This window comes from Penicillium verrucosum, assembly GCF_028828655.1.
Source record: "Penicillium verrucosum strain IBT 35672 chromosome Unknown utg000004l_segment0_segment0, whole genome shotgun sequence".
Taxonomy (NCBI): Eukaryota; Fungi; Ascomycota; class Eurotiomycetes; order Eurotiales; family Aspergillaceae; genus Penicillium; species Penicillium verrucosum.
The window spans coordinates 1,519,576-1,655,944 of NW_026643213.1; the positions used below are offsets into that span (position 1 = coordinate 1,519,576).

General features: G+C 45.6%; 45 protein-coding genes across 45 annotated transcripts; 22 read left to right on the plus strand and 23 right to left on the minus strand.

The window, feature by feature from the left end:
* Positions 1-1,607: 1,607 nt before the first annotated feature.
* On the minus strand, positions 1,608-2,000 carry N7516_010005 (uncharacterized protein; the record flags this gene model as incomplete). The annotated part of the gene is made up of 2 exons (XM_057222724.1): positions 1,608-1,638; positions 1,771-2,000. 2 exons carry the CDS (start codon positions 1,998-2,000, stop codon positions 1,608-1,610), a joined length of 261 nt encoding a protein of 86 aa, XP_057069945.1.
* Positions 2,001-4,775: 2,775 nt separating this feature from the next.
* N7516_010006 (uncharacterized protein) lies at positions 4,776-5,075 on the minus strand (the record flags this gene model as incomplete). The annotated part of the gene is made up of 2 exons (XM_057222725.1): positions 4,776-4,994; positions 5,040-5,075. The coding sequence occupies 2 exons, from the start codon at positions 5,073-5,075 to the stop codon at positions 4,776-4,778; spliced, it is 255 nt and encodes an 84-aa protein (XP_057069946.1).
* A 1,148-nt stretch (positions 5,076-6,223) lies between these two features.
* Positions 6,224-6,658, minus strand: N7516_010007 (uncharacterized protein; the record flags this gene model as incomplete). Its single annotated transcript, XM_057222726.1, has 1 exon — positions 6,224-6,658. One exon carries the CDS (start codon positions 6,656-6,658, stop codon positions 6,224-6,226), a length of 435 nt encoding a protein of 144 aa, XP_057069947.1.
* A 2,397-nt stretch (positions 6,659-9,055) lies between these two features.
* Positions 9,056-10,201, minus strand: N7516_010008 (Zn(II)2Cys6 transcription factor domain-containing protein; the record flags this gene model as incomplete). Its single annotated transcript, XM_057222727.1, has 1 exon — positions 9,056-10,201. The coding sequence occupies one exon, from the start codon at positions 10,199-10,201 to the stop codon at positions 9,056-9,058; it is 1,146 nt and encodes a 381-aa protein (XP_057069948.1).
* Positions 10,202-11,060: 859 nt separating this feature from the next.
* Positions 11,061-12,049, minus strand: N7516_010009 (RTA1 domain-containing protein; the record flags this gene model as incomplete). The annotated part of the gene is made up of 3 exons (XM_057222728.1): positions 11,061-11,458; positions 11,532-11,780; positions 11,857-12,049. Coding segments are annotated over 3 exons (840 nt in total), but the record flags the coding sequence as incomplete, so codon positions are not given.
* A 604-nt stretch (positions 12,050-12,653) lies between these two features.
* On the plus strand, positions 12,654-13,552 carry N7516_010010 (RTA1 domain-containing protein; the record flags this gene model as incomplete). Its single annotated transcript, XM_057222729.1, has 2 exons — positions 12,654-12,816; positions 12,894-13,552. The coding sequence occupies 2 exons, from the start codon at positions 12,654-12,656 to the stop codon at positions 13,550-13,552; spliced, it is 822 nt and encodes a 273-aa protein (XP_057069950.1).
* A 4,675-nt stretch (positions 13,553-18,227) lies between these two features.
* Positions 18,228-19,319, plus strand: N7516_010011 (uncharacterized protein; the record flags this gene model as incomplete). The annotated part of the gene is made up of 1 exon (XM_057222730.1): positions 18,228-19,319. The coding sequence occupies one exon, from the start codon at positions 18,228-18,230 to the stop codon at positions 19,317-19,319; it is 1,092 nt and encodes a 363-aa protein (XP_057069951.1).
* A 937-nt stretch (positions 19,320-20,256) lies between these two features.
* N7516_010012 (uncharacterized protein) lies at positions 20,257-20,604 on the plus strand (the record flags this gene model as incomplete). Its single annotated transcript, XM_057222731.1, has 2 exons — positions 20,257-20,330; positions 20,409-20,604. The coding sequence occupies 2 exons, from the start codon at positions 20,257-20,259 to the stop codon at positions 20,602-20,604; spliced, it is 270 nt and encodes an 89-aa protein (XP_057069952.1).
* An 812-nt stretch (positions 20,605-21,416) lies between these two features.
* N7516_010013 (uncharacterized protein) lies at positions 21,417-22,417 on the plus strand (the record flags this gene model as incomplete). The annotated part of the gene is made up of 3 exons (XM_057222732.1): positions 21,417-21,621; positions 21,699-22,180; positions 22,262-22,417. 3 exons carry the CDS (start codon positions 21,417-21,419, stop codon positions 22,415-22,417), a joined length of 843 nt encoding a protein of 280 aa, XP_057069953.1.
* Positions 22,418-23,484: 1,067 nt separating this feature from the next.
* On the minus strand, positions 23,485-24,406 carry N7516_010014 (EXPERA domain-containing protein; the record flags this gene model as incomplete). The annotated part of the gene is made up of 4 exons (XM_057222733.1): positions 23,485-23,597; positions 23,651-23,870; positions 23,931-24,094; positions 24,175-24,406. 4 exons carry the CDS (start codon positions 24,404-24,406, stop codon positions 23,485-23,487), a joined length of 729 nt encoding a protein of 242 aa, XP_057069954.1.
* Positions 24,407-25,543: 1,137 nt separating this feature from the next.
* Positions 25,544-25,984, plus strand: N7516_010015 (uncharacterized protein; the record flags this gene model as incomplete). Its single annotated transcript, XM_057222734.1, has 1 exon — positions 25,544-25,984. The coding sequence occupies one exon, from the start codon at positions 25,544-25,546 to the stop codon at positions 25,982-25,984; it is 441 nt and encodes a 146-aa protein (XP_057069955.1).
* Positions 25,985-26,635: 651 nt separating this feature from the next.
* N7516_010016 (Reverse transcriptase RNA-dependent DNA polymerase) lies at positions 26,636-26,986 on the plus strand (the record flags this gene model as incomplete). The annotated part of the gene is made up of 1 exon (XM_057222735.1): positions 26,636-26,986. One exon carries the CDS (start codon positions 26,636-26,638, stop codon positions 26,984-26,986), a length of 351 nt encoding a protein of 116 aa, XP_057069956.1.
* A 664-nt stretch (positions 26,987-27,650) lies between these two features.
* On the minus strand, positions 27,651-29,421 carry N7516_010017 (putative MFS maltose transporter; the record flags this gene model as incomplete). Its single annotated transcript, XM_057222736.1, has 4 exons — positions 27,651-28,231; positions 28,282-28,619; positions 28,675-29,153; positions 29,203-29,421. The coding sequence occupies 4 exons, from the start codon at positions 29,419-29,421 to the stop codon at positions 27,651-27,653; spliced, it is 1,617 nt and encodes a 538-aa protein (XP_057069957.1).
* A 2,500-nt stretch (positions 29,422-31,921) lies between these two features.
* N7516_010018 (uncharacterized protein) lies at positions 31,922-32,383 on the minus strand (the record flags this gene model as incomplete). Its single annotated transcript, XM_057222737.1, has 1 exon — positions 31,922-32,383. The coding sequence occupies one exon, from the start codon at positions 32,381-32,383 to the stop codon at positions 31,922-31,924; it is 462 nt and encodes a 153-aa protein (XP_057069958.1).
* Positions 32,384-33,077: 694 nt separating this feature from the next.
* N7516_010019 (uncharacterized protein) lies at positions 33,078-33,581 on the plus strand (the record flags this gene model as incomplete). The annotated part of the gene is made up of 1 exon (XM_057222738.1): positions 33,078-33,581. One exon carries the CDS (start codon positions 33,078-33,080, stop codon positions 33,579-33,581), a length of 504 nt encoding a protein of 167 aa, XP_057069959.1.
* Positions 33,582-34,433: 852 nt separating this feature from the next.
* On the plus strand, positions 34,434-35,918 carry N7516_010020 (uncharacterized protein; the record flags this gene model as incomplete). Its single annotated transcript, XM_057222739.1, has 2 exons — positions 34,434-35,171; positions 35,415-35,918. The coding sequence occupies 2 exons, from the start codon at positions 34,434-34,436 to the stop codon at positions 35,916-35,918; spliced, it is 1,242 nt and encodes a 413-aa protein (XP_057069960.1).
* A 2,748-nt stretch (positions 35,919-38,666) lies between these two features.
* Positions 38,667-39,946, plus strand: N7516_010021 (asparaginase ahrA; the record flags this gene model as incomplete). Its single annotated transcript, XM_057222740.1, has 3 exons — positions 38,667-38,832; positions 38,904-39,604; positions 39,674-39,946. The coding sequence occupies 3 exons, from the start codon at positions 38,667-38,669 to the stop codon at positions 39,944-39,946; spliced, it is 1,140 nt and encodes a 379-aa protein (XP_057069961.1).
* A 398-nt stretch (positions 39,947-40,344) lies between these two features.
* On the minus strand, positions 40,345-42,128 carry N7516_010022 (dihydrolipoyl dehydrogenase; the record flags this gene model as incomplete). Its single annotated transcript, XM_057222741.1, has 4 exons — positions 40,345-41,184; positions 41,250-41,732; positions 41,818-41,897; positions 41,993-42,128. 4 exons carry the CDS (start codon positions 42,126-42,128, stop codon positions 40,345-40,347), a joined length of 1,539 nt encoding a protein of 512 aa, XP_057069962.1.
* A 1,134-nt stretch (positions 42,129-43,262) lies between these two features.
* Positions 43,263-44,872, minus strand: N7516_010023 (MFS transporter; the record flags this gene model as incomplete). The annotated part of the gene is made up of 2 exons (XM_057222742.1): positions 43,263-44,540; positions 44,606-44,872. The coding sequence occupies 2 exons, from the start codon at positions 44,870-44,872 to the stop codon at positions 43,263-43,265; spliced, it is 1,545 nt and encodes a 514-aa protein (XP_057069963.1).
* A 3,232-nt stretch (positions 44,873-48,104) lies between these two features.
* N7516_010024 (uncharacterized protein) lies at positions 48,105-51,152 on the plus strand (the record flags this gene model as incomplete). The annotated part of the gene is made up of 8 exons (XM_057222743.1): positions 48,105-48,501; positions 48,551-48,704; positions 48,754-49,228; positions 49,281-49,516; positions 49,577-49,667; positions 49,722-49,964; positions 50,630-51,069; positions 51,131-51,152. 8 exons carry the CDS (start codon positions 48,105-48,107, stop codon positions 51,150-51,152), a joined length of 2,058 nt encoding a protein of 685 aa, XP_057069964.1.
* Positions 51,153-53,314: 2,162 nt separating this feature from the next.
* Positions 53,315-54,127, minus strand: N7516_010025 (uncharacterized protein; the record flags this gene model as incomplete). Its single annotated transcript, XM_057222744.1, has 3 exons — positions 53,315-53,558; positions 53,617-54,056; positions 54,125-54,127. The coding sequence occupies 3 exons, from the start codon at positions 54,125-54,127 to the stop codon at positions 53,315-53,317; spliced, it is 687 nt and encodes a 228-aa protein (XP_057069965.1).
* A 2,064-nt stretch (positions 54,128-56,191) lies between these two features.
* On the minus strand, positions 56,192-58,182 carry N7516_010026 (CNOT2/3/5 family protein; the record flags this gene model as incomplete). Its single annotated transcript, XM_057222745.1, is given in 4 exon segments — positions 56,192-56,294; positions 56,371-57,149; positions 57,164-57,847; positions 57,928-58,182. The coding sequence occupies 4 exon segments, from the start codon at positions 58,180-58,182 to the stop codon at positions 56,234-56,236; spliced, it is 1,779 nt and encodes a 592-aa protein (XP_057069966.1). The 3' UTR covers positions 56,192-56,233.
* A 534-nt stretch (positions 58,183-58,716) lies between these two features.
* On the plus strand, positions 58,717-59,537 carry N7516_010027 (D-aminoacyl-tRNA deacylase; the record flags this gene model as incomplete). The annotated part of the gene is made up of 5 exons (XM_057222746.1): positions 58,717-58,723; positions 58,776-58,954; positions 59,002-59,044; positions 59,112-59,338; positions 59,406-59,537. The coding sequence occupies 5 exons, from the start codon at positions 58,717-58,719 to the stop codon at positions 59,535-59,537; spliced, it is 588 nt and encodes a 195-aa protein (XP_057069967.1).
* Positions 59,538-59,795: 258 nt separating this feature from the next.
* N7516_010028 (peptidylprolyl isomerase) lies at positions 59,796-61,166 on the plus strand (the record flags this gene model as incomplete). The annotated part of the gene is made up of 5 exons (XM_057222747.1): positions 59,796-59,811; positions 59,882-59,946; positions 60,011-60,020; positions 60,076-60,162; positions 60,226-61,166. 5 exons carry the CDS (start codon positions 59,796-59,798, stop codon positions 61,164-61,166), a joined length of 1,119 nt encoding a protein of 372 aa, XP_057069968.1.
* A 492-nt stretch (positions 61,167-61,658) lies between these two features.
* Positions 61,659-63,127, minus strand: N7516_010029 (acetamidase/formamidase family protein; the record flags this gene model as incomplete). Its single annotated transcript, XM_057222748.1, has 5 exons — positions 61,659-62,237; positions 62,292-62,568; positions 62,619-62,907; positions 62,984-63,002; positions 63,053-63,127. The coding sequence occupies 5 exons, from the start codon at positions 63,125-63,127 to the stop codon at positions 61,659-61,661; spliced, it is 1,239 nt and encodes a 412-aa protein (XP_057069969.1).
* A 466-nt stretch (positions 63,128-63,593) lies between these two features.
* Positions 63,594-65,096, minus strand: usgS (transmembrane protein UsgS; the record flags this gene model as incomplete). The annotated part of the gene is made up of 5 exons (XM_057222749.1): positions 63,594-63,947; positions 63,997-64,390; positions 64,445-64,617; positions 64,675-64,781; positions 65,039-65,096. The coding sequence occupies 5 exons, from the start codon at positions 65,094-65,096 to the stop codon at positions 63,594-63,596; spliced, it is 1,086 nt and encodes a 361-aa protein (XP_057069970.1).
* A 330-nt stretch (positions 65,097-65,426) lies between these two features.
* On the plus strand, positions 65,427-67,619 carry N7516_010031 (uncharacterized protein; the record flags this gene model as incomplete). The annotated part of the gene is made up of 1 exon (XM_057222750.1): positions 65,427-67,619. The coding sequence occupies one exon, from the start codon at positions 65,427-65,429 to the stop codon at positions 67,617-67,619; it is 2,193 nt and encodes a 730-aa protein (XP_057069971.1).
* Positions 67,620-68,285: 666 nt separating this feature from the next.
* Positions 68,286-68,880, minus strand: N7516_010032 (signal recognition particle 14 kDa protein). The gene is made up of 2 exons (XM_057222751.1): positions 68,789-68,880; positions 68,286-68,690 (listed from the first exon to the last, which is right to left on the minus strand). Exons 1-2 carry the CDS (start codon positions 68,813-68,815, stop codon positions 68,316-68,318), a joined length of 402 nt encoding a protein of 133 aa, XP_057069972.1. The 5' UTR covers positions 68,816-68,880; the 3' UTR covers positions 68,286-68,315.
* Positions 68,881-69,065: 185 nt separating this feature from the next.
* On the plus strand, positions 69,066-71,786 carry N7516_010033 (MIF4G domain-containing protein; the record flags this gene model as incomplete). The annotated part of the gene is made up of 2 exons (XM_057222752.1): positions 69,066-70,545; positions 70,600-71,786. The coding sequence occupies 2 exons, from the start codon at positions 69,066-69,068 to the stop codon at positions 71,784-71,786; spliced, it is 2,667 nt and encodes an 888-aa protein (XP_057069973.1).
* Positions 71,787-72,246: 460 nt separating this feature from the next.
* N7516_010034 (uncharacterized protein) lies at positions 72,247-73,025 on the plus strand (the record flags this gene model as incomplete). Its single annotated transcript, XM_057222753.1, has 2 exons — positions 72,247-72,662; positions 72,725-73,025. 2 exons carry the CDS (start codon positions 72,247-72,249, stop codon positions 73,023-73,025), a joined length of 717 nt encoding a protein of 238 aa, XP_057069974.1.
* Positions 73,026-73,944: 919 nt separating this feature from the next.
* Positions 73,945-75,198, plus strand: N7516_010035 (uncharacterized protein; the record flags this gene model as incomplete). The annotated part of the gene is made up of 1 exon (XM_057222754.1): positions 73,945-75,198. The coding sequence occupies one exon, from the start codon at positions 73,945-73,947 to the stop codon at positions 75,196-75,198; it is 1,254 nt and encodes a 417-aa protein (XP_057069975.1).
* Positions 75,199-75,419: 221 nt separating this feature from the next.
* N7516_010036 (uncharacterized protein) lies at positions 75,420-76,909 on the minus strand (the record flags this gene model as incomplete). The annotated part of the gene is made up of 2 exons (XM_057222755.1): positions 75,420-76,841; positions 76,895-76,909. 2 exons carry the CDS (start codon positions 76,907-76,909, stop codon positions 75,420-75,422), a joined length of 1,437 nt encoding a protein of 478 aa, XP_057069976.1.
* A 576-nt stretch (positions 76,910-77,485) lies between these two features.
* Positions 77,486-78,875, minus strand: N7516_010037 (putative monooxygenase; the record flags this gene model as incomplete). The annotated part of the gene is made up of 2 exons (XM_057222756.1): positions 77,486-78,573; positions 78,629-78,875. The coding sequence occupies 2 exons, from the start codon at positions 78,873-78,875 to the stop codon at positions 77,486-77,488; spliced, it is 1,335 nt and encodes a 444-aa protein (XP_057069977.1).
* Positions 78,876-80,134: 1,259 nt separating this feature from the next.
* N7516_010038 (uncharacterized protein) lies at positions 80,135-89,633 on the plus strand (the record flags this gene model as incomplete). Its single annotated transcript, XM_057222757.1, is given in 7 exon segments — positions 80,135-80,432; positions 80,523-83,572; positions 83,628-83,702; positions 83,758-83,919; positions 83,934-86,129; positions 86,186-88,304; positions 88,357-89,633. 7 exon segments carry the CDS (start codon positions 80,135-80,137, stop codon positions 89,631-89,633), a joined length of 9,177 nt encoding a protein of 3,058 aa, XP_057069978.1.
* Positions 89,634-90,891: 1,258 nt separating this feature from the next.
* Positions 90,892-91,728, plus strand: N7516_010039 (uncharacterized protein; the record flags this gene model as incomplete). The annotated part of the gene is made up of 1 exon (XM_057222758.1): positions 90,892-91,728. The coding sequence occupies one exon, from the start codon at positions 90,892-90,894 to the stop codon at positions 91,726-91,728; it is 837 nt and encodes a 278-aa protein (XP_057069979.1).
* Positions 91,729-93,886: 2,158 nt separating this feature from the next.
* Positions 93,887-94,199, minus strand: N7516_010040 (uncharacterized protein; the record flags this gene model as incomplete). The annotated part of the gene is made up of 2 exons (XM_057222759.1): positions 93,887-94,029; positions 94,142-94,199. 2 exons carry the CDS (start codon positions 94,197-94,199, stop codon positions 93,887-93,889), a joined length of 201 nt encoding a protein of 66 aa, XP_057069980.1.
* A 723-nt stretch (positions 94,200-94,922) lies between these two features.
* On the minus strand, positions 94,923-95,985 carry N7516_010041 (cytochrome P450; the record flags this gene model as incomplete). The annotated part of the gene is made up of 2 exons (XM_057222760.1): positions 95,413-95,985; positions 94,923-95,350 (listed from the first exon to the last, which is right to left on the minus strand). The coding sequence occupies exons 1-2, from the start codon at positions 95,933-95,935 to the stop codon at positions 94,923-94,925; spliced, it is 951 nt and encodes a 316-aa protein (XP_057069981.1). The 5' UTR covers positions 95,936-95,985.
* A 2,217-nt stretch (positions 95,986-98,202) lies between these two features.
* Positions 98,203-99,717, minus strand: N7516_010042 (pyridoxal phosphate-dependent decarboxylase family protein; the record flags this gene model as incomplete). The annotated part of the gene is made up of 1 exon (XM_057222761.1): positions 98,203-99,717. The coding sequence occupies one exon, from the start codon at positions 99,715-99,717 to the stop codon at positions 98,203-98,205; it is 1,515 nt and encodes a 504-aa protein (XP_057069982.1).
* An 856-nt stretch (positions 99,718-100,573) lies between these two features.
* N7516_010043 (uncharacterized protein) lies at positions 100,574-101,902 on the minus strand (the record flags this gene model as incomplete). Its single annotated transcript, XM_057222762.1, has 1 exon — positions 100,574-101,902. The coding sequence occupies one exon, from the start codon at positions 101,900-101,902 to the stop codon at positions 100,574-100,576; it is 1,329 nt and encodes a 442-aa protein (XP_057069983.1).
* Positions 101,903-102,601: 699 nt separating this feature from the next.
* Positions 102,602-103,830, plus strand: N7516_010044 (aromatic prenyltransferase; the record flags this gene model as incomplete). Its single annotated transcript, XM_057222763.1, has 2 exons — positions 102,602-103,638; positions 103,695-103,830. Coding segments are annotated over 2 exons (1,173 nt in total), but the record flags the coding sequence as incomplete, so codon positions are not given.
* A 3,599-nt stretch (positions 103,831-107,429) lies between these two features.
* On the plus strand, positions 107,430-109,089 carry N7516_010045 (uncharacterized protein; the record flags this gene model as incomplete). The annotated part of the gene is made up of 2 exons (XM_057222764.1): positions 107,430-107,705; positions 107,776-109,089. The coding sequence occupies 2 exons, from the start codon at positions 107,430-107,432 to the stop codon at positions 109,087-109,089; spliced, it is 1,590 nt and encodes a 529-aa protein (XP_057069985.1).
* A 322-nt stretch (positions 109,090-109,411) lies between these two features.
* N7516_010046 (uncharacterized protein) lies at positions 109,412-110,371 on the minus strand (the record flags this gene model as incomplete). Its single annotated transcript, XM_057222765.1, has 1 exon — positions 109,412-110,371. The coding sequence occupies one exon, from the start codon at positions 110,369-110,371 to the stop codon at positions 109,412-109,414; it is 960 nt and encodes a 319-aa protein (XP_057069986.1).
* A 2,044-nt stretch (positions 110,372-112,415) lies between these two features.
* Positions 112,416-114,113, minus strand: N7516_010047 (putative cellobiose dehydrogenase; the record flags this gene model as incomplete). The annotated part of the gene is made up of 2 exons (XM_057222766.1): positions 112,416-112,520; positions 112,584-114,113. 2 exons carry the CDS (start codon positions 114,111-114,113, stop codon positions 112,416-112,418), a joined length of 1,635 nt encoding a protein of 544 aa, XP_057069987.1.
* Positions 114,114-115,583: 1,470 nt separating this feature from the next.
* On the plus strand, positions 115,584-116,564 carry N7516_010048 (uncharacterized protein; the record flags this gene model as incomplete). The annotated part of the gene is made up of 1 exon (XM_057222767.1): positions 115,584-116,564. One exon carries the CDS (start codon positions 115,584-115,586, stop codon positions 116,562-116,564), a length of 981 nt encoding a protein of 326 aa, XP_057069988.1.
* A 2,796-nt stretch (positions 116,565-119,360) lies between these two features.
* On the plus strand, positions 119,361-119,734 carry N7516_010049 (uncharacterized protein; the record flags this gene model as incomplete). The annotated part of the gene is made up of 2 exons (XM_057222768.1): positions 119,361-119,385; positions 119,439-119,734. 2 exons carry the CDS (start codon positions 119,361-119,363, stop codon positions 119,732-119,734), a joined length of 321 nt encoding a protein of 106 aa, XP_057069989.1.
* Positions 119,735-136,369: the final 16,635 nt, after the last annotated feature.

Sequence of the window (136,369 nt, forward strand, 5' to 3'; positions counted from 1 at the left end):
TTAGAATGGAGTTGAAGTCGAATGAGTTTCGGCTCAAGCCTCCCAGGTCCATTGTACTCAATATAGCGCGATTAAGGTAGATAGCAAAGAAATAATCATCTATCACGGTAGGTGCAGAAAGAGGGGAGAGCTGGTCAGTGGGTGGCTGGTCTTGCAGCTTTAGAATGGTTACCCCATAGATACCATACATCAGGATCATAACCCCCAAACGATGGCAAGGAATTGTAGATCATGCATTTTTTGAACTGCTGATCTTTGAGGTACGCCATGTTGCGAGACAGTAAGCTTTCCGTCGACGCACGTTCGAAACAGGCTCGAGCGCTTGCTTTCGCGGAATCTTTAGTGTATTCCCCTTCTGTGGACCTCATGGGTGAAAACCCCAATTTTTTATGGTTCCGCCATTGAGGATCTTCCGGGGTTAAACCAGCACCTAGGCCTATCCACTTTGTAATGACCAGAGCCAATTGATTTTCGAAATCAACCATTTCGAGGAGAGCCTCGGTGCCACAATGGCGACAAGCAAAAGAGACAGACGGGGCTTTTTCTCCAGCACGATGGGCGCTCACAACCTGATTAACCCAGGTATCAATGTCCCGGTTCTTCTCATGATTGCAGATGGTGATGCTGTGCGGAGGAATCATAGATCTTTTGGCTGATGGCCGTGGACATCGATACAATAGGTATCGCTTATGACGATCAACCGAAATGATCTGTTGGACTCTCAGAATGAGATTAGGATTCATTGAACATATGTTTGCGTCAACGGAAGAGATAAGGGACACCTGAGTGCCAGGCTGGAGACTGTGGAGTTGGACTTCTGTGTAAAAAATGTCCTCGGTGCCGATCCCATATTCTGGGCCAAGATAGAGCCTCATCATAAGAAGTTGCAAGTGTGTGAAGTGAAAATAATAAGCGCAACGGTCACCGGAATACCATAGCTGATGAAAAGGAAGGTAAAGTGGTGCTGATTCTCTAGGACAGCGCAATAAGATCATGCATCGAGGCCCAGGAAGAAAGTCGATTGAAGTATCGTGCCTATGGAGAATATGGCAGGCATAGCAAGCGAAGAACTTTGGGAGATCTCGCCCCAGGCGAGTCAAAAGGGCTAGCTTGTCTCGTCTTGTTCGTAACGAAGGAGGTTCCCTGGTTTTTAAAAGAGCAAATAGTCGATGATTGCAGAGTGAGGTGCATGTTATATCGTCACGAGAGAGAAATTCCGTTATTCGGAATAAGACCTCGACCGGAAGTTCAGGTAATGAATTTCGTTTAGGGCCCACGAATCGGGATACCAAGAAAGAGGAGTGAAAGAAGAGGTGCAGCATGCCCATGGTGCTTGGCATATGCCGCTTGCTTGAGAGGGGGGACTGCGAAGATTACACACCGAGGTAAGTGGCTGAGTTGGAGGTGTGTACAAATATTGTTTGAGGTCATTGAAAATGAAAGAGCTCAAGAAAAGTAGTTGATTGATTAAAGAAGGAAGAATATCAGGAAACGCTGGAGGGGGCTGATGCCTGGAATTCAACTATGACACATTAGACGGTAATAAAAGTCGCTGGAAAACCCCATATAGCCATGGATGCCATCAATGGATGCTGGAGTTCCAAAGGTTAGTCCACGGGTCCACGGGTCAACTGGTTCCTGTTGAGATGACTCATATATTTCCTTGTTTTTGCGAGATTTGGAAGGAGTCACTGTTTTCTGGTACAAATGTTTCGGGATTGGTTTTGCCAACGTAAACCAAGAGGAAGAGACTTATAAGTTATAATCCACGTTGAGGGCAGTCCTAAGGACTCCAATGTCGGGCTTTTCTTGGCGTCGGGAGTGCCTGAAGTTTCCGGCGGCTCATCGTTGTCTCCACGAGGGCCAGGATCTTGGGTGTTGAATATTGACCCTCTCGCTGTCCAGAATGCCGCAACCGAAGTTGACATGTGCTTGTTTACTGCCACTGGTGCGGTGGATGGGTGGAACGGCGACCACTTTTTGCTCGCGCCACCATACATTGTTGCCAAAAGAATATGTGGATGAGATAGTGAACCGACTGGTCAAGATTATTGCCAGTGTTTTTGCGGATGTTATCAGAAGAACAGAGCAAGGTAGGGTAGCATATGTCATGTATTCTGGAGACGAGGAGAGAAGAAAGAGAGAGGAGAGAGAGAAACTCTCTCCGTGACTACATCTATCAACCCTGACGGACCTGACCAATCAGGAGCTCCGAAGTGCTCCCGACAGATGTATATGTCTGCAGCTCATGAGATAGTAGTCGTTAAGGTCGCACTCGGCATCGCCCTTCCCCAGCTTTACAATAGATACAATTAACAATAGAGACAATTCAGAATAGGTGAAAGCGAAAATAGGTGAAAGTGACAATGGGCGGGTCTCGACAATGGAAAACTGCCTCAATGGCCCAATGTGGAACAGCTCCCCCTACTCCCCAGCTCATATCAGTCGCATCCCACAAATCTTTCCCTCTTTTCTTTTTTCCGCGCACCTGATACTTCTCTGCTTCATCCAAGTCTAGCGCACTCAACCTTCCTATAAAGCCACCGTCATGCGTTACCTTCACCCCGTGTTGTTTTTGACCATGTTGGGCCTGGTGAGGACTACTCTTCGCCCCATTTCGTGTTTTCTCTGCAGTATTAACAGGAATTCAATGCTTAGGTGATATGGCTCTCCCGCGCAAAGGCGTTTTCAACCCGCCCCCTTGAAGTCGGTCTTGGTCAGCCTCGCTGACTTCTGTGACAACAACCGTGCTTTGTTTGGTATGTGATGACTTTCAAGACACTCTACTCCCTAGAACCTTGTGTATAGCTTCTGTGCCCGATGCAAGTTCCTTGTCGTTTTGGGGAAATGTTCATCGAGCATAACTACGGGCGACTAAGTATGCCACCCGACACATAACTCTCTCATTGGTTTATATTGCCAGGCAATAATTTAGATCCACTCTCACTTGACAAGTACCGTGTTGAATTGAATCTGAACTGAATCTGAACTGAATCTGAACTGAATCTGAACTGAATCTGAACTGAATCTGAACTGAATCTGAACTGAATCTGAATTGTATCGTATTATAATGTATAGTATATAAATAAAAGAGAAGTTAAAATTAGTAAATGCTTCATGAAGGCAGTAATGAACTAGACGGTGAGGTAATAACCAATGAGAGGGTTATGTGTCGGATGGCATATTTAGTCGCCCGTACATAACAAAGACTATAAGAAGTGGTCCTAGGAAATAGAATCTAGGAATCACAAAACCTTTACTGATGCAATTTCATCAGAGCAAATTAGCGACAAGCATAAAGAGGTGCTGCCGGAGATTGTCACGCTGTCAGAGATCTGTGAGCACAAGGACATTTCTAACTGTAAGTCAACATCCCCCATACAGCTTTCCAATCAGACGACTTGGATGAACATGACTGGTTCCTCCTGATATCTAAGGGAATATCCTACATTGTACTTGAAGGATGTTCTCTCCTCGAGCAGGATGTCGAGCATTACTATGAGTTCAAGATTTTATCAAGGAGTGAATGCTAATAATCTGACTTAGGGAGATCCCTTCGAGATTCCCCGCTTGTGGGCCCGAAGGCCCCTCCAACACCCACGCCCCCTGCTTGGTTCACTGAGATTACGACAGTGCTCTCAGTAGCTTGCACCTTGACTTCCGTGATCTTTACGATAATCAACACGCGTTTCGCGCCAGCGGCAGCACAGGTACAGATGATGCGAAATGAATTGAGTGATGCGAGGGAAGCGTTTTCGAGACTTACGTGTGATCGTTTGGGGCGTGAGATCTCTCTTCGTGATATTAATTATAGGTTGCGTAACATCGAGGAGCGACTGGGTATCTTTTACAGTCGATGAGGTCCTGAGAGCCTTTCTTATGTGTCTCCGAATATTTATTTAGGTTATCATTAGGATATCTATGATTCCAATTCAATAATCCATGTGTGGGTGAAGTCTCACCTCAAGCTTACCTTGACAGATAATAAAACCCATTCTCTTTTTTCCCAATGATTATCTTCCGGGCTAGTGGTCCTGGATGTAGCTCTGCTCAGCGATAAGTGTGTGCCGTCACGCGCCGTTGTTGGAGAAACTTAATCGGCACTCTTTCGGTTCGGGACAGGGGATGGGGGACAGTAGGTCCCCGGTTCGACGTTCTTATTTTCGTTGCATTATTTGATACGATCATCTCTTCAATGTCTATGATCGTAATATCGTGGAATTGGCTTCTGACTGGTCTTCGCCTTTCACATATTCTCCATTTCTCTACCCAAGAATCCTCATCTGACCAACGAGGTCATGGCTTTCCCCCGGGGACATTGCCAAACGCCATTCGTCACCGACCTCTCAGCGCGGATGATAGCGGGGAGTGATGAGCTTCGTTGAAACGATACTATACTCTCTTACGAGATTAAATTTTACGACGGCAAGCGCATGCGAGGCGACGAGCAAGCGACATGGGCCTCCAACCGTGAATCACTTCCAAGTTTTCATTCATTACACTCCAACTCTGTCACGTTTTAACTTCAGGGCCGATAATCCCATTTACAGTGCGTCCAAGTCAGGTGCGGTGATGACAGTCTCTATTGGAGGAGGGGCGGGGATTCCAGCTTTGGTCTGCGTCTACGCTTGGATTGCTTCCGATCCAGCCTGACCCAGACAACGATACCAATCGACCAAGATGAATTTAATTTTCTGTTTCTATCACACAGGGAATTGTACGCAAGATTCGCTTCACAAAGCAAATGGGTGACTTGGTGGAAGATACTCCCAAACCTACACCGAGACCATGGCCAGCGCCATTATCCTCAACTCCCCCAAATTCACCGCCGCCGACAACGCAATCTTGCCGAGCAACGGCCAGAGAGCACGAGCCAGAGGAGTCCGACTATACTGCTCGGGGGAAACACATGGCTGATTGGTTGGCTGCGCACCGGTGGTTATGGAAGTCGACGTTAGCTGGGCACCAATGACGGGCGGGATGAACCCAAGGCACTGAAGTGAGTCTGCTCTGTCAAATCCTGATGCCGAATGTCATACCGCTACGTCGTTTACTATCTGAGGCTCGAAGGCCATGTGACGTTCTCTTCTTCGCTTGCCTCTCTCCAAGCACCCTTACTGATTCCTCTCTCCCCGGAACTGAAAATGTTTGATCAGACCCCTTTCATTTCTTCTAACAGCGGGCCTCTCCATGAAATCATGATGTTCCCCATGTGATGACCGTTGTGCTAAAGTAGGTCAGTTGAGGCACCCTGGGAGTTAGATATCCAAAGGATATGTTGACGGCCTAAAGGATTCGCTTTGTGGGTTGTCCCATAACCACTGAGATAAACGAATTTGCTCTGCTGAAACTACTCTCGAAAGGCTGAGACCTCGTTCAGGCAAACGTCCAATATGTCTTACCAGCCAATGGGCTTCATGAGAGCCTCCGCAGATAACCGAAACGAGCACACTTAGTCGGAATTGAAACCGTTAGGATGAAAACTGGAGACATACTACGCTCAACCCTTGAATTTCTGGAGATTTGAATTATTCCCGAATCATAATAGCATCCCATCCACTATCATCGAACCAGCCCTGTGCAAACATGCGACCAACGGCAAACCCGGAGCCCAAAGTCTTGTTCCATCCAATCCCAGCCCCACGGGACCTTTTCATATTCGTGCAGAACAAAATCAAACGAAACAGGCTAACATGCTGCAAGGATCCGATTTCTGCTCACACTGCATGACAGACAGGCAGTATTACGAGATCGTCATGTGCTAGAGCGCCGAGTTGCTGAATATCTACTGCCTTCATCATCGATGCAGTCAAATGAATCGAATCGAATTGATTCTTCGGCGCGGTTCCAGGTTGCCCAGAGAACTGGCGGTAATAGCTAAGTCCAAGAACGTTGCTCTCAGCTATATCGAGACGCGGATTGAAGGCGGCATGGGCAAACCCATGTGATAAAGTCACTGGCACCGCCGGCTGAGATGATTGGATTTGGGATTTTCTTTGGTTGCGAGAGCCGGATTGTCCTGCTGGGACTCCGATCACCTTTTCGCACAGGCCCCCAGTTCACTACTCGGCTGCCGAGTCTTTATGCATGTAATGCCTGAAGATCCTCCGTGCAGGTCGCACCGACAGTGGGTCTAATATCCCAAAATGGAGACGATCCACTGTGGCCTGTCCGTAAAAGTCCATGGAGCAACTCGAGCTCCTACTGATAGACCTGTTTTCCGTTATTTTATCGACACGCCTACGGATGAGGATCGCCCAATACCCACAAGAAGCATCAGCACAGAAATAGCATATGCTTTTCGTTTCAGGATAATGTCGATGACTTCGTCCAAGCTGTGGACCGGATAAGCGTTCCCAATAGTCCACTTGCTAATCGGGATGAAATTGGAAACGATTCGGAAGTTGATGATAGACCCTTTCTCCTTTCCAAGGAATCGAATTCTCGCTCCCCACTGCGAGGACATCACGGCTAGAACCCCCGCTTCTTCCGTATCTGGAGAACCTTCGCAGGTAAACTTCTTCTCCGCTTGGATGTATCTTGGTAGTCTTGGTAGCTTAGCCTTGACAGGGAGGGCGTTTGGAATCAGATCGATAGAGTGCTCAATCAGGTCGGTTGGGCAGCCGGTACATAGAGAATGAAGATAAGAATTACCCATCCAGGAAACGCGCGTATGAAAAATACCTCAAAATTACCATGATCCTACCGTAACGGTCTAAAATACTGGTGGATCACGGTATTTTGCTAAATTACCATTGAACTACCGTATCTTGATGTGTACGGTAGTTGGGGTGAATACGGTAAGGCGGAGTAGCATAATATTCTGCGAATTCTATTACACTGGGAGCTTCAGTATCAAGATTAAGGGGTATTCCAAAAGTAGATATAGGGAATACGGTAGTGTTAGGGATCTACCCAGCAGTGCGCTGAAAGTGCGGATCTCGGAAAGTTAAGAAGGTTTCGATGAAGAGAAGAAGCTCTCTGCTATGGAGCGGTAAATATAGGGGTGAATTGGTGGTAAGCGCTGGACTAGTAAAGAGGCACACGCCCAACCAAGGTTGACAAGACTCTGACGCGGCAAGTCTGCCCTAGGCCATATATACAACCCGCTGTATAGGGACAACTGTCCTGAAATTGTCGAGAGAATACGCCTATATGTATAAAGCTTAATGATGGACCGGCAAATTAAGTGCTGTAGACTAGAGGAAAAGGTGTTGTTTCGAGCGTAATGGTCGGAGCTAAGAGGGAAAGCAGAGCCGGACGAGGGAGGCCAGCGTAGATTGCAATTGCGGGATCATAGAAGAGTCGACGAGTCACACCGGAAAGGGGTAACGGAGTTCAGGAGCTTAGTGATCCGGATCAATAGCAAAAAAATGCCTTACCTATAGGACCTAGAGATTACCGGGAGACGAGGGCGAAAAGAAAAATGACCTGGATTGTTGGGTATTGGGGGGGGTGGGGGGGCAAGGGGACTTTATATAACCACGTACGGCGGCGTGGAGGGACAAAGAGAACTAAGCCAAGAAGGTCAAGGCTAAATCTAAAACAATTTCCATCCAATATCCGATATGGTGTAGTGGCTAACATCGCCGTCTCTCACACGGCAGCCGGGGGTTCGATTCCCCCTATCGGAGTACTGCGATATATATTTTTGATTATGGTTCCTCACGTATCACTTTACTTTTTGCACGCACGAAGCCAAGAAGTAAGTAAGTAGGTTTGTAGGCCATATATGTCTGGTAGGTAACTAGCGGGAGTATGGTTGGCTGTTCACTTCAGTCTTCTAGAGTTTAGTAAAACCACCAGGGCAAGAAGGGACAGGGCTGAACGAAGCGTTTGCCAAGCTTGTGGCTACCGAATAGAGATTTCACATCATTCGTATTCGTACACTAACTGTAAATCTCAGACACATCGACCCACCCGACGAGGCAAATAGCTCCCTTTGTACTTAATTACAGGAAGGGAATTGCATGTATCTCCGCCGGTCCCATCATCCATCCAGAAGCCATTCCACACAAAAACCAGTACAATAGTCAATGTTTAGATCGCAGTTGAGGTGACTAATCTGTAGATGGATAAGCCATTTTATTCCCCTTTTCTACCTCTGTCAAGTATCCTTTACGATCTATAACTCTTCAGACTTTCGGACCTCTTCTACCGAGTTAGAATCGATAATATCACAGTCTCTAGCAACATGTTCCAAAGCCTTTTCAGCATTCTCAAGTCCTCACGCCAGGAGGCAGCATCGCAGCAACACTATTCTGGGGGCATGGCCAAACAGAAATTCTCTAGTCCGCCTTCCCCTGTGACAGAAAGAGTTATCGACCAGCAGCCTGTATCACAACACTCATTTCTTTACTGGAGGCACTGACTAAATTTGCTTAGAGTGCCCCCGATCAGATGCAACAGCTACACTTGCGTGGTGGTGGCGAAGGGGCAGACATTTGCTGTGGAGTGTTAGTAGAACCCTGTCACCAACCTCTCGAATTCAGTTTTGCTGATTAAAACTATAGTTGCACCGGGTTTCTGTGCTTCGAGTGCTGTACCTGCTGCCTCTGTTGTTGATGGAGTGGTCCAGTCGTGAGTCAACAAGTTCTTAGTTGTTCTTGGAAATGATATTTGTATGCATCTGACCACAGAAGGAGTGCTAGAACGAGACTCTGTGAAGCCAAACGTCTTTGATAATATACTGGCACAGTTGCACTTCAATGCCTTTTAGAATCCAGGATCGAGTTTCAGGAGTCTTGATATGAATAAACATCTTGACACAAAGATTTGGTTGACTCTATAAGGCTCAACGCCGATCACTAAGACATGCACAATAGTTGAGTGGCCATACCAGGAATACCTGGAAGATTCTGATATTATCGCAAAATGTTCATTATATGTAGAGGTATATTAGTAGTCGGAAATGATGGCTGTTCAAATTCAGTGCTCATGTTTCAGGCTGGAGAAAGAGTCCAGTCCAGTCAGTAGCCACTTTAGGGGCGGATTTCAAAGTCTCAGCACCCCACTGATCTTCGAAGGTATCATAGACCTGGATAATCATTTACATTCAAACCTCGAGCCCCACTTCTTTCAAAGCCCACATCGCTGATGGTCTCCAATCCTCGTCAAGAAGACCCCAAACAGAACGTGCAAGATGCAAGCTCCAGTCCTCCATCCACCACTGGCGCCTGCCATTATGAAGCAAGAGACAATAATGTGCTAGAATAACGAGTGCCATTGAGTCACGTTCCCTCAACAAGTCCACATACTTGTCTGTGAGGTTAAATGACCATCTCAACGCCAGCTCAGCCCTACGTGGTTTGCCCTGGGATATTTCCATCAAGTCTGTTAGAGAGCTAATAGCAGAAGCATAGCAGGCTGTGTCATGAGTGCCGACGTCCTTTCCGTAATATTCATTTAAACGGCTTAAACGTGAAAAGGCTTCCTGGACTTGATCAGAAAGTGGCCATATCTTGTTGTCATCCACGCGGAAGAGCACATCTGAAATTCTCCCCTCTTTGACCCAGTGCCATGTGAGCCCTGTCATTTCGCGGAGCCCTCTGCATAGATCGAACCCTTGAAGAAGGTCATGAATGGGGTCATAAGTCTCTGCAAACGGGGAACACGGCCCCTTTGCGAACGCTAGTTGATAGAGAATACCGGAAAATAAAAACAGGGTATTGCTGTTTTCACAATTGAGCGAAAGAACCTCAGGCCTGAATAGAGCGAGTGCACAATTCTGGTGCTCCAAGGCAATAGAGAAATACTTCGGCCGGTCACTTCGGTTCTCTGTACGTGCGATGTGAAGCGCAGACAATGCTAGCACTCCATGAAGCACAAATGGATATGTCAGGCCCTCCGTGGGCAAGAGAAATTGGAATACATTTTCAACCTCTGTGGTATGTGCCATTGTCGCGTAAGTCGAGGAGCACCAGTGGAGAAGAAGCTCCATGTCGCGAATATTAAGGCGTGATATTAGTGGAATGTTGGCGGCACTCTCAGCCTGCTTGTTTGGTATAGATGTTTGACCCTGTGGAATAGATATCGAGTGTGTCTGAGCGGATGCATGAAAAGGATGGATCGGCAATGAGCAAGGAGAAGACTCTTCGGTGTTCGAGCGGGCTGACGTCACGGAAGCTTCAGAGGCGTACTGGCACACAGTATTTCGGTTCGTGCAATTCGTACATTCAGGGCGGCGCTCGTCACACTGCATATTGTCAGTGATTGAACAAGACACTATATGCATAGTGCAATAAAAAGTAGAAGATTTGCGTACCTTGACCCTACGCTGTTTGCAAGGACTGCATCCATCGCGAGATTTCCGATGAGACCGTCGTGATGGCATGGCAAAATCGCACCAACAACAGGAAGCTATGTAGAGGAAAATACGTCGGGAAGTAAAGTGGGATTATATAAGACGTGGCGGGGCTTTGCACGGTGGAAATATACCGAAGTGATTTTTCAGTCGAGCCCTCAGTCCTTAATGTTGAGTTAGGGTAGTGAAATCCATGGATAAGATCTACATTACATAAGTCGCCCCACCTGCCCAGGTGGATCCAGGCATCAAGATTACCCCTTTCGGCAATTATTTCCATGGTTCGGTATTTCTAATTTCACTGAAAAATGCAGCCTTGAAATTACTGCTGGATAAGCGCAAATAGGGGGTCAAATTGCAAGTTATAGTTGTAGTTGACCTATGGATACTAAAAAGAAGTTATTTTATTTAGTCCAGTGGTCTTCACGGCATTGTATGTGTGCGCCACTACCTATAGTGCCTTGAAAGAATGCTTAGCCTAGCCTTTTCTAGTAACTAAATAGTGCTTGGCGTGGATAACTTAGGCCAACTAAGACCACTAATTTACCTTAGAAAAGACATGAAATACGTTCAAACGATAGGCGCCCGGACGGTGCACCTAACCAGTCCTGACTTCTCTCATATACTCGGACTATGTTTGTCTTGCATTGAACGTAAAACCCTTGTACCCATACTCGAACAAAAAAAAAAAGGAAAGCGTAAATAGCATTAATCCAGTAGATACCTCATAGATCAATAATGGCAGACGTGTATGAATTCATGAGTACTTCCCCCGCGAGAGGGAGAGCATTTCACTTGGGTGAATGAAATTCAATAATAGCATGACTGCAAACATCAACAATCCATCGAAGACATATAAGAAAACCTCATGGCGGAGCAAATATCCGTTGTTCCCCATGGCGTACTCGACCGTGCGAAATATGGAACGAATCATGATGAGAATGTTCGCAACATAGAGAACCGTGATGTGCTTATGCCATATACCCGAGAGCGCCTGTGACTGTTGGGTTGGTGATTTACGGAGGCGAATATGGAATATTGCACTTGTGATAATGAAGAAGCCGAAGAAGAGAACCTGAATAATCAGGCCTGCGACGACAATCTTTTCACCCAAGTGAAGTGAATCCCACGAGCCACCAGCCATAATTCCGCCACCTATAGTCCCGTATATGCAAGTCAGTCTAATACCTTGCTGGAACAACCAAACGATGAGGAATTCTTCGCTTACCAGCTGCCTGAACTGAGAAAGATAACACGTCTCCAGTGACAAAGAATTTGGTCAACCATTTTTTCTTGAATATGCAGAGCTTCTCTGAATCGAGACGTAGGACCATTCGGTCTAGTATCATGTAAATCGAAGCGGCAAATAGTGCGGGGGCAAGCAGAAGGAGCAGACTTTGCTGGATATAAGGGCCCATGGTCCAATTGGGACTCTCTTGGCTAGATAGGATGCGTCCAACATATCCAACCCATTCGACTGCATATAGGAAAATCATCATATCAGTTTTGTTTCCCGGCCGGCTCGCGATGAAGGGACAAAGAGATACACTTACAGAATCCGCCTATGACAAACGGAATGAAGAACCACGCGCGAAATCTGGCCAGTTGGTAAAGATGTACAAACGTAGTTAGACCGAATAGTACCGTAAAGATGGTAGCCGCGATCAGAGATGGAGAGTATCGATAATAAGCCCATGCTGCAGTTTCGTTGCTGGACTGAGTCGACATCTTTCTTTTCCACCAGTTGCTGCCTTATTATATTGAAAGGACAAATAAGGCAGAGGATTCAAGATATCGAATGAACGAAAGTAAAATCGTACGGCCCTGTTTGATCTTATATTCTTCTCTGTGTTGAACTTTATTTGGTTCATTCTCGTATTTTCGTACACTAACGATAAAGTACCGTCGCTAGGACTCTATGCCCCACAAGTGGACCCTTGGTGTACTTCAGCCTGATTTTTATAGTCACACCCTTAAAGATTTCTTATTCGCACCCTCCCTATTCTTTAACAGTAGAAAGTAGTAAACATGCGGGGTACTCCGTACTGGTCGCAATGCTTTCGTATTCGTACTCTAACTTTAGCAGCTCGGGCGAGGGAATTATAGCCCCATTGATGATGCCCCTAGTGGCAGCTGGATAGAGTTCCATCGTATTAGGCTATTTTACCTGAGAAACAACCGCTGCTCTTCTCTTTCTTCCAATTCTCTCAATATATATAGCCCGGGTGACTGGTTTTGAATCGGTTGTGTGAATCCCACCCTTTTATTTTCTCCTGCATCCAAGCTAGATTTGTTCTTCCTTTATCCATCACCCACATTAGCGACTCGTTCCCTTCTATACAGCCCAGCAATGGCAAACGATGATGACTTTGCCCTTTACAACTATGATCCGAGTGTCGCTGCAAGTGTGATTTTTGCGCTGGTCTTTGCCACTAGCGCAGCAGTTCACATTTGGCACGCGTTTTTCAAGGCAAGGGCATGGTTCTTCACAGCATTCACCATTGGCTCCATTAGTCAGTACCCTTCTCATACATGGATTCTGTGATGTATCACAGTCACCCTCTTCTTGAAGCCTGCTGACACCAATTAGTGATGACTGCGGGATACATTAGCCGCGCTATTTCTGCCAAGAGCCCAAAAAGCCTCGCTCCGTACATTAGTCAATCACTCCTGATCCTCCTTCCTCCTTCACTTTATGCAGCGACGATCTACATGTTGTACGGACGCATTGTATATTGCACGAAGCGTCCCGATTTATCTATCATTGCTCCCACAAAAGTGACAAAAATATTTGTTGTCGGCGACGTCATTGCATTCCTCTTACAATGCAGTGGAGGTGGCCTTATGGCAATATCTGGACTGTCTAGTACTGGACAAAAAGTCATTGTTTTTGGTCTCTTCTTCCAGCTACTTTTTTTTGGCTTTTTCCTTTACGTGTCCGTGAAGTTTGCGCTTCGAATTCGTCAAGCACAGGGAGGCTTCCTGGGGGCCCCTTGGGGGACTCTCCTGCACATCCTTTTCTTGATGGCTGCCTTGATCATCTTCCGATGTCTGTATCGGGTGGTAGAGTTTTTGCAAGGACACGATGGCTATCTTATTTCACGTGAGGTATATATGTATCTCTTTGACGCCCTTCCTATGCTTGTTGTGCAGCTACTGTTCCATTACTGGAAGCCGTACAAAATGCTCAATTCTGGTGCTGAGCTTGGAAAAACCCCTAGTTATGTTAACCTTCATGCTATGGGGTAATTCGGCTTCGCAACTTTACGCACAAATCTTTCTTGCACTGTTTTTGTCAGTTATGTTGCATCTTGTGTGTTAGAAGGTTATATACATCATGTGGTATTGTCCACTTTGGCAGAGAGGAAGTCCCAAGGCGTGAACAGATCGAACATATCATTTTACAGAACATAAATACTCTTGTGGTCGAAGCTTTCTCCATTTAGAATCCAAATTACAGTAAATTTCCTATATTCATTTGGCTGTCCAGACTGTGACCAGGTGCGATATATATATTTGAGAACTTGCAAATATAAAGGGAATACTATGCGAAACGTCTGATAAAGTTCGCATCATTTGCCACAAGTGAACTTAAATTAATCAAACATATCAAACAGCAAATATACGGCACAAAGGAAGTTCTCATAGCATAGTGATGATCCATAAGAGGCTAATTAGCCACGCAGCTGTGTCTCTAACCAATCGACGATTGATCGACCTACTACTTCCGTACCAGCCGCACGTGAATCTGGAACTACGCCGTTTCATCTTAGTGTACGAGTACGACAGTTTTATAGTGTGGATCTCTTGAGCCGCCCGAGTCGTAATCGTACACTAACGCTCTTACCCGCAGCCAATGATTGGCGTGGCTCGGCCGCTAAAATTTCTACAATGCCGAACCTTAGAAGCTGCACCATCTAGACAATAAGGCCCGAAATCATATTCGCGCCTTTGGGCCATATAACGTCAATTATGGAACATGCGAAGTATTCATGGCTCGGGGAAATATAGCCAGTCGGTAAAACGAATACGAGCAGACCTAAAAATGATTTTAAAAACGGTACAACCCCCTTCGAATATCAATTTAGAAGAAAACAGAAAACGAAATAACCTCAGAGTTTATATTGTCAGCCAAATCACATATCATGGTTTCTATGCGACTTGAGCCCAGACCTACATTCATGGACGCCGAAAACAATGGAGCAAGTGACGAGCTGTGAGTGACCATCAAATATGCTCCTCCAAAACTGCATGGCTAATGTCTATTGACCACGAAGCACGGCGCAAGAGTCGCATCGCCACCATGACTCAAAATAGATTGAATATCCGTGTTCGTAAGAGCTCTGTTATAGAGCATCTTCAGATGTGTATGGATTTGGCGAGATCCCCCGTTAGCGGCGGTGAATATTCCGAGAGTTTGGAAGCCTGGTTATACACACATGTTCTTATTATGGGGACATGGGTTGCTGACCGAGAAGGATGGGTCAATCATCCTTGATCGACGGAATATCCGTAATATCCAGTTTACTTGGTCCAGCTATAGAGTGTGCACGTTAGTAATAAATTCGATCACTTGACTTATGTCCGAGGGAGAATTATAGAATGTAAAGGTCGGATGGTAATTTCCTCGATTGCGAATTCGTCTGCTACGTTGCCGCTCTGAAAGCTAGACAGACGACAGGCGAGGGGCATGCACATGAACCAGATTTCACTTCTGTGGGGAGTAACATCGGCGATTGCTGAAGTTAGGGAGGTGCGTCAGGTGGGATAGCAGGCCAGTAGGACCCAGTGTGCGAAGGTCCATCCCGGCCCGGTGTCGGAAACTAATTATTGCTAATATTGCTGTCTGAATATGCCTCATGATGTCTGACTATACACCGCCTTTTCGCACCGCTCTTACAGTGTATTGTAAATGAAGCTCTCAAATGGAAGCCTCCCGTATAAATATATTGAAGCTATTCCCACTATACAAATCTTTGCAATCTTCCGTTTCTAGGCGTTGAGTCCTCTCATATATACCATATTCTCAACAATTTCAAAACCCCCAATCTCATCGATTCCACAGCCCCCTCGCCGTATGTCACTATCTATTCTCATCGACATCTATCCTCATCGATGCCGACCGTACAAATCTGACCGTACAAATCGCCATCCATCCTTATAGATTTCAAGCACGTTACTTACTTAAGGGCTCTGTTATGGTAATTCAGGTATTCATATTTTCTGCCGTCAAATATTCAGGCATATTAAGGCAACAATATTACTACCTACACCGAGTGGGTCGGATGGCAGAATATTTTCGTATCAGCAAGGCTTTGATGCCAGGAACTTATTATGCCGTTCAGCTGAAAATATAATCTACAACATAAACTTACTTGCTCGGTCCAGTTACGGATACCCTCCAAATCCGGCATGAAATCACTATGTTGTAGTATGTCTCAGCCCCTAGACCTGAGGGATACTTCCGAGGTCGAACAGGAACCTTGGAAATTAGATGGTGACATAAGCAGGCTTGGCGGCCCTGGTATCTCAGAAGTTTTTTTTTTTTTTTGAGTATCCTCGAGCTAGAACCCGGATTCTGTCACAACCTGTATTATTTGCTTCGCTGCACTCAGCAAAATTAACAATTTGCAGTACACTGTATTAGGGCGGTGTATAGAGCGGTACTGATCCAGGTATCAAGGCATCAAAATCCCCTTAAAAGGGGCCCATACGTCTTCGTAGGCTGTTGCATCTTTTGACAATAAATATGGTGAACTTGACTGAAAGCATCCTGACGAAGACAACAACCTCCGTACGCTATTCCCAGATCTGCAAAAGCCAAGATGCCAAGTGCCAAGGCGCGGGTCGGTGAATTATCCTGGTGTGTACTAGCAACTCTTGCCAAGGTTGTATTTGTTTCTCACCGTCATCTTTATCAGATCCCATCTAATCTGATTAACAACCATTAAGTTAGACTCACCACGGAACCAAGGCTTGGCAGGGTCTTGGAACAAGCTTGAAAACTTAGACAAAGTTTTCTCGCTTCTATTCGTCACTTTATCGCGGATCCAATCCATCGGCCCACCTTAATGAGGCTATGCAACTCGTAGTTAGACCTCAGTGTCTCTGATTACTTGCAGAAAATTCTGCGTTCAACTGCCACAAGGGGTGGTGACGCTCCGTGAATCTGTGGATCCTGAGCAGCCATGGCATTTCTATGCCTCTCTTGGCTTCCATGGTACGTATTCTCGACTATACCATTACGAATTGATGATTATAGAGCATTTAGTCGATTTTCCGCAGAGAAAAGTAGCAACATTTGTAATGGCTTACATGCCATCCTTCCCCAAGAAGTAAATTTGAAATTCTCTCCACCATCTTCTCGGTGGAAGGAAAAGAAACTCACACACCGCGATGAAAAATTTGATTCTTGTCTGCTCTCTGTATCAGGTGGCATTGGTGACAGCGAATGCAGTATGCGCAACTGCGTGCCAAACCGCGCTGTCTAGCACCGAATTTTCCGGGATTAGTCTCGCTGAGGACTACTATTCAGCTATATGCAAAAATGTCCTCCAGGTGAAGTCAACATTTATCTGCATGCGGACGTATTGCTCCGCAGACGAAATTTTGGAGGGATGGAAAGGCCTTGATCAGTCATGAGGGAGATGGGGGAGTCAATATTCTACCATGGTCTATTGTCGACGACGTGACTGAAGCTGAGGTTAGCTCATGGCCTATCTTAACTTATGAGGATAGGCAAGCTGGTACCAGCTTTAATACCTCGGCTTCTGTTGATCAAACTCTTTTTGACTTTGCTTATACAACAATGGCAAGTCACAATATTATCTTCCTGTCTATCTTGTGGCTAATTTGTCTTTAGTTTGATTGGGATAATCAACTTATCACACGAACGCATTATGGGTAACCGAAGATGCCACCCACTTTGTCATACCTCAACTTTACTGACGGTGGATCCTTTTTATAGCTATGCAACTGTCGGTTTCTGGGGGCTGGTAGTCCTTTTCGGCACCCTTAATAATATCCTTCGACATTTGACCAATTCGTCTGCCTTTCGCTCGGCATTCACCAACAAATTGCAAGGATTCATCCTCCGATACTTGGCCGTACCACCTGTTATGAAAAACAAGCAAATGACTCGCTTTTCCGGATTCTCTACGACCCCAAGACTATGTGCAATTACGATTTCGGCATTCTTCTTGATCAACATAGTTCTCATGTGTGTTGACTACCATGCTTTTGAACACAACCTTTAGTAAGATCACATTAATTGGCCTCGCTACCTTTTGCGAATAAAGTATTTGACTGGCTAATTTCCACCTAAAAAGCTTCACCCAGAAGTCCACACAACTTTGGCGGTACATTGGAGATAGGGCGGGAGTTATGGCAATCAACAATCTGCCAGTGATGTGGCTTTTTGCGACAAGAAATAACTTTCTCTTGTGGGCGACAGGCTGGGACTTTGCTACATTCAATATGTTTCACCGCTGGATAGCTCGGGCATGTGGTCTAGAAGTGTTTGTTCATGGGATGTGCGTCTGCATCTATCAAAACCTAGGTGAGTCTGCCGCTGGATTTTCCAGATGCCTTCAACGTACATTAAAGCTGACACTAATATTCCAGAACTTGGAACGGAATATTTCCTTCTTCTTTGGAAAAATACCGACTGGTTCATGGCAGTTATTGCAAGTCTAGAATTCATCTTGTCTCTACTTTTCGCTAACTTGGTTTAAAAGGCGGCCTCCTCGATAATCCTCACATGCCTTTTAGCAAGCTCTGGAATCCGAAACGCAGTCTATGACTTGTTTCTGATCGTGCACCAAGGTTTTTCCTGTCTGATCCTTATTGCACTGTGGTAGTGAGTACTGTCCGCAAACATGTGGTTCGGGAAAATGACTAACCATGAGGGTACTCTAGCCATTTGATGGTTGATGGGCCCGACTACGTCGTTTTCATCTGGCCTTGTGTTGCTATTTGGTCCTTTGACCGACTTGGAAGAATTTTGCGACTATTGATTTGGAACAAAGTCACCGCATACTCATCTGCGGAGTATAACAGCGAGGCCAATGTCATCTTGATCAAGGCCCGAGTAAGACAGGGTTTGTCCCTGAGTCCCGGGACCTATTTCTACGTCTACGGTTGGCGCTCGGTCAAATTCTGGGAAAGTCATCCATTCACGCTCAGCGGCTGGAATGAGGTGACTACGGGCGAGGAGTCCTATACTGAACTTATTTTCCTCGTCAGCATACGAGACGGGTTTACCTCCAGGCTGCGAAGGCAGCTATTGCATCATGGGAATTCCGAGTCCGAGCTGGCTGCTTCATCCGCCGTGAGAAAGGTAACTCTATCTGTCGAGGGTCCGTACGGAACAAGCTTTTGCCCATGGAAATCTGAAAGCGCCATCTTCATTATCGGAGGGGCAGGTATCACGGTTGCGACTTCTTTCATGCAACAGCTGCTGGACTCTCCTCGCTCGGAGAAATATCTGAAATCAGGTATAAAGACCATCAAAATTGTTTGGGCTGTTAGAAACGTTAGGCTCTATCAGTTTGTGCGCGAGCGCTATATCTCTACCTGGGAGCACGCGCTTACATCAAAGGATGTCGAACTGTCTCTGGACATTTACCTAACATCCTCGTCCAAGTTGAATGATGAGATCTCAACGCCAACGGAGCACGTCTCCCAGCCTTTCGAACCTTCAGGGGATACAAAGTCTGATTTTTCGCCCATATCGTCGGTCAAAGCTGAAATTTTGACCAAAAACGTTCTCTATCAAGGGGAATCTAAGCAATCGGGGGATGGGTCATTGAAAACGACATTCCACCACGGAAGGCCGCGCATCAGCGATATAGTGGCAAGTCATGTTGGAGCCCTCGATTCTTCTGGGGGCAAGAACCTCGCCCTGGTTGGCTGTGGTCCAAAGGCAATGTCTCATGACATACGCCTCGCTTTTGACGATGTTTCCAAGATACCAGACGTCAATGTGGATTTCCACCTGGCTCCTTTCGGTTGGTGACCCAAACAGCGATCAACTGAATAAGGCTCTTGTTTTTTAATTGGAGGATTGTTTTATACTACGAGGAAGCTAGGATAGAGATCAAAACATCACTTGTGTTTTCCCATGCATGTATGACGTTCAGCGGATTTTTCCTAACGTTATATCTTTCTCTTTACAGCGTTGTTTTGGCTCACAGATATAAGGATATAGGGCTATTCTCTTTTGAAAGGCCAATGGAGAAATTTACTATGTAGTATTAACGCTGATGCCGGCAATTCCCGTTAGCTATGAACGTTTCTGGACTATAAAAACGCTGCTTTGATGTCGGCCGACCCATAATCCCCAGTTTGAGACCAGATATACTGATTCACGGAATACCAGCGATGCTTGGTGCTGATAGAGCAGAGCTTTGTTTATGCATTCCGCTTTCATGTTCTCGCTTTTTCAGATTCAGTTCAATTCAATTCAAATTGAATTTACTTCAGAAGTCCCTTTTAGAAGGATTAATTTTATGAACCTTATAATCTAGGTATTCAGACATAATAACTACAACATTAGTTTTCATGACTTTGGATGTTTGCTTGCAAGGTATAAATATCAGGCGGGATCTCTCTTTCTTCTTCTTTCCCACCTCATCGTCAAGTGTCCTAGTGCTTATTAGCCTTACGTTTCCTCACCTCACTGGTGTTTCTTTTCTCTAACCATCAACACCTCTTCTTCTTCTTTCTCTAACCATCAACACCTCGTCTCCTTCTTTCTTCATCCATCCACACCTCTTCTTTCTTCATCCATCCAAAACTCGTCTTCTTTCTTTATCTATCAATACATCTTCTTCTTTCTCCAACTATCAACACCTCTCATTCTTCTTTCTCTAGCCATCAACACCTCTTCTTCTTGCTCTAGCCATCAATATCTCGTCTTCTTCTTCTTTCTTTCGCCATCAACGCCTTTCATTATGGCAACCAACCCAACCGCCGCCGAGATCGAAGGTGGCCCTATCTTCAAAGAGTCTGCCTTTAGCTCATTCCTGTGTGTTTTGCTCGGCAATAACGACCAGTAGCTGGGTGATTGGTGTGACGGCGATAAAGTTGTCAAACTTCACTTCAGGTCATACCCTGACTTTTCCGAGCCGCGCATTGACATCCGACTCACGATCAAGCGAAATGAGGATGGTGTCCCAAGTGCTGAGTGTCCAGCGAATGCAACCTTTCGCATTTTCAATAACCAGATCCAGTGGTATTGGCCTGTTCAATCAGACTCACACATACGGCAATCAAACCCACAAAGCGCGGGCTATTCGTGACATCTTCTACAATGACGATCTATTCTATTTCGTTGTCAAAGGACCTCATCTCGACGATATTATCAATGAGCTCACAGTCTCTACGGACAATACCCCTCGGTTTCCATTCGCTGGGTTCTTCGAAAAACATTTCGATAAGCCTGTGACGATCCGGTCATCAGTTGTCTCCGCCTTTGGATCTGCCAGTTGTTCTGCCGCAGTTGACCGCCTGTAGAGACTTCTGCCAGATGATTCCGCCCTTGGTGTTTGTTTGCATCTGTCAAGTGTTTGTCTGGACGGGACCCACCCTACAACATTTATGGTCCTATCCCTATAGATTCTTTTTCTTCTTTTCTTTTATTCTCTGTACTTAATATTTTCGTTTAATGCACTCTTTATTCTGAAGACCTGGCTGGTAACAAAGCCGGTTGTTCAGTATGGAAACTATACCCCGAAGGATCTCTGTGACCTACAATTTGAGGCTTAAGCAGTAATTAAAATACCTTACCCACCTAGGTAGGTACCCAAAATTGGATGATGATATGAGCAGGCTTGGACTCAAAATTGGATGTTTTTTTAGTATCCCTAGGAAAGAAATACGACATCATCATGAATCTCCACCCTATTCTCCACTTAACGTCATTTCAGAAAAGATATTTGGACAAGGTCTACTCCATACATGGATTCGTATAGGACTCGTATATTTAACCAAATCCGGTAAGAAATCCGAGGATTCTCATGGAGCAATTTAAGATGCGATAGTTATATACTGGGCAGCATGCGCTTCCGAGACTCAGTTAGTTTAGTATATTCCTACCATTCCACCAACGAGCATGTTTCAGGTTATCTCACTCTCCGTTCTGGTCCTATCCGCCACTTTGGCCCCGGTTTTCGCCAGCTCGCCGGCTTCTTCTCACAACACTACATGCGCAACGCTTGTGAAGACATTCGAGTGCCGTTGTGGACATGCTGGTTTCCTTTCGCTCCCTCATGCAAACATCACTGCCCCCGAAGAGGCTCGAAAATGCGCGAGCTACAGTAAGGACGTCCTGTGGATCTCCAATTGAACTCGTTCCTATCTATATCGCGATTGCTGATCATTGTCATACAAACAGAGTTGATTGATGCTCGTGGTACGGCTGAGCCACAGGGGGTCTCGACCATGTTCTACACTATGGTCAAGGACATACTTGCCAACACAACCGGCGGTGTTAGCCAGCCTGTCGAATATCCAGCAGGTGCTGATCAAAACACCACTAGCGGTGAGAAATTTGTACTGGATGTCATAAATCAAGGTCTTCGTGACTGCCCTGATCAGAGCTATGCGCTTTTTGGGTACTCTCAAGGCGCAAGCCTGATTCTCAACGCACTTGATCAACTTGACGTTCCTGCGCTAGGCTCGGTCAAGTCGGTTATTCTCGTTGGGAACCCTTACCGCATCCCCAATAAACGATCGAACGTGAATGGTGCTTCCCAGAGAGACCATGCAAAATCGGTTGGAATGTTTGCGATGTCCGCCATTGAAAACAACAGTACAGTGCCTCAGCTCTCAACCGATGTGGATCGAAGTGGCAAAGCATTGGATTATTGTCTCGAGGTAAGTCCCTAGAGACCTAGTCCATTACATATATTGAGGTGCTTGGACTGACCATGTCATTGCTTTGGATTTTTGATACAGGGTGATGGGGTTTGCTCTTACGACAAGACCTGCTCTTGTAGCATGCCGGCCGGTCACCTTAGTTACGGGTTGGCTGATGCTGTCCAAAAAACGGCCTTTGAGCACGTTGTTTCCCGGATAGATAAACGTCGGACCAACAACCTTATGCGCAACTGAGCTTCCGTGTAAATTCGTCCCCAAATTAACTTCACTTCTCCCGAACCATGTTATAAAGCAGATACCGTACTAAATGAGATCAACCGTTTCATCGATATAAAGCGTTCAAAGTTTAACTCGGCGAACGATTTCCTTACTGAGTTTTAGAGATAGTATCACGTACTCTCTCGTTTTAAAGTTCAACCTTACCCGTTCTACGCGCTTGGCATCGTTCTTCGGGAACTAAAGACCGAGATTCCAAAGGTTCAGTTTATCACTAAAGAGATCGCTAAGTTGGAACCGAAAGGTATCACACTCTTTGACGTGGAACAGTACTATAAAGCCCTGCTTGCTGCTGTAGAGCTTGATGCTGACGGCACTTCAAATACTGCCTAGTCTACCCGCGGAGGTAGAGGTGGTAGAGGCCGTAGAAGAGGCCGTGGCGGCCGTAGTAGCCGCGGTGGAAGACAGAGCACTGAGAGCCAGTCGAAGGACGATTGTTGAACTCCCATGCATGCATGCATGCATGATTGTTTGCTGCAGACTGAGCCTTCTTTTGTTTGCTATTTGTTATCCTTCTGCCCGTTGCTTCGGCTCTGCGTTATTCTCGCTATATATCCATCCCGCTTTGCTTTGTTTTTCCTCTTCTCCTTGAGTGCCCAGATGTATTATTAGCTAGGAATGTTTCCTTCAACTGAATCATAGTTTATTGTTCTACTTAACAAGCTAGAATGCTTATCCCCAATCCCGGATAACAACGTTGGCTGGAAGCCAGCTGCACACACGCATGCAGTCAACCATGGAGCACGTAGCTACGACATCAAGGCAGTCGATATAAGGAAAAATCCTCCACCGAACCCAATCAGTTTTCTCAACAAGGAGAACACTGGAGTTTGCGATATTGCCGTGAATTGCCAACAAATATGCGGAGGGACAATGGGGGATTTTCACGTTTCGAAATTCTTTTTTCGATGTGAAACATCGCATAATTATCTATCAATTGAATTGCCAAACCGGCATATTTTCGTCAATTCAACATAGCGGTAGATTGGCATTACAGATTTGCAGAGGATTGATTTCCTTCCACATTAGTCCCCTTTCTTAAGGACATTCTCCGTTTTGAAGTTTTTCTGACTCTTCCCAAAGTCTTGCAGCTTCGCGAAAGCCTTCGTTATCTCCGTAATGCTTTGCGTCGCATAGTCTAACAAAAATATGTCAGCAAATCAAAGACCACAGATGGGAACAAATACGTACAGCAACCAACAAGCATCCAGATGAAGTTGAAGAAGAAGTAATAGAACCAGAAGTAATATCCTTCTGGTCGACAGTACGAGATTTCAAGCAGACTCGTTGCATAATAAAGAACATCACCATACACCTGGCCCACGGAAATCAGAAGCTGTAGAGCATGACGTGCGGGATGCTGTACTGCAATGCAATATGCGATACAGAACGCAAGAGGGCCCCATGCGAACTAGCAAGGTGGTCAGTAACATGTAAATTTCATCTTTGAATCAGAGGTATGTGGACGCACTGCAGTAACAGCTTCCATACAGATGAGGAAGGGATCGGATGTCAAGTAACGAGAGTCAGAAAGAGAATACTCCTTCCATAGTTGACCGAATAGTTCTTGGGAGCCTGCGAGCGTTTTGTGGTTGATGACAAAATATGCTTCGAAAAAGAGATGGATGAATCCCGCTGGTTTGTTATATATAGATAAGCTTATGCTCGAAGGTCTGTCTCATTTAGTAAAGGAGAACGGAGAATGTAGAACTCACTTAGGCACATCCAAACAAAGGCAAGCTTATCTGATTGACTAGCAGCCGGTCGCACACGAGATATGATAATCAAGGCTATTCCCAATACAGCTACCCATAGAAAGCCGAATTGAATAATTATCGAGATTGCAGAGCTTTCATTGTCCACATACTGGGGTAGATGTATGGTAGGTGGATAGTAGTTGTGAGAAACCAAGGTTGCGGCATTCGCGAGCTGAAGTGGATCCGTCATTAGAGCTGTTGTTTCTTAGAACAAGAGTGATGTAGGGTTATAATAGAACGTACCTTCCAGATATTTAGTGATACTTATATCGATCCAAGAAGCCCTGGGGGTCCGCGGAACCCGGGACTTCCTCGGATACTCCAACGTCCGAGTCGACCCACGCGTAGACCTGACGGCTAGTTATTCAGAAGGTATTGCTAATCAGATATCAACCTTGCAAAGCTTATAGCAGACATAAAGATAGAATAGCAATCAAAAACCTATTTAATTCTCATTGTTCTCACCGTAGGAGATCACCTGGCTAGTTGTATATTTTTCTATTTAACCCATGAGGCCAATATCATGTTGATTATAAAAACAGCGTTCTATACAGCATGTATGTGAGAGCAAAAATAGTATATGAAAAACACTATGAATATGAAAATTCCAATCTTGTACTGTAGAAAGCAAATGAAAGTTTTTTGTCTGTCTGTACGCAGCAGTGAGATAATGGCCTTTTCCAGATTCCCTGGCCAGAACCCAACCGCCGGAATTTATTGGCACGCTTGTGCACGGCATGTGGGAAGTCAACTGGCCAAAGGGGCGAGTGGCTCACCTAGAGGACGATATCCACCCGGTCGTCCATCGGGGCTTTCCCATGGCATCCTTTTCGGCCTTTACGTTCTTCCACTTACAACACATCACATGCGCAGGAAGCCGCCAAAGCTACGCGAGACTGTTGGTTGCATGGGTGCCTGAGGCACATAGCCCCACATGGGACAGATACATCCATGTAGTAGATAGATTCTCTCTCTCTCCTTCTCTCTCTCCTCCCTGTCTACTTCACACATTACGAATCTACCTGCATTGTTTCTCCCTCTGAATCATATCATTGATTAGAAACACGTCCATTACCGCCCCATTGTATCCTGCCAAGAAGCGTGGCAGGTCCCGAGAACTGACGTGATTGTGAATACTCGTTACTCCGCTAGCAGTCACATTGGCGAGGCCAACTGAATTATTTGTCATCACAACCAGATGCTGATTACTAATATAGTTCGGGCGTGGCTCCCGAGATTTCCTCCCCACTTTCCTGGCCAATAACGTCTAGTTTCTTGTCCCATCTTTCTATCACCGCGATTAATCTCATACCGATGAAATATCACCATGGCGAGCACATCAACTTTGACATTAAAGCAGAACCGGCGAAAGCGACCATCATTCAGCCCTGTTAAGACTAGGCATTCATCCCTCCCACCTTGGGCCAGGTCCGAGTTCCCAACCTTGAAAACTGAGGAATCTGCAATCAACTCAGCGTATTGTATTGAATCATCCGCCCTCGACTTTAACGAGTTTTCACTGCTTGATGATGGATCGACCCCATCCTTAGGGAATAGATATCATGACTTGCTCTTTGAATACCTACGAGAGCATTTCGGGGTTGAAGACATGTGGGTTATGCAGCCATTCATATTCCTTCGTTGCTCTGACCGACCGGACCCCACTCAACGCCCTTTTACCATATCGGGCTGCTTAGCCTTATGGCTGGGAATGGATGACCCGCTGCCCACTCTCGCTCCTGGTTCTTCTGGGGGGAGACGGAAATAGACAAGTTCGTTCACGTGGACCAAAATCTGGCCCAGGACTTGAAACCGTATAGGATGCCAAAGCCAGAAACGCTCCTTATGGTTCTCATGCAGTTCAGATTCAATTCAGATTCAATTCAGATTCACTTCAGATTCAATTTTACATTATAAGTTCTTATACCTATATATTGAATCCTATATTATACGTGTCATGATAGATGGCTTCTTCCGTCTAAGAAAGGAGTAAGATCCAATTGTTATATACGATAATACTCCTAGGTATACTACTAAATAGACTCTTGATTTCTTCGAGGAGCTTAGGGTTATTATGAACAAGTGACATAGAAAATGTTACAACGCCTCTTCTGCTACCGCCTTCCTAAGTAGCTGCACCGTCCGCTATCCTCGGTCTTTTATTAGTCGATACTTGTCCGGCAGGATAGCGGGCGTCAAAAACATTGGAGTGGAGGCACAAAAGGAGGTGGGGCCGGAGGAAAACCCAAGGGTGGACCCTGCGATCGTGGATTCTGAACCTACCCAGGACGCCCGGCGTCAATCTGCTACCCAGGAGAAAATCCAGCTTGATGGTGATCTAAACATAGATCCAGCTTTGCCTGGTCAGGACCCAAATCTGCCGGTTGCATCATCATTACCTAACCTGCTTCATGAATCAATGGAACCTGAACAACCACCACTGCGCCGGTCAACTAGGATCCATAAGCCTAACCGTGCCATGTTGGAGCATCTGGCTGCTCACTGCGCCGGCTTGGACCCATCTAAAATAGTTGTCTTTGCTGATCAGATGAATGAAGTTATCCTGTCTGTCTTTGCGACTGCCACAGACAACAAAGCTGCTATAGAAGGTGACATCGAAGACTCCGCTCCGATTAATAACAAGTTGACACCGCGTGACGTCGGCTATATACCCAATGGATGGGTTGACGCTATGAACTACGTTGAACGCGAGAAGTGGTTGATAGCTGCGCACATTGAATTGAAAGCGTACATCAAGAACGGCACCTAGAAGACAGTCGATCGAAAGTCAAACAAGACGAATTGTAAGCCGCTTACCTTACGTTGGGTCTTTGATATTAATAAAGATATAGGCCGCTACAAAGCCCGCCAAGTTACACGTGGATTTAATCAAATTAAGGATGTTGATTTCCACGAGGTTTATACCGTGGTTGTAAAACCTATATATTTCAAAGTTTTCTATGTAATTGCTATAGCTTTGGACTGGTTTCTCCACTATGTGGATATTAAGACTACTTTCTTGAATGTAGATATTAAAGAGACCACATCTATTTCGGGTGGAAAGCAGAGTCACTTGACGACCACGATCCCGAATATTTAGAAGACGATGGGTTGGAGGCTATACGTCTGGAGCTCAATAGTCACGACCCTATCGAAGGATATGCCGTGAAGGACATTGGGTGGATGAAAGTTGCTATCTGTGGCGCCGGGCTGGAGGGATTTTCTAAGATGGACGATTTTCTAAGATGGGCCAGCATGGCGAATGGGATAGATATTACGAGTGTCCTCCTGAAATTTGTCACTACTTGTAGTCCTGGATATAAGAATCTAGACAGCTGCCGAAATGAAACAGCAATACTAGTTTAATGATGTAGTCAATCATAGGGATATTACTCAATTTATCCACTCAGGCTTCTCCGAACAGCGATTTCCATCTATTCATCATCGCGGATATCGATGACTGTCTGCTTCCATTTCCGAGCCGGGACATGACGCCGGAACAGAATGTCGATCTCACGGAAGGATCTGTTCTTCATCTCTGGAACCCAGATCCAAGACATGGCGGTGCAGAAAAAGGCGGTACCAGCCCAGATGTAGCCGCTCTTGCCGCCCAGGTCCCATTTATCAGTGTTGAGCATGTAGCTGGAAAGGAAGATGCAAGGAATATTGACCAAGTAGTAGGCACCTCGTCCAACACCGGTTGTCAGTGGCCTGAGACGAACGGAAGATGTCTCGCCGATGATGACCCATGAGGCAGGGGCAGGTCCCAAGCAGAAAAGGACGGATACTATCAAGCCAAGTGATGCTTGCGCATTGCTAGCGGCCTTACTAGCGCCAACTGAAGCCGCAATACCGAGCGCAATCAAGAATGTACAGTTGATGAGTTGACCATAGACATAGATTGTGCGTCGGCCGAGGTATGTGGTGATGATCCAAGAGAGCATGACCATGATCCACTGGAGGGCAGAAGTAATGAGACCAAGTGCAAATGCGGTATTGCCTGGCATGCCGGCCTCTGAGCTGGTGTTAGTCTGCTATGAGGTTGCAGGAAATGGCTCGACTCACGTTTGAAAAAGAAAACCGCTTGGTTAGCAATTAGATTGCCCGTTAGATTCTGAGATGCGTACACACAGCACACAATCAATGTGCGGTAGCGATCGGTACCTCTCCACAGTTCAACAAGACTGGGCTTCTTCTCAGTCTTCTCGAGTTCGATCGTGCGACGCATCATTGCGACTGCGTCAGCGGGATTATCATTAGCACTCGCGCGTCCAAGGCGTTTGACAGCCTTCTCTGCCTCAGCTAGACGGCCCTGCCGTACGAGCCACCAGGGCGATTCAGGCGCAAGGAAGAGTAGGATAGCGAGGGGAGTAGGAAACATCCACTGGAGTGCGATGGGAACTCTGGGATGACGGTTAGTACGGTGCTCCTCGATGGCACCTATGGAAGTGGACGAACCTGTACGAGGACGAGTCAGGCTTGGATTGGTAGTGGTAAGTGATACCGCCGACTATAATCGACCCAATCGCCCAGAACATCTGCAACATCTGCGTCGCTGGAGCTCTCAATCTCATTGGCACAATTTCGGCGCAGTAGGCGGGTGCATTGGCTATAAAAATCCCCCACGGGAGGCCTTCCAGGATCTGGGACGCAAGAAACATCCCCTGGCTGTTGCTGAAATAGAAGATGAAGATGAAGCCGTTCAAGAACATGAGACCGCCAATGGTTGCCCATCGATATCCAATCCAACTGGTAATGGGACCTGCCATGAATACACCGATGAAGGCACCGACTGGCCCGCTACACTGGAATGCTGACTGCCATGAAGCTTCGATAATCCACTCATCTTTTTTTTCGCTGTATACACCAAAGTGCTCGGCGAATTTTGGTGTCGCTATGAACTGTCCCATTAAGAAAACACAGTATGACTCCATGATCTATCGTGACGTTAGAGAAATGATCTGCCTATCGTGGGCAAGAGCTTACAATGGTGCATGACATCACGAATGCCCACCAGCTGGCAGCGGGATAAGCCTTGACAGCCTGGATCACAGTCATACTATGTTCGAGCACTTCGGCATCGATGGCGCCCGCTCTGTCGTAGTCGACCTTCTCGCCGACATCGTAAACAGGTCCGCCCATGGAGGTGGGCTGCGGCTCGACCTCTGACGCTGAGGTCTGCTTCTCTGTGATGCCGCTATTCATGTCGACGATTTCTGAGAGAAACGGGTAAATGAAAGAGAGGCAGGCACGACAGGGGGTTTCAGATCTTTATACCTGCGACGACACGCTCGTAATGGTGATCCCGATCTTAGCTGAATTGAGTGACGCTTGCTCCGGACCTTGACCTCCTGAACTCAACATCTCCAATCATGAGGGTCATTTTCCCGGGCACTACGGTAGCAGTGTCACTTGATCATGGTGGGATCTTGTCGAGCAAAGTAATCCGACAGGTGCTAGTCCCGATAGATACTAGTCGGGAGGGAATGTTATGGTTCATTTGCGGGGTACGCTATAAGTAGCAATTTTGTGACTCGATGTGGTGGTTTGCGTCTACATGTGGCGTTTCATTCGCCGGATAATTCCCTACTTTGGATCGTGGAGAGTTCAGAATCCTCGTTCAGTTAGTGCGAGTCATGCACTCTAAAATCCGGCACTCCTAATGCCCTATCAGAGTGGTTCAGCTCTGTCGAGCCTATCATAATGAGCTAGTAAATTTAATAGAGGAGTTGAGAGAGAATAAGCGCTAGTGCTTGACTCCAGGTATCGAGTACCACGGGCAAATGTTTAGCAAACGTGAGCCATTCAGAATGTCTTTGATCGCTGGCCTCCGAACATGAAGTCTAATGCTCATGATTCTTGATCTCTCTATCTCTGTAAAATACCATGCTTAGTGGAGGGAAATTGGACGTGCAGGATTCAAGATAAATATTATCGATCCTTAAATAACCTGGCGAATCCCAGAGTCGGACACGTCTCGGTGTCATCTTATCCGCGCGCTCTGGGCTCGGCGAGTTCTACCCCGGACGGTCACTACCCCGCGTTATGACCCCGGACGGATTCTGAATCTCCTCCAATGGAGAAAAGAAGATGGCGTTTGGCGACGGAGGTTGAGTCCAGCGCATAATTTGCGAGGCTTTCAAAACAAACTCATTTATACTCAGGCTCCAATGTCTTCTCCCGAAACATAGTGTCTACGACAGGGACTTGTCGCCTCAATAGATGTCTTCCTGGCCGTGAGTGGTGACCAAGACGCACCCTTGCTGGCAACGTCAGGCCAGAAAGAGCAAAAGTAAGAAAGAGAGCCCCACTTTAGAAGCCGCCGTCCCTTAGTGCGGCCACTTGTTAACAATCAATTATGAGGTAACACCAGAATAGCGCCTAACCTAGCTCCTTCAAAACATAAGCTTATACACCACAGTGGGGAGCTATCTTCATCGCAGATGGCAAAGGCTACTAGCTGCAGTATGCGTAGAAGCCCCAGACCTAGAACGATTGCTAGCTTTTCGGTGCTGCTTGGCGTTTGGGGGCGAGAATGGGAAGGGAAGGAAAAGACAGAGAGAGAGAGATAGAGAGAGAGCTCTAGTCTCGTCAAGTGGTCGCAAACCTTCTGAGATATATTATTACACATGCTTCTCTCATCCGGGCTTTAACGACGAACACAGCCTTCCTTTTACGCAGCTGCGCGCACATCAGGGGGCTACTAAGTGGGCAAGGTGTGGACTCCGTGTCGAAATGGCAACGCTAGTGTTCATAAGTGACGCTGCACGTGCTTGGCAATGAACTTCTCCTTTGTCATATTCCTGCTGTCCGGGAGCGCCTTACTATCTTCTCTCTCCTCTAGGGCTTCTTGTTGGGTGCCTGGATGTCTGAGGCCCAGGACCCACATGGGACAGATCCACATTTATGTGTAGTAGATACTAGTTTCTCTCCCTCTCTCCTTCTCTCTTCTCTCTCTCCCCGTCCACTTTCTACATAAAGAATCTGAATGCATGGTTTCTCCATAAACATCCATTGGTAGATTCTACAATACTTCTTCATACAGAGCACTGTCCAAGCTGCCATGTGTCTAAGCTGCATAAAAACCAGGCCCACGTTCTTTATCGTTCTTTATTGGATCTGGATTAGCTTACTCTACTTGTAAGATAAAGAGCACGAGGTTTCTTAACCATTCTACTACCTGAATATCTCTTTTTCTATTCTGATTCTCCCTCCTAATTCGACTTACCTTTATTACTTACTCATTTTCACCATGTCGACGACTATCGAAGATACCAACACACCTGAAGAAGCTCTCCAGCTAACATTTACCAATACACTCAATATCCACGGCCAGCTAGTGAGGTAGATAGATGAAGCTCTCGAAGTGGTGAAATCCCTCGCACCTGAGGACGTTTACCCCGCTACTTTAATGATTCAAGACTATGCTTATGCCGTTTTAGGAGCAGTAGTAAGATCCCTACAGAAGCTATATAACTTTGTCGAATAAGTGGAATTCTGGAAACCATCTAACTAAACATTCCTCAATTGTAGCAAACAAACTAACAAATAGCAAATAAAAGCAAAAGGCTCAGTCCGTAGCAAACATGCATGCGTTCCTGGGAGATTGTTCAACAGGGTTCTTATACCCTAAGATCTAACCCGCACTGCGAGCCAACAGGGAGACATATTTCACAAAAACAACAAGGGCCTCAAATGTTCAACCTTATGGGAGCATCCACTTGGGGGATTCAAAACACTTCTCTGGTTTCTTCCCGTCGGCGGCCGAGGAGACAGCCATAGCTGCTATAATGTCGTATGAAGAGCAAAAGGAATTGGTGTGGAAGGTCATCTTGGCACCCGTGATTTGGTCCTCATTCTTCTCCTTTTCCTCAACTTTTTTCACATTCTCGTCCACGAACATGCATCCCCAGTTGCTGATAATACCACAACGTCCACGGAAATTGTCGAGGTATCCCTGCCCACACACCTGGTCGATTGGCATAGACTCTTTAGTTGCATAGACCTCCACATTATTGTTACCCGCCGCTTCAAACACTGAGCACGCATCGTCATCAGGGACCGTTTCTCCATCTTCACGAGGCGCGAGGGGGGTCTTGTAGTCTGAGAGTGGATTGGCAAGGGTAGACCCCATGAGGGCGGCCGCAAGGAGGACTTTTTTGAGCATGATGGAATAGAGAGCGAATTGATTCGCAGAGGATTGTTGTGTTTGTGGTTTGCTTTGGTTCTCGGGCTTTGGGGGAATCTGATTTCTTGAATGATGCTTGAACAGAAGAAAGGCTCGTACTTATAGGTTGTGAGTCGGATTTTCAAATGATAGCTGTTATCATTTTTCTCTCTAACAAAATGCCTCATTCAGCATTGACCGCGACGATCTTTTATAAATAATTATGAGGCGGAGCGCAAGGTTGACAAGGCCATGGACTAGAGTTTTAATATGGATATACCGTAACGCATTCTATGTGGATACTTAGTATACAGTCCTGTTATAGGGCTATATAGTGGACCTCGGGAGTGCAAGGATGGGGGATCTTCTCCGGATTCATGTTGCCAAGAGCACTGCTATGAGCCATTTCCTGTTGATGTTCAGCTTACCCCGTATCGGTGACAGAACTAATCACAATACTACAGCTCTTTGCCTTATTCTGTTAGTATGGTGGAGAGGATGGCGAAGTTTAGGTGACAGGGCCCGGGGTAGTCGAGGAATTAGGTAATTTGATTGAAGTCTCAAAAGATAAAAGGCGAACGTGTTCCCAAGAATCAAGCATTAAAAAAAATTACCTATACACATTTCTTGCCATTGCAATTATTCCTTACAAGACTTCACACAACTTTTGGGGTTTTCGTTGAAATCTTCAATTATGCACTTCGTTAAGCAGATCAGTGTTATGAGTCTTGCTATTGCATTCGCTGCAGCATCTCCCACGGCCCAGACCAACCCTAAAGTGTTGGAAGCTCGCGCTCAAAACAAAGACAGATTTATCAACCCCTCCGAACCGAAGATGAGCCTTGACGAGCAGTGTATGAGAAAGACAGCAGAAGTTCCTCTGCTACAGTATTGGAACGTTGTAATCAACGATGCCACAGATTACACCGATGACGAATGCGGTTCTGGATTCCTCGACAATGTCAACGGTCGCGGCTGCGCGGTGACAGGCTGGGGTTGCAACATTGCCAGTGATGGCAAGACGATGAACGCCAACTTCAACACAGGAGAGAGTTGTACCAATGAAGATGTTAGCAGTGCCATCAACGCGGCCTTTGGCGGGAAGAACGTGGAGTGTGCGGACTACGATAATGAAGTTCGATGTGGTGATGACAACAAGTGCTCCGTTGACAAACCGAGAGAGGGAATTTGGGGCTGAGGATGACGTTGTCTCGCTACAAGGAGACTACGGAACGAAGGATTGTTGTGCGGAGGGAATTACTTGTACTGTCAGACCTTCCGAATGTTCAGAAAACTGTTTATCTTCGTTGTTTTTTCCCTTTAAATCTTCTCCATGATTCTAATTTCATCACATTCATAAGCTATTGTGGAGCATGGGGTCATGTGACCTGTATGGCCGCCTGATTGGTCAGGCGCTGAATGTTTGTCTCCTCTCTCTCTAGTTATCTGTCTGTGGTAATAAAGAGATTGTAACAAAGACATGGTATTGGGTAGGTCAATAAAACTGCAAAAGATATAATAATACCAAGGTAATAATAAACATTATATAAGCAAAGTGGTCGCGATAACCTCTGACAGGGGTACCCTGTCTTGGCGCAATCCCTACTAATTCTCTATTTTATAAAATAAAAACTAAATCCATTGAGCTTATCTTAACGGAGTGAGGTGGTAAAGAAGTTGTCGACGGCGGACTAGTTATTCCGTGCCGAAGGCTTTACAATACACTGTATCCTAGATCTAAAAGCGGTCAGGATTAAGGCCAACATCAGGCCAAATTAAGGCCAAATTAAGGCCAAATTAAGGCATTAAGGCCGTAATGCATTGCATTAAATCCGAAAGTAACCCTGGCCACTATGCCCTCCAGGGCTGGGTAGACGTATTACGAGCCCTTTATCCTACAGTGCTCGGCGGGTCGGCCGGGAATTAATAGTGCTTAGCCACCGCCTAAGACGCGAGCCTGCGGGACCGCGTCCTTAACCCAAGGTGATTGTTACTCACAATTGAAATATCTCGTTTTCGACTTCCGTGCATATTCTACTTGACACCTAAGATGACTAGAACAGAACAGACGAGACCCGATCCTGACTATACCGGTCCCAAATGGCGGCAACGTGAATACCCTGATCATCAAGGTGACACCGTCATTCTTGGAAAGATTGCTTCCAGTGATCGTGAATATCATCAACCAGAAGGACGAGATGCATTTCGACTTCAGATTTACAGCAAACCCCCCATAAAACCAAAGGATTTTCAAAATTTGCACGACTACTTTTTCCAAGAACTGGTACATGGATGTTTCATGGAAATCTACTCCTACAGCCCACCCGACGCCCTCGCCTGCGTTGAACACCAACGGCGGGAGATTGCCTACCGCAAGTGTCTCCATGCTCAAACAGAAAATTCTCCCGAAGTGTTGCCGCTATTGATTCCAACCCTTCGAGCAAGCACTCAAAATGATTTTGGGTCCGGCTTCTGTATTCTCCTTACATCGGAAAGCTATCAAGCTGGCTTTGATGCAGAGGAGCGGAATGATCTTGGAACCGGGCCCCTGTGGATCATTTTTAATCGGAAATTTCCTAGTGAAATCCCGAAGTTGAGTATGATCACCCGGCTGGGTTCGTCGTTACTGAACTACAACCGTTTTCGAAAGGGTCAGATTGAAGTGTCCCCTGAAACGAATGAAACGAGTGCCAAACTCATCAATGACCAAGAATACATGGATGACACTGTATCTGATCTTCTGAATGGGGTTTTCATGAATTTTGTCAACCTCGGCGACATGGGTTTGGTGAGGCTTTACCGGTGGAAACAAAGTTCGATGCACAACAAACCAAGGAAATTCTTAAGAGACAGGAAACAGACGAAATCAAGGCTGTGGATCAAAGTAAACTCCACCTTACATGGAATGATGCCACATTGACAACATCAAACAAATCCTCGGACTGCGATATTCAATATGTGGTTTACGTTCTATTCTTGGCAGACATAAAAGATTCTTCGCTTTTGGAAACAACAGCTCGAACATTCACAGCGGCCGGCAATCATCTCTCAGCTTGGCTTCAACAAGTCGATTCGCCTCCAGTTCAAAACTCCTAGCTCATCATCATTGTCCTGCCTGCTCTCTCGGCGCAACGAGTTTCCCGTCGGTGCTTTACACAATTTCGACGCTGATACTCGCCAAGAACGAACATTGCCTTTCGGCATTGGCGACCATGCATACGAGCCCATTGCACACAAATTCTTCGCAGTGGTTCTTGATAGACCATCATTTATCACACAGCCAGACGTTTCGTTTTTCACCGTCTTGAATGAGTTGCAAGAAGAGATGGAGCCGACCGAGATTAATCTTGTGGATGTTAAACGCAGTGCGGGTATCCCCGAAGTCGCGAGGCGGCTTGCTATGCTTGCTGTGGAGGAGGGGCTTACCGACAAGCCTAAGAGAACACTGACGCCCGAAGAGCATCGATCTTTGATGATGATATCAATGTCATCAGAGTATCAATCATGGTTAGATATGGCCCGTGAAAACGAGTGAATTGTCTGGCCCGCGGGCAGACTGGTCGGTCCAACTTCATCAATTTTTAGTCTCACAAGCACTAGATAGGGATTTGAATGCCATGCAAAATGACCCCCATGTGCTTCCTCTAATGCTGACACTGGTAGAGGAAAAATGGTACGTAACTATAGCGTACCTAGGTACAACAGAGGCCCGAAATTTATTCTCAACATCCTGGGCGGCAAGTCAGTCGTCACTGGCGATAAATGTTTGTGATGTGCAATGAGCTTTCCAACTAGGCAATGCTCGACCTAGCGGCCGTAAACTCCCACAAGATGTTAGGCGCTTAGGAACGCCACGAAATAACCAAAGCCAACAGACATTTTGTTATATGATAAAATCGACTTTGGCGCTCAGTCGGAAACCAGTACAAACAAACGCTCCAATGAAGATTTAGTCTTATTACAAGCCAGCGATTCAACAGCTATTAAAAACCAGACCCAGGTATCGAGCTTAGATCCTGCATTCTGATAGCATCGAAGTCAGAATGCATTGCTCTCAAAGCCATATCCTCTTCATGCCGAGATCCTTTTTCGAGGACAAGCTGAGCGGCTAAATTCCTCACTTTGATCGTCGAGGTTCATCCCATCGACCAGTTGCTCCACGGCTATGCGAGCCATGAGATTTCCTAACTCGAAGAATCTCGAGCAAAGCCCAGTGAACAGATTAGGCAGACGGGGCATAGGAAGATCCTGAACTTCGCACTGAGGGACTAAATCAAGTATTTGTTTGCTGCAGGCAGTCGATGCTCTTTCGTCGCTCGGTGCAACTCCGTTGTAGGGGAGCGATGCCGAAATGCGTGTCGGGGAAGACGATTAACCGGAGACTGGTATTTGATGCCTTGAATGTTGGGAATCCTCTCTTGTATTCTGTGAATAGATCGTAGTCCTTTACTTCTGCTCGTTCTAACTCGGTGGTCGAGGACACATTGGATACGACCTCTGGCAGCGATAACTCAGGGACACAAATCTCGATATCCTACCAGAGGTGAGAAAAGAATATTCCTTCGGCGGTATGGTGATGGCGAAGACTTATATGAATGACTCGAGGGACATTGTAGTAGTTTAAGACAACCTCCCCAATCACACAAACCGGCAATATCTGCTTCATTGAGCGAGATGAGAAGCGGCTTTATGAGGTTGACAATATTCATTTCGCTTGGTTTGGCGCTGATGGTTGATGTGGCGAGCAGATGCAGCGTCTCCTCATTATTTTGAGGGAGCAACTACAGATGCCCATAACTGCCGTAGTCGCAGTACGCACAAAGCCAAGTGCGGAGGTCAAGGCTAAATCTAAAACAATTTCCATCCAATATCCGATATGGTGTAGTGGCTAACATCGCCGTCTCTCACACGGCAGCCGGGGGTTCGATTCCCCCTATCGGAGTATTCTTTCTTTTTTTGATGTTTTTTTGATGCCTTCAATATTTAATCCCAAAAAAAAAACCTTGGGAATAAAATAACTAGTCGGCGGAATTGAGGTAGTATAACACGTTCAAAAAGCAATTGCAACCTAAAGCCCCACCGCGCTAGCGAACGGTGAACTCCTTGCTTTATTTAACTATATCACGATCATTTTTGGAGTACGCACGTGGGATCCGGTCTTTTTTTTTTTTTTTTTCTCGCCTCGTTGCTTTTTATCCATCGTCACGGACCGATCCTTCTAGGCATGGCCCGGCTACGCTTCTAGATTGGGTGCCTTAGAATACTGATCGTCGGCATTGATCCCTGCCAAGGATAAAGTTAATAATGTTACCTAGGTACTAGTCAATAGCGATCCTTTTGGGAATGCGAGTGGAGCATGATATACGAGAGAGCTATAGAGATAGTCGAAGTAAATATCCAACCTTGGAAGGAAGAGATCGATCGAGTCTTATGTGGAAATATACAGTAAAGAAATTCGGCTACATTCGGACTTGGCTGATATATATTTATCAGTCGAATAAACCTAGAAACATATGGAACAAAGTACTACAAATCGCAGGATTTGCGATCTGCACGATATTACTTAACCCAACTAACTCCCGAGGTCCTCCAATTCTCTCTCCTCCACTCTTTCTACTGTAGTAGTAACTCGTACTAGTATCTACATAATGTAGCTATATCATGCCAAGCCCATCAACACCCGGCAGGTGCCTTGGCCTTGGCACGATTACCGTTTGAACTTCTGAGATCGACGTCATTATAGTGGGTGCTATAGCCTAAGAGGTTTAAAGGTGTTTCAAACTGCCTCCGAAAATTGCCCGCGCTATATTTACGTTCCCCCCTTTTGGGGATTATTTTTTATTGTTGTAGAAGATATATATCTCTTCACGCAGTCAAGAACCACCTGACAGTGATCGTATTTATTCTTCCTGTTTCGAGTGTCGAGAGACTTACGACTTATTTGCATATTTTAGTTGATCATGCCGTTAATGCCGTTAATCCCTAATAAAAGATAGATTGCACGTTGAGGAGTTGTGGAGACTCTGCTGCAGGTTGGGGTACTTGGCAAGGATCACTCCCGGGTGAAACTTATCGCCAAGTAACTTAAATTCGAAAGATTCGTCGAATTCGGCGTCGGGCCCGTAAGAATCGGATGATGCATGTCTGACACTCTGTCCGAATATATCAGAATATATATAAACCATGTCCAATGCCGGTCTCATCTACCTTTTGTACTATATATCCCATATCCCACATCCCATATTTCTCTTTCACTTGACTTAAGTCAAGAATCACAATCAGAATGGGGGTTACTCTTCAGACACTCGCTATTTCTGCTCTAGCCATTACAGGCTATGCCTCTCCTTTAGTCTACCCCCGGGCAGCAAACACATCCTATACAAACTCCAACGGCTTGACATTCAATCACTTCAACGGTTCTCTTCCTAATGTGACCATCCTAGCCACTGGTAAGTAGTTATAAATAACATATAACATGATAAATCCACGTCACACAATATCCCCTAACCAAAAAGAACAGGCGGCACCATCGCCGGCACAAGCGACGACAAAACCGCAACAGCAGGTTACAAATCCGGCGACTTAGGAATCAACACCCTCCTCTCCGGGATACCAGATATCTTCAATGTCGCCAACATCGCCGCCGTCCAGGCACACAACGTCAACAGCGGCGACATCTCCTCATCCCTCCTCCTAAACCTCACCCACACACTCCAGACACAAGTCTGCGATGATCCAACCATCTCCGGAGCCGTCATCACCCACGGCACCGACACCCTCGAAGAGTCCGCCTTCTTCATCGACGCCACAGTAAACTGCGGCAAACCAATTGTATTCGTCGGCTCGATGCGGCCTTCTACGGCTATCTCCGCGGATGGACCCATGAACCTCCTGCAGGGAGTAACCGTCGCTGCAGACAAGAACTCCAGAGACCGTGGAGCACTAGTTGTTCTGAACGACCGTATTGTCTCCGCTCTCTTTGCAACAAAGACAAGTGCGAACACTATGGATACCTTCAAGGCGTATGAGCAGGGAAGTCTGGGATTCATCGTGTCGAATAAACCGTACTTCTATTACCCGGCTGTGCAGGCAAATGCTAAGCACGTGGTTGATGTGTCCAATGTGGATGCCGTGCCTCGTGTGGATATCCTGTATGCCTATGAGGATATGCAGGTCGATTCGATTTATAGTGCTGTGAAGAATGGTGCGAAGGGTATCGTGGTATGTTACTTACCCCCAGTTCCGTGAGATCCGAATATGTTCAGCAGTACAGTACTGATCTCATAATAGATTGCTGGCGAGGGCGCTGGTGGTGTTTCCACCGATTTCGGTTCTGCTATCAATGACATTGTCGTGAAGCACAACATCCCCGTTGTGTTGTCACACCGTACTGTGAACGGTGAAGTCCCCACTGCTGATTTCACCGGGGAGAGCGCGAAGACCAAGATTGCCAGTGGGATGTTCAACCCCCAGCAGTCGAGGATTCTGCTTGGGTTGTTGTTAGCTGAGAAGAAGGATCTCAAGGAGATCCGAGAGGTGTTCTTGAAGGCTACTGTTGCGTGAAGGTTTTTTTGACAAAAGCCGAGAAGGGAAAAGACGAGGGATATATATGGGTACAGATAGATGCATAGATTAATATATAGATGGTTGAAGTATTCTCCAAGAATTCCCTACCTAGTAGCAGTCTGGATAGTAAGCGTGGACCGTAGAGATTAAACATTTCCATGTCACTCTCGGCAATAGGCAGGTTGGCTAGACTGCACATAAGTGGGTATGTTAGGCTTCTGCACTTAAGAGGAATTTTACTACACTCGTGTACAACGGTTCTTTCAAGGTATGCAGCATGTGTATTTCACGAAAATAAGGGAAAGATTACATGAATGATGTATTTTGCTAGCCGAGCTAGTCTAGGTTAGCTAAAAGTGGTACATGGTGGGAGGATATATGAGATCTGAGGACGTTTAGAAGTGAATGGCCTTCGAGTAGGTGGCCATGGCAGCCTCCTTGAAGGCCTCGGAGAGGGTGGGGTGGGCGTGGCAAGTACGGGCAATGTCCTCGGAGGAAGCACCGTACTCAATGGCGAGAGTGGCCTCAGCAATCATTTCACCGGCACCGGGGCCGATGATGTGGACACCGAGAATGCGGTCAGTTTCGGCATCGGCGATGAACTTAACAACACCCTCGGTGTCGAGGTTGGTCTTGGCGCGGGAGTTGGCGCTGAAGGGGAAGGTACCGACACGGTACTTAACACCGGAGGCCTTGATCTCGGCCTCGTTCTGGCCGACCCAAGCGACCTCGGGGTGGGTGTACATAACACTGGGGATGGCGGCGTAGTTGACGTGGCCGTAACCAGTCTTGATGTATTCGATGGCGGCAACGGCCTCCTCCTCGGCCTTGTGGGCCAGCATGGGACCGAAGGTGCAGTCACCGACGACACGGACGTGGGGGAGCTTGGTGCGGTACTCCTGGTCGATGACCAGACGACCACGGTCGTCCTTCTCGATTCCGACCTGCTCCAAGTTCAGGCCCTCGGTGTAGGGGCGACGACCAATAGCGACCAAGACAACGTCGGAGTCCAAAACCTCCTCCTTGCCACCCTTGGCGGCCTCGATGTTAAGGGCGACGGTAGCACCGCTGGCGTCACCGGAGACGACCTTGGTGCTGGTCTTGAACTTAATACCCTGCTTACCCAGGATCTTCTGGGCCTGCTTGGCGATCTCGACGTCCATGCCGGGACCACCGATCTGGCCGAGGAACTCAACGACAGTGACCTCAGCGCCGAGACGGGACCAGACGGAAGCCTAATATCACGATAAAGAGTTAACACGATCCAACAATCAAAACTCATTCCGTGGTCAATACATACCATCTCAAGACCGATGATACCACCACCAATGACGGTCATCTTCTTGGGGACCTCAGTGAGAGCAAGAGCACCAGTGCTTGTGATGATGCGCTTCTCGTCGATCTCCAAGCCGGGGAAGCCGGTGGCTTCAGAGCCGGTGGCGATGATGATGTTCTTAGCGCGCACGCTCTGCTCACCACCGTCGTTGAGGGCGACCTTAATGGTGTTGGCATCGACGAAAGAACCGGCACCCTTGATGTAGTCGACGCCGTTCTTCTTGAGCAGGAACTCAATACCCTTGGTGAGACCATCAACAGATGTGTCCTTGGCCTTCATCATCTGGTTAAGGTTGAGCTTGACATCGCCGACCTCGATACCGCGCTTCTTGGTGTCGTGAAGAATCTGGTGGTAGAGATGGGAGTTGTTGAGGAGAGACTTAGAAGGGATACAGCCGACGTTCAAGCAGGTACCGCCGAGCTTTCCGCGCTTCTCGATACACGCGGTCTGCCAAGTTGTTCAGTTAGTATGCGGATTGTAACGGCAAGACCGGCCTAATCCAAAGCCGGAAATATTGAGTAGTAGTTCATACCTTGAGACCCTCTTGACCGGCCTTGATAGCGGCAACGTAACCAGCGACACCACCACCAATGATGACCAGGTCGTGATCACCTATTGCCCGGGAAAGCGGAAATCAGCAATCACATCCGGGAAGCAAAGCGAACCTCTCTAGGAACTCCAAGATAGTGATGGAAGCACCAACTTACCTGCTTCAGATGCGAAACCACGTTTTGAGTGGCCAATGAAGATCATGGGAGTAGCAAAATTGTTGGGAACAGCCTTCGGGCCGGCATGGCGGAGGGCAGACCGGGGCGTAGCCCGGGGCAAAACGGCGCGGAACATAACGAAAGAAGGAACAGAAAGACTAGTTGTCTTTAGATATAAATGCAATCCTCGATGCGAGCGGATTGAAGTTGTTGGGAGTGCGCAAATAGGGTGGGTGGATTCGAGTACGGGAAATGACTGAGCTTTTGCGGTATTGCTTGGCTTCACCGCCTACGACGGGACTGTAGCCGTAAAGCTGGCCTATCTTGGTAAGGCGGTGAACACGGGCCGGTGGCTTACCGGGGGATTTCGGGAGCCGTTTCCGCTGATTCTGCAGGCAGAATATTAGACATTACCGAATATTTTGATTGAATACATTCCAGGAGAAAGGAACATTTACTAGAACCTGCATTTGTTGTCCAATTTCAATTGTATGACAAAACCAGAGAGGTATTGGTAGTTTGGCCCGGGGTTCCTTGCGCGATTTACTTCTTCCCGGTATGGAGAGGTCTACTCCGGGAATCGCAATTTGCTAAGCCACTTTCCAAGGGTTGGAGGACCTAGCGGCGATTCCCCAGAGATTCTTTTGTCTACAACATACCCGCGGGTCATTTTTATCGGCAAGGATTCTCGGCGGTCTCCGCCGCGGTTACAAGCGGGCACTAGATATACATCTGGACAAACTGGGCAAATACAGTGGGTTATGCCTAGGATTCAGTCCACAACTCTCCGCACGGGTTGATCTTTATATGAGCATCCACCATTTAAGAGTGGTGGGTCTCGTGTGAACCAGATATCAGGATATCAAAATGATAGTCGAGTATTGTTCTGCTTGTACTCCTTATTCAACCGGCTCTTGATTTTTTTAGGAATTGTTTTCTATGTCCTTGTAGTTTACATCACCCATCCCTACGCAAAGTGCTGGAAGACAAATGACCTCCCCAGGAGGATGATTATCCTAAACATGTGTGCACCCTCATCTAGAAGGTATTCGTATTTGAAATATGGCGCCCTGGAAGGAGGTATTTGGGCTGATGTGCAAAGCTAATTGACATAGACTAAGAAGACCTCCCGATGAAAGCGAAGGTTAAGCAAAGTTCATTTGTGAGTAACCGAGGAATTCAGAAAAGAAGTTCAAAGCCATTTCCCAGATGTATCCTCTAGACCGAATCCGTGAGTTCATGTGCTCGTGCAATACATATCAAGGCTGATTTAGTCCTGTCCACTAGACGATTTCTCCTCCTTTCGATTTCTCCTCTGCCGCCACTTGATCCCATTACGTGCCACTACCCACAAGCAAGGAGAAACGGCAATGGAGATCAATGCAAGCGTGGTGTATGCCCAGCCATCGCCCATGGCAGCGGTCATAGGGCTGATCGCTGCAGATGCCGCGGCACCGAGCTCACACCGGAATAGATTGTTTGCTGCAGTCGCGGCCGCCGACTTTCCCGGCCAAAGATCAACCATCAATGCATTCAAAACCTGTGAGGTTCCAATAATCGACCATCCGATGATGAACAGAAGAATGATAGGAGCAGCAAGGTTGACCTTGTGACCCAACACCCAGCCGTAGGTCAGCATCGACACATTACTAATGTAGTAAAGCGGGAGTGCGACTTCCAGTCTCGCTCGCTCAATGTTGAAGTTGCTGATGTCCGCACGCACATTCTTGACGACAGGGAGACCGGCACGTTTTGCATGACGGCGGTAGTTCCAGTCAACCAGTCGGCCAGTCGTGAAAGCTGACAGCACCCCTCCTCCGCCAATGGGGAGGTACATTAACGCAGCATGGATATCGTTGAAGTGATATATTTTATGGAAAGACGTTGACGCACCAGTCATGACAGCATAGAAGCCAGCAAATAACAATCCTGTAGTAAGCAGGATGATCGACGTCTCGATATCCAGGACGACCTTCATAGTCGGGATCGGTGATGGGAATCGGAGAGAGTAGTTCTTTCGTACCTCAGCTTCCTTTTCCGGGTCGGGGACAATCCCCTTCCGTTTGCGCGCGCGATGACGAATAATATCTGCCACGGAGTTATTCAAAGGAGGTGGGGAGATGGACCCATCTCCGACGACTTTTCGACAGGTCTCCGGCAGGAATAGACCGAGGATAAGGAAGAACACGCCGCCGAAAATAAGCAGAAACCAAAACATCCAGTGCCAATTGGTGTACTGACTGAAAAGGCCGCCGAGGATTGGTGACAAGGAGGGACCCAACATGCTCCCAACTGAAGCGAAGGCAATGTATGAGCCTCGTTCGGCGGACGTGATCATGTCTCCGACCAAACCGTTTGCCAGTGCGACAGTTCCACTGCTGCCTGCACTCTGAAGACACCTAAGAACCAGGAGGGCGGCATAACTGTTTTGGAGACCTAGTCCGAGGTTGGCTGCAAGGTAAATAGTGAAACAAATGATGTAAGCCGGACGGCGGCCTGCGGTGTCCGAGAAGCCTGCAATCAGCATCGGGGCCACCCCCTGCATAATCTGGAAAGAAGAAACCTAGTTAGTTGTGCATTTCTTTGACTAGATTGTTGTTTTCATTGACTTACCAGGTAGGTAGTGACCGTCAAGTTCACCTGGGAGACGGAGATATGTAGGGAACTCGCGATGGTGGTCAAAGCGGGCAGATAGATACTCGAAGACAAGGGTGAGAAGAAACTAGCCAAGGATCCCATGGCAACAATAGCCCTCTTCTGGGCTACTGTGAACTGAGAAAAGCCTGTCTGACCCGTATCGCCATGCTGGCTTGGTGGGTCTTCGGGTGCTTTGGTATCAACCTCGTTGCCACGCTCTTGCGCCATGTTACCTTTTTCCATTGGATCCTCGACGTCGGGGGATTTACCTGACCATGTGGTAAAATCGTGGAAGATGCGTTTGATGAAATATCCCCGATGGATTTGTTACTTCCCCGGTTCAGGGATGTCAACCAATTAAACTTTTCAAGTCCGTCGACAATCCCGGGACCGGCATCGACCTGAACTCACCCGAGGAGTCAACTCAGTTGCTTTGCTCTTGCCACTTTGCAGTTCCTACCAGAATCAGAATGTACGACCCTAAGCCTTGTTCGTAGATGTTAGGAAACATTTACTTGTGATCAAGTCTTTTCTTCTGTATTTTTGGGCCTTGAATTGTTGTATACACCAGTTTTGTCGGCTGTAGTATGTACTCTGGTATAGATTGGGGGCTCAAGTGTTCGAAGCACATGCACATATACAATCTCGAAGGTAACACTTAATTGTGACCATGGCCATGCGCACTTCATATATGGGTCAGAATGTGCTTTCGGGACATCAACTTGGAATAGACTCAACCCGGGGCGTTAGAAATTGAAATGTCGTCAGCAATGACCAAGATATTCAAGATTCGAGAAACTTGACATCTTGGCAAATCAAGATTTGTGGGCACAACGCGATTCCGGGGCTGCAGAGATGGCCTGTCCCAAACTTTCCGTTTCTCAGAAAGGAGGTAGGCAACACAAAGACATGTGTTTGTGCAAGGATAGACGAATATCGAAAGCAGTCGAAGCACACCCAGCCATGCGGATGCACAAACATCACATGTCCTATCTGTTCAGCGTAGAGTATTGCTCGTTTTCCCTTTCTATTTTGGTGCTCATATCCTGCCGCTTTTTGATCCAGTAAAACCGAGAATGCCCCTGATGGCTGCGATGTGGTCGTCCAGGTCCCAGCCTATCCCACTCAGAACTATGCGGATCTCTAAACTAGTAAAAACGGTATTCTTACCAATTACATACAATATATTGAATAGATGAGTTACTGATGCTAGCAGCCAGAAATAACAGCGTAGTAGCAATATAGGAACGGCTCTATGGGTAGAACACTGATTGGTGTCACAAGCATTGGCCATGAATTGCATAATTCCATAGCAAAATGCTATACTCTATATATTGGCACATGGAGTGTGACAGCGCTAGTGCTTAGGCTCTGAGTCCTGTCTTCAGCTCCCGGCTCAATGTCACTATGTATTGGTCTACAATTCGTGATTCAATACAAACCTACCCAATGCCCTTGAAATTCGACCCTTGTCTCCGCAAAGGCAACTACAAACTGCAGTGAGGACATATTCACTAACTTTCACAGGGGCTTCAAGAGAATTCTTAAATGACAAGACCTGCGCCAGCCTGGCCGACACCTGCAACGATTGGGTCGCAAATAACCCAGCCGCCTTCAATGAGACCTACTGGATGATACACTCGGTCAAAATCTATGCCCAAAGTAACTAATTTCTCAAACCTGAGGCTGGAAGTGGATATGAATTATGGGCTGAACGCCGCACTTTTTCATGTCGCTAGCGAGAGTTGAATGTACATCCCTATACTAGAGACCTACTCTGAGCATATAGTGCTTAGGCAGCTTTATTAATTGTTAAGGTCTCTCATACATTTCCCCGCATTTTCACTCTAGTTTTCGTGAACGACTGCAACGTATTTAAGTAGACCAACCTTGGAATCTATATAAGTGGACCCTGCCCTGAGCACAAAGCCACGCTAATCCCGATTCGGATAGACGGCGTTCTGCAATTACCGGACCCACTCCCTAACCGCTGAACCAATTGAATCTCTATGTTTTACATCTCTTGGCCTTGTGGGAACAGGTTGAAGAACCATCTTCCAGTTGTTTATATCGTTTTGAAAATGATGCCAGAGTACAGTGGGATAACCCAGCCTCCGAGGCATACTGACATGCGCGAGTACTACAGCCGTCAGAATAAGCCGGTCAACAACAACAGTGTTTATTGAAGTATTGGTATCTATATCCACCAGGGCGGCCGTTTTCTGCAGACAAAGTAAGTCTAGTTTAGCAGGGAAATAAATGACACAGTATGAGCACCTCTCTGGATAAAACAACCAATAAATGAAGTGAGAGGATTGGCGAGGTTGTGGTAGTGCCAAGGAACAAGACTTAGTTGGCTACATCACCTTCCTACTGGACTGGTAGACACAGTCTATGGTGGGGCTAACCTATAAGCGACGGGCGAGAAGATCGAGACTAATATTGTAGACCATACAGTTTTGTTGGTATTTCGGGTATGGTTTGCTGTTGGTTATGTGACCTTACTGCGTTCCTAGCTGATTTGAAGGTCAATAGAAGGGAGGAACTTGACACAATCATAATCCAATTCAATAGAAAACGGCCGTTTGACTTTTGGGTCTCACCTGGTGGGTCTATTTCCCAGGAGACAATCACATGACAATATGTCACGTGACCAAAACCAAATGTCATGCCCGGTCTGAGAAATACCCCGAGCGCATAAAAGCGGCGTGCCAAGAACATCTCCCCGGCAAAATTCGACCCACTTGGGAAAATGCGGAGGTCACAGAAAGACATGCCACCGGATAATTCACCAAATTCATCACGGAGTATGTAGCGTTCACCAGTTTGCACTTTTTCGGACCGCAGTTTGCTTTCCGCACCGTTTCTAAGCCGAATATATTGCAAGCCTCCCGGAACGTGCAGGACAAAGAAGGTCTTTCCTTCGGATTGCCGAGGTCAGTATACCGGGTAAAAGCCCCCAGATCTCGCCCCGCCATGACATTATTACCACACACGGTAGGTACTTACCGAGCCCGGATTCTGGCCCTGAATCCCGTGATCCCCGGGTTTTCTTATTCTGGTGGGTAAGGCATGTCGTATCGACGCTGGTGACTGGTTTGTTATTTCATGTTCCCCATGTTCCACCGGAATATGGCCGAATCCGCACTGTCACTCCTTGCTGTTCATGGCTGCTTTTCGGTCGATCTCCGGGGGGAAGTTGCTGTGCATCATCGTCCATTGGTAGTTCGGAGTTGTGCCGTGTGTGACCAGGGTCTCGGCGCTGCATGTAGAAGCTTTAAAGGGCTCAGTTGCCGTGGTCTGGGCGTGATTTTGGATCTGCTATTTTTCTGTTGCTGTGCAATTTATTTTACCCCGCGGGCTAGGATCTGGTTGTATTTCCTACTCTTTTATTACTATTTTGGTCTACAGAACCAACTTTAATGCGACAGGCCTCCAAGAACACTCGAATCCCTCCCCCTTAACTGCGTTCAAAATGAGTGACAAAATCCCTTCATGGAATGTCGTCCACAAGCTGGAGAAGCGACAGCTTCTCATCGGGATTAACTGCGTTGCTGGGTTGTCTATTTTGTTCTTCGGATACGACCAAGGAATGATGGCTGGTGTAAACAATGCAAAGGATTATATTGATCTTATGGGATTCGGTTATACTGAGGTAGTGGACGGAGAGGTAACCCCGGTGGTCACAAATTCCCTCCTGCAAGGTGGGATTGTATCGGTCTACTACCTGGGAACCCTTTTCGGCGGATTACTTGGTGGCTGGCTTGGAGACCGCACGGGAAGAATCAAGACCATTGCAGCGGGTGCTCTATGGGCTATTCTAGGCGCCGCTCTGCAATGTTCTGCACAAAACCACAATTGGATGATTTGCGGTAAGGATGCATATACTCAATACATGCAAGACTGGACTAACTTTTGTAGCACGCTTCGTTAATGGTATTGGAACTGGAATTTTGAACGCTATCGTCCCTGTCTGGGCTACGGAGACGGCCGAACACACCTCGCGCGGACAATTCATTGCTATTGAATTCACGCTAAACATTTTCGGTGTTGTGTTGGCCTATTGGCTGGAGTTGTATGTAAATCCCCTCAATCTCCGCGATATCCTTTCTAACTTTTGGCAGTGGTCTGTCTTTCATTGACAACGGAGAGTCAGCCTTCCGCTGGAGATTCCCTATCGCATTCCAGATCGTCTTCCTCCTAGTCCTCTTTGCGGCTGTCTGGTTCTTCCCAGAGTCACCTCGATGGCTTGTCAAGGTCGGCCGGGAGGAAGAAGCTCGCTACATTCTACAGCGTCTACGTGGATCTAGCGGAGAGGACCTCCTCCGAGCGGAAGCCGAGTTCCAGGATATTTTGAGCATCGCAGAGCTAGAGCGGACAGTGGATCATGGTGACTCATATCTGTCCATGCTAGTTGGCTACAAATCAGGTGATCTTCATATCGGCCGTCGTGTACAGTTGGTCATTTGGCTACAGATCATGCAGGAATGGGTTGGTATCGCGGGAGTTACTGTTTATGCACCGACCATCTTTGGCATTGCTGGGTTTGATTCGATGAAGAGCCAGTGGATTAGTGGACTGAACAACATTTTCTACATGGTATGTTCTGGCGTTACAGAGGAAAACGATTTATACTAATGTGCATGTTTAGTTTGCTACGCTAGTCTGTGTCTTTACTCTCGACCGCATCGGTCGTCGGTGGACTTTGTATTGGGGAGCAGCTGTCCAGGGTATTGCTATGTTCCTTGCGGGTGGATTCTCCCGTCTCGCTATCGACAACAAGGCAGCCGGTGACATGGCCAAGGCATCCTCGTATGGTGCAGCCGCAGCTTCGATGATTTTCATCTTTACCTCTGCATTTGGAGCTTCGTGGCTCACAGTCCCTTGGTACGGAACTCGCATCTGATCTTTTCATTCAATATTCAATGCTAACTTCTGATCTGTTAGGGTTTACCCGGCTGAAATCTTCCCCCTAGCCGTTCGTGCACGTGGAAATGCCTTCGGTGTTGTCGGATGGAGTATTGGGAATGGATGGCTGGTGAGTGAACTCCCTTCAATGAATACAATAACACATACTGACCGTATATCGAAGACTCTATTGTGTCCCGTCATGTTCAACGCCATTGGCGAAAAGACACTCTACGTCTTCGCCGCCAGTAATGTCATCGCCATCCCCATGGTGTGGGCTCTGTACCCTGAAAGCAACCAGCGCACCCTGGAGGATATGGATCTCCTGTTCGCGGCTAAGACCCCTGGACTTGGGATGCAGAGAAGACCTTTGCGCGCCTCAAGGCGGAGAACCCAGGCATGGTCCAGTCTCTCGGTCACAAGGGCAGTATGTTGGACCCGGAGACTGGAAAGCCTCTTTCTGTTGCTGCAGTTGTTGCAGCTTCCAAGGCTGGCGATAATGCTGTAGGAGCGGAGCATGTAGATCACGCTTAGATTTGAGGTGGGAGGGCTTGATGATGTGCTATGTTTTGGATGTGACGTTTTGATGAATACCCAATTAATAAATGGATACATGATTAGAAACAAATTAGTATCTTATTATCTTATCCCTGGAAGAAAATGAAATGAATGAGATCGTGAGGAAGATGCCATCGACAAAAGCCGCGCTGATTGGCCACTTTGGGAACAACAACCACCAACTCAACCTACAGTTTGATCTTTATAGCCATTTTTTTCCCTCGCCATTTCTCTCTCTTCAAATATTCACATTCAAACAAAGGGTTTATCACATCTCTTAGCATCAACACCTACTCCATACTCACGTGGTAGGTACCCCAATACCCCAATACTGACAAACGCGTCTCGCGTCGCATCGTCCCCGGCTAATTACAAATCAGTGAGCCTCCACGAACCCCCAAGCTATTCCAGGTTTTCAAAAAGGGCCTCGAAAACAAAGATTCCAAGAGGATAAAACACATAAAAAGATTTCTCCAAAACCCTAGCTCCGTAAGAGGGTCCAGTCCATGAGTCATGTCTCTCTCGACAGTACAGTCCGGAGATCTGCAGCCCCCAACACCAACCCCAGACCATCAAGATCAAGACCCCAAACCCCAGGAAACCCTCCAACCCGCACTACCCACAGCGCAAACAAAAAAATATCTCCACCGCATATCCATGCACCCAACACTAACCCCGTATCGCCGGCGCGTGTATCGGACGCTCCTGTCCGTCCCGCCAGGTCGGTGGACTACGTACTCGGCGATGGCGACGTACCTAGGTTCCAGCGCGCGGGCGGTTGGCAATGCGATGCGCAGCAATCCATTTGCGCCGGAGGTGCCGTGTCATCGGGTGCTTGCCGCAGATGGGTCGTTGGGTGGGTATAAGGGGGAGTGGAAGGTTGATGCGCATAAGGGTGGTGGTGGGTTTTGTGAGGAGAAGAGGTTGAGGCTTGAGGAGGAGGGTGTTGTTTTTTTGGACGGGAAGGTTAGGGGGTTTGTTTTAGGGAGTTTGTGGATTTGGGTGCTAAGTGAGCCCTTTTTTTTGGTTGATTAGAGGGCGTTTTGGGGAATGGTAAGGAGGTTTGTGTCCTTAAATTGTGTTTGATATTTGAGATACTTATGTCCGGGAAACTGGTCTGAATTTCCTATCTAGGTAGCCCCGGCTATATAGTAGGCTTCGATATTGGAAATGTTGTGCCTGACTCCAATGGCGCTTGTACCACAGCTCTTTGTCAGATAATTGTGATCTAAACAAGGGTAGGTTGGTTCTAAATGCTTAGAAACACTAGCCCGATTTCCGGTTGGCCCCGAGTGCTGAGCCTAGTATATCTACAGCTTTCCTTCGAACCTTAACCTTCCTCAGCCCTGCACCTCACCCAGAGGGATCGTGGGGGCGTTCAAGTTTCAACCGAATATACAATACAGAGGGTACAAGGTGATCCGGCTTATGTATAGAAGTCTATATACCAATACCAATATCACTTTCCAGGAACATGATGCTATTTGATGAAAATTCCCCAGAACTATAGATTTCGTTATCAGGAAGTGGCGATATATACTGCACACACTGTGCTGATTTATAACCCAAGGAATCAAGCCTTAGAAGCCAAATCTTTCTGGCTGCGCGTCACACCACAGCGATGCTGCTCAACCAACAGTAACGCAAACAACGGCATAATCTACTACCCACACAGGGAAGTCAACCTTCCACCTCCCAACACCCAACAACTGCAGCCTGCAGCCTAACAGACACTACGAAGACAAACGAGCCTTAATCCTAAGTCTGGTCCCTATAATCTCAACATCTCAACCCAGCTCTCCCTCATCAGAGCAGATATTTTCTTCAGCAAACCACTCTAAACAACCACTCCCTCTACCACTGGTATATAAGTAGGACCGCAATGGAAGGAAAATAAATAGGCACAGGCCACACCCCGCGATTTCAGCGCAGCAAGCACAACCAACAAAACAGCTATCCTATCAACTGAGCAATTATCGAAACGACAATAAATATAGCGCTCCAGGGACACTCTCAAGATGCGATACGACATGCTGCCCGGGCTAGGGTGTTTAGTTCCTGCGTTCCGCTCGGATCATTCCGGGGTGTGGGTAATGCATTGTCGTGCTAGGTAGCATCTTGACTAGGGGTTTGGGTTACAGTTTGTTGAACGGGGTGGGGGATATTGGGGGGACTTTTTATGGGTGTTAATATTGATTTTAACGATGCTATGATGCCATGGTGGTATGGTGGTATGGTGCTGGAGATTGGAGATGGCATGAGAATGTTCTTGAGAAGAATTGTTGGGACTATAATCAGAATATTGTGGTTTTGAAGGATTGTGGCTGGGATTTAGATCCGTTTCGGATGTGCATTAATGAACTTAATGATCCCTTGGTACCTGCATGTACTATACATGCTGTAGGGATTATTTTTTGGAGTGGAAGGACCTAGTTATTTAACTAGTTCATGTAGACTGTTACTCCGTACTGGACTTGGAGATTCAAAGGAAGAAAAATACCGAAATTTGGGGGCCAAAGTGAGGGCCAACCTGTTTTGGGGTTTAGGACATTTCGTTGTACAAAAGAACAAAGAACATCCTTGAAAAGTCAGAGTTTTTCATTAGAGTTTTCTTTGCTTTTTATATCCTAGTTTCTTTGTATTCTATGAGGCATATTAACAATATTTAGGGGGAAATGAAAAAAGGTACGCAGTACTCAACATTGCAGCTAGTACGGAGCACGGTGACATTTGATGCAACACCTACTTAGTCCGGTTAGTTCGTGCGACTACTGCAGAACGCGTACTTGAGAACAGGAATTCATTTGGCTAGAGCTCAATTGGAACAAGAAAGGGGAAAACCATACAACATACAACATAGATAGGAAAAAAATAGTCTAAGCCCATTGAAGAAAATGGTATCGTAATCGTTGCAATTCATTGAAACATTCCACCAATAACCCATCTAAGCCCGATCTAGAATCTAGAACACATAAAAAGTAATGAGCGATGAGCTCGAAAAACTAAAACAAACTAATGCGAAGAAGCAATCCGCGTCTTCTATACAACATACAAGATCGACCCATAACGGGACTGCGATCTACCGATGAAACAAACAAATGTAAAAATAGAAATAGATCATCAGAAAAGCGAAAAAGAAGAAAAAAACGGTCGTAGTATCGTAAAAATGCCCGGAAAAATGTCGCGAATACCAGCGCAAGACGAAAAAGGTCATTACAATTATGACATCTGCTTCGCGGAGCGCTTGCAGGATCCACGCTTGGGGACGTCGAGGTGGTGGTATGAGCGGAGATGCTCGACGAGGTGGTCCTGGCGCGGGAAGCCATTGCTACCCTTTCGCGAGCAGTGCTCGACAGGGCAGTTGCGGAAGACGGGGTAGTGGACGCTGGACTGGTGGCGTTTCAAGTCCGCGAAGCGGGTGAAGGACTTTCCGCAGTGGTCGCAACCGAAGGGCTTAGCGGGCCTGAAGGAGATATGTTAGTGGGTTGATTCAATCGCGACGGCGGAGATAGTTAGCTTACTTGGATGCTTGCGGGGCTGGCGAGTCGGCGCTGGATTCATATTCGCTGATGGGGTAGCTTGGTAGAGCAATGTCTTCGGAGGGAAAATTGAAGCTGCTGCTGTAGCTACCGCTGTAGCTGCTGCCACAGCTGCTGGGTGCGCTCTGAGGCATGGCGGGTCGGTCAAAGACCGGGTAGTCATGTGGTCTCTGGTAGGTGTATGGCGAGCTGGTTATACCGTAGAGCTCTGGAGTGACCTCTTGCATAGGGAAGGGACTGGTTGCGTCGATGTCACAGAGGGTGTCGTAGACAGGCTGGCCGCCATAGAAGAAGAAGTCCATGCTTCCTGGTGAGGAGGAGTAGGAGGAAGAGTACGAGTCTGTGTAGCTGAATGGGGACTGCATGTCGATTGGGGCGGATGAGAGTGAGCGTTGGTGTGGTAGGGGAATTGGGATTGCGGTCTTATAGAGAGAGAGAGAGAGAGAGGGTTAGACTAGAGTACGCCCATTGCAAGCTAAAGTTCACTTACCATTGTGAGAGAGTAGGTTTAACTAATGATTGAAATCTTTAAAATTGATTTGGGTCAAGTATTTAGGATTCAAATGCAAAATAATTCCCCTAAGCCATGGAGACAAGAGCCCTTTTATGTGCCCAACGTGAAACTGCATCATATGGAGCATGACCGGGGGGCTCGAGTAGGGTATTGGTTGACACGGGACAGCAACCGCGAGACTAAACTGTGAATGGCTGTGAAAGGGAGAGGAAATGGCACTAAACAGTTTTCTAGAAAACTACTCGAAGCAGACTGGACCAAACCACTCAGCCTCCCCGCCTCCTCGCATGCGGGAATTTGTTCAATTTGTGTTTGTATGCGGATCTTTGCTGACGCCGAATATTCCACGGTCCTTCTAGCGTGCCCCTCTCAAAGCCCTCATTTCACACTATCCTGGATAGTTTAGACGATGATGATTGGAGAATGATCAGGTGTGTCGAGGGTGAGTTGAGGTCGCTGATAAGCAGCGGTCAGACATTTGGGTGCCGAGTGATTTCCCCTCACGAAGATCATCTTATGATTGGACGTTGACGATTCTGTGTGTCTTCTAGTGTCGTTCTAGCGTCTTGCCAAGACCTCGTGTCTGACGGCCATGGCCCCCGGTCCTTTTTGTTTTGTTGTTCGTCATAGGGGCATAGGGGGGGTTATGCATTTACCATTTCATGAGATGTGGAATTCCTGGTCTATAGTCAGGGTCATCGAAGCTTTCATAAGGACCATTGAGTTCAAGTCCAGATCAAGGGGTAAGGACAAAGGACAAAGGTCAAAGGTCAAGAATGAGTTCCAAGTCCAAGTCCAAGTTCGAGTTCGAAGTTACAGTGCACATCATTCCGGGAATTTCCCCCAAAAAAACTAAACCCACCCATTGACGTATGTATTGACATCTCTCACGGCACAATCGTGCCGGGTATATTATCAGAAATGATCCACGATCCAGCCTTGCGCTCCCGAACATGTCGAGTATCTCCATGGAGAACCTGGCCAAGGCCTATTCCCACAATTCCCACAATTCCCAAACCCTTCCAATCCCGTATCGCAGATCGACCGATGATGTCGCTGTTACGCACAGCCCCTGACGAGGTAGCGACTAGCGACTAGCGTTCGTTAATCCCCGGGCTTCTAGAAAGAAAAATCCCGCACTTGTGCATTACCTGCTAGCGTCTGCCAAGGGGCTGAAAGAGCGAGTGGGATGCAGGTGTAACCCGTAATGCTTGCTGGCGAGTTAGCGTTCTCTGACATCGCACGTCGTTGGTTGTACAGAAGTGAAGCGATTCGTCATATGCTGGTGCTTTTTTTTTTTTTTTTTTTTTTTTTTTTTTTTTTTAGTTCTTCTTTGTTGTATATATTCGGGGATATTTGGGATCGCTTCCGGTCCTGGGCAACCTTGGTGGTTATGAGGTGAAGTGCAGCCGTGCCGCCCCCATGTCCCTTTCCCTGGTTCCCTTTCTATTATTATTATTGTTATTATTATTATTCTTATATTTTCCCGTATTTTCTTGCAGCTCTCCTGCATTGTCCCAATAGAGACAACGGTAAACCTGCAGAGCTACGTGTACACGAAGCAAATACCGACAACCCCGGACCCGGGGTCCAGGTTGGTGCCTGTACCTATAGTATGTACTACATTGGGTACTTCTAGCTGTACTTTATCCCGAGGGCATAAGCATGTAATGAACTTTACTTGGGCTGCTTGGCTGCTTAGCCACTTGGCTACCTCGTATTATGTATGTAGTCAACAATACAATATGTATGCTTGACTTAAGGATTCATTGTATGGTTCGAACAATTCATAACCTTGCAAATAACATGAAACTCCCGTATCACCCAGGCCCATTCATTGCACTCATTGATGCCAGTCCTGCGAAAACAGAAAAAAAAAGATAAAGAAGATAAAACAATCCACCGTGACCCCACAGATATCAAAGTTCCCGCCATAGCCTCAAACATCCGGTCTATCGAATCATAGTGTCAAGCCACAGACATTGTGAACAAAAACCAGGGCGCGAAAAAAAAATATAGTAATCAATCATCTGCACTTGGAGACCCGGGTGGGTTGCTCACGGGGAGAAAAATAACAAAGGCGCCTCATAACTCATCCTCGAGGTATTTGTACACAAACTTGAAATCAGCCTTGCGCCGGTTCATCCTGTTGATGCCATTCGTAAGTGGGAGAGCTCGTAAACTTGGTACGGAAACGGAATTAATCGGAAGTTTTAACTGACCATGTGCTTTCGTAGTCGAAGAAGCGATAGGTGCCTTGTTCAAACTCCTCCGTGATGTTCTTGGGCTCCTCGTGACGCTGGAACCAGGTTTGATACTGCTTATGGAAGCGCCAACTCTGGTTTCGGAGCGCCTTGGCAGCGAGGTATTGCTGATACGTCCCTTGACGATAGTAGAAAAGGTAGAAGAGAGTATCCGTGTCAATTCTCCCGGTATCGTACAAGCGAGGGTCATCAAATATTGAGAGAGGTTCCTGAGGATAGTAGAGAGCAGTGCTGTAAGGGTTCTGCGGCTTGTAATGGCGAGGCTTTTCAGCATCGCCAGCCTCTGGGCATGTCGTCAATGAGGTAGCGAGAAGACGTTGAACAGACGGCGATGGGTTGGCCGACGCACGCGACTTTGTTACCTCAAATGATTGGAGCAGGTCCTGGAGACCAGGGGGCAGATGATATACCGATTCATCAGTTTCAGTTCCTTCCGCCTCGAATTTGCCATTTGTTGATGTTTCCACTTTTGCAGGCGCTGGCGATGAGACACTTGCATTTGCAGGGATCTTCGGTCGCACGGGCCCAGCAAGCTCTTCTGTAACAGCTGCTACAGTAGGTGGAATTATTGACTTTGAAACAGGCTGTGCTGACGCCACACTAGGCGAAGCAGTAGAAGACTTGGAGATAGGCAATGCCACGGACAAAGCCGGGCTGAACCCTGGTGGAGGGGGAAGAGGAAGAATGCCAACACCACTTTTGTCACTTGCTGCTGCAGCGGCAGCAGCGGAGGCATACTTGAGGGTTTCACCGGGGGGCGGGTCGGAAGGGGAGCGGGCTTCATGCCCGGAGTGGCACTCGATGAAGCAGATGGGTGGAGGGTAGCAAGAACAGGCAGGGGCGATTTCATCTGTGTTGATGGTCTTCGGGCTGCTGGCGCTTCTTGCTTGGTCTTTGGTTTGGGTTCTGGCTCTTCGTCTTGGATTGATTGGGCATCTTGCGATGATACACGATCACCTTCGCCGCCCATGCCGAATTGTGCCTCAACCTCTTCGCCGATATTTAGATCGTCGTAGAGCGTCTCATCCTCGCCAGAGTAGTCAGGACTACCTCCTTCTTCGACATAATATTTGATACTCTCCTTGAGATCTTGTACCGCACCAACGTCCAAGTTGCCGTTCTGTAATGAACGATTGAGGAATTCCAACTTGTTTACGTGCCATTTATGTCGTTCCGTAACGTGAGAGATGTCGGCCATTCGATCCGCCTTCTTCGTGTCCTTCTTTCCTTTCTTCATTTGCGCGTGAAGCGTTTCCTCCTCTGCCTCCAGGGCCTCGATCTTCAGCTGAAGCTCGTCAACCATATTAGAAAGAAACTCGCAACACTCGACTCTCTCCTTCTCCTTTGGGTCAAGTCGTGAAGCTGCCGATAGACCTTCCTTCGAATATGCTTTCGTCTTCATTTCTTTTTCGACGGCTTTGAATTGTTCCATGCACTATCGACGATGTTAGCATGCCGTCCCTTGGTGAAAGCATTGACTCTGTAGAGGGACCAAGTTGGGAAACCCAAACGCACCACTTCAATGGCCTTCCGCTGCTCTATGAGAGGAGCTTTATCCTTGACTTCATTTCCGGCGGCCCATGATTTGATTTGATCACGGAACCTTTGCAGCTTCTTGATCTCGCGCTTAAGGTGGTCTTCGAGCTTGTCCCGTTGTGTGGGATTTGTCGCCTGTCGGATCTTCTCGTAAATTCCTTCAAACGTCTGTATCCCTTCAGAGACCTTCTTGAAGGTTTTCTCAATCTCCTGCTGCGTTTTTCGGGCTGCCATTGTGAACCCGTTGGTGGACTGTGCCGTCCACTGGCGTGGGGATTAATGCGGTCGGTACGGTGAGGTGATGCGCTTCGACCAAAGTGGTCACAAGGACACAATCGACGGAGTTTAGGAAGGAGGGATTGTGGGTAAAAGTGTTTGTTTGCGAGTAAGAGGGATAGAGACTCGGAAGTCCATGGAATGCCTCTCCGCGTTTGAGTGGAAAGCTTCGTGGATGCTCTAATAGGTAGGCGGTCACGGGCGGAGGCGAACGTGAGGGCGGCGCGAGGAGGAAGCGTGGCCTTACATACACAAGTCACACGTCGCATTTAGTTTTCTCAGTTCAAAAGTACACAATTGTCGCTGAAGAACCTTGGAAGAGCCTTGCGCTGACAAACCGAGTCAAACGAGCTCATTTCGGCAACAGCAGACAATAGTTTGTGCCAGCGCTATCACCGGCCTTTATTTTGTCTACGACGCGGGTATGTACCCAAGCTTCAACCCAGCTGTTTCTTATTTTGACGAGAATCAAAAATCTATAGGTCACCCAAAATGAAACGTTAGAAACTATGAACCTCTGTTATACACCAAAATCAACTAATACCCTTCAGTCGTTATCCAAAGAGTCAAATCGGCATCTGTGACAGTCGATTCGGAGTTGGTTTCCTCTATTGGCAAGGGTCTTCTTGTATTTGCTGGCATTGGTAAAGAAGATACCGAGAAGGATGCCGAGAACCTCGTGAACAAGGTGCTGAAGGCCAAATTCTGGCCTGATGAGAACGGAGTACAAGTAAGTCAAATAACTATATGCGAGACCAGCAACTGACATTGTCACAGTGGAAAAAGAATGTTAAGGATATTGAGGGGGAAGTACTATGTAGTATGCTTCTTCATCTTACTATCTACCTGGAACACTGCTGAAGAATACTAATTGTTGTCTAATCTAGTCTCCCAATTCACCCTCTACGCGAAAATGAAGAAAGGAAACAAACCTGACTTTCATGATGCAGCTGGTCCCGAACCTGCACGCAAAATCTATGACTTCTTCTATGATAAGATGCGGGAAGGCTATACTCCAGACCGAGTCAAGAATGGTGTCTTCCAAGCCATGATGGAGGTCGAACTGAAGAACGATGGGCCGGTGGGTATAGACTACTGCAGCGAGGACGCGGCGGTACATTTTGACTTCCCAGTTCCTTTCCTCGCAGACATCGAATCTATACTGACTGATCTCATTCTAGGTCACAATCGAAATCAATACCAATCTTCCCAAAAAGGAACCCAAGGAGCAGAAAAATGGAGACAAAGAGTCCAATGAACAGGAAATTAAGGGATCTTTTGAATTCCAAATTCCTGCTGAATTGCTGCAATGAAAAAAAGAGAAGTAAAGATAGAGTAATTCTTTATACAACATACATAAATAGATGTTAGCAGATACTCCAATACAACTTCTATACAAATCCCGTGGTCCGAGCATAGTTGGGGTGCCCGCAATGGAAGCTTCTTGAACCGCAAGCGCCGGACTCCCCCACAACGCTGACTTCTCTCTCCTCCACCTCTCTACCAGATCAACTTTGTTTCTCTCCTCTATTCTTTTCCATTTTTGAAATTTCTCTCCCTCAACTCCAGTCATGGCGACAGCTCAGCGTACGTTCAGTGCGGGGTTTATCTACCCGCGGAATGCAAGGATTGAGTCCAGTTGCTGACAAGCTTGCAGGCTCCCGTGTCTTCTTTGACATTAAAATCGGTGACGGCGAGCCTAACCGGGTTGCATTTGAGCTAGTAAGTTACCCGCATCCTCTACATGCCGAGTCTGGATTGCATCTAACATCTGGGCGTCACACAGTTCAATGATGGTACGACATGATTTTTTTCCCTTAACAATTTGCACATGGCTAACAACAGCAACAGTTGTCCCCAAGACCGCGGACAACTTCCGAGCTTTGTGTACCGGCGAGAAAGGCATTGGCACCCAGGGCAAGGAATTGACCTACAAAGGCATGTCTGAAATACCCCGCTCCCATGGCGTTGGCGCCTACTAACCGCGGCGTCCCTATTCAGGCTCAATCTTCCACCGTGTGATCAAGCAGTTCATGATTCAGGGTGGTGACTTCACTGCGTTCAACGGTACCGGCGGCGAGTCGATTTACGGCGAAAAGTTCCCCGATGAGAACTTCGACCTCAAGCATGACCGTCCCTTCCTGCTCTCCATGGCCAACTCCGGGCCCGGCACCAACGGCAGTCAATTCTTCGTTACCACCGTCCCCACTCCCCACCTCGATGGCAAGCACGTCGTGTTCGGTGAGGTCATTAACGGAAAGAGTGTGATTCGTAAGATCGAGAACATGAAGACTCAGTCCGACAAGCCCTTCCAGGACGTGACTATCGTGGACTGCGGCGAGCTTTCTGGTGCGGATTACGAGGACGCGACCAAGCGCCAGCAGGATGCGACAGGCGACCCATACGAGGACTTCACCGAGGATCACCAGGGAGAGGCCCTTACTGCGCCTCTCTGCTTCAAGATCGCTTCCGACCTCAAGGGTTTCGGCAACGCTGCTTTCAAGAGCGGTGATCTCAACCTGGGTCTCGACAAGTACCAAAAGGGTCTACGCTATTTGAACGAGTTCCCCGAACCCGAGGAAAATGACCCCAAGGAGCTAGGCGAGCAGATGAAGGCACTCCGATTCGCTTTGCACTCCAACTCTTCCCTGCTTGGCAACAAGCTCCAGAAGTTCCGCCAGGCTCAGAACTGGGCCACATATGCGCTTCAAGTCGCCGATTCGGCCAAGGCTAAGGATGCCGATAAGGCCAAGGCCTACTACCGCCGCGCTGTTGCCCACGAGGGTTTGAAGGAGGAGGATGCCGCGCTGAAGGATCTGCAGGAAGCGGAGAAGCTGGCTCCTGGTGATGCTGGTATCGTCAACGAGATCGCCAAGGTCAAGAAGACCGTCAAGGATCGGGAGGCCAAGGATAAGGCCGCTGCCAAGAAGTTCTTCTCTTAAACGGTCTGAAACCGATTCATTCCCATTTCCCTTTTGTTCCCATCACGATTCACGACGTGGTCTGCTCATTCAACAATGACCCATGATGTATGATATCACATCATTCAGGCAATGTGCCTTGTTCCTTGTGCTAAATCCATACCGTAACCTTCCATATGGTAGACTCCCTGTGACATAGCATGTCAGGCTTAAAGTGCTTTACTCGAATAATCGGGAATAACATTGCCTTCAAAAAGTACCAAATCACATATTTCAAGTACGACCTACTGTTGACAGGACATTTTTCTAGAAGATCGTAGTATTATTACGACTGGGTCTAGACCATACGCTATGTATGGTTAAAAGCATTGGTCGCATTTCAAAATATATTGCGGACTGCTTCAACCTCGTTGATCACAGAAAGATCACATTATAATGTAATGAGGTGGATTTGAATATCCAAACAAACCAATCTCCAGAATCTTCATCTTGCCTCTTCCATTTCCGAGTGTCCTACTTTGTCACGAAAGCGCAAGCGCCCATCTGCTTTTTGACCACATCCGCCTCAGGCCGAATATCGAAATCAAAGATATCCATCGGCACCGAAAGCGTAGTGCAAGCATTTGGAATATCCACAATGCCGGCAATATGCCCCTGCACCGGCGCGCAACTGAGCAGCAAATATATCTGATAATCACTATAGCCATAGCGCCGGAGGTACTCAATAACCCGGAGACAGGTCTGTCTATAGGCGACTGTCGCATCCAGGAAATGTTGCTTGCCATTCTCATCGACAGAGAATCCCTCGAATGTCAGGTATCGCCCAGGGCCAAACTGCGGCTCTACAGGCCCTGCATGGAAGATCGGTGACTTCATGGCTAGTTTTGCCATGCCGTCCTTGATAACCGTGAACTTCAATGTGATTACACCGGCCATTTCAATGGCTCCGCAGAATGAGATCTCGCCATCGCCTTGCGAGAAGTGCAGGTCTCCGACGGAGAATTTGGCGCCAGGGACGTGGACGGGGAGGTAGATTTTCGATCCGCGGGAGAGGTTCTTGATATCGCAATTACCTCCGTGCTCGGGGCGGCCCTAGTAGACGCATGAGTATATAGTACAGCCTTGTTGTGTATTATGATATCTCACTGGGATAGTTCGAGCACCCTCATTACCAATCTTGCTCTTCATGTCATTGGCAGCACTGCCAGCATGGGCATTCTGGGGATTCGGTGGCTGAGCGACAATTCGATCCGCAACAGTATTAGTTGCAATCAGCTCTCCCTCTCGTCGATTCCATTCAGCCAGCACTTCGGCTGATGGGGCACACCCCAGGATTCCAGGGTGGATTAGTCCTGCAAACCGGACATGCGGGATGTGTCGAGAGGAGCAGAAGATTCCTTCGAAGTCCCAAATCGCCTTAGCTCTGTGATAATGTTAGCATGAATTCATACCATGATATCGGTGTTAACATACGCCTCGGGATACAGTTGATCGAGGAAACCTCCTCCATTCTCTTTGTGGAAGACTCCGGTGAATCCCCATGGTTGGTCTTCAAATGGCTGGACATCCTGAATCTCGACGAGCAAGACATCGCCAGGCTCTGCGGTTTCGATGTCGAATGGACCGGATAGGTAATGGATTTGGGTTAAGTCTACATTCTTGATATCGTCGGCCGAGTCATTGTTTCCGATCTGGCCTCCAGTCCAATCGAGACATTCGATCTTGACAACTTCATTGTTGGCGATTTTTCCGTGGGCCGGCACTGGAGAGTTCAAGAGTTTGTATTAGAGTAAACTGTCTTCAATGAGACTGCTATAGTTAACCAAGGCTTGACATACCGTCTGGATGCCATCTGTTCTATCGGGGACTTAGTAATGTTTCACGACTTAAAGAACATAAGCACATACATGTAGGCCAGGCTGCTCCCACGCAGGCTTGTCGAGATCGACCTTTAGAGCAGTACGAATTCCCTTGATACCCATATTTGCGTTTATTAGGACTTTGTTAGACGGTTAATGCGATTGAGGTGGTGGTTATAGGCTGACGAGTATAAACCCCGGGCTCGGGATGAGCTGGGGAACCCCAAGTATACCGAGTTATTCTGAACTAGAGCCCCCTCACGATAAGGGTCTTACCCCGCAGACGCCCGGTCCATTTATATGCGGTCATGAATAACAGTTACGTGAAGCGTTGGAGATCTGGCTTATCATCGCTTTATCCCGCATATCAACGGTCTGATAAGCTAGCGCCCTATGGACCCCGACGGGAATACCAAGCCTTGATGAAGATCAATTGTATTTTTGTAAATAAATGAGGCTGCTTTTAAAGGAGGGCAACAGAAAAATTGTGGGATGGTCGCCTTATATGCTAATAATGCTTTGATGTGCATGGTGCATATCTACTTCGCGAATGAAAGCCTTGCTGTGGGAATCTCAAGACTAACGGCTCTCAAGTAAACTTCTTTCCCGGGGAGCCAGATTCCTTCTGATCGTCATCCGTGTCGACATTGAGCTTGTCAAGATTATCGAGAGATAAGCGCAAGAAATCATGTTTGTTCTTCCAGGTAACCTGGCTTTCCGCGAAGTTTGTACCTTCAGCTGGAGGTGGAGGCGGGTCGGTGATCTTGGTGACAAGGTACGCCGTAGATGCCTCGGCGACGCCATACATCAGCACACCAATGTATGGGATCCGCAGAAGGACCGTGAAAGCGAAGGCAAAGCCGAAGAGGACACCTTCTCGGTCGCGGAACCAGCGACGCTTTTGCTCAGGGGTGAACTTGATGCGCCAGAAGTAGGGTTCGAGCTAGAAGTTGTTAGCATAATTCCCAAGGGTTGGAGGGTGTTGGACTTACAAGCTCACGCATCAGACTGCGCGAAGCAAAGTAGGTGTGAAGAAACGTGACAATGTAGTGCTTCGGCAGAATCAAGCCTACGCCAAAAATGACAGCCGCGGGGGTGGAGCCGACATGGCTTCGGAATGTGTAGAAACTTGCTGCGGGCATAACGAACCGACCGATGATTACAACCATCGACAGAAGATATATACCAAGCATCATACCAATCTTCTTTGCATAGCGATTGAAGAATGACTTCAATGCTTGGGGAATTGGGCGAGAAACGCTGGAACCACCTTTGGCCGAGTACTGAACAAGATTGGGGTAGTATAGAGAGCGTAGGTGACGGGGATCTTCGGTTTTATGTTTCTGAATATATGTCATGTCCACCCATTGAATGGACTGCATGAAACTAGTGAGATGGTCAGCGAACACTGTTAATGAGTGTGTTGCCAAAAGAACGTACATTTCGTCCAGCGTGGGCGTCACATATCGCATCAGGGTCATGAGCAAGAATGGCACCTGAAGGACAGACTTGGACATGAATTCCAATCCATCGAGAAGCTTGTCGTCCCAGACAGCCTGTTCCATGTTGATCACCCATGATAAAACGTAGATTGAGAATCTCACGCTGAGTATCTTGGATTGAGGTTAGATATAAGCCCATAATCAGCGTAGGGTATGTTCAAAACATACTGGAATTTGAATGATCAATTGAATCACTATGCCGATGGCTATTGCGAGAGCCGCTTGCCGGAAATGGTCGTACTTGAATAATTCAGGGTTCGCTAATGCACGAACAGCTGCAAGCTTCGGTTAGCAAGGGTCCAAAATAACAATTCCCACCCAGGCGATCATTCCGAGGCAAATGACAAAATGTGGCTGGCTAAATTCAGTCCAAGTAGCACCTTGATCAAAGTCTTGGCATAAGCCGACTCCGACGCTATATAGCTCTAGAGACATTGATGGAATTTTTTGTGTAGCCAGGGATTTCTAGACATTTTAAACCAATCGCCCTGAATGATCGGGAGATAGAAACAAAACATATAGGGTGACATACTGCCTACCACTGTGAGCTGGAAGCCGCGGATCACGGCATTTGGCTCGAAGCTCGACATTGTGGCTTTCAAGGATGTAAAGTATCCCAGGGAATACCACTGCAGAGAACACCAGGACTGTCGGAATAGTTAAGAAGCTAGCAGCAATGCATTCTTGAAAGTGAAAACCGAAATAACTGTGGATGCCTGGCCTCCATTGAAAGCTGCGTCATGGTCACCTGATGTTTATAGCCTGAGGCAACAGTGCATCTCCCCGCAGATAAGCCCCGTTTCCTGAGTTTCCTGCATCGGATACCCTGGCTTCTTGCATTAGCATCTTGTACAAACATGTCTGTACATTAATATCTTTACAGGCTCTCCTTTATCCCTTATTGATCGCATCCATGAACCATGCCTGAGTCTCCAAGTGAGCTAGGTCAGATACAATCCCTCCGCCGCTCCCTCACCCTTCCTACCAAATTAAATCCTCTTGCGCAACGTCGCTCGAGTGTCCCGAATACCCCCGAGCATGTAATTTTTTATCACCCATCTGCGAAAATTGTGCATTTCTCCCCAAGAGCGCTCGCCCCTATTCCCTCCAGTTCTGCGCCATCCGACTTCGACTACCCAGTTGACACCATCGAAACACTCCCCTGGCGCTCTGCGACTGAAAGAACAGTCGCAACAGCGCCACTGAGGCTAGAAAAGGTCCATGGCTCAACCGCATTTCTGAAATGTGGAAATGTTGTCCATGCGATCCTGAAAAACTCGCAGTGTTGGTGTGTTGACGGGGTGTCAAAGTTTGTTTTACGCATCCGCCCTCTTACATACTATCGCATCGAGATACCATACGAGACGGAAGACGACCAGAGTTTGGTGCGGGATCTGAGGATCGCATTGCCAACAGTGCTTCGGTATGAGGTCACGCCATGTCCTTTCAAACGCGCTTTCAGCGTTGAACTCCCAACAGACGCGATGGCACCTCGGCGCAAAAAGGCCTGGCAACCCAAAGATCGGAGAGAAAGGATACCAACCGTCCTAGAACCTCCGCGAGAGACACCATCACCCTCTTCGGTCAGGTCGGATTGTATCGATTCCATGAGCACCGGGGACGACACCGACGGAAACCTGACCGATGACAGTTGTTTCACCTCGAACAAAGCGAACAGTACAATTTTGGAGGCTATTCCGGACGATCAGGAATCATCTCCTGTTGGGAATTTGAGTCCTTCCCCATACCTTGGGCCTCCTAGACGCTCGGTGTCCGAAGCACCGCAAACTTTCACTAGCCTGCTTGCAAAGTTTGAGGCTACATCAGTCTCAAGGGATGACGATGACTTTGAATCAGTGCCCAGGCCAGAATACGCACCCAGTGCTGATGCTGCACTTCCAATTGCTCACGAGCCCAAGGTTACAAACCAACTCGAACCTGGGTTACTAGCCGACGGTGGAGTTGAAGTCAGGCCTCAGTCTGAACCTATACTAGATGCTGAATTCAAAGTCGAAGCGCAACCTGAGGCTGAACCTGAACTCCGGCTAGAGGCTATATCGCAAGCCGAAGCTTCCAGCGAGGCTGCAGTTGAAGTGGAGCCCATCGTCTCAATCGAGACCGACGAAGTATTGGCGGCTGAAACCCCGGAGGAAGTCGAGGAAGTTGTATTCTGTGCTGAAACCACCAGTGCAGTCGAGGCTGAGGCAGTACCGGAAGATAATTTCATGAACATCGAAGAAGTCCAATCCGTTCAACCCGCTGCCGAACCCAAGCTGGAGGTTGATCATGATGCCTCCTTTACGTCCAGCCCCGAGTCATTCCATTCCGCCGAGCCTCAATCGCCAGATTCAGTCTCTACTCATCCTACATCTGTGGGAGGCCATGATCTGCCAGAGCCAGAAGAAATGTTCAATCTTTCGAGCACAAAACACATCATGTCTGGATTGGAATCAGCACCAGCGGATCCATGTATGACATCACAGCCCCCGACACTGCATATTCCTCAAAGCGACGACGTCCCAACCCCAGCCACCGTGCCTGGTCCTCCATTAATGCATAATGAAAGTTTGAATAATCAGCCCAGGCGCTTCGCAGATGCGTTCTCCGACACCTCACCCTCAATGGCTCCTGCAAGCAATGTGAATCGATTCGGTCGTTTTACAGATGCGTCTTCGGACACTCAAATGCGCCCAAGCCCCAATGCCAAGGCCACTGCACTGAATACTGATCTCGACCACATGAGTGCCGAGTTCCGACGCCGGGCAAAAGCCACAAGAGACCGTGACATTTCTCCCATGCCTCATTCTTCGGCATTGTACCAACCATCCGGTGATGATGGCTCGTCCTTCATTTCCAAGGCTATCACCCTAGTATTGATTCCCCCTGCCTATCTTTTCGTTATTCTTCTCCATATCGCTGCGCGCATCGTCATCAACCCAACCATCCAGCCGACTATCACCTCCACACCGAGTGAGCCAAATTCTCATTTCCAGCACACAAGGAAGGATCCAGCCACAGAGGATGACTTCAGCTTTCCACTGGAGCCTCGAACTTCCTCGGAGTACGAGGATGCTGAAATCTTCAAGAAACTTGACCCTTGGGATCTGGACTAGTCGGATGATTGACATGCCCACTTTTAATTTTCTTACTCTTTTCACTTCTTTATCTGGATCTTTACCCCCAACTTACGGTCGATTTAATGCTTACTCTTTGTATTCCCCTCTCTCTACACGGACCATCTTAATGTTTTTTCTTTTCTTTTCTTGTTATGATATTTGGCACTGATTTGCACGGCTCATGGGTGGATATATGGCATGGTTTGTATTCTACTGAATTTCTGTATTCTAGCGTTGCGTGTCTCATTGACAGGAATTCGGGGTCATGTCATAAACGAATAATTAATTAATTGATACAAATACGCTCTTTCAATCTCCATTCTATATGTATAGCCTAAACAAAAAGGCCTACGCAATGCCATCGGCTCTCATCTAAACGATTGAACAAAGGTATTTGAGATGCAACTTACGGATAGTGGCACGCCCAACTATAATGCTAAACCCCGTTTATTTCTTTTCCCATCCCATAGGACTCGTATAAACAAACACAGCGCCCGTGAGCCACAAGCGTAGGGGAATATGTACACTTGATAGGAAGTTCGCATTGAAAATTTTGAGAACAAGAAGCCGTACCCACCATCGAACGCCAGCTAATGCATGAGAAAAGGAAACCATCAAAACACATGCGTGTCAGGTCCGAGCCGAGCATATAAATACGATCATGCCAGCTAGGGAATAGACCGAACAGCAAATCTATGCCTTTGTGACCTTAGCAGCTCCGCCCTTCGTCTTGGCCTTGCGGCCGCGGCGATCTCGCTTCTTCAACCCGGACATTCCTGCTTTGCAGACCTCGGCGTAGCGAACGTAGAACGCCTCAATGTCATCTGGGTTGACGATGGTTGAGAGCTTTATCTTCTGAGACTTCTTCATGGAGATCTGGGTTTCCTTGCTTGCGTTCTTGAGGTTCGGCGTATTGGTGTTTCCATCAGTAGCTCGAATGAGGATAGATGGTTGGGAGTTTGTGGTAGTGGCACCGGGCACATCAATGAGAGGTTTTTGAGTGAGGTTTACCGAGCCGTGGGTTTCTTGGGAAGTTTTGGAGAGCAGTTCGGTGAGAGATTTGAAGAACTAAAGGTGACCGGTATTAGTGATATATAGCTTGGAATTGGCGGTGGTCGCATGTGCGGAGGTGTAGCGGTCAGGTAAACACCAATAACAATATTTACCTCATCGTGTCCCAGATGTGGGGCCATATTTGGGGATATTTTCTTTGAGGCGGGCGATAATTAAGAGATCTGAAAGCTGGAGCAGATGATCAATATGCAATTGACAGCTGGGCATAACTCGCAGTGGGGGAGAAACTCCGCTGTGGGTGCCTCTCCGCCTTTGTTTTGGGGCAGCAGAAAAGTGAAAAAAGTTGCCGACCGCCCGGGGTACCTGATATCGAGGACCGACATTTGAAGTTTTTGAGAGCAGACACAATACATATCTCAGCGGAACAAGATGCCCCGCCCTCGGCATAATACGACGGCTTTGCCTCGCGATCTACGATCCGAGCTCGGAATCCGTGATGTCTACGGTGACAAGAAGCGTCGCCTGAACGGACCTGCCTCGCGCAAAGAACGCCGCCAAAATGAGCGTACGCAGAAGAAATCCCGACACACAGCCCCGCAGACCAAGAAGACCTTTGACCGCCCACAGCAGAGGCATCAGCAAAAGCCTCAGCAGCAGGCCCAGGATGACAGCGACGAGGACGACGGCATGGATCTCGACGAGGGACCTAGTGCACCGCAGACCAAATCTAAATCCACGAAAGAGGCCGCGAAGAAGCCCAAATCTATCCTGAAGAAAGCAGCAGATCAACAGGCCTCCGAGTCCGAGTCCGACTCTGAGCCCGAGTCCGGTTTCGGGTCAGAAATCGACCTCAATGAGGATGAGGATGAGGATGAGGATGAGGATGAAGACGACGAGTCGGATGACGACGCCTACGAAGACGAGCCCGAGGATGAGCCCGAACAAACTGAGGCCCACATCCCCGGATCGGTCAAGGCTAAGTTGGCGCAAGACGATGCCGAGATTGCTGCATTGGAGAAAAAGCTTGGCCTCAAGAAAGGAGGTAAACCAAAGGCCGTCGAGGAGGATGGACTAGAGGATTTGCTGGGAGACCTAGGTGGTGGTGGCGGCGATGCCTCAGAGGATGAGAGCAAAAAACGCAAACGAGAAGCCGATGATTGGCTACTAAACAAGAGACTCAAGGCGAAGAGCTTGCAAGCCCAACAACTCGAAAAAGATGACAGTGAAATGGATAGCGCCGAGGATCTCGATCTCGACGAGGAAATCTTTGGAGGCGATGATTCTGACGAGGCCGCCGAAGGCAGTGATTTCGACGGTTTCGACGAGGAAGAACGCAAGGAGCCAAAAAAGAAGGAGAATCCTTATATCGCCCCAGTCACGAAAACCGAACCCACCGCCCAAAAGTACATTCCACCTTCGTTACGAGGTCTCTCAGACCCGGAAAGCGAATCTCTCACTCGCCTCAAGCGCCAGGCCCAGGGACATCTCAACAAGTTGTCCGAGGCGAACATGCTCTCGATTGTTGCCGAATTCGAAAAGCTTTACCGCGATTACCCACGCCAACACGTCACATCTACCTTGATCAGCCTACTAATGGGCCTGATTTGCGAGAGGGCTGCCCTTCAGGACACCTTCCTCATCTTGCATGCCGGTTTCATTGCGGCATTGTATAAACTCATGGGAATGGACGTTGGTGCAGAGATTATCCAAACAGTTGTCGAAACATTGGATGCAGATGGCGATGAGCGTGGAAAGTTCCAAGGAAAAGAAGCTACCAACTTGGTCTCTCTTCTCTCGCAACTTTACAACTTCCACGTCATTGGTTCTTCCTTGATGTTTGACTACGTTCGTCTTTACGTGCAGGATATCACGGAAGCGAACACCGAACTCTTGCTCAAGGTCATTCGAAGTAAGTGATATTTCTAACCATGGTTGAAATATTAGCCCCCTAACGTCTACATAGATTCTGGCCCTCAACTTCGGCTCGATGACCCGTCCGCACTCAAAGATATTGTATTGCTCATTCAGCCCGCTGTCGCGAAGGTTGGCGAAGATAGTCTTTCCGTTCGAACGAAGTTTATGATTGACCTCATCACGGATTTGAAAAACAACCGCTCCAAAGCCTCCGCTGCGGCTGGCGCAGGTATCACCACAGAACACATTACCAAAATGCGCAAAATTTTGGGTTCTCTGAACAACTCTCGGGTGATTCGCGCATCCGAACCTATTAACATCTCCCGTGACGATATCCACAACTCCTCCAAGAAGGGCAAGTGGTGGTTGGTCGGTGCAAGCTGGAAGGAAGATCCTCTCATAACAGCACAAAGAGAAATGGCTGGTCTGCAAACGACCCAACCTGAGGACCAAGATGATGGAAGCGACGGCGAGCCTGACTTTGGTGTTCTTGCCCGTGCCCACCGCATGAACACCGACGTTCGTCGATCGATCTTCGTTGCCATCATGTCTGCCAACGACTTCCAAGATGCACATGTCCGACTCATGAAGCTTCGTCTCAAGCGGGCGCAGGAGTTTGAAATCCCTCGTGTCCTCCTACACTGTGCCATGGAGGAACAGGCCCACAACCCATACTATTCTCTGATTGCCCGTCGGATTTGCGGTGAGCAAGGTCGACGCATCAAGATGTCCTTTATGTTTGCACTTTGGAATGAGTTCAAGAAAATGGGCGAGCGAGGAGATATTGGTGAGGATGAAGATAACGACTTCGATCCAGATGATGAGGAGAACGGTGTCAGCATGAAGTCTGTGGTCAACCTGGCCAAGATGTTCAGCACCCTCATCATGGACGGCAGCTTGACACTGAGCATTTTGAAGAATCTCAACTTCGCATATCTGCAGCCAAAGACGAAGACGTTTGTCGAAGTCTTGATCATCAGTATCATTCAACAATCTCAGAAGTCCAAGAAGAAGAAGAAGTCGAAGAACTCCACACCAGATGAGCCTGAGAAGGATGAAGGACCTTTGATGCAAATCTTCCTGCGTGTCAGGGAGACACCACACATTGCCAAGGGCCTTATCTATTTTGTGCGAAAGGTTGTCGCAAAGACTGATATTGTGTCCCCCGAGGAACTCAAGCTAGTTCGGTGGGGATGCAATGTGGCTGCGGATGCCCTTAAGGCTGTGGCGGAGTAAGGATTGCATTGGAATCATCTTGCAGTTGCATATAGAATATACCCAAGTTGTTACGCTATTCATGATTTGTTTACGTTCCACGCTTTTCCCACCAAAAAAAAAAAAAAAATCTTGTAAGAACTTTTGAGGTTTGATCGGTTTGAATAAGACGAGATCAGCGACGCCCCTCCATGCAAATCTAGCAGATCACACAATTATCCCATATCCTTGACTGTTCCACTACTGTAGGAGGTTTCTCGAATGATTACCGTTTGCTTAAAGGCAATGTTCCAAATATAACCCCAAAATATCTTATTCAGCTAAGCGCTAATCCCCTCGTTTGATTGAGGCCACGCTTACCACGCTGCATGACACTAGCACTGCCTCCTTGGCGACCGATAGGTTGCGAACATGGATCCCTTCTATATGATTTCAATTCTTTTACAACCACATTCGATCTCGAAGGATTATATCCTGGAATATGGAGCTTGCGGGTACCGCCGTCGGCATCATATCCCTCGGCTTACAAGTCTGCCAGGGGATCGTCTCGTACAGTCAGACATGGCGGCGTTACGACGAAGAGATTCAAAATGCGAGGAACAAGGCGAAAGCTCTTCGCATGCTTCTGAAGACTCTACGTGACACGATAGAGGAATTACAGCAAACACGGCCGGAAGTGGCTGCAGATCTCGAAGAGAAAGCCATGAGCATGCGAAGTTCAATCGAAAAGCCCAAGAAGATCGTGGACCGGTTCAAGCCTGCGCAGTCAGAGGCTTTCCCGGACAAAGTTCGTGCTCAGCTGAAGAAGGGCGTATATTACTTTCAGAAAGACACTTTGCAAGACGTGCAGAATCATTTGGATCAGATTCAGAACGTTCTGCAAACATCACTGCTGATGTGGGTATAGAATCTGGCTGAATATGTACCCTTTGAAGATGTGACTATTGACCCTTGGGCAGATATAACTGGCAGGATATGAGGGAGTACCGAGCCATGCAAATTCCAACTTACGAAGAGGTGCAGAGTATGCATTGCACCCTCAAGATGGCTATATCATCTACAGGCTTGCCACCGCCAAGTTTACTTCAACTTGCGTGTGATTCTCAGCACAAACAACCACCGATGATGCTTTCGGACAGTGGCCCATTGGCACAGACAGATCTAGGGGTTGACGGGTATGCCATGTACAAAACCGTCGTATGGACATTAGTTGACTATTTTCAGCAATGGATTCCCAAATCAGCGGCAAGTGTGGACTAGGGCTCAGTCAAAAAGAGTGACAAGAGCATACACTACACCTATCACAACCGCTTTTTGAATTTTGCAATATCTGCATCTTTCTCCATGATTCGAGGCGCTGGAGGCTTGTCTATTGCCCCACACTTGCATATTCAAAGTGTATGGGAGCTGCATGGTGAGAGATACAACGAACTTATGAATATAACACGGGACAGTCGCCAAGATGGTTTGCTCATTCCAACACTCCTACGTGCTTTCTCTGAGCAACGATTGTCTCCCTACGACACCTTCTCTTCCTCCAGAGGTGGAACCGAATCTCTTATGGATGTATTCACAAACTCCCCTACCCAAAACATGATTCTTATTGAAGATAGGTTTGGTTCGGAATCGGAATCCGGCGTACTGATTTTCAGATGGGGTTGAAAATCGTCCAATTCATGCTAGGATGTGGCATGAAGCCAACGCGAGAGCGCCCCTGGCATTATAGTCCACTGATGTATATTTACACAAAGGCTATATTCAAGACGAAAGATCTTCCATTGATTTCGGACCTGGTTGAGGTTACAGGACCACTCCAGTTATATTTCCCCTATTATTTATTTTCAACTGCTCCCGATTATGTCAATTTGAAACATAATGTTCGACTTGTTCTCTCTCAAGACGAAGAATGTATGTATTTCTACTATCGCTCCCCGGGGGTATATTTTGTCATTTATTTATAAGACTAACCTAAATTCCCAGTGATTCAAGCAACGAAGATAGCCAAAGCAATCATTCTTGAGTCCGAGAAAGAGCTCAAGGAAGCTTTGGCAAGTGGGATTTCGCCAAATGACAGGATAAATGCCACTCGGTCACTTGAATTCGCATTTGGGTGGCCAAAGGGGATACAAATTCTTCTACAGTCAGGGGAAATCCTCATTTTCACTTTCCTGCCCTTGCTATGGCCGAGGGAGAACAGTACCACGCTTCTGCCGTTCTTTTACTTGAAGCGGGATGTCTGATTAAAGTGGTCGATTTTGTCAACAACGAGCAATGTAACGATGGTGGTAAAAGATACTCACTACTGATCGATCATTTGGCAGCAAGACGAAGAAGATTATGTACACTCGCCGAATCTTCCTTGCCATCCGATCAAATTCCGTCTCTCGGTGGGCCTCCAGCAAACATATGCACGGCTCTAGCTGCCCACGGGATATACGTCCCGGTCCCGTTACAATTTGAGACTGATTTACCGGGGTCCACGGCCATCTACCAAACCTGGTTAGCCAACGAATCGAAGGATTTCTTCAAGATCATGCATAACATGTATGAAATTGGCTTCCATGACGTTGATTTGCCCAGCCAGAGTGGTATAACGCCCTTGATGATGTTCGATCCATTCTATTTATCCGACACGTCTGTGATGATCAAGTGTGCGGCCTGGTTGATGTCGAGAGGTGCTTGGGTTGAACGGAGATTGCCGAGATCAAATGCGAAAGTTGCTCATCTTCTCACAAGTCAAGTTATTCATATGTATCTTTACGACCTGGAATTTAAAGGAGATAGCCGCGACGAAAAGCACCGCAATTGGGAAAGAGGTGTTGCCGAATTAGGAGATGCTGGCTTTTTTGTATCTCCTACAAAAGACTGCTGCGTTTGCGCCTGTTCTCATGGCGGATGTACCACACTCTCAGTGGCACTTCGATCCCTCCTTTTGGGGATATCTAAGTGGGGACCGCTATCCACGAATGTCCCGCTCCGGAAATTGTTCCTCTCTCTCATTGTATGGCAGGATTACTGGCCAGATCTTCCACGAGCGGTGGTCAGAGCCTTGACGTTTGATGCGTTGGGCCTTACGCATACATGCTGCACTGAAATATATCCAGGTGGATTAGTTTGGCCGATTGTGCCCGACGAAGGGAGAGATGAGACAGAAATTGGTAGGATCTCAGACGACCAGTATTTCTTGGTCAAAGAATTTGAGGAACTGATGGAAGGGATGGAAAGCAAACTTGATGAGCTTGGCCTTTCCATCGAAGAATTCCTCGATTGCTATTGGTATGACCGCGTAATCGAGTATCTTTCGAGGCGTGACCGCTACGATGAGGAGCATGTCACGGAAGCAAGAAAGATGGGCATTTTCCTCGAAGCAGAGGAGTTCTGCACCCCTAACAGAGTGTCATTACAATTCAGATCTCGACTTCAAGAGCTGTAGGATGATTCAATGCCAGATGAACTCAGATGATTTGATATAGCTCCACGGATGTTGGGATTGGGATGTGGATTCAGTGGCCGACAGGTCGCGTATGCACTTGTTTTACGTGGGCAAACTGAACGCTTTTCTTTGTTGCTGCTGACCGAAAAAGGAGTAAAAGTGGATTTAGTACATGTAAAGTAGAAGGGAAAGATACACCTCGATATACAGACCACGCTCACTCATGGAGCCGTTTCAACGAGGTCCCATTCCATGGCTATGAGCCAGCCCTCTTTTGTCTGTGGGTGTCCGTCATTTTCAGATGGACCACACTCCGACACATTATCAGCTACTTGGCCAGGTATTCCATGTTCACAGAATGGAATTCCAAGCTCCAAATTCCAGTTGAGCCCTCTGTGAATCCCCACTATATCTCCTTTCCGTAGAGGGGGTGTGACAGTGGCATCTGAATGGGAGGGAAGTGAACGAACGGCGGATTTAGACCGGGAAGGTCCCATAATCATGATATTCAAGGCCGCATTAGGATTTCTCCCTTGCACATGATTCCCAGTAAGCACTTCTGCTTGAAGAAAGGCGAGAGCGCCACATCCGCTCAAAGCTGACTGACTGACATGGGTGACACGCGCAGTTAGGAGATACGCATTCAGCTTTTCCAGCGAGGCATCCGGCGCCTGCGAGTTTGGAGTTTGAGACAAGGGGGGCTTTGGCAACTGGTCACGCTTTGTTCCCATCTCCAAGATCCAGCCGCGTACCTCGGCGGCCATTCCGTCAGGAATATAATTGGACACACCGGCTCGTTTTCGACCACGACGACGCAGTGTGCGCGAGGAGGGAGAGAACGGTGCAGGGATGTCCTCAGAATCCAGATTCGGCGACGGTGAACGAGGCAAGACAAAAGCCGGTTTCCGTCTCTCGGGCGGCGATAGACCCGGTGTGTCTAGTTTGAATTTGGGTGTAGACTGGCTGCTGGGAGGCTTCACCGTCGAGGAAAGCATAAACCGAGGACGACTGCGGAATGGTGTTTTCATGTTGCTTGGGGTTGATGCGGGTGGTGCGAATGGACGTGCACTTGGTGCGGGAGTTCTCTGGGTGCTTATATCCCATGTCGCAGTGCTTTGCCTGGTCTTATCGGGCAAATCGATGGGACCGGCTGGAGGGTTCGCAGTCTCGGGTGGTGATGACAATATCGGATCAACTTGTGTTAGATTGCTTCGATTGAAGGGCGCCGCTCCCTCCACACGGCGCCGTTTATTCCCATCTCTGACCGGCTCAAATAGTGCATCGAACTCGGCGTCCAGGATGCCCGGAGTCTCTGGTTCTTCGGGAGGAGTGCTGTCTATGGCATCATATGCTGGGTCACCCGCAGCTATGGCTCCGATTCGTATATCCTCTATATCTGCGGCATCATCAGAGTCCTCGATCACGTCGCGTTGTTGGCGCGCGCGGGTGGCACTTTGGGTAGCGGGCGGGTTAAGCGCGACTTTACGCGTTGAAGATGGCCCATCGTCGTCTATCACGTCAATATCATCATCTTCTTTTTGTGTCGCACTTTGTGATAGGAGAAACCGAGGTGTAGGTGCGAATTGAGGGCCACTGCGACGCGTGGGTGGGTTGCGGCGGGAGAGGCGGAATGGTGATGGAGTCTGTGACCAGCCTGGTTAGCCTGGAGAACCGATAAATCGCACCGTAGACATACTGCCGGAAAAGGCATTTATCTGAAATCATCAGAAGTCTGGAAAGAACACCATGACGCGGCTTTAATGCACTAAGTTGGACGGATTTGTGAACTCGGAGGTTCGCGTCGATGCTGATAAGCAAAGCCGGCCATCGCGCAAATTGTTTTGCGGCTCAACTACGACATAGACAACAATGTTTCGGCGAAAAGAACCCTTCTAAAAAAGACCTTGGAAGACCTTTAAAGATGCTACCTATAAACAACTTCAACATGTCGAAAAATCCCTTTACAGGAGAGCGCGGAACTCGATAAATTGGCCAGTTGATATATTGAAGACGGATCCGAGATTATATTCGGTTCTATTGATCTAATTCATCGAACACACGTGTACAACCAAACTGACCAGCCTTCATGCAAGCTTAGAGTGACGTGTTGTAATATCCCTGTAGGAAGGAAAAGAAGTTTAGTACCATGTTCTTCAAGGAAAGAAAAGTGGTTGGTGGTGTCATGATATTCTCATTTGTTCTGCTGTGTAGTTCGAAGGACATAAGTATACAAAAAGGAAAATATCGAACACGCAAAAAATGGGCAAAGGATATTAATGAAAAATGCTTACATCTGCGAGAAGTATTCATCGAAATTATCCGCGGCGATCTTGGTGCAGTCAAAGCCATAGATCTCACGCTGCACATCGGCATCAGCCCACTTATCAGGCACGGGACCCTTGCCAGCACGGAGGGCGGCAAATTGCCTGTCACGCTCCTCCTTAGCAGCACCGTCACCCAAGTGCAGGGCACGACCAGAAGCACTAGCCATGTCAACCAAAGCCTCAGCGCGACTCTTGCGAACTTTCTCATAAACACGGAGAGCCTTGTTGATAGATTCTGGGGTAGTATCAGGGAGCTTGGAAAGAACTACACCGAGAACGGCGCCGTCTTCAATGGCCTGGGCAGCACCCTGAGCCAGGTGGGGTAGGGTAGGGTGGCAAGCATCACCAACCAAGGCGACGGAGTCGTGGACCCAAGTGGGGAGAGGCTCATGGACGCGCAACTTCCACTCGCAGACCTCGCCTTCAGGAACGTAGTTTAGCATACGTTGGACCATGGGGCAGAAGTCAGCAAAAACATCCATCATGGCAGGCTTGGAGCCCTTGGTGGTATAGGTAGCATTTGTGGCGGCTGCGAAGTGGGTGTCGGGCTGGGTAGTGGAGAGGTTGTAGATAGTGTTGTTGGAGACAGCGTAGGCGATAATATGACGCTTTGGGCCAATCCAGCGGGTTACACGGTTGCTGTTGATGAGAGCCAAAAGCTCGGGGTCGTCCTTGATCTGCTCCTTGTGGATCATGATACGATAAGCGGCTTGCTGGGTGTCTTTAACACCAACGTCGACACCCAATCGCTTTAGCATCTCCACCCGGGTGACACTTTTAATACCATCTGCTGCAAGAAGCACATCACATTCGACCTTGAATGGAGCAGCTCCCTCGGCGCGGGGCCTAGCTGTGAATGATGGCCGAGGACCGAACGAGTCCACGTTATCTGCGTTGATTCCAAAGTGGAACTTGATTGACGAGTGCTGCTTGCAGCCGTTGTATAGTCCGTTGGCTAGTGATGCACGGTGGCCAACCATGTGTTTATATCCGTATGTCTTTTCAATGTACCGCAGATCCACATATGCGTGCTCCGTGTCCGTTGCGCCGTCTGCAACCATAGATTAGACCGCATTACATTGTTTGATTGGTAGATCGTAACATACCTCGCACTGATGTGTCTTCAATATTCACGGCCTCGGCCTCAATACCCTTCCAGACACCAAGCCCATCCAAAACGCGGGCCATGTTAGGTGCCAACTGAATACCAGCCCCGACAAAGCCGAGGTCACTGGCATTTTCATAAACATCAATGTTCTTAAATCCCTTCTGAGCGAGAGCCAAAGCAGAAGTCAGGCCACCCATGCCCGCGCCCAAAATGGCGATTTGTAAATCTTGAGGTGCTTTCGCCATTTTACTGGGGGAGTGCGGGGACGATATATACGTGATGTATGATGGATGTTAACCCAACAAGGAAGAAGACTATTTAAAAAGAATAGCACGAGGAATCTCTTTTTTAAAATAAGATCCTTAAAGGTGATCCTACCTTTTTGCATTTTGCTTCATGGCGGAGTAAATCTTTCCCGCTTCTCCCACATTCTCCCCACACGACCATCAAGCGACCATCCCCAAGCGGGTTGGCCTCGCACGGCCTGGCAATTTCATCGCCCCTCTGCTTGGACTTTATCCGCTCTGGAATTTTGATATGGTGTACCTAGTTAAGTGGGAGACTCCTCGTACAGTAGAATCCTTACAAGGCTAGCTCGGAGATCGCTTCAGTATCAATCATGTATCAATCATGGGGCCAATCGTTCCCACACCCAAGAATAAATATAGAATTACAACAATTGAACTCACTCTATGGTAAGATCCAACGGGAAATCCATGGGGGATTGAAGTTAGTTATTTTATCGAGCACATCCAGAGTACAGAGTACATTCAGGATTAAATCTTGGAAGAAGTTCGTCATTAGCAATGACTATCATTAAGGCCATCCATGGATGTTTTAAGGCCATGTTGAAATCAAGACTAAGCCCCATATGGACTAGTGATCTGTATTGGGACTAGCGTATATCAAAGTATGCTGTAGGGCTATCTTCTAGTTAGTTATGGGTTGACTACTTCAAGTCAGTGTAAGTTGACACGCGACTGAAAAATGAATCAAATTATGAGCTGAAGGTTTGGATTAGGTGAAGCAATCTTGGCTGATCAAACATAATATAGGCAACGGAATCCAAAGAGGGTCATCAAATCCGAGAGCTCATTGAGCAAACTTCTCTCATGATCCTCTTCAATTTTGACAACAAGATCTGGTTTTCATATTGCTTTTTATCATATCCATATATCGTGAGGATGGTGGTATACTCCGTAGTCTCCAGTGTTATCATTAAAGTTTAGATACTCACAAATAGTCAATGAGGGGAGAAATATTATCACAGCAAATTCTGAAGCCATTTTCCGCTTTGAGGAGCGGAGGGTGTACGTGCACTTCTTTATATCTCGCACCTTCTCAACCACCACATCCACATTTCCACTTTTCTTTCTTTCACCTTGCTTTTCTTCATCTCTTCGAGTTAACCAGCCATACATCCTTTGTCGTTAAGGAAGCTTCTAATATTCCTGATTCGACTTTACTATCTATTGCTTCCACCGATATCATCCACACATCTAGCATGTCTCAAAGTCAGGCCATGGATGTCGATGGCGATCTGTCCTCCTTCATATTCCATCACATATTCTTCCCCCTAAGGCTGCCACAGGAGGCTGAAAGCAATCTTGTTCACTTGGAAAACCGCATGATTGTTGTGATTAGGGGTGTACTGCAAGACTTTATCCAGAATGTCAGCCCCGAGTCCCAGCAGCGATGGGCCTTAGCCAGGAGCATGTTGGGTAGCTGGATTCAGTTGCATGACGAACAGGGAATTTCACAGCTTGGTTTGGAGAATGCTTTGTCAAACCTCAAAACATCTGGTAAGCTGATTGTGTTCTTCTATACTTCATCTACTTGGATCTTCTCTCCCAAGTACATTTTAGGTGGGAAGAGAAAGCTGACCTGATTAGGGGCTATTGCCTGTCACATCAGAGCCCAGAACTGCGGATGGGTTGCTTTCTACGATGGAGATAAAGAGAGGCTCATCGTGGATGCCTTTGAAGTCTCCGCTCAAGGCAAATCAGTGCTCTCCTCTTCTGGGGGACTATTACGTCGGTTCCCTGGAGTGAGTGTCATTATCTCAGCAGATAAACTCGCCGATCCGACGTTCCGCTCTTACCTGGCTGCCACAATCTCGCAATTGGCATTTGAAGAAGTGTCCGACATGCTGCCGAAAAGCACAAAAGCTGGAACCGAAGTGGACGAAATCCGGCAAACCATCCATCCTGGCCTCGTGACAGAAGGCTTGATGATGCAACTACTGGCACTCGGAACACACAATGAAGAGGTAAAGCTTGTGAAATGTGTGCGAGATGAGGTCAACTGGATGTCTGCTTTGTTACCGTGGAGGCGCTCTCCAGCTTGGCTAGCCCTTCGAGTCGCTCTACAACTGGTTCTTCGGCGATGCTTCCCGCAAGCAGAGGGTCGCCTTCATTACAAGAATTTCATGTTATACCTCATGGCAACACTAGCAGCAAAGGGAGGTCTGTCCGTGCGTTCCCAAGAAGTTGTGGACTGCTGGAAAATTAGCCACACTCGGATTGGCCGTCGAATTTACAAGCTGAAAGATGAAGTGTTTCTATTTGTTGCGAACCGGGTACATTCCACAAGCAAATATCTACTCGAGCAATTGGGGTCTTTTCAAAAAAATATTACGACGTCCAACCACGTGAATATTCCGCCAATTCTACCATCAGCCTCTCAAGATGATCTTCACTTGTCACTGCTCCATTGTAAAGACTATTTTCAAGTCGCAATGCGTTCGTCCGCCGATGATACGCCGCCTACAATGTTTCTTCCGACTCATACACCGTACTTGAACTGGAGCAATGCCTTTCCTGTTCCGGAATCGGGGTCGATCACGGCTCTCAGTGAATTCGAGCAATGGGTTGACGAGCACCTGGGGTCTTGGTTTACTTGCCAGCCTGCTTCGAAGGACGTCAAAGCGTGTCGTGACCTTGAAAATACCATTGCACAATACTTGCATCTCGCGCGGCCAGCATACGCCTCCAACCCACAAGCCACGTCACTCATGGTCCTTGTAGTGTTGGAACTGTGGGTAGTGCTTGACAAAATGGCTCTTCGACTCTGTCCTCTGCTAGGGAAGTTCTCCCCTGGAGTCCCCCAGAACTTCCTCGAACCTCTACTGCTTCCCAAGCTGGATCAAATGAAACGTGCGAGAGAGATCGAGCACCACATCAACGTGCGGCACGAGGAAGCGGTCAAAACAAATCCTAGCATCTTCTGTGACCCAGCACCGAATTGCTTTGGGTTTCAGTATTTTGAAAGCTCTGAGGAACATCAAACACTCGAGCGCAAAATTGAGGACCATGCAGCTGAAGCTCGATCATCAAAACGCGCGGAATGGGAGATGCTAAGTGCCAAATACAAACAGCTATGCGAACAAGAGGATCGACTATCCCATGATTTCGGGTACAATAGCTGCGGCGCATATGTTCACTTGATCCACAAATGCAACAAGTGTTTATTGAGGGGACAAGCTGCGTCCCTTTGCATTCAAGCCCACGAATGGCCACTTCCAGAAAATCCGGCCGAGAAAAAGACTGCTATTTTTGAACTGAATATTCCCATTTGGTTTACATCGTGGCGTAATACTACTTGGAAGCTTCTCCACGAAGTTGGGCGAAGGGGAACAGTGGTTGCTCACGACAAGGAGATCGGGTGGCTTCAATACAAAGAAATTCAAGCGTTCGCCGTGACACGAGACTCGAACCTCGTTTTGGCCTCGAATACAAAATCGTGGGGCAAGTCTCACTACAGAAAGCACAAATTTCCTGTTTCATGCGATCAGATTTGCATACAGAACGCACTTCGTTTGAAGCTTTTCGACAACGTCGCGAACGGCTGGGTGAGAGAGCAGATCAATGACCCGACAGTCAAGGACATGTGCACTATCCAACTGCCTCGTGGTGTCTACTCAAATCTGCAATATACCCTCGGTTCTACCTTCCACACCCAGAATCAGGTCATGGCGACCCAAAAAGATTGTGACACAATCCTCAGTTTGCATGAGTTTGAGGCATACGGGTGCCTTCGCTCTGGGGAGAAGCTTCAATGGTACAATGTTGTGCGGAACCTAGCGTCGTCAGCATTGTCGCTAAATGAGGAAGCTGTTGTGTCCCTTATTAAGCAGGCTGCTTGGGAACTTGGGACACCGTCCGAATCTGTCAGGAGAGTTACACATCAAGCCTTTGAGGACAGAGGCTTTGGTGACTGTCTGCTTAACCTTTTGGAGGAGAGGTTGACGGAAATCAAGAAGAACTGGAATGAGCATTGCACCTTCGACCTAATCGTCACACTTAGTCTGCGTGTTCTCGCATTGTCGAGTGGATCACCATCGGTTGAGAAGGTAGCTGAGTTCCTACGTGAATGTCGAGAAGTGGCAATGGATTGGTGCGATGAGCTGAATGGAAGTTATCTTTATGATGAAGGCAAGGAAGATGGAGGCCAACAGGGGCACATACTTCAGATTGCATCAACTTGCCAGGCCACTTATGATGTGGACCCTATCCTTTTGAGGATCGTCATGGAAACTCCCCGAGATGTGTTTTGCTTCGCTCGATGCTCTATTTTGCTCTTTGAGAACTCACCATCAGAATCATACAGACTTTTACCCAACATAGAGGCCTGCTTGCAGAATGCGGAAAGGATCCGTTTACTTTCAAGATCACAGATGCTCTGCATGATCATGAAATACCCGTCTGGATTGAATCACGCAGTTCGGAGGAACATAAGCTGCCTTGAAGTATCCGGGCCTTGGAGCATTTGCCAAGGAAGTGGTAGCTGGGTAACCACAGTGACAAGCAGCATTATCCAAGGATTTGAGCAACGACTCCACTTCAACTATCTCACAGGAGAGCTTCTGGTGGATGGAAATCCCCCGGGGAGGTTGCCCGCCAAATTTACCAGCAATTCTCTCTATCGACGTCTTTTCGGAGAGGTAATTCTACCCCAATTTCTAGTGCATCCAGGAAGGTGTATTGACGTTTTAATAGAGAGTTCTTCCGGTGATACCGTCGCCATTGCCCGGAGCGTCCTTTGTCCTGTCACACCCCATCGAGGGATCTGAAGTAAGCCTTCTGCAACCAACAGTTTATATAACATGCGATCTGACAACTTACACAGGTTCACTTTGGGATGCGTGGTGGAGGGCTTTTGATCAAGACTCGCAAGGGCTCTCAGATCTTGCAACTTATACCACAAGATGTCCTCGAGAAGGACTTCCCCGGATGTTCGTCTCTGAGAGCTTCCATTGGCTGGATTTGGACACTGGAGTTGTTGAATTTCGTCCGCTCAGCCAGCCATGGAAACCTTGCAACCGCAATTGGCGTCTGTTCTTCGATCCTTGTGTACCCAACGAGATGGTCATGCAACAAGATTCTAAGAGCTTGGTTGATATACGCAGCCCGCTTTCTACAGAATTCGTCCGCATATTGAATCTCCTTGATGAGGAAGAGGAAATTGTTGTCACCCAGGCACCTGACGGGACGTTAGAGGCAGAGCTATGCCGCTTACGGTTAAAATTCTTCGTCAGGGCTGATGGACGAGTGGCATCGAAAGAGTTCGGTGCCCTGGTTGATATGGACCAAGATGTTGGCTGTTTCTACGGACTCAAAAACAAACTGGTCCTTATCGATCCCTTCAATAATAAATCGGTCATCGTTCCTTACGGATACCCGGTTGTTACTCGGAAGGATCATCATGTTGCAGTCAACATAAAGCTTCCCCCGGGAAATAGGGTGAAATACATGCATTACTTCTTGGACCAGCATCTGCAACTTCTCCGAGGATCTTACCCCCTGGCGATCTTGTACCAAGCCTACTTGCACGCGCTCACTTCTTTCCCAGGCCCTGATAAATTGACTCACCGCTCAGGTACTGAAGAGGCTATCCGTATTCTACGACAAGCATCTTTAAGATCGTCATTTCCGCTTCCCAATGATTGTATCGAGACTCTGGAAAGGATTGCAGCCCTTACGCCACGCCGCGACTTTTATCCTCGACACCTGAAGGTCATGCAAACTGTCAAGTGGTCTAGTAACTTAGGTCAACTTGCCCAACATGACGACTTCCAGCTCTTGTCACAAGAGATCCTTCAGTCGTCAGAACAATGTTCACACTTTCATGATGCCAAGCCAAGGGAAACCTGCATCTCTTACCCGGGAAGTACGGGTCTATTAAGGCGTGCCCGTTGCCGCAATGAGCAGCTGAGGAGCTCGAACTTCAGCGGATCGCCTGCTTCGTTGGCCAAGAATATTTACATATCACGCGATTGCGATATCACAAGTGTCCGCGGCAGGGATGTTTATGGCATCACGGCTCTGATTAGAGATTGGCCTACTACCGTTGATCATTCATCAACCCTAGTGGCAACGATGAGGCAACTCAAAAATGTTTCTTTGGTTTCAATCGATTTTGAGCGTTCCTCTTTCTCGGAAATTCTAGCGCTGTCCATTCAGAGCTCCTGGGTGGCTTTGTACAAAGCCTGTCAGTCAAGCTCTCGAGATAGGGACACCTACTTCTTGATTTCCTTATTCTCTACTCTTGCGTTTGGTAGGAGAATCAACCAGTCGATCCTCCGTCAATTGCTCCAAGTTGCCTTTTCAAAGAAATGCCAAAATGTTGCAGTGCCACGCGACACGATGATATCGTTGGATCTTACCCTGGGGGAGAAGCTTATCCTTGCTCAAGTTGAGAATGCAATTGGAAAGTGTTATAAAATCTTCACCAGGACCAAAAGTTCACACCTCACTGGCGCACAACAAGCGGAGAACAACCGAAAAGCTGAAGCCGAATGGGAAGAACAAAAGAAGAGGGATGTCCAGTTATGTGGGTCGCATGTAAGAGAGCAGTGGCCGTGCAAATCTCCCCAGCTTCCATCTCAACATTTGATTCCACGGGTTCTTAGAACGGCGGCGTACGAGAAATGCAAAACACTCTGCGACAACTGGAACCAAAATAGGAATTTCCTTGAGTTCCTGCGCCAAGTACAAAGCCAAATGCCACCCGCCAACTCTCAGGATTACAACGTGGAGCCTGTTCCCACCTCCGATATACCCCCCAGGGCGGTTGAATACAGTTCGTTTCAACCGCCCAGTCTCCTTGACTTAGTCCAGATGACTTGTCCAGATCCCCCTGGGACTCAATTTGGTCCAATCACCTACCATAGGGCTTCTTCCATTCTGGGACCGACTGCTGAGCTTTGGGCTCTTGCAAAATATTTCCAAGCTAGCTCGAGCCGATGCGAACAAGAGTATGGAAATGGGCTAAGCCGCAGCGTCCAAGCGTTGCATGATTTCTCAACTTCAGTGCCGCCAACTGGAAATTCTGACTTTTCTGAGTCTTTTGACTGGCAGACACAAACGAATGCACTTCTTTCACGCCAAAAGGAGATCCAGGAAGACAGGGACTCACTCTGGAAAAGGATAATCCTCGCTTTGAAAATTAGTGGACAGAAAGGGGCACTATGCACTGACACTGTCAGCCCTTCTATCACTGTATGGTCTGTTCTGTCTATTTTGGCTTCTGACCAATGGACCAACATTTCCCCCAGTGGAGGGCGTTACTTGTGGCATTTGGGAAGTCAATATCTGCCTTGCGTCGTTGTGAACGATTGATTTCTTGCATTGAAAAGCATGATATCGACGGGTTCTTAAGTAACACGGAAAGCCCATGGTATGAAGAGTGGGACCCTTTGATCTACCCTACTTGGCTACTTTTAGAAATCGAAAACAACATTACGATTCGAAAGCGCCAGGTGGAAGTCGCACTTCGGATGATCAAACCGGATGATGGCAAAAACTCTGTGCTTCAGCTCAACATGGGCGAAGGTAAGACTTCTGTCATTACGCCTATGGTGGCTGCAGTTCTGGCAGATAGCCGTGATCTTCTCAGAATAATCGTCTTGAAACCTCTCTTGAGGCAAAGTGATGCGCTTCTTTCTCAGCGGCTCGGGGGTCTGATCAATCGACGCGTTTACCACATCCCCTTCTCGCGACAGACTGAACTCAGTTCTAGCACAGTTAGCCAGCTGCAGTCCATATATCAGCAATGTTGGCGCAATAGGGGGATTCTGATCGCTCTTCCTGAACAAATCCTCTCGTTCAGACTCATTGGGTTAGATGCTGCGGAAAGAAACCCGGGTATTTTTGCACCACTGATTAGTCTTGAGAATTGGCTACAAAGAAAATGCCGGGATGTTATTGATGAAAGCGATGAAGTTATGGATACCAAGTTTCAGCTAGTTTACACCATGGGCACCCAGCAATCCCTCGATGGACTCAGCAGTCGCTGGGAGACGACACAGCATTTGCTTCGCCTAGTCTCAATACAAGCGAGACGACTTCACAGTGATGATCCAAGATGCATAGAGGTTGATCAGTCAGGTTACCGATACCCTATTCTACGATTTTTGAAGCCCGGTGCTATCGAACAACTGATCGGTTACACTCTCGAGTCAATTTTAGAAAATGGGATTCCGGGTTTACCTTTCACCCAATGGACTTCACGGGTCAAACGCAGCGTGCTCAGATTCATCAAACATTCTGAACTGACCGAAGAGGATGAATCTGTCATCCGGGAAGAGTTCAACGACAGTATCTTCCTCACCAAGCTTCTCGTTTTACGAGGGCTCTTCGCTCATCGCATCCTGAGGTTCTCGCTTGCCGATAAACGCTGGTTAGTGGAATATGGACTTCACCCTTCCCGATGTTTGATGGCTGTGCCATATCGTGCGAAGGGTGTCCCATCCGAGAGTGCAGAATTTGGACACCCTGATGTAGCAGTAACTTTGACTTGTCTAAGTTACTACTACGAGGGACTGACGAAGGAGCAACTGAGAGACTGCTTCATCCTCTTGGCTAAACTGAACGACCCCTCCACAGTGTTCCAGAATTGGGTCTCCCCCTGCATCGATGATCTGCCCGCTGGTTTACAGACATACTCAGGCGTGAACCTTCAGGACGATCAGACCTTCGGTCAAACTCTGTTCCCTCTTCTCTGCTATCAGAAAGAGATACTGGATTTCTACCTATCTCACTTTGTTTTCTCCAGAGAAGCGAAGGAGTTTCCGCGGAAGCTCTCATCTTCTGCATGGGACATCCCTGCACGGTGTGGTCTGCAACTAACGACAGGCTTCAGCGGTACAAACGACAACCGGTTTCTCCTACCTCTGTCGGTTCGCCAACGGGATCTCGATGGACTTCTCCACACCAATGCGATGGTACTGCGATTGTTGCTTCGAGGGGACAACAGACAATGTATATTGGCGGAGGACGAGAAAGGCTTGCATCTGGATGTTGATCGGCTCTTGAAGCTCGTAGTCCGTACCAGTGAACGCTCAACCACGGCCCGGCCTGTGCGAGTTTTGATTGATGTTGGCGCCCAAATCCTGGAGGCTGGAAACCAATCAGTCGCCCAAAAGTGGCTTTCAATGACCCCCGAGGGAGATGTTGAGGCGGCAATATTCTTCAATGACAGTGACGAAGTTATGGTTATTGACCGGGAAGGGCATGTCGACACTCTCTTGTCCTCTTCGTTCCGACAACGAATGGGTGCTTGCTTGGTGTTCCTTGATCAACAGCACTCGCGTGGCATAGATTTGAAGTTACCCCCTACGACGCGAGCTGCAATCACTCTAGGACCCCGATTAACAAAGGACAGACTTGTACAAGGTAAGCTGCGCAGTCTCAATATATCTTGAAGAGAGTTCTAATCTTGTCTCAGCTTGCAACCGACTTCGTGGTCTAGAAAAGTGCCAATCACTTCTATTTCTAATCCCACCGGAGGTCAGCCACAGTATGAGATTTGTCTTGGGGATATCCTCCGATAGAGACTTCACTTCAGCAGACGTGTTAAAGTGGTCTATGATTCAAACATGCCGCACTCTAGACAATCTGCGCCCGCTCTGGGCAAACCAGGGACTTCAATACCATAAGAAAACACGCCTTTGGGATTTGCTTGTGGAACAAAGGATCCCCTCCAAGGAAACAGTCAGTTCTATGCAGGAGCCTGAAGCTCGGACACTCTCCCAGCTGTACGCACCATGGAATGAGGATAAAGAGAGTACAAGCACCTACGACATTGCAGAAGGGGACTTGAATTATGGGGAAGTTCAGGTGTTGTTGAAAACTTTGCAGTCCACTGCGGGACAGGTCGAGACGTCTGCGTATCTTCACGAAGAACAGGAACGGGAAATCGCATGCGAAGTGGAGCGAGAACAACAGGTTTATCGACCGCCATCATATACGCCTAACAAACACAAGCTCCATGACGATATCCGGCATTTCGCCAAATTCGGCGAGTTCCCCGGCAATCAAACATCCAAGGCTGTCACATTAGCCTTCCACGGTCTTGCTAACACATCTGCTGGGAAATTCTATCATCCAAATCCGCTGGGGTCTGGGTTGTATTCTACTTTGGACTTCAACGAAACTGTGAAGATTTCCCCAAACGATCCTATGGACGATTTCTGCAAGCAGGTGAATTGGATTCTATCGAGTGTGCACAGCGATGTTCTTATTGTCGTGAGTCAATGGGAAGCGAATGGGCTCCTCAATATCGTTCGCAAATCAGAGAATGCCAGACTTAACATCTACGCCCCGCGATTAACAAAGCCAATGCGGTCATTCCGCCATCTTGACTTCTTTGGCATTGGCGCGAACATTCCAACGCAGCCTAGCGACACGATGACCCGATGTCTGGAAATGTTTTCCGGGAGTCTTTACTTCAGCACATTTGAAGATTACAAGAATTTCCGTTCGTTTTTGGGGCTCGTTACAGACGAGCTCGGTGAAATTCCAGAGGGTGGCATGACGAATGAGGGATTTGTCAAGTTTTCTACGCGCCTGAAACTTGAATGGCCTATCGACTCGCCCTTTGTTGAAAGTCCGCTCCAATTCCTCTCTGCCCTGATACATATTCGAACTAAAGGGAATGGATACCAACAATCACACGTTGGTACACTCATCAAAGCCATGCCGTTGAGTGCCGAGTGGTTTTGAGTGGAGTTCATGTTCCTGCTTCTGAAGTTCAAATGTTCGCTTTTTACAGATTCTCTTCGTGTTAATGTATTTCCCTTTGACGGTGTAGTTGAATATTATGACTTCTAGCCACTTCTGTTTCACTCCCTTATAACCTTTTCCTGGCTACAAACCGGGACGATAAATGTATATTTGTATAGAGCCCGTAGACTTCTCAATAGCCCAAAGCCCCGCAAATGGGCTGGGTTTTGGGCCCTGAATGAAAGCCCGCAAAGCCCATTCGAGCGCATAATAGGTCCCAAACAATACAAATATGCCAATTTATTGTAGCTGCATAATTAATACGTTTTCCCTGGTTTTTCCTTAGTGATAAAACTCCCATCTGAGCGATATATGAAGCTATACAGAAACGGTTTGAAGATACAAAGTTAATTTTTATAACGCTTCACTTTTTATAAGGGTTACTGTCATGACACGCACTATATATAACGGAGCCTGGACTATCTGAGCGTAATGCTCAGATATAGTGGTCTTTTGGCCTAGTTTGTAACTCGCTAGTCCAGGGGCAGGTTGTAACAGTTACCTATTTTTGTTAGGGAATTATATAGTAAGTACAGGTATTATTAGTACTACTAAAATTGTTACCTAAGTATAGACTCAATATATATCTATCATCATACTAAAATCAGTATAATTCTACTGAATTCCTATTTCTTACTATAATAATATAATGAAACTAAATATACAGGTTGGTACATACGTAAAATATAGCTCTTAATCAGCTACTTTATACCGTCTACAACAGACTCCGCAAAAGTATTACCTAATACCTCCTTCCGCTAACTACCGCATTCTTAATTGAACATACCGTCAATTGGTCATGAGTTTTCATTGGTGGATAATTAACCGGCAGAATCAGAATTAACCGGCAGAATCAGGGATGAAGCTGTTCCCGCTATATAAATCCCCGTATACACCTACTTCTTGGCGTTGAAGCTGTTGCGACGGACCAAATCTGAAGAGGTATTTTGTGCAGTCTGGGGTAGTTTCCAACGCTGGGGATTCGATGATTTGTGGGATGTTCAATTTTTGAGGAATTGATCCAATTTACAGTAAACGGTATAGAGCGGTGTCGAAAGCGCTCAGACATGTTAAGATATCAAGCCTGAAAGGTCAGGCATTTAACCTTTGGCTCCAGGCATCAAAATCCCCCTACAAAGGGCCGCACGACCCCGCAGGGAAGCTCAAGTCAAAGTTCCGGATAGAAGTACATTATCTTATGGCTTTCTCACTACTACTAACGGCGTTTAAACCGTACGTTGATATCCCCTTCAACGTATGGCTTACCATCATCCTCATCCTCACCTATGGGTGTGCTCTTCGAAACCCGGGCCTGCTTTTGGTCGTCGTCCTTGGGGTCAGCGCGACTATCTTCGTATTTAACACAACGGCTACTCTCGGCGAAATGACCAAAACAATGTGTTTGCTTCCCCTCGGCCTCGGCTCTGTCTTGATGTTCCTCATTGCGGATCGGTCTTTACAGACGAGATTTCTACCCGCCTTTACGACCTATGTTAATTTTGCGGTGTACGCAAATATTGGCATGATGGTCGGCACTCCTATGGGCGGCACACTTCGGGGAATATGCAGCAAAATCGCTTGCGTTGCCCTCTTCGTTTGGATCCTCCAGAAAGGACACCGCGTTGGATGGAAGACAGTTCTGATCCACGATAACTTGTTCGTCTTCACTGCCGTCAGCAAATCATGGATATTTGCACACGCATGCTATCGATTTGTTCTCTTGACATTGCCGTGCTTTGGGTCTGGACGCCGGTATCGCCTTCTAGAGTTGTACTCTCTCACTTTAACGTACGCCCTGTCGTCGACTTCAAAACTTCCATTCGAGTATTTCTTTGGAATGGCCGATACATTGGTCGTTCCGGCGATTTCAGGATGGTCGGCAATTGCAACAACGTTCAATATAATACCGCGCGATACTATAAAAGACGACTTAGTCTCGAGTCCTATCGGGACTGGTGCAGATGTATTTCTGAGCGCGGTGTCACTGACTGTTGCCGCTTTTGCTTGCTTTAAGATAGCTAGTGCGCCGCATTAAGAATGAGCGATTTGTCAATTTTTTGACCAGCATGAAACTCGAATGCTCTATCGACTCGCCCTTTATTGAAAGTCCGCCCCCATTCCTCGCTGCCCTGTTTCATATTCGAACTAAGATACCAACAATCGCACGCTGGTAGGGTCACCAAAACCATGCTGCTGAGTGTCGAGTGGGTTTGATTTGAGTTGGAATTTTCACTTTTGTTGGCGCACGCGATGTTTCTGCTTCTGAATTGCAAATATTTACTTTTTACAGAATCTCTTCGTGTTGATATATTTTTTCCCTTTAAATATCATGACTTTTAGATCCTTCGATCCAAAGAAGCAGCTCAACAAGGTTCGATTCAAGCAATTATTCGTGATTATATGAGAGTACTCTAGGAACTATCAACTCCTCTTAGGCCGAATGACATCCAAGGCATCCACTAGATCCTCACTATTTTTCAAGTCGCTTCTCAGGCAGCCTCAAGCATATAAGAAAAACCAGAGCCAAGCTGCCGGAGGATATTGCTATACCGGAGTTAGTTGGAAAAATAGCAATCTGAAGAGTTCTCCCATACCTGCGATGACCCCAAAAGACTGCAAGAAACAATTTCTTACGATCGACTGGATCGGCTCAGACAAAGTAAAAGCAAATCGATGATCATTCAAGACGTGTCCAACAAGCTGTGAATTGTGACCATGTTAGAGGCGTTAGAGAGAAAGGGCCAAGCAAAGGAATACAAACCTGGGATTTATCTTTGTGCAGGGGAATGTCCTGAGACAGACACTTTTCAAAAACCGCCCGACTGGCTGAAGATACCACAGAAATACCCACGACCAATCCCAACTGTTGGCAGAGATAATAGTTTGTCATGGCAGTGGCTGTCATCTCGTTTGGGACCGATACTGACAATCCTGAGAAGGTACATACGAGAATGCCACCCACTCCGAGGCCCATGCCAGCGTAAAATATCATATCGCAAAATAATGGTCGATGTGGCCATCGTGCTGCTATCAATGCATTACTGGCTACTGCAACCACGCAGCCTGCAATTAAAATTTTCTTGTATCTCCCAGTTCTAATAGTGGATTAGTGAACTTATTTGGGATCACCTAGGGACGGTATACATACTTCTGCACGCTCATACTACAGATAGCTGCACTCGCAACGTTCCCAAATACAACTGGCAGTATACATGCAGCAGCGAGACTGTTGTTGTAGTTCTTTGTCCGGATCCAAAATTCTGCAATATGACTGCTGATCTGTGCGGGCCGGTCAGTTAAAGTCCGACAGGGGAGGTAGGACTGACATACACTTCCATAGCTAAAAAAAAGAATGATCTGTGCAAGATACATTGCACCAATGTTGTTCGTCTTGAGCAACTTTAGCGGAATCAATGGGGAATTTGTCCAGCACCGTTCGTTGATTCCAAAAAGCACGACGCTGACGAGGAATATTGACGATACAATTGGTAACCCAATTATTAATTTGGATCTCAGTTCACCTGAGAACTGACAAATTGTCATTAGTGAAGCGACGGAGAGACCGAGAAGAAATATCCCTAGTAAATTAAAATCCGGTCGAGAAGATACAGATACTTCTTCCTTATTCTCAGAGTCGCTCCTCTGCTTGGCTCTTCTCAGTCGCCAGGCAGCCATAGCTAAACACATGAGGCCCAATGGAATTTGCAAAGCAAAGGCCCATCTCCAGCCAATCCACTGAGTCAAAGCACCGCCCAACGGGGCACCGACGGGAACAGCAATAGTCATGACGATCGATATGTATGCACGTAAACCTGTGGCTTTTCTTGGGGGCACCATGTCTATATTTCGAACATCAGTATAATGTACAGCGTTTGTATTGACTGTTTCGTTTCCAAGGTAGAATCCACATACCGTTGATAATGACAACCAGTAAATCCGTCATTCCCGAGCCACCAACCCCAGAAAGGAACCTTCCAACAATCGCAATCCACAAAGAGGTGGCAAATGCACTTAAGAAATGTAAGTCACCTTCTTGGCCTGGGGATTTTACCTGTCTCAACTTACGACATTGCACATCCAATAGAGAAGATTAAATAAGCCGCTTGAAGTGGGTACCTGTAGCCATAGATATCACAGACTCGTCCGTACTGTCATCGTCAGCCCAGGAACGCCAAAGGTAACAGAATTGGCAATCATACGACGGGCAAGGAGACGGCGAATCCTAGATTGTATGCCGTGACGAGCCATGATCCCATGGAGCCCTGGCCGAAGTGAGACGAGATCGTACCGTAGGTAGTGAAAACAAAAGTATCGTCCGCAAAGGCAAGAAATACGCCTGTCCATGTCAGGTTAGAATGAATTTTAGAGATTCAGAGGGTTCCCGTTAGAGGTGAATAGCTGACTTGCCTATAAGTCCAGTAATAAAGAACTTGTAATCCATTCCTGACTTCTGCACTTCCTTTGAAGAATCTTCATTGTCCGAAGAGCCTCCCGTTTCTTGGCCATTTTTATCTAGTTCTGATAGGCTCGTGGAAGCGGCCGACGACTCGGATTCCATCATTCCTTGAACTTTCTGAATCGAGGGTTGGGGTTGTAAAGAGAAGTCAATTTCAACCGGCGACCTAAGTAGGAAAATTTGGCGGAGGGGAGGGAGAGGATGGGAAGGAAGAGTTATTATACTAGCTATAGGTTCAATTAAGGAAGATAAATACATATATTTCAAGAGGGATAGCATGTACTAACATACTCCATACTACGTGATCACTCCACTTATGCGCATCCCCAATAGCGGTAAAATATGACAATACAGAACACCTTTTCTTTTGGATTTTGAGATTAAAGGGGTTTCTGTAAAGTATATAACACTAAGGATATAGTTAGTCATGGACGGAGTACTCCGTACGAAGTGCTATCATTGATGTCATTTAACACTGCCCGCAGACGATCTACGAAGAGACGTAAAACCATTGATCAATTGGAGGACTCATGTCTATTCTTCTGTACTTCCAATTGAACAAAAATCATAACAAGTTTCTGGAACGGCACCACTTTTCACTTGAGGTTCAAAAAATTTCGCTCCATAGTTTCTGCTATTGGGGATATTCAAGCTGTTCAATCTATCTCATCAAGCCCCAAAATCGGGCACAAAATCGGTAATAATATATCAGACTCTCATTAAAGAAATTCTCAAGTACATTAAAGATATAAAAAAAAAACCCAAGGCCTCCTTCAAAAAGATATTTCCTCTTTCCGTCGTCTGAGGTTGACTTTGATGTTTGAGTGTGGTAGGATATTATGCCCACGCAACTGAATGCGACCTTCTTCCGGTAGGTTCACATTGAAGTCATACTTCATAATAATGTGGCATAGCGCTATTTTGAGAAAGATTGCAGCGTAATGTCTTCCAGGGCATGCCTGTTTGCCATGTCCAAAGCCCATATGATCCGGGCTCGTGGAGGTAAGCTGGTAAGGGCTTGTCAACGAATTCTTCGCGTTCTTTCGCAAATTTGCAAATCGGTAGCCGTCGTATTTGTCTCCATCCGTCCAGACTGAGGAGTCCATCATATGACATGCTGATACCATGATTGAAGTTCCCTTCGGGATAATCAAACCATCGGGTAAAACTACCTTCTCTTTGGCGAATCGCTCCATGTTGCCTAATTACAACGAGTCAGTGAATTGAGCTTGTGCAGGTTATTAGCATCCATAGATCACTTACTGTACCCGAGTGGTCTGAGTCTTTGGGATTCCTTTACTGCACTGTCCAAAAGGTATAGCCGCTGTGTAGATGACTTGGTCAAACCCTCTTTTCCGACGGTCTCAATGATTTCTTTTCGAATGTCCTCTACCAGAGCCGGATTCTCGGAGAGGTCACACATAGCCTTTGCAATCAAATCGCTGGTCGTATCTAGTGAAGCGAGCGCAAGTGTGAGCAGAAACGTAGTAAAGTCGTATGAGGAGCCTTTGCTCGCCTCCTTGGCCCACTCAAGCGAGTTGAGTTCTGAATCAGGGCCAACTTCTTTGTCAAGCAGAGGCTTTAGGTATTTCTCAACCTCTTGAATCTGTGTCCGAACCAACCGACACATTGGACTAAACCGGGAAACAATGCGTCTCATAGGAATTGGCCATCGACGTAAATCATGAGCGGCGATAAATGTGGTTTCCAGAAATTCAAACATCAGATTTAGCCAGACTTGATTTTTACACAGGTCTTCATCACCGAGAAATGCTCGGCATACCATTTGTGCCACAATTTGACTCGTTGTGTATCTCAGGTTGACTTGGTGCCATTCTGTTTTAAAGTCAGAAAATTCCAGCAGGTATCATGATATTCGAAGAATTTGGGCTGGGAAGGTTATATATACCAGTTTCTTCAGTCCAGTAACGATCCAGGGCCAACCCCGTTTCTTTGGAAAGCGGATCGACGAGTTTGGCTTTGAATTCGAGTGTCAACCAAATGCCCAAATGCCAGTGTTACAAGCATTGAATTTTCAATCAACTCACTAGTCTGACGTGACAGTTTTGTCTTGACAGCGGTCTGTAGAATTTTGGATTCCAAGGCAATGTTCGAGATTGGCTCAAATCCCGGTACTCCTGCATGAAAGTCCTAAAGGTAGGTAAATACTTTTTTGCCTTCAATTGTGCACCGTAAGCAGAAATACTAACCTCTGCTACAAACATTCCCAAATCGAATCTATTATCCCCTCCAATCACATCGGCATATTTCGGGCTTAGAATCAAGCGAAAATGTGCCTCGGTGCACAGATAAAATGCGTCTCCGCCCTATTGTCAAATTATACCCCCAAGGTCAGCGATATACATGTAGATGAGTCGCGATTGCGTGAACGGAGCTGTACGCACCTTCTTAAGCCCGGACCTTATCCATCCCTCTGGATCAGAGATATACCGGTGTGTTGCTTTACCATAGCCAAATTCCCACCATTTCCGGTCATTGAAAACTGGCAATCTGGATGGGTTTAGCCTTCTTGCCCTGATCTCAAGGAGAAAAAAGGCTATAACAACCACTCCCAAGGCAAGACCCCCAGAAGTAGAGTCAAGGTAAACCCATTTCTCGGTAGCCATTTTATTACCTCCTGTATTGGGCTGAAATCGACTTTGGCACATGTGCTGTTGAAACAGTTGAGGGAATACCAGGATAACAAGCTTGTGGAGGACGTAGAATTTTTATGTCAAACATACATTAATTTTCGTCTAATTGTTAAGTCGGGACTCGGGATGTCTACCCCAGCTCCTCGTTGACTCAAAATTGTGGAGTCCTAAAGATAAATCATATGGTGATAGGCGCTATATGCAACTAGGGGAATATAAACGGAGCTTTCTATATACGGACGGCAAGGAGTAAGCGCCCGCAGCTTACTTACCAGATTCAGCCTCCAGTTGCCTCGCGTATTCCATGTTTTAAACAGTTAAGGTTGCCGATCTTACATTGTAATACAAAAAGTCTTCGATGTGATTGATTCTGGATAATTAAACCCCTTGTATTTCTAATTATTTTAACACTTAACTACTAGTACCAAGTAGCTAAGCTAAGGTTTAAAGTGGACATGAATTGCGGCAGCCCTCGATCTGCTCACCGCCACTATATACTCATACCGCCTACCTAAAACACGTATTACACCTTATATTGCCATTTTGTCAGTCAGTATATTATGTAACCAAGGGATGTGGGGCGAAGGAAATGTCCAATCACGTGTGCAGAATCCCGATCTGAAACTCAATCTTGTTGTACATGAATTTACGAATTTACGAATTTATGGGTTTATGGGTTTATGGGTTTACGTACTATTTTTTTTTATGGAGGTCAGCTAAGCCAGGTGCCGATCACAACCTTCCTCGCTGGCATATGTTTGAGTCTGCGCCTTACTCCGTACATGCTACCAAGATAGGCATTAAATCTGTATAACTAGCTACGACACTACGGAGAACTCCGTACTAAGAATGTGCTATAAACTGAGGTTGGCTGAGATACCTCGGATGATCTCGGTTGGATGATCTCAGATCTCGGTTTATGCTTTGCCCCTATCGTATTTTGTGGGCTCAGAAACAACGATCACTTACCGAAGTTTCACCGCCATGTTCTAGATGTTTATCGAAAATTTGGAAAGACGACTGGTAGAGGAAGCATGACGTAGAATGAGATATATAGAGAATGAGGTTATGTATGCGTAGGGAGGAGGAATAGAAAGAAAGTAGAACATTGCATAGCCCTCTGTTTCGGGAAAATTCGATCGCATTAGGTTTTAAACAGCACGAGCGAATCTTGAACTACGTCTAATAAGCCTTACGTTAAATTCGGGGACTTCAAGCCCAAGACTCATAAGCCAAAATACACGCATTAAATATTCCCAGATTGAAATTACTACCTAGGTATCCTTTAAGCCAATTCAAACATTAATAGTCAACATGAGTGAGAGAATTTTATGTAGAACGCCAATAACCCCAATATCTCCGGTGCCCTCAACATTTCCCATGTGGCCTGGTACAGGAATCAACTAGCACCTTGAAGAGCCTCAACACCAGAGCGTTCTCGACAAAGAGTATGCGATACATTATCCAACTTTGGATAAGTCTTGTGAAGCTCAGATTGGGCCAATTTGTCAACCCGAAGAATAACATTGTCGATGGTTTCTGGTGTCACAACAGGATTTATCATACACATTCGCAGTGTGATTCTTCCCCGAATTTTGGTCGTGAGGATAGCAGCAATGTTCTCCGCCAACAGTCGCTGTGAAATAGCCGTGTTCAATGCATCCAACGCTTCTTCGCCGAGCCCGCGAGGTGCGTATTGGAAAACCAAAATGCTAGCAACTGTTGGGGCAGCAATAATCCAGTTCTTGTACTGACGGACATTTTGATCTGCGGTACGGGCAAGAAGGAAACCTTGGTCGATCATCTCACCCATACGATGACGGCCCAGGGATTTGACAGTGAGCCACAGAGAGATGGCACGCGCTGGCCGGCTGAGCTCTGGACTCAGATTGTAGAAGTTGGTGGTACCTTGTGGTGCCAGTACACCACTGAGATACTCGGCATCCACAGCAAAGCTGCGCAAGAGAGAGCTAACTTTTCGCGTGAGCACGATGCCACATCCATATGTCTGGAAGAGCCACTTGTGGCCGTCCCAAGAAACACTATCTGCGCGACCGATCCCATCAACGAGGTGGCGATGCTTGTCAGAAAGCGCAATGGAAGCACCATATGCGCCGTCCACGTGTAGCCATAGCCCTTCGTCTCGTGCAATATCAGCCAGTGCATGGAGAGGATCAATGCTGCCTGTGTTGGTGCTCCCACAGTTGGCGACAAGAAGGAACGGTACGCGTCCCGATTTACGATCTGCGTTGATCGCATGTCGTAGGAGGTTCACATCTATGCGGAATGTATCATCACTGGGTATCTTGTGGACCTGGTAATCCATGAAGCCGCTTATATGTAGAGCCTTGCGGATAGAGATATGTGTCTGGTCGGAAGTGTAAATTACCGCGTCAGCTCGCTGCGTAGGATGTAGAATCTCATCCCGGGCTGCGACTATGGCTGTCATGTTCGCCATAGAGCCACCCGAGACAAAACACCCTCCAACTGAGTCTGGCAGTCCTAGCTGGGCACCCAGCCAGGCTATCATGGCTTTTTCGACAACATTCGGACCAGAGCTCACATCCCAGCTGACAGCATTGACGTTGCAGACAGAAGTAAGAAGGTCACCCAGACGGGCAAGAGAAGTTGGGCAAGCTGGTATATAGGAGAAGCAATGTGGATGGGTGAGGCGCATGCGGTTATCGAAGACTGTCATAGCTTGATGAAGGACGGATGAAAGACCTTGAGGATGGTCACCAGGCATGACTTCCTGCTGCATACTTTGTATCTCGTGTGCATGGAGCTTTTGGACGATGGGGTCAGACGGGGCTGGTGAATTGACCGTGAGAAGTCGAGGCAGAAAAGACTCCATCTCCAACATGATCTTGGACAATTCGTTGTCTGACCTTTCCTCTTCTCCAATAGAACCCATATTGAGATATCTGGAGAAGAAATCAGCTTCACTGGCGATAAGATAGCGAATGGGTGTATATCAACTTTGGATCAATGATCTTTGTCAATCGCAAAATACGTACATTGCTGTAAGGACTTTACAGAGAAGGTTACATACGCGGTCGAAATCAATGTAGTGAGCTTGAACAAAGAGTACTTTCCAGAAGAGTCGGAGATTTTTATAACAGCACTGGATTATTTGATAAGAAAACAAGAGATAAACTCCTAACATGGACATTGGAATGTTATACATCCACCACTAACACCGCTATAACGCCACTAGAACACTTGCACGTATTTACGCCTCTGGCTATTGTCTCCACTACAGCCGCATGTGCTCACATGAATGCATATCATGCCTCACACACGCTTGGTCATTGTCGGTCAATGTCGATCCAACTGCTACTCAAAAAAGGATCCGGCCGATTGGTATGACACGTTTCAATCCACACTAGTCCCTTGTTCGATGTACCACCCCTAGTCAGAATTCTGTGTGGTTCCGCCAAGAAGATGCTAACATTTGCTAGCTCAGTATTTCATATACCATCTACACCAGTTTGCGAGTTGTTTCGTAGGGGAATTGCAGTATTCCATTGAAATAAAACGCTAAAATTGCTAGTTCTCAAAGATCAGCAGGATCTACATGGACAGACTTCTTACGGAGGGAGGCAACTAGCTCGAAATCAATAGATATTTAGAACGAGCTTGTTTCTTTGAACTTTGTAAGGGGTGAACATAACTACAGCATACGAATTTCTAAAGACCACTGTAATACGGAGTACTTCAAGTGAGAATCTCAGTCTCTTATTGTCTGTATTGTCTGTAATTAAATAGATCTAATATTTCGAAATGAACCACGCACGATTCTCCTCCGGGGACATCTCCTGCATGACCTTTCGCTCAGATCTCTTCACAGAAAGATACGTCGACACCAGGGAATCACTCAGAATTTGCTTGAGGCGCTCATTCGCCTCCAAATTCTCGAGACTTTGGGTCAGCTCACAAGGCATTGCCTTGATCCCCAGCGCAGCCCGTTCCTGGTCAGACATCTTGCTCGGCTCTATGGTGCAAGGGCCGGCGCTCAGCAACGAGCCTTGAAGTAAACCATCCAGTCCAGCTGCTAACAGTGCGCAGAGCGCCAAATAAGGATTGGCCAGTCCGTCCATCATCTTGATCTCGAAACGGTCACTGGAAATTCGCCGCAAGATGGTCTCTCTATTTTCCCACCCCCAGCACACATAGTCACCCCCACTCCCAATGCCTCCGACAACCCGGCCATAGCTGATGTCTTGGGGAAGCGTAAAAGCAGAAATGGAAGTAAAATGGCCGAGGATACCAGCAAAGAATGACTCCACGATTGGCAAATCCACCTTGTCAGAATTGAGCGAGATATGGACATGAGCTCCGGTGCCGGGCTGTTCGGGTGATAATCGGGGATGAAGGGTTGCTCGGTATCCATGCTTGTTTGCAACCTTCATAACAATCTGTCTGGCAAGAACCAGAGCATCCACAGCTCTGAGCGGGGAGTCTGGTGGAAGAACAAATTCCCATTGACCAGGACCTAATTCTGCATGGAATTGTTGAACCATGATTCCAACGCTGTGCAAAGCCAGAACGGCTTCTTCCAGGATACCAAGTAGAAGCTCGTCGTCACGAGTCATGCTACACCACGAATGATCCGCATTAACCGTTTCGTACTCGACTTTTCCGTTGTTCAGTGTTCGTTGCCGTAAGAGACAGAACTCTAGCTCGAACCCGACCAGAAGTGAGGAGTTCGACTTCTGTTCAATCAAACGTGTCAAAGTGTCCAACTTAGAGCGTGCGCATTCTCCCATGGGCAATTTCTCTTTGTCTGTCCACGAAGACATGACAATTGCCTTGTTTTTATCCATGTAGGGTGAAAGGCATCGAGGATCAGGTTTCAGGAAGAATGACCCCGTCAGGGTCCCACCTTCTGCCACATTATCGTGAGGGAGAACATGAAGTATAACCTTTGGAACCGAGATTCCTTGATCCGTCTCCAACAATCGCTTGAATTCTGGCGTAGGGACTATGCGGACCAGATTGGTGCCAATGTATGTTGTGAAGGACACCCAAACGAAGTCTACGTCTGGGTTTTTGGCGTGAAACTGCTGCCATTGAGTCAAGGCTGTGGTTTTTGCCATTTTGATTCGATCAATGGACAAAAGTGGCATTCAAATGCTAGAGAATTTGGATATAGGATGTGCTGCGGACGATTTATTCCTCAATATAGTACACTTTAATTGACTATATATAAAATTAAAAAAGGAGGTATTGTCATGTATCTGTATTGATTTATACAGGTCAATCTATCGATATTTTCACAATCGTCAAATTAAAAATATATCCACCAAATATACTATAGCCGCTAGAGGATAGTAGTACATCCACATCTACGCAAGCCACATAAACTTGTGGGGCTGTGGTGATCTTGATATTTCTGCATTCTCACGATTCTCACTATAGTGGATACATTTGACATTTGGTAGCTGAATCAACCAACTCTATATATCTCTGGAAATCGATCTACCCACCCCCCCCTTGCTCTCAATCTCTCTAGCTAAAACTTAGATGTACGTAAACTCAAGCTGATCGCTGTACCCAAAAATTGGCGTAGGATGATCACTTTCTATCGCTTTGCTCTTTCTTCATAAATATTTGCCCAATAGGGGGAAAAGGTTCTGGGCCGCCTAGTTCCTTTTTTTTTCTCTGTCCTTCAGCACATCACATTTGATAAACACCAAATACCTCCCAACTTGACCGTTGTGAATGACAATATGGCCGTCCAAGGGGCAGATAAGCTTCAATTTGAGCTTCTTGACAGGTCTCTAAATTGTCCAGTTGATGATCAAAAAGACTGGTGGCAGAGGACTGGGCCTTTACTGGCCAGTCTGATGACTTCGGCGGGCTACACCAACGAATCCCAACGCCAGCATCTGATGTTCTTTTACACATCTGTCGTCCCGTATCTAGGGCCATACCCTCAGAAGTTCCCCAGCGCGATGACCCACAATGAACTTCCCCTGGAACTCAGCATCAACTTTCAACAGTCAGGTGGTACCAAACCAGTTATTCGAGTTGCGGTGGAACCTGTCACCTCCATCTCTGGAACGACGGAGGATCCATATAATTTGAGCCCTATCCGTGACATACTTTCTCATTTGGAGAAGCTCAATATCAAAGGATATGATCATCGTTTGTTCGAGCACTTTTATCCCAAGCATACCTTGGATAGAAGCGAATGTCAAAAGCTCCAGCAGAAGAATGAGCCAATTCGTGAACTTTCCCAGGTGGCTTTTGGTTTCGATCTCAAACCCGATACCATCTCTGTTAAGGGATACACTTTCCCAGGCTTGAAGTGCCATGTGGCAGGCAAAGACATGTGCTCTGTTGTCATGGACTCCATCCGAGAATATCTTGGAGATGCCGACCGCTACAATACAATTGGCCTGATAAAAGATTACATCGAAACGACTGAGGCGAGAACCAACTTCGGGTTCGTCTACTCGCACGATTGCACGACTCCCGAAAAGTCCCGCCACAAGGTATACGGCCGTACCAAAGATATGTCTTGGAACCAGGTTCAGGAGATTTGGACTTTGGGCGGGCGAATTGATTCACCCGAGTCAAACAAGGGTCTTGATTACCTTCAACGATTGTGGGAACTATTGCAGATTGGCCATGGTCCCCATCCCCTTGACCTTCATTTGGTGTGGAACTATGAAACGAAGGCCGGTATCACGGCCCCAGGTACCAAGATTTACTTCCCTGTTTATGGTCTCAATGACCAGAAAAACGTGCATACCATTTCCCAATATCTCAAGGAAATCGGACTTGATATTCACGGGGATGCATATGAGCGAGCTGTACGAGACTTGTTGTAAGTGTTTCCGATTATTTTGCGATGAGAGATCTTACGAAAACTAACTGAACAAGCCCCGGGTTTGATATACGACAAACGGATCGCCTAATTTGCTGGATATCATTCGCCTATACAGAGAAGACGGGGGTGTATCTAAGTGTTTACTATCACTCTTCACTGGAGTACTCTGGGCTTGAGAAACAGCCCTGAACTTGAGCACCGTTTAGAGCTGTTAGATCTTCCCAGAAACTGCTACATGCTTACCGACTGAGCGCTTTGTCTGGAGTTTGTCTCTGTCTGTCTGGTGTCTGTCTTTGTCTTTGTTTGTTTGCCAGCTTTGTTTGCCAGTATGTTTGTCGTTGCGGTGTAAAGGCCCTACCTTTTGTATAGATCAGGAATCAAGATTTCTTCCTCCTTTTCTCCATCTTCCTGTAGAGATCTTCCAGCTCAGTAGCTGCTACAGGAAAAATATACAACATACCTTCAGAGTTTCCAATCACCAGGGAATCCTCACTCCCATCCATCTGATTATAATAATCGGGTCGGGTTTCGGGCTTTGCGAGCTTTGCGGAAGTCTATATAGACTGATTTATAAATAATATAGAAATCGATGGATTAACAGTAATTATTTAAGAGGAATCAGTTAGAGATCGATTATAATTAATAGTTCTTAAGGCTCTAAACCCCTTTTCAAAAACTAGGAGGTATAACTAGTTATCGAATATCATGGTTAAATATATAGTAGAAATATATATATCCAGAATCAAGACCACCATAATTATAAAAGTGTATATTATTAGTCCATATCCGCATATCTTGTCAAAACAGTGGATTCTGTCATTTTTAGATAGTTAGAGAAATACATGTGCCATCCATAGCATAACTAGTTATAGCTGTCTGTACACCTCGATTTCTGTTGGAGGACAAGGGATCTTACGTCGGATGTCTATAAAGATGTTTTCCCAATGTTCGATGACCAATCAATGTCTCCGTGGCGCAATAGGTTAGCGCGTCCGACTGTTAATCGGGAGGTTGGAAGTTCAAGCCTTCCCGGGGACGTTTCTTTTTTGAACACCTCTCTTGAAAAGAGGTGGTGGACGAAGTCTTTTTTCTATTTTTTAAATGTTTCTTTGTGTTTAGTTTAGTATGACAGCTAGAATGGGGGGAGTAGTAATAATGGCTTAAGTATGCAAATATACTTAGTGATCAATCAATACAACAGCAACAACAACAACAACAACAACAACAACAACAACAACAACAACAACAACAACAACAACAACAACAACAACAACAACAACAACAACAACAACTGCGTTAAATGCCAATAATATTTTCAAACCACGCGAATCACTTGATACATGCATACTATTGGGCTCCTTGAAATAAAGCTATGAAGGAGAACCTTGCGGATTTCAGTCCAGTAGGCCCAACCAGATTTCCATCAGTCTCCGTGAAAGATCAAATGGGATGTATGTTGACAGAAATCTGTATTGAAGTAAAATGGCAGATGTTGACAACGCTAATTATCTCAGGTCTGCTTTGATTATTCACATGTAGATACCCAATGAGTGAGCATAACGAAATGTAAATGGACTCTTCAACAAAGGTTCATTTTAAATAACACTTGCTATCTCCAACTTCTCTTTTTGATACCTCCACATAAGGCTCAGCGGCCTACAGATGCATAAGATACGCTAGAAGAGCTGAGATCAATTCATCACGGGTGGATTTAAGTCTATTCATCTATATCAAATCAACGCAAGATAAATATAATTTAGGACGCCGAGCTAAATGTTCAAATACGACTGTCCCAATGAGTTTCTCAACGCGCAGATACATATCAAACTGAATGAAATCCAAGGACCGTATATTTACAAACTACATTTGGTTGACCATTCTTGTTTGTGCTGCCCAACCCTTTGTTCTTTGTTTATTTAATACAGATATATATAAGAAGCATATCACCAACTAGCATAACCTGACTTTAATTTATCCCCAGTTCTCACACAGTTTGCCATTACAGTTCCAGTATGACTTTTCTATATAAATTTAATATCTCTGGGTCGTTATTGCATTGTATATTTTGACTATATCATCATGCCCAGCCTAAATGACCTCTGCGTTGCTTCCGTCTTTTCGCGTTCAGGACCTTTGCCAATTATAAGCGGCATGTTCATCGAGAACACCTTCAAAAGGGCAAATGCGAACTTATAAGTGTACGGAAAAATCAAAAGAATGAATGAGCATTATTTAATGGCAACAGCAGGTCTCAAGTTTTCTCTCTATTGACAATATTGAAGCCGAGAATGAGTCGTTAGAAAGAGATGGAGCGTCTAAAAACCGAGACAGAAGATAGGCTCTTGCTGTTGCCGACTTTGGACTCCTCATCCAACATAGACCGTTTCACCCTCTACTTCTTTTTCTTTTTGTTTTATGCCTTTTCTTTTACCAACCGTTAACCTTTCCCATCTTCATCGACACTACCCAACGAACGTCTTTCGTTGATCTCAGACCTTACACCCACACCTCAAGTGACTCTTCCAGTCCTCAAAAAGACACTCCCGATAATAATCGAATGGAAGTCATCCTTCCTAACCTTACCTTGAACAAACCATACTGCTGCAGACTGTCTTATTTCAAGGTTAGAAAGCTCAACCAACACTACATGAAGATACCTCAGGTCGCCCAAACTAACAAGATGTAGTATGGCAGGAACAAGACCCGGAGACGTTTAAACGGGTGGCTGGATGTGTCGACACATGATAATTCATAGGCTATGGCGTCTTTGTTGCCAACCATTCAAGGACTGGATCGCATACACCAGGGACAACAAAGTGTACTTCGAAGGCAACCCGTACGCCTATGACTCAATCGTCATCCTCAGCGAAAAAGGGGACAAAGGCATAATTGGAACCCTGCGGGAACAAGTACCTCCCACCCAAAATTCTGCGAGACAGCCAGCGAACACAACCCTCACGAACAACAAAAAACCACGATATAAAGCAAACAATGAAGGATATAGCTACCGTGGCCGACGACGAACAAGCAGAAATTAACTAAATCGAAACGATCCCCGTACCGAAAATCCAACTAGCAGAGACCTCTGTTTACTTCTTATCGCTTTATTTCTAAGGTTGCTGATTTGTCTCCTGCTTGTTACAGTTACCTTAGCTAGTTGATGACAATGTATCCTTAAACACCATTCTTAGCTCTAATGGAACCGGGTTTCCCTTTACTATAAACAGGAATAGTCGGTCACATATGCGGCCTTGTCATGTCCTTTTGGTGGTATTTCTGGATGTCCTTTGGGATGCCTGCTTAGATGTATATGAAGGCGGTTAAAAACAGAATACTTCTGATACCGAGACCAAAATGTTCGAATGCATCAATCAGTGAGCTAACTACAGCAGTACATTCCGAAGGCTTTCGGGAGAAACCGATTGCATTGCTTCAGCATTGCTTCGGCAATAATAAAAGTGAACCCTTGAGTTAGCTTGAGGTCGACCTACCTACTTATGTGGATAATTGTACTAGTAATATGCAATGCTTCTAGTCATAGATTATGTCTACTATCCAACTCGGCTCACTCATTGCCAATCTCCTAGCGTCGGGCCAAACTACCAGAAAGCGGATACATAGCCACGAATTGATGACGCGGCTTTCTATAGTACGTTATTATAGCCTGATGATATATGAAAGTTGCTTTTTCCACCAATGCAGCCGGATCTGCAATCTGATAAAAAAAATTCCAAATTAATCAATTTTTCGGCACTTCTCCTACCAGAGTAGTGAGTGTCTTTTCCAGAATGCGACCACCATGGCTCATCCCACTATGCGGGTTTCTAGGCTTATCAACCGCCTTCGCAAAGGCCCCAAACAACGAAATCCCAATCAAAAATGAAAATCACATCTTCAATGTGATCCAAGACTCAATGCGCCAGTGGGGATCGTCTCTACACCACAACGGCGTGTCGTTCTTCCTCGCGAGTATTCCCGCCGGCACACAATTATACCATGGAACCTCCGAGGCCACCCCGGTGAATGGCACCGAGTGGCTGGCGTTCGAGCCTGAACATGCAATGGTCTTCGCCCGGCCCCGACGCGGGGCCCCCGTCACACCTACCATCCGATGATGATGACACCGAGCCACAGGATGGAGGCCATGGTGAGCTGCGGAAGCGGGAACCTCATGACACAGATGAGAAACACCATGGCCCGACAGGTGGTCGCCCACCAATGGCATTCGATGAGAATGAGGCCGGGTATTTGCATACGTACGCTGCAGCCAAGGATCTCCGTCTTTTGTATCTCGATGGTATGTCTGCTGCCAAGACATCGAAGGGCACACTTGATTCCCAGGATGCGATTTTGTTCAACGGCGCACTAGATGATTCTCCGAGTCGGGGTAATGGGCAGGAGAACGAACGTGCCAGACTAGCTTGCGAGATGGCCGAGAATGAATGGGAGGGTCGCATCGACGGTGTTCTACGCATGGAAGCTGGCTTTGAGATTATCCTGTGCGACTTTGGGCGCGATCTAACCCCCGTGCGAATCACGCAGGTCAAGCAGAACTCTGAGAAGCAACGTGGACCTAGTGGTAACCGTAAACATGGCGACGGGGGTGGGTCTCACAAAGAGGATGGTGACAAGCACCACGGCAGTCCTGGTCCAGGGAAGGAGGATGACGGAAAGCGACACGGCCCCGGTGGTCCTGGAGGCCCTGGAGGAGGCCCTGACTCATCGCGATGGATGCGCGCAATCACCGCGCGCTACAACGGAATCGGTGGGAACCGAGTTTCGCTGAACTTCAACCACTTCGTGACGGCCTTCTCTCACAACGTGGACCTTTTCCGAGATAATCCAACCCTCCCCCGACTTGCCAGCCTCTCTCCTAGGAGTCGGGCTTTTCTCCGTTCCGAGGTCACATCTCTGATCTTGACGCAGAATGCTGCCGATGTCAGCGAGGACTGGCAAGCGATTACGGATATGATCGTGACTCGGTACAGCAAGGAGCTATCATATTTTATTTCCGGTAGTATTGAGTCAATCGAGCGGCTGCAGTCCGAGGTTGAGCGTGTCTTGTCTCCGTTCATTGATTACAGTGAGCGAGATGATGTTGCTGAGAGCGAGCGTTGTGCGACTCAATTCTTGCCGTTGGGAGCTTTGGGAAGTGGGGGTCTTGCGGTGCAGGCTGTTCACGGTGTCGCTTACAAAATCTGCTCGTCTTTGATCGAGGCTGGGAAGGAAAATGACCTTGAGGCTGCGGTTCGGGTTGTTCGGGATCTGGTTGGTTATCTGGATTGGGCGACGTGGAAGGAGTGCAGTGGTTGTGCGGCGAATGAGATTTGTGTCGTGCCTATCTGGCCCATGGGTACGATCCAGGACTATGAGAGCCCTCAGTGCAAGGATGCATCGAACCCGTACGACCAGGGTGGAGAGAGTTACTGGGGTGGAATGTGCCACTGAACGACCTACAACATACAGTGGAATCACGGGTCATGGGTCTATTTCCAAGTTCGTGTTTTTGAACACCCTTACAAACGGACTTTTTTGTTTTGGACATAATTAGCTTAATTCGGACATATAGAACATTTATCGAGGGTATAGTTATACACTATACAAAACATAGTAATGTTTAAGAAGTAGGTAGAAGGGAGAAGGGGGACCATTGTGTTCGTCATTGTTCCATGCGCTAGTTCCAAAGCAAACCACGGGGTCGTACTCCCTTTATATAAAATACGGAATTGGTGAATGGTAGAGAACGATCATCCCATCAAGGGTAGAATGTTTACAGGGGAGCAGCACCCTTGGCGGAGGTGACAATGGAGCCAATGGCAGTGCCGAGGCTGCCGAGGCCAAGAGTGGAGAGGAGACCCTGGCCAACGCCGTTGACCTTAACCAAAAGGACGGAAACCTTGTCCTCAGCGTTGACAGCAATGAAGTCAGCACCGGGGATGCTGGGGATCTTGGACTTGAGCTCGGAGACGGAGGGAGCCATGGCGACAACGTTGCCAACGGGGCCCTGAACAGAGGAGAGGTCAAGACCGCTGAGGAGACCGAGGAGGGTAGGCTCAACCTGGAAGAGAAGGTCCTTGCCACCAGCGAGGCCGTTCACGTCAGTGATGGAGAGAACATTCTGGAGAGGGTCGGCACGCTTGATGTTGCCGGTGATGGACTCAAGGCCACCAACGAGGGAGCCGAGAAGGCTGCCAACCTCGCCGAGGCCGAGACTGGAGAGGAGATCAACGACTTCCTGGGTCAACTTGATGAGGGCGGCGTTGCCATTCTCGAGGACAGCAGTGACGTGGGTGAGGCCGGAGCCGCTGCTGGTGTCGAGCTGGTCGACGGACTTAGCAGTCTGGATGACCTGGCCAACGGGCTTCTCAAGAGCGCTGAGGGGCAGCTTGCTCATCAGGCTCTGGAGCTCAGACTCGGCCATCATCTTGACGTTTGAGGTTCCGGCCTGGTTGAGGATGGAAAGAACCTGGCCGGCGCCGGCGCCCTCGGTCATGCTGGAGGCAGCGCCGGTAGGGATGGGCAAGTCGGAGATTGAGGATGAGGCGGCACCGGAGCAGGTAGGGATCAGAGATACCACAGGCAGAGGGATGCCAGAGGGGATGACGCCGGAGGGCAGGCAAGAGGGAATTCCGGAAGGCAAAGAGCCGGTGGTGCCCGAAGGGATGATGTTGGCTGGCAGGGCCATAGCAGTTGAGGCCATAAGGGCGGCGGAGAAGGCGAAAGATCTCATCTTGTCGTTTAGTGAGTGGAATAAGTTCAAAGACTTTGGTACAAATGAATGGACGGTATAAACCGAGATTAAGGAATGACTTGGTAAGGAATGACAAGAAGAAAGTTCTTAGGGTCCAAACATCACGGCAAGACGTCTCGGGTTATATACAATAACTGTTAGTAGGGGATCAGCGTTGGCATGAGTCCGATCCCTCGTCTGTTGACGTCGTCGGGTGTACTCCTGAGCTAACAGATGGCTTGACAGAGGGGCTGCTCGTCTCGCAAAATGAGTCCGATGGGAGAATGGAGCAATAGCGTTCCTGTTTCATCTACCAAGACGTAAGCTTCATGCTGAGTGGCCAACAAAGCCGCTGCCAGGCTCTGGTACACGGTTTTAGCTCCACTATAAGCTTCATATGAGGCCTATCTTCATTAGCCACTTTGCAGATCATCCACTCGACTCTAGAACAAAACCGGGGGGGTAGTTCCCACTCGAACTGTCAGGATGAGACCCATTGTCGGGCAAATCCCGCTCATTTTTGAGTCAGGAACTCCACGGTCGGGACATGAAAAAGAAGCATGCCAATTATAGGGGCACATTGCCAGATATTCTGTCTGGCCTTCAAAGTATTCCGGACTCCATACCACCATGACAGTGAGGACTCCGAGATCAAATCCACCGGCATTTGTTATGGATAGGGTCGTGGGGGGCAAACGAGAAAACATTAGAAGTCAACCGGGGATCGACACGACTGCCAACCTTGCTGATCGGAATGGCTAATGATTGGTGGTCTCCTGTGCTAAGGTCCCTTGAGATCAGCAGTCTATCTGCCAGAACAAATATTAAGAAGAAGGTTAAACTCCACGTGGGAATATCAATGCTGATTGTAATATTAGTCCTCCACAGTGGGTTAAAGAAATATCAAATAGTCCAGTGGGCTTGATTCCCGTTAGTCCGTTAGTTGTGAGTTATTTGTTCGGCAATCACATATCTGAGCTTTGGTAATGATATCACCGAGATCACCAGTTGGAATATCCTCAGGGGATTGACAGGGGTAACAGGAACAGGGGCAACAGTGGTACACAGCTGTACACAGCTCCGATGAAATAATGTCGAAAGGAAAAGGAAAGGAATGGAGAGAAATTAACTAGTATATGCTTGCAGCTTGGAGAAGGCGGTGGTGAAAGCGGACAGGCAGTATAAACCAATAATAATTAAAGGAAAAAAAAAAGGTAAAAAAAGAAACACCCATTTAGGTGAGATACCAAAGATTCAGTTTTGTGATGACCTATCACCGTCTTCATCAAGTGTAGTTGATGATGAGAATTGTCCAACAATATCCTCCAGGATATTTTGGCTCCACTTCTGTTGAATGTTGAAGCGGAGGGTCGACCGACGAGCATTTTGGAGTTCTGCCTCGGGGGGAGTTGGCACTCCCTGCCCCACAAGGTGTTGCCGCTAGGCTAACGCCACCTTGGGGGGTAATATCTTAGGATTAATCTTTTACATAGTTATAGGATCATTTTTTAGGATTAATCTTTTCCATATAGGATCATTTCTTAGTACAATACCCAAAAGGACCTGAACACAACCCTCTTATTGGATATTGACTGACCGTGATTTCTCACGAGAATTTGTATGCCCCCTATTAAATATGTATATGATCGAATTACTGCGGGCAATATTATCTTATCCAATAAGAGAGTTGTGTTTGGCCTACTCCGTACTCCGTACTTCGTCGCCCGTAATATCTGCACATCTATTTAATGGAAAAAGTGGAAAAGTCAAAAAGCCGTTGAGTTTGGAAATTTTTGATGGATCTTCAGGGGTACATTTGATTATTTACATATAAACTATGTTGTATATCAATTTTGGTCAATGACACCATGCTTTTCATGTGTGGATATGTCTGTAAATCCTGAATTGAGTGAGAATTTTTATACTCTATCCTAATGGTTGACTAGTTATGTAACTATACTACAATGTATCCTACAATATGTGGTGGGGTTGCAGGCCCTCACGCTGATCGCCTCCAGGGTTATTGCCCCAATAATGAACTAGCCTAGTTGGACAAGATCTTAACGGCAGCGGCTTCGGCAACCACCATGACGGCAGCTTGAATATTACCGGTCGGAAGGTCGGGGTGGATACTGGCATCAACAATGAACTGAGGAGAAAAGGGGGGATTAGCATCCTCGTTTGAGCAACCAAATTATTCCGGCCCACTTACCAAATTATCCACTCCGTAAACCTTGGTGTTGGTATCGACAACGGAAGTGCCATTCTTGCGGCCATCATCGGTACCCATCTTAGCGGTGCTGGTGTAGTGTGTACCAGGAGTCTGGGCCTTAATGATGGCCGAGACATTGGTGTTAGTCTCCAGCTCAAACCCAGTGGAGGGCGCCGTGATGTCCTGGACCATTTTCTGAACGAAAGTGCGGGCGGCCTTCCGGTCAGCAGCGGTCTGGAGGTAAGGCGACTTCTCAATGACAGTCTTTCCACTGACATCAAGTCCCAGAACACCGGTCGACGTGAGTCCATGGGTCATGTACGCGGTGATCGTTACCACGCCCTCATCAGTAGGCGCGCACGAGCCCTGGTAGTACTGAGTGTGGCCATCAATCTCCTCCGAGGTGAAGAAAATCATGCGGTGCTTGCCCTGGGTCAGCACACCGTTGCCCTTGCGGTAGAGGGAGATATCGCGAGAGTCGGTTCCGTTAAGGACCCCCTCGTAATCAACAAGGCCAAATGAGGCGTTGGTGTTGAAGGTGATCGGGAAAATGGGGTGGTCCATGAGACCCACGCCGACAGGCAGGTCAATCCACTGAGCCTTGGGAGGAACGGCAACACCGCTCTTCTTCGCAGTTTCAATCTGGGTCTTACCACCAATACCGGAGTTCCACAACAGGCGGGGAGTAGACAGAGCACCGGCAGCCAGCACCACGCGACCGTGGGGAGCAACGCTGATGACCTCGGAGCGGCCCGAGGCAGTCTGAATCTCGACGCCAGTGACATGACCGCCGGAACGGACCAAGCGAATAACCTTGGTACGGAGAGCAAGGTGGAAGTTGTTCAGCTTGACAGCATCGGGGAGATAGGTGCGGACAGGGCCTGCACGCATCTGGTCCTGCACGTTCCAGGACGGGTAGCTGTAGATCTGGTGCTTCTCATTCGGCTGCTCGATCATATCCACGGACTTCCAACCAAGGCCACCGAGGAACTTGGACAGTACAGCGTAAAGACTCTGGTCGTATCGCTTGCCATCGGCAGAGGGCAGGGTAGTTCCGGGGTTGCGCTTGTAGAGTCGGTCTGCAGCCGACTCAACGTCCTTCCACTTCCAACCCTTGGGCCATTTGTCGTCGAAGTCACGGGCTGGTGGGTGGACGAAGACCATATAGTTGACAGTTACACCACCGCCAAGCACACAGGCAGCATTGCCAGCGGTGTCGGTGCACATATACTGGTTCCAGACATCGAGCGCGCCGATATTGGCGGACAGGCCCGGAAGATCGATGGGAGTCAATGAGTGGTCCCATGTGAGTGTCTCATTGTTACCGGTGGCGACAGTTGGTCCGACACCTCGCTCAAGGAGGAGAACTTTCTTTCCTGCCTTCGCGAACTTCTCGGCGCTGATGATACCGGAAGGGCCACCACCGACTACAATGTAGTCATAAGTGTGGTTCTGGAAAATGGAAGCGGAGGCAACTCCTGTAAAGACAGAGAGAGCAATGGCGAGAGGGCCAGCCTGGAAGATCCTCATTTTGACTTTTATGAAGGAATAAGATCTCACTACGAAATCCCAATCTAGAACCCCTGTCAGGGACGGGAGTTGGTCATTTTAACTGTTTCGCGACAAGTGTGCCGGACCCATCCTGTCAAACCCGGTGGATCCATTGTTGAAGACTTTGTCAGAAACATGGCGAAACATGGCTCGTCGTGGATATTTAATTTCCTCAAATGTCACCGATTAGGTCTAGTGCGATCAGATAAGAGCACTAGGTTTTCTAACAGTCCTGACAGTTTCCGTTTGAGCGTTTAGCCGGCACATGATCACAAAGAAGTGAGAAAACAGTTACTCAGTTTCGAGATTTGTACAGGTATGTTGGTCCTGAATGTTGTACTCCGTAGCGCTTAACTTGGGGCTGTTTTAAGAAGTTTCAAACTGAATAAACATGGCTCCACTCCCATTATGACCTGGGTAGTCTTTATGTTGTAGGGCACACCGAAATGTCTTGGTATCCCTTTACTCTCCCGGAAGAGCGTTTTCCTAGCCAAGCTCTGCCGCTGACATGCATATAATCAAGCTGCAGCTTTACGGGGTACATGTTCCCTCAAGTTTGATTCGTGCATTTGTATATTTGTAGTCACATAAGAGGCGTTTACCAAGTCCTCTGTCTCTCAGCCACTGTTCCACATATACCTGAGCACTTGGATACTCGTAGAATAAAGTTCTGGAACATTTGCCAAGTAGATAGTGGATATTCCAACATTCTTACCAAGCATATCGTAAGCAGAATCACCTTCTAAAAGTAACCTTGGAAGACAAACACTCTACGCTACAAATTTATCTACGTTATGTGACCCACACAGAATTGGGCGAGACTGCAGTAATGCCGACGATAGGCCGAACCATAAATTTCTTCCATCGGATACTCGGAGTCCTGTAAATTCTTTGATACCCATTCTTCATTTCTAATATTACGGGGTGAGAGGTGATCGAGTGCTTCTAAGTGACAGCGCAGGCATTAATACCGAAGTAGTTATAAGTGGCTCTATTACTAGGATCATCCGGTGGAGCTAAGGGCTAACGATGTACGGAGTAGAAGTAGTACTCAATTTAGATAAAACCTAAAAGTATATAATCCAATACGTTCATGGTGGAATGAAGGCGTTTGCTAGTTATTATATATCTCTTAACTTCAACAGCTATATGAATGCCCTGCTCGCCATACGTCTTCACTATGGCATTTATTCCCTCATAAATTTTATTAAAATTTTATTAACTAGGAAAGTTTGCTTCTAACCCAATTCAATTAACAGAGATCTAGGTGAGACATATACTAAAAGTGTATGTAGTATAGAACTTGAATATGGGAAAGACGGGGAAGATGAGGGGAGTTAACAGAAGAGTGGGGCCGTGCGTGGCATTGGGCGTGAAGCTCAACATCTCCAACACATCTCCAACACCCCTTGTATTAACCGAGATAGATCACTGTCCTCCAGACACAAAATGTCGACCCCAGCCACCCGCCTTGTACCAGCATCTTCACGTACTCTTCTCCTCACCTTCGATGCGTTCGGCACCCTTTTCCACCCGCGTCTCCCCATCCCCGAGCAATATGCCGCGACCGCGCACCAGTTCGGATTATCGCGCACCACCGTCACCCCGGATAAACTCGAAACAGCCTTCCGGGACACATATCGTGCGCGGATGCGTCAGTACCCAAATTACGGTCGCGCAGATGTTCTCCGAGGACAATATGGGGGGCCGAGACAGTGGTGGGAGGAGGTAATCAGGGGGAGTTTCCAACGTGTTTTGTCCACGGAGAATGGGGAGACGCGTCCTGAAACCTCCAAAGAGCATGTTCCTGATGCCATGGTGAAAGCCCTACTCGATCGATTTGCTGGCGCCGAGGGGTACGCGCTGTATGACGATGTGCTACCCTTCTTCCGCCGAATGCACAAACTCAAGTCCGCGCATAAGTGGTCATTTGATAGGATTATTGTGGGGGTGATATCCAATTCGGATGACCGCGTCCCCGCCGTGCTGAAGTCGTTGGGCTTGACGGTTGGTGATATGCGCGCAGACCAGGATAAATCGAGTATAGATCTTCCAGGGTTCGAGGAACGAAACATCAAACAAGATACTGCCAGTGAAGACAACAAATATCATGCAGATCGCAACCTTAAACTCGACATTGACATGGTCATTACAAGTTACGAGGCCGGCCAAGAGAAACCTCATCGTTTGATATTTGACGTGGCGAGACGGCAGGCTCTAAAGCTTTCCCGCCCATGGTTGACCAGAAAAACCAAATTCAGCTCTGTGCATGTGGGGGATGATTATAAAAAGGATTGCATGGCTGCAACGGATGCAGGCTGGGAGGGCTACTTGCTTATCCGAGATGATCCTGGTACCGAGGATTCTGGAACGAAGAAGGAACTCCTAGATCTCCTGAAGTTAGCAGATAAATTGGAGCGTTTCCCATAAAAGCGCTGTCAACAGACGGCAGATGCACAGTTGAACTTGATCAAAGTCAACCTCTGACAATTTATATCGAACCACAAGTCAGAAAGATAGCCTCGAGGTTCCCTATCTCTAGGCTTCGGGAAGCAGATTATTTTGTATATCAAACTGACACAGCAACCACAACATCCGAAACTCTTGACAGATCGTGAGTTTGTGCCAATTACCCTCGGGCACTTCGACACCATGCTTCGCTCTCTGGAACAGACCACACCGCACCTTTCTCTCTATCACTAGAGCTTCCTTAGCAGCAACCAGCTTTTAATTTGGCCCTGAAAGATTTTGCTTCGAAATTCCCGCAGAGACTTTCCTTTCCGCCAGCACACAAAGCGCAATCTCGAGACAATGCCCCAAAATTGTACTGGGCATAACACATATGCAGATGGTACCGGAGACCCTTACCTATCACCTGTTCTTGTCTATTTGACTAGATGACCTAGCCGGTTTATGGTTTGGTGTGTTCGCATCTACCGGCAGTGTCTATTTTTTTATTATTTTCTTTTCTCAGATGACCCGGCAGAATCAAATCAAATTGAGAACGGCTGCCCGAAGGATCTCGAGATTGGGTTGACCAGCTTTGGCTATGTTTGTCGGTTATCGTCAATGTGGTTCTACTTGAACTCTCCAAAGCCCATTCATTAATGTGGAGGAGCACTAAGCAATGAAAATCATGCTTGTCGTGGACATCCAACAAGTGAGGAAATATTATATCCATAACAGATATATTGTGTTAGTTAGTTTTCCATTTCCTACGCCTCTTCGTTGTATTATTCTAGCACTTTTTGGACCCGCATTTCCTCCATTCAAGACAGGAGTTCGTTGAATGCCTCGGGATATATACAACACCAATCAAATGCCCGTCTAATGTACCGCCATGTCCCGCTGTACACCCCCGTACGGGCGACTAACCACATATGTTCGAATGTGCGGAAGTCCTGAAACATTAGAGCTATAAGAGGGATTATATAGAATCAACCACGCACAGGAACGCACAGGAACACACGGGAACAAAGAGCACTAAACTGAAGGGATCAGGAGGTACATGAGTAAAACCGAGAGAGTAATTTGTAGTTCCCCTCCGATATGGTGAAAGTCGGGGTAACAGCAGGAAAGGCTCAATGGTTGCAGATCGGATAGGAGGCACAAGCACGCAAGTAACAGTAGGAACACTTTATCAAGATGGATGTCACGAAATCCGAAATCCTCTTCCTTCGATTCTGCATTGACTGAGAGTACACTGAGGACATTCTTGGGGCGATACATGATTAGGACAAATAATACCTCGAACTGGGTATCATCGAAACAGCAGCGGCTCTTACTTTATACATTACGCATAAAGAGGAAATAATTAATGACATCTTCTATCTCCGAAGCTGAACGTATCGATGCTGACGCTGTCACCAGATTCTAGCCACCGAAACAAGGTAATTATCTAGTGGAGCTAGTGGCTTAGATATGTCCAGATGTCCAGAAAAAAGGATAGAAACCGAAGCTTATGTCCAAGGAGGCCCTGTTAGTTTATCTCGCCCTGGAGTCATTCTCCTATTACCTGGTGATACTATTATTTTGAAGACAGTAAACGGAACTGAATAGCCAATTGGCCGTTTGAACTATATAGTTGTGTGAATTTCTTAGCCACAATACTCACTAGCCCTAGCTTATCCTATCAATCCAATATGACACTTGTGGAGTCTTCAACGTTCTTGCCCTACTTTTACGGCCTCTATAACACATCAGTAGAATCGCTCTTTCCATAATGTAGAATAAGAATAATTTCATTGACTACTTAACTCTCAAACCAGCCATGTTGGACTTTTCTTCTTCATGTTATCACATTCCATGTTGGACTTTTCTTTTTCTTCATGCCATCAATTTTTGTTTCACTATTCCAAAGCAAGTATTAAACGAAAAGCCCTAATCAAAGCTAAGTACTGTACCCTCCCCCTTCCCTTTACATCAACCATGGCCGAAGGCTGACTGGCGATCGACGCTAATCAGTTCAGTCATCGCAATCGTGGGCATCGTGGTTGGCGTCCTCGTCACATGGAGGGCGTCAGACAAATCTTTCAGGGAGTTTTTCTACGGACGGAGACGTTCCTCGCCGGGAACCGATCCTAGGGCATCTCCTGATCTCGAGTAGCAGGCCGACCATGAAGCTATACCCCTACGGGCGATTAAGTATGCCACCGGCACATAACTCTCTCATTGGTTCATATGACCAGGCAGTAATTGAAATGAATCTGAAATGAATCTGAATTAAATTTGAATTGAATTTGAAGAAAATTTGAAGAAAATTTGCAGATCTCTTGGCCGCTAGTTTAGGGGTGGTGTTGTATACAAATTGAAATTAGCGTATATTGTCAGACTGGGATATGGCCTCCCTAGGCCCTAAACAGGAACCGAGGTTTTTGTTATGGTCTAGTGGAAAATACGCCGTATTTATTCCATCATATATGTTTCAAAAAGGCGGTGATAAAAAGGCAACTACCAGATAGTCTCCTCTCTCTCCTCTTCTTCTTCTTTTCCCCTTCTCATCCATCAATCATCAGCAGTTAGCACGAATATCATTGCATTGCTGATCTCTCTTCTCCTGACTCGCTGTCAGTATACCCCACCCCTAGGTCGCCTCCGTGCAACCCCCGAGCCCGCGCGGCAAAAAAAAGTCCAGGGCCCACAGCCCCGCCGCCGTTCCGCTCGACTCGCCGCTCCCATTCCCGCCCGCCCCAACTCGTACTAGCTTCATGGTCCGGTACATGCGACATGGCGAGGATACGTCCTAAGACCCGTGAGCTGCGTTGACAGATGAAGATATATTGAGGGCACTTGACAATCTTTCAGGGAGTTTTTCTGCTGCTGCAGACGGAGACGTTCCTCGCCGGGAACCGATCCTAGGGAAACAACTCCTGATCCCGAGCAGCAAGCCGACCATGAAGCTATACAGCTACGTCACCTCAGCGCTCCTCCATCCCCCACCCCCGAAACCCCCCAATCTCCTCCCCCCGCCGCCGTTCCGCTCGACTCGCCGCCCGCCCCCGCGCTACTCCCATTCCCGCCCGCCCCAACTCGTACTAGCTTCATGGTCCGGTACATGCGACATGGCGAGGATACGTCCTAAGACCCATGAGCTGCGATGACAGATGAAGATATATTGAGGGCACTTGACACGATCAAGTGCCTGATATATAATGACCCACGACCTCCCTCAAAACTCCTACTTTAGAGACGGCGTATCTCTATTGTGGGAGTGAGGGGGGACACCCGCAATGGGCTCGCACTTCTACGCAGTGCTAGTTACTTGTAGCCTTCGGGTGAAGCTAATGCCCATTTCTGTCACAGCTTCCGATTGGGAAAAACTAGCCAATGAGGCCAGCCATTACCCTCGTTTGCGGGTGGCCGAGGAGTCGGCTCGCAGTTGGTATACCGGGGTCATGGCCTTCCGCGAGGATATCCGGGAGTTGATCCAGGCCGCCCGGGATAATTCATTTTGCTTTTTTCTTTAAGGACTTCTGATATCTCAATATGATCTTCGGCGCATTTGCCATTGAGCTTTCAGGTACCTATTTATTATATTCCGATGGCCAACCGTACCACTTCACCAAGTAGTGTAATTCATCTTCGAATATATAGTGGTCCTTGATTTCTTCGACTTCCCATTCGTCATCCTCCGCTAGCTCTAGCAAAGGCAATTGTTCTGGTTCACCCTCTCGTTGATGCCATGGCTGAAGTAGGGAAATACGGAAAACGTTGTGAATCGCTGTATATTGGCTGGGGAGTAGGAGGCGATACGCCTATTTCCCGACGCATTCGAGGATTCTGAAAGGTCCAATCTATGGTGGTGACAGCTTCTTTGTGGTGCCTTCTTTTAACCGTAGGTTTTTCGTCGATAGGGCTACTAAGTCGTTCTTCTTGAATGTCATTTCTTTGTGACGCTTGTTGTAGTGGAACGCTTGTGTTTCGGTTGCTGTTCGCCATGCTTTCTGTAGCTTTTCGCGAAGCTCTGTGAGCTTTTGGACTCGCGTACGGGCGACTATAGGGCTCACCATCACATAACTTTCTCATTGGCTAACTAGTGCCTTACAGCCTATACTTCATAGGTCACGCTAGGTCTCCGTGTTGTCAAAGGAAAGACCTCTGACTAGACGGCTTTAGGTCCATCCTTAGGTTTCCTTCTAAATTTCAATGTTGGAAAAGTTGTTACACTGATAGTCAGGGGAAGGCAAGATGGTTTCTATTCGTAGCAAGCCCACGCTGCCTATGGAGGGGCAGCGGGTCTGTGCTGACTAACTACTATTATATAACATCTGCCGCCGCCGAAAGGCTCGGCCGCCCCGGCCGTAGCGGGAAATGCGAGAAATATCAAATAAGCAAAGAGAAACATCATATATAAATAAAGCGATAAGTAAAGCCTTCCCTCTATCGTCTACGATATTGTTATAGTAAGGAGTTATCGGTAGATACTACGGAAGCAAGTTTAATTAGTCCGCCTATAGCGAGTGGTCGGGTATAACGCTACCCTATATCTTCCCGGTATCTTTAGGTAGCGCTAGGATACGAATTCGTGATAGTTCTACTACGACGCTTAGGTACCGTATAGGTAGTAGCTTCGCCTATTTATTACGTAGGTTAATAAGGATACCGATCGTAGGGTCCTCCTATCGTTTGTTACTTATAGCTATAAAGAAGACCGATAGGCTCTATATAAAGCGTAGTATATCCCGAATATATATACTCTCCGCTTCTATTTTAATACTCGAAAGTGTATTATTTATATATATAGGGAGTATTTATTATCTAGTATATTAAAATAGAATATTTACTTCCTTATTATTTATATTATACTTACTAGCTAGACGTAGGAATATTAGAGCTTTTCTACTTACTATATAACTAGCTATAAGCGCTTCTAGATAGCTAGCCGCTATTATTAGTACTAGGAACGATCGGGCTATTTCTAGCCTCGCGAGGTTATAAAAGGATTATAAGATCGGGAGGCTCTATTACGTTTCGATTAAGTAAACTTCGGGTATAGGAATCGTTACGATATTAATATTCTACTCTATATTATCTATTATTATAGCCGCGTCTTTAGTTTAGACTTTAGCTCTACTTACTAGTTATATTATATTACTATCCTCTAGCTCTAGGGTCGAATTAGTAATTAAGGTAATAGCGGTAAGTATTTTTATTTTATAACGCTTCGTAGATACGACTATTATAGTTATAAATAATCTTATTTTACGGTATTAAGACGAATATAATTTTATAATCTCTTCCTATATAAATAGAGTATTAGTTCGCTTAGCGATAGTAGTTTCTTTTATCTAGCTATTATATAATACTATCTTATAATCTTCCTTTATTTAATTAAGGGTCTATAAGCAAATCTCGTAGGGGTTATCTTTATTCGCAGATTAATAAATCTTAAGGTAGAAGTATTTCTATCTTTATAATATATTAATTATTCCTCCTTTTTCGGTAATAATAAGTATTAGGTAGTAAGCGCGCTAATTCCCTTCGAAGTAAATCTTATTATCGCGGGCGTATATAGTCTATCTATTAATTAGTAGACTACTAGCTTAAGATTCGTAATTATCGAGCGTAATATTTATCGATATAATAGGCTCCTTTACTAATAGTACTAGGCCGGCTATAAAATAGTTAACTAGTCCGAGGTTACTACTTAGTAGTTATCTATAATTATTTATACCGCCGGTAAAGGCGTATTAGTCCTTCTAAATAGATATAATCTTAAGGCCGTTCTATATAATTATAATCGTTAGTCCGATAGGTACGCGTATCTTCCGGATCTCCCTTTTAGAGTCGAAGTCCTATAATAGGAAGGTTATATAGTATTACTTATTATAAATATAGATCGATATAATTATAGCGTTGTTTATTAGGCGGACGTACTTTAGTTCTTAGAGTACGCTACCTAATCTATCGAAAAGTTAATACTATAGTAGTAGCGATATTAGCTTCTAGTTATTATATCCGCTATATTACCTTTTACTCTACTCGAATTCTTTACTATTATTATTACTATTTATCTATTAGTTTATTATATTTAGCTAGCTCCTAGCGAGCTATCGCGCGAATTTATTATTATACTATTCCTATAGCGGTTTAATTTCTAGCGCTAGCCTCTTTTCCTCCGGTATTAGGGTATCTATCTTAGTATATAGGGTTAATACGCGTATATAGATAAGATTATAAATACGTATATAGATAAGATCGTAAATAAAGGTTAGTAAAAGTAAGTTAGTAACTTAGAAGTAAGTAAGATAGGATTAAGATTAGTTAGATTCGGATTAGGAGTTAATTAAAATTAGAATAGGAGTTAAAATTATTTATAGATTAGTATAGATATAGCGATTCGAGTAAAGAGGGAGTAAGGATAGGAATAGTAGAGGTAAATTATTAAGAAAAATATAAAAGTAAGATTTATAAAGGAGGTTTTATTTATAGTATTAATTTATATCGTCTTAATAAGTAATACTATTATAAATAGATTAAGCGTTCTTTATTATCGCTATTAGTTAAACTTATCGATCGCTTCTTCTATACCGACTATATCTCTTTCTTTAACCTATTCGGCTTCCTCTCTTAACTAGCTACGCTATTATATTAGGTAGTCTATCTAGGGTATTCTATATTATCCCGCGCGATATATCTATATATCGAGGACCCGTTCTACTTTATAGTAGTCGGTATTATCCGGGAAGCGTTCGTCGAATATAGCTTTTAGTTCTACGGCTTTCTTATCAAATAGATTCGGGCTAGGCGCTAGCTCTAAATACTCGATACTAATAACTAGATATATCTTTTATATTATAAGAATATCGATCTAGTAAGTAAGTCGTCTAATATATTTTAGTACTATAAAGTATCTTATATACTACTATCCTAGCTTTTTAGTATATATATTATTAATAGGAATATTATAATCTTTCTATAGCTAGAGTAGTACTCTATTACCTACTATAAAGTACTTCGGTAGATAGGTACGGTTATAGTACTTCTTTATCTTAATAGCCGCGTACTTTAGGTATTTAATAATATCCTAGCGAGCTAAGGTATCTTACTATCTGCCTAGTACTATTTATAGTAGGTTCTATAGTATTCGAAGGTTTACGCCGAATAGGAGCTTATATAATATCTCGCGTATAGCTACTAAGACTAAGCTATTTATTACTATAATTAATCTTAGTAGGCCGTTCGGCTAATCTACTACGCGGTAGAAAGTATAGTAATAATAGAGCTAGATCTTAGTAGTTTAGTTAGTCCTTTCGCTTTATCCGTCTACTTATATATAGTAGGCCGCGGTATAGAATAGTAAGACTTATAGTATAATAAATATAGCTTTTTAGAATCTTTTAGTAAATTTAGGATTATAGTCGCTAATCTATACTATAGGAATATCCTAATCTACTATCTATAAGAACGCTAGTACTACTAGGGCCTATTCTTCGCTCGTCTAGATTAATTTCCCTAAGACTACGCTTAGACGCTTTATAAATTTATATATTAGGTATACTACTATATCGAAATCTTTCTTAGATATTAGTAGCCCTATAATAAAATCGATATAGATTATATAATATAGTATCGGTAGGGATATAATTAGTTATAAAATACTATATAATTAGTACCTTCTTATATTATTATATAGGTACTTAGGATAATATTTAATATACGTCTTTAGTTTATATATTTTATAGTAAATTATTAGTCCGGCTATCTTTACTTTATATTATTTAAAGCCTTAGTATCCCTAATCGTTATAGATAAGCTAGAATATATCCTTCTAAAGTAACTTTAGAACGTATAGCTAATAGCTACCGTCCTTTTATAGCGAGTATAATAGCCTATCTTTTATAGCGTACGGTAGTTTCGCTATTATATCGTCTCCTTCGTTCGCTATATTTTTAAGCTTCTAAATAACTATCTTCTAGCGTAGATTAGTCTTATAGCTATCTTTAACTTTTGCTTAGAACTTATCGCTTAGTTAGATCGTAGAGGTTTAGAGTATATAGATAGCTAGGTTATAGTCTTATTTATCTATTTATATACTAAATAATATATAGCGAGGGTCTAGTATTATAGTTAGTACTTTTAGATTATCGTCTTCCTTTACCGATATTAGCGAAGCGCTTAGTAGCTTTAATAGCGTATTTACTATCCTATTTATTTTCCTAGGTCTATAGAAGATCTTAATAGGAAACTACTATATATATATTAATACTCGTACTAAGCGAAGGTTTAATCGCTCTATAGATAAGGTTTTTAATAAGATAGCGACCGCGATTATCGCGGAGTAATTAGTATAGAAAATAACTAGTTTATATACTATTTCTATTAAGTATCGGACTTTCTTAATAATCTATATAATATAGCTTATTTCTAGCTCGATAGCCTAGTAGTTCTTTTCTACTAGTATTAGTAGCTTACTTAAGAATATAATAGGTTTTATAGCTACTATTAATAGCGGTTTAGCTAGGTCTTTCTCCTAATATTCCTTCTTAATATAGTAGATTACTACCCCGAATCCTATCTATTATAATACGTTAATATTAATATACGCTTATCTACTATCGTCCTAATATACTAGTTTACTATCGATATCTATTAAATACGCTCGGAAGTTATCTTAAAAAATCTAGAAGGATTATAGTTCCTTATCGGTAGGATTACTATATCGAGTCTTCTTCGCCTATTCCTATCGCGGTCGTCCTACTAGTAGGTTACCGCGTAATAATATTATTTTCCGTATTTATAGCGGCTACGCTTTTTACGTATACTATAAGATAATATAGCGGAGATCGCCTATTATTCTAAGATATATCTCTAGCTTCTATAATATATTTAGGAATTAAAGATCTACTATTACTTTAAGCTTCTCTTTAGGGGTAGATATTCCTAGTACGTCTACTCGCTACCCGAGAAGAGAAACTTATAGAAAACTAACGTATACCTTTTTAGGTTCTAGCTTAATATTATAGCTCTATAGACATTTAAAGAGCTATTAAAGATAGAAAATATAATCTTTAAATATTATAGATATAATAATAATATTGTCTATATAGGTCTTATACTAGTCTATAAAGTCTTTTAGGATTAGGTCTATCTATCTTTAGATATATACGACTAAGTTATAGTAACCTATAATCGCGATATTAAAGATTTCTTATCCGCGGTAGCTAATAATAGCTATCCGTTCCTAATACTTTATTTTAATCCTCTATTAGTAAAAAAAACTTTTCGCGTCTAGAACTATAATAAACTTTTTTCTAAAGTATATATAGATAACCTTACTTTAGCTATATATAGGATAGATATTAGGGATTATAATTTTATTAAAGCTATAGATATTAATAATAGGTCTCTCTTTATATATTAGTACGCCGTCCTTCTATATTATCCGATATACTATAAAGACGGGAAAACCTATTAATATATAATACTTCGCCTACGATATCTTTCTTTCTATATAGAGCTTATTAAATTATTTATTAATTAGGACGCGATCCGCTATACCGAGTAGATAGATTTATAGTTTAGGTAGTTTATTCTATTATTCCTCTTATAATAGGATTTTTATCTAACGGTCTAGAGGTATATTAATTAGTCTATTATCGCCGTCTAACCTCTAAATATTATACTAATTATAAACTTCAGCTAATATAGCGACTATTTTATTATTACCGAAGATCGTAACTCCGTTCGGTAACTATATCTTATTTTAAGTATAAGTAGCTCCGGACCTATAATTAGGATTATTTAGCTCTAATTAGGTAAGCTCCGCGACTTCCGGTACGACTTAGAATATATATATCGCGTCGTTCTTTATAAGATTACCTATCTAGGCCTTCTTTAGGATCGTATACTATTTATTTAAATAGTTTACTTCTTATATCTAGCTAAAGTCGGCGTCTACTATATAATAATAGAGACTAATATTTAGATAGCTTTCTTAAAAGATATATTCCTAATCTTATAGTAGTTCTTTAGTAGCTATTAGTATTTAGAAGTTAGAGTATAGGGGTATTCTAATAGCTATTATATTATAGACGTCCCTATATTACTTATAGTTTAGCTTTACGTAAATTATAACTAAGAAAGTAACTCCTATATAAGATACTATATAGATTTACTTTATTTCTAGATCGATTCTAAAATCTTTTAGTCCGGCTATATTAGAGCCGATTAGTAGGTTAGCTTTAAGATTATCTACTAAATACGCTTCGATATTTAGTTTAGTTATATTCTCTATATCTTTAAAGAAGATAGGTAGTTTAATATAATTAGTAGATAAATATTTTAAACCTAGTCTTAATATAGAGATAAGTAGGTTCGGTCGCTTCTATAGGCCGAGAGTATCGGCTAGCGAGGCGTCAATTAGTATAATACCGTATCCTATATCGATATAGATTAAAATTTTATATTCGGGGGAGCTAACTCCTATAATAGTACTAACGTAGCGCTATAGCTAGAAGGCTATATCTAAGGATTCTCTTATCTCGATATTAGATTCGATAATTAGCTTATTTTCTTATATAGGCTCGTTATCCTTACTAGTAGTAGCCTAAAATATAGCGGGCTCTATAGCTACCTTACTATAATAATCGGGTAGATATCGGAATAGCTTATTCTTAGATTCGAACTCTATATTATACTAGTAGTAACGGACGATTAATTTAGAAAGGGGTATAGTAGCCTACTCGCTTATTAAATAAGTAGCTACCTTCCGAAAAGAAGGCTAGGCGAAGAATATATCTACGCCTAGATTATTATAGCCGCCTTTATAATTATTATATATATCCTCGTTATACTTATTATAGGCGGGCCCTATATCTTTATATAGTTCGAACTATTCGTTCGGGTAAGCGTTATATAGCGCCTAATTATTATATATTATATTAGGGGCGACGTTCTATAGCGTTCTATAGGTACTATATACTATAGTAGGTTCTAGCCTATATATAATAGCTTATTCCTATCCGCTATTATTCTCTACGAAGTAGGTAGTGCCTTTTTATATAGTATTAGGCCGGTTCTAAGGCTATCGAGGGGTCCTCTAAGTATAGTTCCTACTCTATAGGTTATAATTAAACCGCCTTTATTATTAATCTAGGCCTTATTATTAGAACTACTAGCTAAACTATCGGTAGCCGGTCTACCGCGGGCTATTATACTTATTATAATCCTATAAGTTACCCTACGATTAGCGGTTTATTAGTACCGCTCCGGAATTTATTATCGCTTAATAGCTCTACTACTACTATAGCTAAGCTTAGTATAGCTAGGCTTAGTATAGCGATAGCTAGTATAGTATCTACTAGTATTAATATAGTTATTAGTATATGTTGGCGGATCGAGAACAGGCAGTTGTGGAGAAGTAATATTGATTGAAACTGGAAACTGGAGAACTGGGGAGAAAAGAGAAGAGAGAGAGAACTACAGAGAGAGATGTAGATATGGAGACATGGAGTGGGGCGAATATGCAAACATGCAAACATCAACCACTAGCCTGACAAAACAGGCAGCCATATAGGTCACATGACCAGAGGCTCCAACACCCCCCTTAGGTTAGTAATCCTCCTTAGATAAGATAGGCGCTCTTCCCTACCCCCCCCGTAGAGAATAATAAAACAATCACTTCTTCTTTGAAGATTTGGAATCCTTCTTTACCGAGTCCCTTTCCTCACGTTCCGCACGCTCCGCACGCGCCTTCGCGTAGCACTAGACATTAGAGAAAGGCTCCTATCCTTTAGAAACAAAATCTTTAAGTAGGTAGAAACAAGTCTTAGTAGGGTGGCCCCCGGTACCACAGTAAGTATATTCAGTACTATTGATATATTACGGCTACTAATTACGCTAACGCTTAGCCTAATTATCAATGTCCTAATCTTTCGAAGGTACTCTACGTAGCTGCTCCTCGGGTTCCTCTTCGACTTCTTTATTATTATCTTCTTTATTATCTTCTTTATTAAACGGCTTCCGGTAGTCGTTTCTACGTCTAATATAGCCTCTACGACCGCGCTATCTATATCCGCCGCGAGAAGAAGAACTATAAGATTGAGATACCTTAGCCGTTAAAATCGTTTCGTCCGCTTCCGTAATCGAGTTCGCTTTAATTACGAGTTCTTTATAATATTCACTAAAGTTATCTATCGTGATTTCCGTAGGAACTTAACATTTTAAAGTATTAAGAGTAAAATTCACGCTAGGGAGTTCGCTATAAAGCGCGTCGAGAATAACGTAGAGTGCCGTAAAAGGATACGGCGCTACTCCGTAACGTCCGAGAACGTTAAACTAACTCTAATATACTATAATATAATCCTTTACTATAGAGAAGTTATTATATTTTAACTTAGCGAATTTTAAAGCTTCTAAACTAACGTTTATAACTTTATTATTACCGCTTATAATCCGGGTAATTTCCTTTATTAAGTCGTCGGCGTATTCCGGGAATTATTAAATCGAGCCTTCGAGAGTTGTAGTAATCTTATTATTAATCCTCGAGGAAATCTAGCTAAGAATAGATACCGACTAGTAGAACTAGGTATTATACGTCGGGTCGTCTTCCGCCGGCTTCGGAATATTAAAATTTATTACGTTCTCGATTCGAATTATCTATAAACTATTCGTAATTTCGCGCTTCTAGCGTATAAAGTTTAATCTATTAACCTTTAAAATATATATCTTCGGGTATTATACGTTAGTAACCGCTTTTAAGCGAGTTCCTTAGGTAACGGGAAGTCCTAGAGTCGGTTAGGTAGATCGGTCCGGTATAGGTAGCTATCGGGAGCTCTTACCCCGTAAATTAGAGTTTGACTTATTAGTTATTTTAATAAATTAGGTTACTTTAAGCGAATAGTCGCGAGTAGAATAAAGAGAAGTTTCGAAGACGTTAACGGTCGCTACTAGCGAATAATCGCGAGTAAGAAAAGTAAGGTTTTTGAAGAACTAGGGGTTGCTTCTAGCGGATAAATCGCGAGTAAGATTAAGAATAAAGTAGGTTACTCCGAGCGAATAATCACGAGTAAAACAAAGAATAAAGTAGGTCGCTTTAAACGGATAAATCGCGAGCGAGATAAATAAGATAAATAGGGTTGCTACTAGCGAATAATCGCGAGCAAAGTATAGGGTAAAAGTGGGTCCGTGAAAACTCTATAGATCAATCACGTAATATCGTTATATAAATAACGTCACTAAAATAAAGACACTAGTCTTACCACTTCGAGAACTGATAGAGTCTTAGTAAGAAGAACAAAGGGCTTAGAACCTGTTGGCGGATCGAGAATAGGTAGTTGTGGAGAAGTAATATTGATTGAAACTGGAAACTGGAGAACTGGGGAGAAAAGAGAAGAGAGAGAGAACTATAGAGAGAGATGTAGATATGGAGACATGGAGTGGGGCGAATATGCAAACATGCAAACATCAACCACTAGCCTGACAAAACAGGCAGCCATATAGGTCACATGACCAGAGGCTCCAACAGTATATCTAGTACTATTAGCGTAATTATAGCTACTACTATTATCCTTATCTTAGCTAGTAGCTACGTTAGTTCTAGGAAGACTCTTTAGCGATACTTATACTATACTATTATATATATTAGTAGTCTAGCTATTATATAAAGCTATCTACTATAATTATCTCGGTCGGCTTAGGTATATCTCGTTATAGTATAGGATCGATCTTTACTTATATTATATAGAGCTACTAAGTCGTATCGCCGAAGCCTACTACTTAGGCTATCCGTAATATATTTTAGGCCTATACTAATACTAATCGAGCGTTTCGAACGTTATTCTAGGAGTAGGTTATATTCTATAGCTATATTATCGCTATATAGACTAATTCTCGCTAGCTCCGAAATATCTATTATATACTAGTATTATACGCTATCTAGTAGAAGTAATTAAAGGTTAGCGCGTACTATAGATTCTATTTTTAGTAGAATTAAGCTTTATAATTAGTTAAGAAATATATATACGTTTATATAATAGGTTATTCCTCGGATTATACGCGTTAGGAGTTCGCTCTTAATATTTAGAGCGAAATACCTAATCTCGTCCGTCTTCTATAATATATTTACTATTAGTAGTACTATTACGTCTAGCCCGTTATAGCCTAGGATACCCTAAGGTCCGGAAGGGCCTAGTATAGCGGCTTCTACTTATAATATTCTTATTATCTGTCAGATGGAATACAGGCTATGCAGGAATGAATGTTAACCTCAAGGGATTAATATTGTAGACTCTGGAGAGAAAGAAAAGAAGAGAAGAAAAACTAGCTACTATCTAACAATATCCTGAGTTCTGTGGGTCAGGATCACCTACGGCCCCACATAGCCGTCACGTGACTCCAACACCCCCCTTTAGGACGAAGACTGTCACCATATCTCTTTATCTCCACTAATAAAAACTCTCTATTTTGTTTTCTCATTTTCTACTATTTCCTATACATCGTAAACCTATATCTACCCGTAAACTTTAGTATATAGATTAATTAAGACCTAGTATCTAGATAAACTTTGTATATACTTCTTTGTTAAGCGCTTTTATAAACCTATCGGCGACGTTACTCTTCGTCTCGACGCGCCGTAGATCGATCTTCTTCTAGAAAATAGCGTCCTTAACGAAAAACTACTTTATATTAAGCTAACGTATACTATTCTTATACGATTTCTTACCTATTAGTAACTAAGTATTAATATTGTCTATTAAAATAATAATTAGATTACCTACCTTAGGAAGATTAAGTACCTTAGTAATCTTTAAAATCTACTAAGTATCCCTAGTAGGTCGATCTAGAGTATACTATTCTATAGCTATCGACGATAGAGTTATAATACTCTATTTCTTTAAGTATTAAATAATAAGTACGCTACCGAAAAACTAAATAGTATCCTTTATCGATTTTAAATTATACTAATTACTATACGAAGTATCGGTATATATAAAGAACGAGGTATCGTCTACCCCCCCCTAGCGTTATACTAAGGTATATTATATTACTAAGATACCTATAGATAGTACGGACTACCTATAAATCGTTAGTAGTCGGAGAAGTAGAATAATATTATAACTTTATAATACTAAATTTAATATTAGGCCTAGTTTTAACTACTAGCTAGTTAAGTCTACCGACTAAAGATCTAAATAAAGTATACCCCTCTTAATCTAGAAGAGCGTCGGGATCCTTATTACCGTTATCCTATTTATAATTTAGAGAAAGCGGAATCGAAATTAGAGAATATACCTATATCTCTACTAAGCGAAGTACTTCTAGATAGTATACCTATTATATTATCCGAATTATTCTCTTATTATAATTCCGGATAACGGTACTACTAAGAAAATAGGATAGTTCTCCTATATCCTTAATCTCGAACTAATCCTTTACCTACTAAAAAATCATCTCGACCTCTCCGTCAGTCGGAGCTATACTAATAAAATTATTAATATAAATAAGAAGAAACTATATTAAACTATTATATATCTTAATATAGATATACGGATTATTATTAAGAGTATAAAACCTAATCTTAACTAGTCTTCTATTAAGTTCCTTATTCTATAGAGCTGCCGAATTATAAAGGCTAAATAATACCTATTATAACTAATAAACCTAACCTTTACTTCCGATATTAGGTTCGGAGTATTTAAAACCTACTAGTTAAACGATATAAACTATCTCCTAATCTTTACGAGAAGTATTAAGATACGTAGCTACTACGTTAAACTAACGCTATTTATAACCTCTCTACGTAATAAGTATAAAGATAATCTTTATAAGAATATTCTAAATAACTAGAGTATAGAAGATTAAATCCTCCTTCTTCTACTAGTAGTTACTATAAACTATCTAGCGTACTTTAAAACTATAAATAAGGTTATCCTTCGTTACTTTAAGATTAAAAACCTATTAACTCGGTAGAGGCACTACCCCTAGCGGTTTACGAACGATATTAAAAGTCCTTTTCGTATAAATATCGTTAAACTAATCTTCTATCGCTGCTTACTAGCGGTCTAAAAATCGAGAATTTATCGCCTTATTATAAGACTAGGGAATAATAACGTCCTTAATATATAAAGGCTTATCGTTATAAATAAAAGGAGTGCTCTATTTCGTAATAACTCTCGACTCTATAAGTCTCCCCCTACCTTAATTACTATTACTACCTAATCCTTTATTAGTACTATTATTACCCTATAGAACGTCCGGCTTTATAACGATTCGCTTCGGTTATTTCGTCTATTTCGGTTTCGTTTTCGGAATCGATATAGTCTCGGTAAGTTCTATAGGAAAACCGTATCGTTTAGGCGATCGTCTCGTCCGGCTCGATCGTTAGGGAATAAAGTATTCTAGTAGAATAGAAGCTATCTCGGTAATAGAACTATCGGTAATTGTTTCAACTAAGACCTCCCGAGGTAATTCGACCTCGGATACCGTCTCTATATATAGTTCAAAAATAGGCTTAGAAACCTAATAAGAACTAGGCTGAACCACTACCTACTCTTCCTCTAAAACAATAAGATCATAAACCTCCTATATAGAAACCTCCTATAGAGAAACCTCCTATAGAGTGTCTTCTCGGAATGCTCCAGGTAAATGCCAAGGAGAAGTAGGAACAGCCTATTGTATAGGAACTTCCACATCACGAGTAGCTCGCTATATATACTATCCTTAATAAATAAAACCATCATATTCACTATCTTTACTATCTTTACCGTTATCCTCCTCGATCGACTAGTAAATAACTAGAGACTCTAGAATAGCCTCTAAAACCGGAGATATTACTACCTATTTTCTAGGCTATAGTAGAACTAGCGGAAGCAATAGTCTACCGTCTATATAATCAACTATATAATATCGAATTGTCTTATAAACCTACGGTTGAAGAACTAGACGATAACGTATTAACTAAAGAACTAACTAATGAATTAGCTGCTAAACAACCTACCTCTTTAGCGGTAGAAGGTAAGCTATCAGATGGAATACAGGCTATACAGGAATGAATGTTAACCTCAAGGGATTAATATTGTAGACTCTCCAGAGAAAGAAAAGAAGAGAAGAAAAACTAGCTACTATCTAACAATATCCTAAGTTCTATGGGTTAGGATCACCTACGGCCCCACATAGCCGTCACGTGACTCCAACACCCCCCTTTAGGACGAAGACTATCACCATATCTCTTTATCTCCACTAATAAAAACTCTCCATTTTGTTTTCTCATTTTCCACCATTTCCTACACATCGTAAACCTATATCTACCCGTAAACTTTAGTATATAGATCAATTAAGACCTAATATCCGGATAAACTTTATATATACTTCTTTGTTAAGCGCTTTTATAAACCCGTCGGCGACGTTGCTCTTCGTCTTAACGCGCTGTAGATCGATCTTCTTCTAGAAAATAGCGTCCTTAACAAAAAACCACTTTATATCAAGCTAACGTATACTATTCTTATACGATTTCTTACTTATCAGTAACTAAGTATTAATATTATCTATTAAAATAACAATTAGATTGCCTACCTTAGGAAGATTAAGTGCCTTAGTAATCTTTAAAATCTACTAAGTATCCCTAGTAGGTCGATCTAGAGTATATTATTCCGTAGCTATCGACGATAGAGTTATAATACTCTATTTCTTCGAGTACTAAATAATAGGTACGCTACCGAAAAACCAAATAGTACCCTCTATCGATTTTAAATTATACTAATTATTATACGAAGTATCGATATACGTAAAGAACGAGGTATTGTCTACCCCCCTAGCGTTATACTAAGGTATATTATATTACTAAGATACCTATAGATAGTACGGACTACCTACAAATCGTTAGTAGTCAGAGAAGTAGAACGATATTATAACTTTATAACACTAAATTTAATATTAGGCCTAGTTTTAACTACTAACTAATTAAGTCTACCGACTAAAGACCTAAATAAAGTATACCCCTCTTAATCTAGAAGAGCGTCGGGATCCTTATTGCCGTTATCCTATTTATAGTTTAGAGAAAGCGGAATCGAAATTAGAGAATATACCTATATCTCTACTAAGCGAAGTGCTTCTAGATAGTATACTTATTACGTTATCCGAATTATTCTCTTATCGTAATTCCGGATAACGGTACTACTAAGAAAATAGGATGGTTCTCCTATATCCTTAATCTCGAACTAACCCTTTACCTACTAAAAAATCATCTCGACCTCTCCGTCGGTTAGAGCTATACCAATAAAATCATTAATATAAATAAGAAGAAACCACGTTGAACTATTATATATCTTAACATAGACATACGGATCATTATCAAGAGTATAAAACCTAATCTTAACTAGTCTTCTATTAAGTTCCTTATTCTATAAAGCTACCGAATTACGAAGACTAAACAATACCTACCGTAATTAATAAACCTAACCTTTACTTCCGATATTAGGTTCGGAGTATTTAAAACCCACTAGTTAAACGATATAGACTATCTCCTAATCTTTACGAGAAGCATTAAGATACACAGCTACTATATCAAACTAACGCTATTTATAACCTCTCTACGTAATAAGTATAAAGATAATCTTTATAAGAACGTTCTAAATAACCGGAGTATAGAAGATTAAATCCTCCTTCTTCTACTAGTAGTTACTACAAACCACCTAGCGCGCTTTAAAACCATAAATAAGGTTATCTTTCGTTACTTTAAGATCAAAAACCTATTAACTCGGTAGAGGTATTACCCCTAGCGGCTTACGAACGATATCAAAAGTCCTTTTCGTATAAACGTCGTTAAACTAATCTTCTATCACTACTTACTAGCGGTCTGAAAATCGAGAATTTATCGCCTTATTATAAGACTAGGGAATAACAACGTCCTTAACGTATAAAGGCTTACCGTTATAAATAAAAGGAGTACTCTATTTCGTAATAACTCTCGACTTTATAAGTCTCCCCCTACCTTAATCACTATTATTACCTAATCCTTTATTAGCACTATTATTACCCTATAGAACGTCCGGCTTTATAACGATTCGCTTCGGTTATTTCGTCTATTTCGGTTTCGTTTTCGGAATCGATATAGTCTCGGTGAGTTCTATAGGAAAACCGTATCGTTTAGGCGATCGTCTCGTCCGGCTCGATCGTCGGGGAATAAAGTATTCTAGTAGAATAGAAGCTATCTCGGTAACAGAACTATCGGTAATTGTTTCAACTAAGACCTCCCGAGGTAATTCGACCTCGGAAACCGTCTCTATATATAGTTCAAAAATAGGTTCAGAAACCTGATAAGAACTAGGCTGAACTACTACCTACTCTTCCTCTAAAATAATAAGATCATAAACCTCCTATATAGAAATCTCCTATGGAGAAACCTCCTACGGAAAAATCTCCTATGAAGAAATCTCCTGCGGAGTATCCTCCCAGAATACTCTAGGTAAATGCTAAGGAGAAGTAGGAATAGCCTGTTATATAGGAACTTCTATATCACGAGTGGCTCGCTGCATATACTGTCCTTGATGAACAAAACTATTATGTTCACTATCTTCACCATCTTTACCGTTGTCCTCCTCGATCGACTAGTGAACAACTAGAGACTTTAGAATAGCCTCTAAAACCGGAGATACTACTACCTGTTTTCTAGGCTATGGTAGGACTGGCGGAAGCAATAGTCCACTGTCTATATGATTAACCATATAACGTCGAATTATCTTATAAACCTACGGTTGAAGAACTAGACGTCGACGTATCAACTAAGGAACTAACTG

Excerpts from the sequence above, each read along its gene's own strand:
- N7516_010032 (XM_057222751.1), bottom strand. The coding sequence starts at position 68,815 with ATGGCCCCACATCTGGGACACGATGAG. Across the intron at positions 68,691-68,788 it reads CACATCTGGGACACGATGAG|TTCTTCAAATCTCTCACCGA; the intron begins GTAAATATTGTT and ends GGTCACCTTTAG.